Consider the following 144179-nt stretch of genomic DNA (forward strand, 5'->3'; position numbering starts at 1 on the left):
AAACTCGCCAGGCGGCATCTCAGGCCTGGTCACGCGCTTGCTCACCTACATACATATAAATAAATAGTGAGCGGAAGCCCAGCGAATAATAACAGAGTAAAGGCTTTTAATGAATGATATCCAGCACAAGTTAGGATTCAGAATTTATATCAAAACATATTCAGACTTCAAGTCAAAAATAGATTCAGATACACACTCATGTTCATATTCAGATTTTGCATAAGATCATACATGGTACACCCATTAGCTATCATATCAACTTGGTCCAGAGACCCACATGCATAGTTGGTACCAACGACCATAAAGGTCCATATCTTGCGCGCAAGTAGCCATGGTATTGTTGCCCCCAGGCAAGGGCCACATGAATATAGGCCGCGGTATTGTTAACCCCGGGCAAGGGCCACGTGAATATAAGTCACAGTATTGTTACCCTTGGGCGTGGGCCACGTGCATATTGGCCACGGTATTGTTACCCCCAGGCGAGGGCCACGTGAACTAAGGGTGCTACAATTACATTTCAGAAAAAATGGACATTCATTCATAATTCATAAAATAGCATTTCAAAAAATAGATCGTATCATATCAATAAGAAAATACTTGTAATTAAATATAACTTTACAGAGTTATTACTCACAGTTGTCTTCGGGTGCAGATAAACAGAGCAGATTAATCAAGTGGTTCGAGGAACGCGACCTACACGAACATATATACAAACGCACACTTGTAATGTACTATCAAATTATACATAACTTGCTTTAATTATTCTTGGCGTGCCTTTAGTCCTTATCCCCATCATAGAGTCTTAAACATGGCCTAGGAATGCCTAGGATGGAAAGAGGATGCAAAAATTACATTAGGAAACATTTCTCAAATTTGCTGAAAATAAGGTCCACGCTCCAGCGTGGATTTCCCCGCTCGAGCGGACATGCAGAAAGTGAGGGTTCGCTTAAGCGTGGCTTTCCCCGCTCGAGAAGACTGCAAAACTCGACAAAAGTACTGGATGCATGAATTTCACGCTCGACGGACGCTTGACCTTGGCTCGAGCGTGAGACTTAGACCTTCGCTCGAGCGTGAATTCTCCAGCTCGAGCGGACTACAAAACACATGAACTTCTGGGCACATACATTTCACGCTCGAGCGTGACTCTCGTCGCTAGAGCGGAAGTGCATGTACTCAGAGTGCTCACTCGAGCGTGAATTCCCACGCTCGAGCATGGATCAAGTTTTTGAAATTTCCAGATTTGATCCACAAGTTCAAATTCGACCTTTAAAGCTTCAAACTTCATTTTTCTGGGCCAAAACTTGGGAAAGTACATGAAAACTCATAAAACATCATGAATTAAAGATCATTTCAAGAAATCATGGCCCAATGGCTTGCCAATTATGCAAAATTCAACATGAAGCTCAAGAATATCTTATGAACACAACACACTTGAATTTTTCTTGAATCAAACTTCTTTAAACCATGACCAAACTTGGCGATTTAATGGAAAACAAGATGAATTCCCAAAATGTAAGTGAGATGAACACATGCATGAAGGAAATCCTTGAAGTCATGCTCAATTTGTGAGAAAATGTACATGCATGCATGGTATGACCCATTTCTTCCCAACTCTAGTGCAATTCCTACTTGAATTCACTTAATTCACTAATAATCTTGTAGAATCCACAACAATCACTCAATTAAGAGTTCAACTCCTTACCTGGAGGCTTGAATCTACAAGAGTAGAAGTTGAAACCCTCAAGTCTTCTCCACTTTGACAATAATTCCTAGCAATCCCTTGATTTGAGCCCAAAATCCTCAAGTCTAGAACTAACTCTCCCTTTTCTTACTCTCTCTCACGTTTTTGGGGCTTAGAGGACTCAAAGATGCATGTAGACGAAGAAAGAAGTGAGTGGAAGTGTTTTGTGTTCAATAAGACCACTAAGGCCTTAATTAGGCTATTAAACAAAAATGTACTTAATAAAGGCTAATTAGTGGACATTAGTTAAATCTAATTTAATCGCTCCAAATCGAATTTCAATTGAGCCTACCATAAAACTCTATAAATCCTAATTAGCATATAACTTAAGCCAATTTCTGATTCGGATGCCGATAAGGCCTTCCATTCACAAACCGAAACCAAAACATGAACAGATCCTTCTACAGCAGATAGATATAAACACAATAATGCAAAGCACACATGCAAATTAATTCAGAATCCCTCCTTAATTATTGTTAGGCATAATTAAGTACGGATTAACGTTACGCAGGGATCGGGGTTGTTACAACAATACATATTTCTTCTTTCAAAGTTGTTGATGTTGTATCTGATACATGAACTATGTCAAAAAAAATGCTCCTTTATAAAACCATATTTATCAACAAATTTTAAAACAATGGCCATTTGCTCCCTTTTTGATTCATCTCGAGTTTTATCTACTATAATGCAAAATTTTGCTTCATCAATCTCCTCGCGAATGAATCTTTGTATTTTGTCAAAGAAAGAATCTCTTTTTGAATTCGATACGAGTAGTATGAAGCATTTTGAGGAGCGTTGTGTAACACAACATCTACCACATCCGCATTATAAGATGCCAAGAGCTTTATCAATTCAATAACATTCCCTTGATTATTAGAATCTCGACTTTCATTACGACCTCTAAATGCACAAACTTGAAATGTAAGCCATTTAACAGCATCTATCGTAGTCTTTAACTACAAACGGTTTTTTGCAACTTGTTGAGAAGTTTGTTTCTCAACTATCATCTCAATATGTTGCGCTTGATTTGTTAAATCATGGCTAGATTTAACAGCAATTCTGTGCAATGAATTAGGACCCTTTCCCATTTGAGTTCAGAAAGCACAATTCTTCCCACTATTGACTTTCTTCTATGAAGAAAATCCATTAGAAATGAAAGCGCTAGAAGTAGTGCGTCCATTCGGTTTTGTAAAAAGATAGCAAAGAAGACAAAAGGGACAATGTTTGGTTGGAGAATATTCTAGCCAATCTAGAAATAACTTGTACCAAGAAACTAGAAAATGACGCCTATTCTTCTCTTCAAAAGGTTGGTTGTCAGGTTGGTATGGTCCAAATTTGATGTAAGCTTGTCAAATCTCATCATGTTGAGATATTAAATAATCCCAAATTTGTAGTCGTAGTCCTGGATCCCTTACCAAAGAAGATGTATCAACTTCTTTGGATTCTATTCTAAGCACTTTACAAGGACGTTGTTCAGGAATTGAAGCTTCAACATTATCAATGGAAGGTTTTGTAGTTGTATTAACTTCTATATCTTGAGAGCCTCTTTTCTTAAAGAAAGAATCAATTTTTTGGTTCACCATAATTCACCTAACATTCAACTCAATCTTATTTAAGAACTTGAAAATTATTAAACAATTTTTGTTACTCACTAGGTAAAAAACACACTAACAATATAATCTAATCTAACAAAGCACAAGTCATTTTCAATGGATAAATAATAAAAATCTTCAAAGTAATAGAATTTTTAACCCTAACGAGGTGAATAGCATCCAAATTGAAGTGAATTGCAACGAAATTAAAGATATTTAAGTCTATTCATCTCTGAGAAATTAAAAATAATAATAATAATAATAATAATAATTATTATTATTATTATTTAAGCCTATAGTAAACGCTTAGCTTTGCAACCAAAGCAAGAGAAGATTTCGATTTCATTTTCATTAGTTTTCCCCTAGTTTCTAGCAACTAAACAGAGCATATTGAGATTTTGTTATTTCCAAAAACGAGATTAATCATTTAAAAAAAATCAGACAACAAATGAGTGAATAAATTTGAAAAAAAAATGAAAGAGATTAATATTACCTAGAAGTGAAAAAGTGGAAAAGGAATCAGAGGACACGAGGTCTGATTCACTGTATTGCCTCTATTTGTTGTTTCAGTGCAAGGTCTGCAGTTCTTTCCCAAGCTTTCATATCATTTAAAGAGAGAGAGAGAGAGTGAGAGTAAGTGGAGAAGGGGGCTTAAACAATTAGGTTAATAAGAATTTGGGGGCATTTTCAAGCGTGGGGCAGAGTTACATGTGAGTAATATATATATATATATTTAGTTATAAGCAAACAACTAAAAAATTTGGGCCCTACTAAGACAAAAAGGACTTTAACATATTAACAAATAATTCTCAATTATTTTAACATCACTAATTTCAAATAAAAAGTAATCATACTTAAAAAATAAATTATTATTTTTATTATGATTAGTATTTATCAAAAAAATAATTAAATTTTTAAATTTTAAAGTAGAAAATTTAGAGAGTGGCAGTTCTTAAATTTTTTGCAAAAATTTTGGGGTAGCGAACTTATATAATTTAAAAATGTTTGTAATTTTAATACTATATTTAAAAGGTTTTTTCAAAACTTGGGGGGAGGTCGTCCTTGCCAGCCCCCCTCCGTCCATCCCTGAGTCCGTCCAAGACCAATGCCCTATTGGTTTAGTTGATAAACTACCTTTGCAACTATCGTTTTTGAATTTCTTGTGGCAACCTTTGGATACCATACAAAGTCTTATAGTCTCCATAGTTCATACAAAGGGAGTGCGTATATGCTTTCCTTCCAACAACAAAAAAAAATCCCAAATTCTGTTTAATACCAAAATCATAGTGAAAATTCATTATACAAAGTTTTTTTTTTCTTTTCTTTTTTTTTTAAAAAAAATACTAGAATATAATTTTTTGAAAAATGTTTTATATATGTTAGACATATCTTTAGGAACTTTCATAAATAATTTCATGAGTTTTTGAGCAAATTGAATTTTTTTTTATAGCAATTTTGGATCTTGTTTATTTGATTTTCTGGTATAAAAAATAAGAAGTGATGTGATCATTGATGTGATTAATTATGTTGAAGGTTAGTAGAAATATTTTTATATTGGAATAATGAAATTTCACCGCACAAATAATTTTTATCTAACCAATGGAATTGAAATTTTAGAAATTGTTTCATTGTTATACATATATTTAAATACATCGGCAATTAAATTTCATATTGTTTTGAACAAGTTAAATTTGTTTTCTTATCAATTTTGAGTCTTGTTTTAATTTATTTTTCTATTAAAACAATAAGAAATTTGATATGAGAAATCAAAAGTGTTGTAATCATTGTGATGGTCAGAAATGGTGATGGTGGTGGAATTTTACTATATATAATGTTAATGTAGTGAGATTTTACTATGTTAACATTAGATTGGACTTTGAAATTTTATTGTATTTTTATAATAATTTCATCTTCAAAAAAGGTTTTATTTAATAGATCTTGGTGAAAAGATTTTAAAAATACTATTTTTTTAATTAAAAAAATGAACATGTTTATAAAAAAATTTGACAAATTAAAATTTGAAAGACAAAATTAATCACTAGATCGATATTTTCATAATGGCGTGCTTTGTGATGCAAGAGTGTCCCTTAAAAAAAACTTATGTATATGTCTTTGTTGGCAATCAAAACATACTACGAGGGGCCTTTGGCAAATAGGAGTAATAATAATTTAAAATTATATAAATGTTTATTCTAAACAAAAACAAAACTGTAGAAAATATAGTATGTTGAAATTTTTTAATTATATTGCATGACTGGGGTAGCAAAATCTATTGTAATAAATTGTCACAACCAATTACACAATTGTTAATAATTTATATAGATTTGTCGTTTTTGGTTGGATTAACAATTTTTAAACCTAAAATTGAACTGTGCCAAGTGATAAAGATGATAAAAATTGAACTGTGCCAAGTGATAAAGATGATTCACACTACGAAGGAACGTCGCTAGCATAATTTACATTGATTTTTAACATCAATTGTAGTGACAAGCTCTTGTTGGAGAGTGACTCAGCTGTTATAAAAAAGAACAAATCAATGGTTTTAATCTACTGCACTCTCACCCATAGCTTTATGCACACGTTAACATGAAAATTCCTATATATAATTGTGTGGATGTGAATATGGAATACTTCTTTAGTTTAAACAAGCCCTTAGATAACCTTCCCAGCTATCACCTGAAGTAGAAGTAAAAGTGTAGACAATGATGGTGGAATTAGCACTCCAATAAATAAGTTAGTTTCTATACAAAGGTTGATTTTTTTTTAATAATTTCTTGAGGTTCAAGGTTTTTTCGTCCCCTGTTGTTTTCCGGCCTCTCTCCTTCTTTTATGGAGTCACTTTTCTCGATCTTTATTCCATGCAGCTTTACCCTTCATCATCATTCTGTCAAGGCCCATCTCCCCTACTATATCTTCTTAAAAGGGACACCTGGTTTCACCTAATAGATCCGTGCCAACTCGCCCGACATATTCAGCTCTTCTATTTGGCACAAGTATCTGCAATTCGGTGCTCCCCGATATTTCCATGCTTAATTGGACATTTATTTGGCAATGACGTAATCCGGTGGACTCTAGCCTTATTTGACCTATTTTGAACGAGTTTCAATACTCTACTAGCTATTTTCAAATATATCAATTATCCGGCTCTCACAATAATCTTCCCTAATACCTAATCAACATTTATTAATTATAATGAGAGCTACCAAAATGCATAAGTGGTGGGATCAGATGATTGCAATCTATAATATATATGAGTTGCATATATATATATATATATATATATATTAAGTATCTTAAAGCACTAACATTCTATCTATCATGTTTGTTTCTTTGCCAAGTCGTCACATATTCTATCATGTCCCATGTGTCCATACATATCTTCTCTACCATTATGGAAACAGCTCCTTTTCAGCCTATAAAGCAATTCCCTATCTACACCTTGTCCAAATTACTAATGAATCTGAAATCAATTCTAGTCTAGATACACAATTTCCACCCATGACTGTGTCTCCGATCGGCTCCTGGACTCGTCTGTGACGTATGGTTGAATTCCGTTGATGCCTTCTTTTGGGTTGGGTTAAATCAGACTGGAAACCGGCTACCTCGGGACCTGAACCTACAGATGCCGTGATGACACTTCAGAGTATCTTTTTTTTTTTTTTTTGTTCCAAAAAAAAAAAAAAAAAAAAAACCCATGACTATGTTTCCATGATTTGAAAGATTATTGGAATTACTATCAAACATTGATAAATTACTTTTTTTTTCCCCTCTACTCAATTGTCCATCTTCAATAACACCAAAATAGCCATGGCGGTGGGAAGTATTGTAGATTATAGTGCTTTTCAACTTTGTTGTCTTGTTAATATTATCCTTCAAAGTGAATGTTTTTTTGTTTTGAAGTGATAATATATGGAATTGGAATGTTGATCTTATATAATTTAGGGCAAATAGCACTCTAATAGTTTATTGAATTTGTCACTTGTCGCAATTTTATTTATGTCTTTTTAATTATGGCGCATTTATTGTTGGATATTTAAAATTGCATCAAATAAAATGATCATCTACGCCTAACATATGGCTCAAGAAATACTGATTAGGCAATCACATGATACTTTATAAAACTAAAGTCAGAATCCTAATACCAATTGAACATATTTATACTTATTTTGATAAAAATGAAAACAAAAAATATATTTGATTTACATATTTTTTCAAAAACTTAATTAGAAAATAAGTGAAGCATAACAAATAAATAAATAAATAAAAGTTAATTGATAGAAGATGGTGATCGAAAGTGATTTCCATAACGTCCATATAGACTTATTGATTTTGCTCAATATTATTTACACAATATATTCGTGTCACTTGAATATGAAATTGCCCGTACATAAGTAATACCAAAATCATCCATTCATAATTTATTCCTTGATTGAACATCACTTATTAATTTTTAAAATATGAGGTTGGAACTTGCCCTTCAATCCAATCATAGTGACAAAAAAATATACATGAATGGCAGAAAAATATTTTAATTTTATTTTTTACAAAATATTATTTTGTGTTTGATTATAATTTTGATTCTGAAAATCATGTGATAGTGGTGGTATAGGTGTTGGCGTGGGTGTGATTGTTGTGGCATTGGTGGTGGTGGTGGTTGTGGCAGGGGTGAAGGATCAATGGTGGAGGTGTTGGTTGTGGGGCAGTGACAATAGCAGTACAGTGGTGGTAGGGTAGGGTAGTGGCAATAGGATTGGTGATTGGTGTTTGTGGTGGTGATGTTAAAAAATAGAAATTATTATTTTTACTCAAATTCATTTTCAATTGATTACATAATTTTTATTATAAAAAAAAATTAGTGTAACAAATGGAGTGTGAAGGATAAGAGTTCTCCTCATGCTAATTATTATAATACTGTACCAATTATGTTTTTAAACTTTAACACATGTTTTAATGTGCTACTCTAAGTTATTTATATCTGAAATTTAAGTAAAAATTGAAATATATAGATTAAAGTAAAATTTGAGTAAAAGTTGGAAAGTTAAAAAATATAATTTATTCTATAATAATTTTTGTTGCTTTCAATGCCATTTAACATGTCTATATGGCTCTCACGTAAACACTTTCGTTAAATTTTAAATGCTAGGCGGTGAAAATAAACAAAATTAACATTTAAGTGAAAAATATAAAGAGAATCGCTATTCCAATTCTATTTTACTCCAAATATACTCCTTTCTATGTATGACAATGATAAAATAATGGAATGTATTTAGAATAAAGTAAGGTGGGGATAACGACTATAAATTTTCACATATACATATATATATATATATATATATTTCTCTAATGTTCCAAAAACGTGCTCACATGAGCTATTCAAATTAAACTATCACATCTGCTCTACAATAGTGTGAAGGAACGAAATTATATATATATATATATATATATATTTAAATTAATTTGGTTTGATAACAATAATAGGTTGCGTGAGTCCAAAAAATTTTAGTATATGATATGTAACAGGGAATGCAAGCTTCCAAGAAAGTCTGAGGCTAATAAAAATGGATTGTAAAGTATGCAACAATGTATTGGTTTGAATGACTTTCACTTCTTCACGTGAGAAAGATGGAAGACTTTATTTATTAATTATTTATTTATTTTTAGTTTGAAGGAAAATGGAAGACTTTTGAATTTTTTACTTCTGATCTTTAAAATTAATAATTAGGTTATATTACGTCCATACCTCCTTAAGTTTGCCTTTGAATGCAAGTTTTTCATTACGATTTTGAAAATTACACTGATTCGTTATTAGAGTTAGTCATTTAGCACCCTTAATTAAAAAAATATACTTAAAAAGACTTTATTACCCTTGTCACTCAACTCCTTGAGGTGGAGCCATAGCTAGCAGCCAACCACCACCCAGCATAGCCCTCATCATCCTTTATCATCAGCAGCACTCCACCATGAAAAATTCTTCGTAGCTTGAAAAAAACTTGGCCCGATTGGCTCGAATATCCAAAACAATGTCATTCTGGGTATTTTTTTTTTTCTTTCTTTCCCTCTTATATTGCTGAAACGGGGAGGAAGAAAGAGAAGAGAGAAGAAGAGAAACAGAAAGAGAGAGAGAGAGAAGAGAGAAGAGGGTGGGAGAAGAGAGAAAGCATCCATCATCGGCGTCATCATCGGCATCGCCATCCTCTGTGTGTATACACAGATCTGTATAGATCTGTGTACCTCTCTCTCTCTCTCTCTGTGTATTCACAGATCTATACCTCTCTCTCTTTCTGTATGATGATGATGATGATGTGTTGATGATGGTAATGATGATGTGTTGATCATGATGATGATGATGATGATGATGATGATGTGTTATTCATCTCTTTCCTCTCCGCTTCTCTTCTTTCTTCTTCTTCCTTGTAGTCTGTTGGCCGGTCGGAAGAAAAAAAAAATTGATTTTAATTTCAATTTGGTGATTGTGAACAGAGGGAGAGAAAGAGATGAATAGAGGGAGAGATGAACACTGTTCATTGAAGAAGAAAAGAAGAAACAAATGAGAAAAGAAAAAGAAATGGGGAAAAAAAAAAATTGAGCCAGTCGGGCCACCTTATTTTTGAACTACTTAGCAGCGTTGCTCCACCACCACCAAAAAAGCTATCACAATAAAATAAAATTAATATTAAAAACAAAAAAAGCAACACTCCACCACTAATCACTTGTACCCCACTGCCATCCCCCAAATATCCAAACCTTTCCCCCAAGAAAGAGACCCAAAAAAAAAAAAAAAAAAAAAAAACAAAACAAAACAAAAACCTTCAAGAAAATTTTATATTAAAGACAACCAGAGTTTACGTCTATTTGACCATAAGAGCATCCCTATTGGATCCTTGATCTTTATTTTTTAGCTATTTTAGAGAGATTTTTCTCATAAAATCAACCCCATCAATTCCCTTATTAAACCAGCCTCTCTTATAAGTTGAATTACAGTTGCTCCCTAAATGTAGGGAGCTACTGTTCACCCCTAAAAAATAAAAAATTACTCTTTATTCAACCATCATCATTGATCTCGAGCACCTCCATCCCAAAAATATAAAATATAAAATAATTAAAAATAATGTTTTAATAGAATAGAAAAATAATAGGGAATTTGTTGGAGAAAGTAGATGAAAAAGTGATTTCTAAAAGGGAAAATTAGTCTAAAGTCCCTCTCCCAATTTTAGTAATGGAAGACATCCACAATATTATTTTTTGATGTCTAAGGTCCCTCTCATCTATCACAGAGAAATTTAGCCCCGTTGATTGTTGTTTCTTTTCTTAAGCTTATTTGCCTTTGTTATTCCAATCCCACCACTATCTCCCTCTATCCTCTCTCTCTCTCTCTCTCTCTCTCTCTAATGGCCAATTTCAAACCCTAATCTCTTCCTTCCTGATCAACGATGGCGACATCGACCTTCAAATCAACCACGAAGAGAACGTCGATCAGCTCTCCATCAAACGCCACCGCTGAATCCGGTTTCTCCACCAAACCTCACTGCCGCTCAAGGAGTCTCAGTCGCTTCTCCCGGCTCCTTCCGAACCCCCCTGAATTCGCCGACGCTCCGAGAGGAAGATTTGTCAATACAGCTAGAGGCTCAGTGTCACGACCCAAACCCGTCCCTATGGGTATAGCACCGTAACTGGCCAGTAATCCGTAATTACCGAAGGCCTGCTTGACAGTAAAGACAGTAATGCGGAGTACAGGGGCTGGCGGAAGCCAAAACAGTAATAAAAGATGTCCAATGAGCTGTGACAGTCTGCATGCAAAAAAACTTTTCCGAACATATTTACATTCATAAGTAAAACATATATACATACAACAGATACAGACATTCAAGTTAGGGACCAAATCCCTACCATGACAGTACAGTACAAGTCTTGACATTCTATACAAAACAGAAGCAGAAAGGGGGAATCTAAAACACCCCGAAGCAGCCTTAGCTTGAGTATACTTGAAACCTCGCAGTGAAGCACATTGGTTGGCTAGGCAAAAAGGGAGTTTAACCCAACGCTCCTAGCTCCGATCCGGTGCCTGGACACCTACATATATATATATAAACAGTGAGCTAAAGCCCAGTGAATAACAGTATGTAAAAAGGTTAAGAATGAATATCCTTTCAGTCAATAAGCAGTCATATCAGTCATTTAGAAACCATAGCGGTTATATGTGGTACATCCAATAGCAAAACAGTACAGTAGGTCTTAATAGACCGAACAGTCGGTTAATGGCCATCATAACAGTAAACAGTAGTGGTTCCAAACATGGGAACCAACAGAGATCTCTGTAACAATAGTCGTAACAGTACAGTAACAGTAAATTGCTATGAATGCCACGAATACAGTTTACAAATAGGATAAACATTTATTTAGTAAGAAATATCATTTCAGAAAGCAATGCAGTTGATCATTCAGAAAATATTTATGATTGAAAATATCTTTACAACATTGTTACTCACAGAGTACTGGGCTACAGAGAGGCTAGTGAGCGTCCTCGGATGCCAACCCTACACAGTTATAGAATGAACACACACTAAGTTACACACTTGGGAATCAATGACTTAGTCCCTATCTTGACTCGGTGTGGTTCTACATCAATATTCTCATTAAGATGCCTTAAACATGGCCTAAGAATGCCTAGGATGGAAAGAGAATGCAAAGATACACTTTAAAACACTTTTCAAAATTTTTAGAAAACTGGGGTCTCGCTCGAGCGTGGCTTTCTACGCTCGAGCGGACATGCAGACAAAGGGGCTCCGCTCAAGCGTGACTTCCTTCGCTTGAGCGGACTGCAAACTCATGAAAAGTACTGGATGCATACAATTCACGCTCGATAGGCGCTCGACCTCCGCTCGAGCGTGAGACACAAGTCCTCGCTCGAGCGTGCATTCCCTCGCTCGAGCGGACTGTAAAACACAAGAACTTCTGGGTGCATGCATTTCACGCTCAAGCGCTACTTTCCTCACTCGAGCGGAAGTGCACGTATCAGAGGGTATGCTCGAGCGTGAAGTCCTACGCTCGAGCGTGGGTCCAAAATCTGGAATTTCCAGATTGAACCTCAAATTCAACATTTAAAGCATCAAATTCGATTCCTTTTGGGCCAATTTTCTGGAAAACACTTTAAAACTCATAATATGACATGTTTCAAAGATCAATTTGCAAAATCAAAGCCCAAAGGTGGTTCAATTAAACACAAATCCAAACAAAACTTCATGAACATAATGTATATGTGACATGCAAGTGTTCAATTGAAATCAAGGCTTCAAATACTTGATCAAATGAGTCAATTTACTCAAAAACATGATGAATTCATGGACCATAGCTAGGATATAGACATGCATGTAAGAATTTCCATGAAAACAACCTCAAAACTCACCAATGTGTACATGCATGCATGATTCAAGCTTCAATTCAACAATTTAAAACCAATTCTAGACTTAGATCACTAATGGCTCATGGACCATGCAAGATACAACTAGAATTCAAGTTCAAGAAGATGATTCTCCTACCTTAGGTCTTCAATTTCAAGTCTAGGAGCTCAAATATGCAATAAACTCTTCAAATCTTCTAGGTCTCCATGCCAAATTAAATGAACTCAATTCTTCTTCCAACTCTCAAGCTCTCTCTCACGTTTTGGTCTCTAGAAGTGGCTGAAGAAATGCTATGTCAAATGTGTATGAAATGAAAAGGAGTGTTGGTCTAGAACTAGGCCACTAAGTGGCAATCTTGAAATAAATCCAAACTATTGTAATTTAACATTATTAATCATTCCTAATCAACTTTTAATTAAATTTACCATAAAATTACATAAATCCTAATCAGTACATAACACTAATCAATTGCAGATTTGGCCGCCGATAAGGCCTTCAATTTGCAGTTCGAAATTAAAAACATGAACAGATCATTAAATGACTAACAGATAGAAATGCATTTAAAACAGTATACTCATACAATCAGTTTAGGATTTCATCCTAATCAGTTACTTATCATGTGCAGTCACAGTTTAGCAGTAATCGGAGGTGAGAGTTGTCACACTCAGCGTTTCCCGAAATCAGGCTCGACGATCTTGCAATCGAATTCTTCTCTCTCAATGACTCCCTAGATAAGAGAGACAGCCAGAGAGGCCGATTGTCAAGGCGTTGCTCTGAGATTAGTCCGGCGACCAAGGCGACTGTATCGTCGCAGAGGCGAGGGAGATCATCACCAAATCGAACCTCCACCGGACACACGGTTCTGCCGATAGCTCACTCACGCTCGAGTTCCCCTCCGCCACCCTCCATCGCCAAAATAGTTAGGCATATATATATATGGATCTGGTTTGAGTGAAAGTAGATTATATTGCTTAATGTTATTTTTGCCTCTCTCTCTCCTCCCTCTCTGTCATGCATTTTTAGCTTAGTTTACACATACGACATGAATTAAATTGGATGAATTTGTCATAAAGCAGTTTTTGTTGCTTGTTTGAACTTTGACAAATGATGGAAGAACAATCCTCAAGATTTTTTGTTCTTTGTTTAGTATTACATGATATAAATCTCTAGTGTTCTGATAAATCCAAAAATGCTGCTCATCTATATTTGTCTCATGGTGGACTTCCAGTCTGGTTGTTTAAGATTTTCTTGGGATTTTCTCTGGATTTCAGTGAATTTCTCTGGGTTGAAAGGCGATTTTCTCTAAGTTTGAGTAAATTTCTCTCGAATAGACTAAATTTTTCTAGTTTGTATCTGTGATTATTGTGTAAATAGAAAGGCGAATTTCTCTGGAGAGAGGGAACGCCAAAGAATTTCCAAAATTTCTCTGGAGAATGGGAAGGTTAGGGAAATGTCAGAAATTTTCAAAATTTCTCTAAAAAATTCAGAGAAATTCTTCCCATAATTTCTTTGCTGAGATTTTCTCTATGACAAAATATGTAGAGTTGAATCTGATGTTCTATTGATTTGATAAACTGTCCCAGAGAAATTTTCTCAGTCCAAAGAAATTACCTTCCAATCCAGAGAAATTCACAAAAAGTCAGTGAAAATTCCCTTCTAGTCTAGAGAAATTCACAAAAACTCAGAGAAATTTGGAATTTTCTCTATAATGTGTCCAGAGAAATTCTCTGGATCGAATTTTTTCTGGATCGAATTTTCTCTAAATTGATGTTAAGGGACCTTAGACATTATAAAAATATTGAGTGTCCTTTATGCTATAAAATCATAATATCAGGGACCTTAAAAAAAAAAACCCTTTCTAAAATAGGGAATGAATTTTTTAATAATATTTTAAAATAAAATTTTAGAAAATCTGCTAAAGATGCTCTAATAGTTAATACCAAAGTATGGGCTATCCACAATTTTTTTTCCTTTTCCCAAATTGAAATCCTTAAAAAAAGTTTACGGAATCATAATTCAATTTTTTGAAAATTGAGTATTTTTATTTTTATTTTTGAGTTTACGGAATATTTTTATTTTTACTTTGTTTTCAATGAATTTTTTTAATATTTTAAATAATTTTTTTTTAAAAAAAATTTAGACACACCTAATATAAATATTAATATTTGTGAAAATATTTTTAAAAAAATTCACTAAATACTAAAAATACAAAAAAAAACAAAACAAAAATTTAGTATATTTTTCATTTTTTTTTTTGTAAAAATCAGTAAAAACAAAACTATGTATATGTATGAAATTAAATATGGGAAAACAAAACAAATAAAATATGGGAAATAAAACCAAACAAGTTGATATTTGTTCTGAAAACAAAACAAAAATCAGTAAAAACAAAAAAAAATATGGGAAATAAAAAATTTAATTTTCTGAAAAGTAAATCCTGAATTCTAAAACCAAACAAGTTGATATTTGTTCCTCCTTTCGCACAAAAATAAAATATAAAAAGTTTGACATCCACACATGTATGAAATTTGTTGTGTTTTAAATTTGTAGAGTTTAACGAATTTGTATATATAAAAAAAAAACGCTATATATGTATATGTATTATAATATACACATCATCCATTTATACACATCAAAACAACAGTATGGAGAAGTTTGCTTACAGCATGGGCCTCGGTTACGTGGAAAGAGTCCGTGACCTATCCAAGTTGGAAAAATTTTCCTATCAAAAATTATTTAACTTTTTATGAACTTATATAAATAATTTCATAAAAATACGTAATTTAAATATAAATTTGTACAAATCTATTCATAGAAATAAATTTACACGAATTTACATTTAACTCACGTGTTCTTATGAAATTATTTATATAAATTTGTAAAAACTTACATAATTTTATAATAAAATTATAGCATTAGTCATCCAAGTTAGAGGAGACAAGTCGTGTAGTAACCCTACTTTAGTGTGGACAATTCGTGCCGACCAAAGATGATTTGTGCCTATGTTTTGAATGTACTCATCCTCTTTATAATGTTATCAAAGCTTGTGGTTAATATACATCATTATTATCCGGACTATTAATTTACTAGAATTGAGTATTTAAATTACGCCATATGCGATTAGTAATGAATTCGAGATCTTAAGACTTTTTCCCAATTTAGAACAACTCTTTTGATTTGTACTTAATTTAATTTAAATTTAAATTCTCATTATAATAAAAAGCAATCATCCTCTCCTCTTCAAATTAAATTAGAAATTACCAATTGAATTGATACAACTTAGTCTAAAGTCCTCGTAGTATAATATCTAGACAATCCACTATTTTACTAAATTAATGTTTTGTTTAATTCTATATTTTTTATTGAAAAATGATCGATCATATATCCCAAAATAACTAATAACTTCTCGTTGAATGGATTTCTTTCATCAAATGATGCATGTGGGGCAAGTCATTCCTATCCGGGACGAAAGCAATTTTGGCTCATATATATCTATAGTTGGGATATGTGAACAATCACTTGCCTCTTTATAGGATATCTTAGCTTGTAGCTCTCTTCTTGTAGGCTAGGTAGTTGGGGTTTAACAAAATTACAAAACCTTTCCCGGGAGGTTTCTCATAATATAATAACCTTTTTAAAGATCAACTGATACCATCATACCACATTAGATTAACGTTATTATTACCAAGGAAAAATCTAATTTGTAAAAGGTATATGTACAAACTATTTTTACTTAATATTAGAAAACCTACTTCACTTTCTCACTACTACAGTTTATTTTATGTTGTAATTGTATATGGAAATTTGGGATTTCATGGTTTGAGATCTAGCTTTGGTCACATCAAAGTTCCTTATTGCGTAGAAGAGGATTGCTCTCGGGAAAAAATGTAGGTTGTTTGGTGGACAAAATGGTTGTTTACATAAGGGAGAAAAGAACCAATAATTGTGTATTGAAAATGTTGAATATATCGAATTGTATGGAAAAAAAAAAAGAAAAAAAAAATCTAGAATGAAATGGTAATGATATTTTTGCAATTATAAAATACAGTAATATACTTTTTGACTTTTAACAAATTTCTAAATCTCCTAGAGTTCCAAAGTAAATGCGAACTCATTGTCATTTCAAAACCTCATGAAAGGTCTTTGTAATTTCATTAGTCAAATGTGATTAAGCTAAGGGAATTAAAATCTAAAGAAATCATAAAATGACAAAATAAAAAACCTCATGGCCAAGCTTTGTTTCAACCCATAAGTTGATTTGAGTACAATTGATGACCCATGTTCGACCCCCAAAATTTATATAATTTTATATTAATTTTTCTAACATTTAAATAATTTTATCTTGTTCCCTCAAGCTTCACAAAATATTAATCATTCCCATACAATTTTAAATATTCACAAAATAAATTAGCATTTTAACCCTTTCAAAATCTGTATAATCATAAATTGTCCTTCCAAAATTTATATAATTCTAATTTGTTCCCTTTGTAAATTTATTAGATCCTTCACTGCCTGCGATTATAACACATCATACAATCAAGATACATGATAAGGAGAGAGGGGGTTGGCTTCTCTCTCAAACAAGTTGCATAATAGGCAAAGTTTCCACACGAATAAAAAAGCTAGTATTATTTACTTGAGGGACAAGCAGGCTGATAAATTGGCTTATGTACTCAACTTCAACTAAATTATAGGTGAATTTACATGCTGTTTCATACCATAGCATTGTTTTCTTTTTTTTTGCTCAACTGCCCCTCCAAATTACATGCATATCTTTCATCCCAGTCTGTTTAATTGTAGCTTAAGCATTTAATTTGACAAAAAGAGAGAGACAGAGATTTAAGCCAACCAATTAGCCCTAACCTAGTTGGTTACCATGACTCTCTTAAGGGCTTAGTCTCAAGGGGGAGGTAATAAGATCAACTCTCTCACTCTAAGAGAGAATTGAACTAGGAAGGCAAACACTTGATGCTTTGTAAGGGTGCAAAGACTAACTCCTGTCGACACTAAACTAATAATTAACAATTGACTTTTGCCGATTAAAAAAATAAGAGATAAGAGATTTAAGTTAAGAAATGCAAATGCATGTTCAGAAGGGTAAAATATACCTTTCAGCCTGTCCAATCTGCGAAATCACTTTTGCATGCTGTTTGGAAAATGTTCTTAAAATTGTCACTTTTCTGGTTTAAATTCATCCAAACCCATCAATTTTTTTTAGATTCTTCAACAAAAAATAAAAAATAAGTAAGTCAATCCCAAATGGTATGACGAAAAGACAAAAAGCACAACTAGCAATGTAAATGGTTCAGACTTATTTAAATGAAGTATATATAACAACTAAAAAAAAGGTTAACTAGCTATCAACTCTTATATTAATATTTAAATTCTATTTAAGCTCATGCATACTAAATATTATAAAAATACATATATTTTCATGAACGTATTTGTATCTTATCTTTTTTAATTCTTTCATGCCCATATTGTAACCATATTTGTATCCTTCTGTATAGGTTCTCCATAGTGTGTGGATGTGAGTGCCCCAAATAATCATGTGACACTGATATACCTCTTTGTGGTACTCTCCTTTTCTTTTTCCACATTCCTGGGGAAAATGCTAAAGGTGAGTAAACAGTGATTTGATGAACATTGTTGAATGAGACAGAACGGCATATGGTCTTATGTATGCAATTTATCACAAATGTTATAAATGACAGGGTCAAATATAAGTATACTCTCAAACAGGAACATCAGAGGGGTAATCTTGAGGGTATCTTTTAACAGTTTCTCTAAGTAATTCTTCTTGTTCACGTAGGTTTGAGGGCAAATTTTCATAGACATCTGCAAACAAGTCTGAAATTGGAGGTTTCTCTGTTTTCTCTGCCACTTGAATCGCATCCATTAGCTGCAACAAAACACCCATTCGCCAAAAGAAAATTTCCAACAGTGATTCAGCTTTGAAATTAGATATAACAGAAGTTATGTGAAAGTGTCTCGAAGTTTACCTGCTGCCTCACGTTGGCACGAAGCTTGGATTCGTCATCATCACTCCACCAGCCATTTCTATTGACCCATTTTCTAAATCTAGCAATAGGATTCCGAGCTGTTTTCCAGTGTTCAATCTCATCTGCTGGACGATACTTTGTGGAATCATCAGATGTAGAATGGTGTCCAACTCGATATGTAATCGCCTAACAGTTAAAATAACCATGGAAAAGTATCATGATTTTGTTTGAATGAGTTCAATGTATCGCTTCCATAGATGCCAGAAAGAGTGTGCGGCCAGGGTCACCAACATTTCCATATTTTTACAGCTCATTTGATTGAGGGAAGCACACTTGAATCTCACTCCAAAGACATACATATATCTCAAAGAGACCGAATAAAACGCAATGAAAATGCACAGAAAGAAGACACGATTAGATTCGTACCCATTTGTGAATAATTGCAAATTTGCAACCATTCAAATGGGTGCAACCTCGATTGAAGGGTTGTGCCTTTTCTATTGAAAATCATTTAGGTTGATCATCCCCTTAGGACTTGGATCCTCTATTGTACCAAATCTTGTAATGACCTTCTTGTGGTTAAATGACAGATCAATGAAGACATGATTCAACAGTTCAGATCAATTTTAAAACAATGAACCCAAAACAACATAGCTTTTTGGGTGAATTCAAACAAAGAAAAAGAAAATTTGAAACAGCATAGGTATGCCATATTTCTTCCTCTCCCACTTCCATCATGCAGTGTGATCCACATCCACCAGCGAAGGCCGACGTCCTTCCCTCCCTCTACCTCCCTCCACCGTCACCAGCCAAAGCCCCCCATCCCCCTACCTCCCATCACAACCACCTACCCACTCATCCTCCCATCATCTGTTGGTGGTTCAGAGGCCTGATGCTCCATTGTGAGCAAAAATGTAATCAATTCTTGACACCTAAAGTTTTTATTTTTGAGACTTCAGAAAATAAAAACCTCTTAGGTGTCGATTTTCCTCATTCTTTTAGTGTGTCTTCTTTTTATTTTTTTATTTTTTGGTGGGCTGCTCTGGTGAAAGGGAGAGGAAAAATAGAAGCAACAAGAACCATAAGTGTTGTGTGATGGTAGCTGTGTGTAGTGTGGTCGTGCGGACAGAACAGAAGTGATTATTTTCGTAGCCTTATTTTTCCCTGAGACTAAGGTTATCCCAATTGAAGAGATGGGTGGACTAGGGGTTAGCAAGCACTGGTACTGGAAAAGGTCTGTTCAACCTGAGCTTATTATTTTTTTATTTATTTAAGAAAATAAATTCACCCACAAAACAACAAAGTTTGTGTTTCTTGTTTTAAAATAGATCCGAGCCATTGAATTATGTCTTCACTTGATGTGTCATGTTGCAGTTTTGACCACAGCAAGCTCATTGCAAGGCGTAGTACAAAAGAGGATCCAAATCCATTTCCCAAGCATCCTCACTATCTCAAATGAGAAGTAACCACCATGTTCAATGTGATCATAGGGACCAACAATTATAATTGTGTGCTGAAATTCATTCAAGTCTCTCCATGTCATGTTGTGGCAGTTAAAGGAACAAAAAGAACTGGAAAAAGGAGATGCAGAATGTGACCGAAGTATGATAAAGGAAGCTTAATTGCATTTGCACCTCAAGTAAGATTGGCTTCTGTTCATTAATAGACATTTCACGTGCTGCACGAGTCGCACAATAGACAGCAAGAGCATCATTTCCATCAACCCGAATACTTGGGATTCCATAAGCTTGACCTTTTACAACCACCCCATCACCTGCCAATAAGAAACAAAAAAGATGTGAACTTATATGGATCACATTGTCTGAAGAAGGCTATATGGATGATAGCATTATCTGAAGAAGGCTTGGTTTACATTTTGTACCCCTTTACTGGTTGTTGAGTTCCCATTCACATTTTGCAAATAACTGTGTTGAGGCATGACAACCATTTCTCTCTCACACACACGTGCTGACTATGAAGCACAGATACTATCTGATCTGATGTGTAACGTGCACACTGTAATTAGGCATGACAATTTTATGTGTTAATGCGGGCCCTAATTTATTTTCGATTTACTGGTTAATTAGGATCTTATTCTTAGTGATATTTAGTTCCTTATTCTTTTATCGATTAAGTTTCCAAATAACATAAAGATTTAATTTCCTATTATGAATTAGGGTTTCTAACTTGTAAATATTAGGTCATTGTGTTGTAAAAGTTAGTTTGAAATAATATTGAGTTTTTAAGGCTGTGATCATTGTGTTAGGCTGTGATCCTTTTCTTCTTTTCACTTCTCTTCCCTTACAGTGTTCTACATCACTATCAGTCGTGTCAAACACTGACACACTAGGATACATATCAGACACGTCACGTGGTTTATGATTGAAAAAATAGTATATTCTATATCGAGTAAAGTTTAAGTTACATTTGGTTGTTTTTTCATATTAAATTAGTGCTAATTTTTCATTATTTTTAAATTATTTGTGGATGTAATATTCATATACATAGCAAATAAAAATATAATTTTTTGCTGTATCTCCACTGTGTCCCTATTTTGATTTTTTGAAAATTGCCGTGTACGGTGTTGGTGTCTGTGTCCCTGCTTCTTAGCATGTTGATGTGCACTGTGAGCACACTGCACAGCTGCACAACGGAAATTCCATTATTTTTTTCTTGCATGAACTGGTAGTGGTGTTTCTGCCACTTACACAAAGGGAACACAATCTATACAAAAACAGGATTCCAAAGGTAATGCAGCCTTTAACATAAAAGAGAGAGATAACAGGGTTGATTAAAAGAAATACTTCGAAACTGCTCTGATATAGGGGTGCTGATGGCCCATCCATTGTTGCGGCAAATGAAAATGACTGGGGCTTCCGTAACTGCTGCAAAATTTAAACCAGCATGGAAATCTCCCTAAAAACATTCAGGCACATATTAGAAAACAACAAACAACCAAGCTCTTGGTTTCCAGATGAAATGGTTAAACACAAAGAAGAGAGAGAATGAATGAGAGATAGAGACTAGGACATTGTTCAGCATTTTTTAAATAGTTTTCTTTCAATGAACTCAAAAATTGTACAGTTATATTAATTCATAGAAGCCAAGAAATACTTCCAGAATCATATTATTACCTCACTGCTGCCACCATCCCCAAAATAAGTGACGGCACATGCATTCTTTCTATCCATTTTGAGAGAATAAGCAGCACCCACGGCTTGAGGAAGCTGAGTACTAAGGAACACAAATAAAAACAAGTACTTTCAGAATGGTTGATCTTGATCGATGCTACAATAATTCTATAGGAACATAACGTGCCAAAGGTGCTTAGATCTTACGCGATAGGTGATGAAACATTGAAGTAATTGAGCACACTGGATCCATAATGAATTGGCATTTGCCTTCCTTTCCCATAATCAGCCTTGTTCCCAAAACATTGGTTGGCAAATTCTTGCAAGGTGAAACCACGCCACAACAGAACACCATGTTCCCTGTACTGCATTGCATTATACATGCCCATTTACATCATTCTCTATCGTGGTCTTCCTAATATATCCAACCAATTATTGAAAACCTATCCATCACATGGAGGGGTCTAAAAGAAAATATGAAAAACTGAAATCAAAATAATTGGATGGTCTTCAAAGCTAACACATTTCTGGGGTTTGGGTTGGAGTTTTATCTTCTATGGATATGAACTTGGCTTCAAATCATTCTATTTATGAGAGTTGAAGATGAATGACTGAAGCATTGAAATTAAGATCAAGCCGCATAAGCTGACAAAGAACAGAAATACATATGGTTAGACATTTTGAAAACATAGGTAGTGGAGAAATGGAACTACAGTAGCAAGTCAGCAACCTGAAGGTGGTAAAATGAGGAAAGGAATTTGTGAGCAATATATACAACAGTGTTGTTGTTCATGGTATGTATGACTCTATATCATATGGCTCCTAACAGATTGAAATCTGTTGCTGATATTGCATAGTATATTGTGATACTAATTAATTGGTTGAGAAGAAAGAAATAAGTAACCTTTGAAAATTGATCTCTAATTCATCCTAGTTTCTTACCTGAGGCAAGACAATATCGTCTTGGGTGAGTGCAGCAGCCGATGCAATGTTGATAGCCTCTTCTCCATATGAGGTGAGATAGAAGGAAATTCTTCCTTGCCTTTGTGCTTCATAGAAGATGTTGTCCATAGTTTGAAGGGTAACCATACTACTATACATCTTCAATGCATCATCCTTGCTCACCTAATGAATGTGATAGCTGACAAATTAGCAAAAGACAATGTGTTTGCATGCAATCTAAATAATCAAATTAACCAAAGCTGAATTGTATAATTCTAAAATTTTCAGCCCTTAAAGTTGCATTTGGATCTTGAATTTGTAGAGGGATTTATGGAGGGAAAGGGAAGGGATTTGTTTGGGGGGGGGGGGGGGGGAAGAGCTTAAATCACTTTTTCCCTTCCCGAAAATGTTTGGGACCCCCTTTTGGGAGACCCCACCACCCCCACAGTAATGTGGACCAATGGTGTGTTTGTATTTTTTTTTTTTTTTCTTTCTCTTTCTGACTTGTACCAATCACAAGTGAGTAGGGGTTGTGGGGGTGATGTTTTGTAGGGGTCTGAATCTTTGTTATTTCTCTTCCCTTTCCTTTTCCCACCACAAATCCAAAATCCAAAAGCACCCCAAAGAGAAACTTAGAAAATATTGCGAACTTGGTTTATAGACTGGGTTTCATCAGGTTTTAAGTTATTTCAGGAAAGTAAAATGTACACAATGGCTAGAAAATCATGAAAAATACAACATTTATTGTGCATAGTTCTAACAATATGGAGTTGGTTAACTAGATCTGAATGGATATATATACCTGTCGAAAGCCGCTGTTCATTATGGGATGGCCATTGTCATCAAGAACTCGATAACAAGGTATCCTCTTCATTGGAAACTCAGAATTAAAATTCATTGCTGAAGTAAATCTTATTCTTCCACCAGGAAAGTCCTGCCCCTGCTGCATCAAGTGTAATCAAAATGAATGAAAGGTAAAATAAATGAAGACTCTTTTTACCTTTTATTTTATTTTTTATTTTTTATTTTTTTTAATTTGAACAAAGACTCTTTTTAACTAGTTCTATAGAAACCTAAAATCCTACTTCCATATCAAAAGTGATAAACTAGATACACAAAAATATTTACACAAAAAGGAACTTTAAAAAATAAGATTTAGAAAGCTCATGCCATCATACAATTTCAAGAAAAACCCAGTGTGGAAATTAACTGCTATTAAGGAATTAGCTAATTTCGGTGCTTTTCCTGATTGGATCAATGTTAGTTTTAACATCGATTTACAAAAAGGGTTTATAGATTCTTAATTCATAGAAATAAGTAAATAATATTCCATGGCATCAATAGGAATAGAAACTCTGTTTCATATCGAATTCTGGGTCTGCAGATAGAGCTATATACATTCCTAAATTCATGTTAGTATTAAGTAGAACTCTCATCATCATCATGGCACACATGAATTTAAACAAACAATTAATATGCAACTACTTTCTTCACCATTCTATCAACATTTCCCAAAAAAAATCACCTGAATGTTTTCATTTGGGTGATCGTTATGAATCGAATAAAGCTCTTGTTCTTGAACTTTCGTTGATTCAAACCGATGAATAGAGAAAATGGAAGGAGAAACACAAGCGATTGGAGGTAGAGTTGTAGAAAGTGAATTGCGAAGGTGTTGTTTATTGACAAGTTTCATCAAACCCATCTTTCTGCTCCAGCGATGGCCAAACATTCTTGGAATGGTGTACAAAATAAATATATATATATATATATATATATGTATATATATAGGTTATATTGTTATTTATATATTAATAATTGCATGAGGATGATGAAGAATAATGCTAAGAAGAAGAAGAAGAAAAGCGATAAGGGGCAGTGACTGTGGTGCATTTATTTGAGGTGTATTATGGTCTTATTTTTATGATCCAAACCGTCCATTTTGTAGGATTTGTTGAGTACTTCATACTTACTAAAAATCATATTAATTGGATATCAACAACTATATGATCGATAACCAAAAAAATAAATAATAAGTTTTATTTTGAGAAATAACATAAATAATATGCAATTCGATCATATAGTTGTTGATATCCGATTAATATGATTTTTGGTAGACATGAAGTACTCAACAAATCCTACAAAATGAACGGTTTGGATCATAAAAATAAGGTCATAATATACCTCAAATGGATGCACCACAGTCACTGCTGTGCCTCACGCATTAACCTAGCGCATAGCAAACAATAAAAACTACCAGATAAGGTGTCAAATCAATAAAAAAAACAAATTTATATACCAAACCAACCCCGTGGACTCATTGGATTGGGGAGTGGGTTCGTTTTATTGATTTTTTTATTTTTTTTATTATTTTAATTTAGAGTTAAAAAGTTTAATTTGGGAAGATTTTTTATTTTTTTGTCTTTTTTGTGAAAAAAAAATGTAATAATTATGAGTTAAATGTCATATTTTATTTTATTGGGACTAAAAAATTTATTTTATTTTTTGTAATTATTTTAATCCTAAATTCACTTCCCAAACTATCCCTCACTCGGTGGTTGTAAGAGATTATTTAAATATATATATATATATATTTTTTTTTAATTTTTATAAAAAGTTATGTAAAAAAATAAAGAAATAATATAATCTTAAAAAAATAAAAAGATAAATAAATGTACTTTTGTATTTCTAACCAAACAACCCCTTGATGTAAAAAAGATTATTAGCTAATGATTAAACAAGATATAAGAAAAAATTTGTTTTAAATATTTTTATTGATGGTTAAAACTTAAAAAATAAGTCTAACCTTCAGACTTTAATAGGAATGTTTTTAAAAAAATGATATATGTGTATATATATATTTTTATAGTTGTAACAGTTTTGTAAATAGGATATATGATGGTTTAAAAGGGGGAAGAAAAAAAAAAACTTTTTTCTAAAATTAAAATAAAAACGGGAGGGTGTGGGGTTGATATCAAAAAATATATATAGGTTTTGTATTGTCTCCACCTTTTTTATTTTGTAAAAAATATTAACTCATAGAATTTACACTTAAGTCTAAAATCACAAATCTAAAAAAAAAATGACTATAATAATAAATTATATAATCAACGGGGCTAGTTTGATTGAATCCAGATCACCCGTCGCCTTCCCCTGTCGCCTTCCCCTGTCGCCCCCAAAACGACGTCGTTTTGGGGGCGAATTTTCAAAAAAAAAAAACGCAGAGAAGAGACGCAGAGAAGAGGGAGGAAGGAGAGGAAGAGGGAGAGGGAGGAAGGAGGGAGGAGGGAGGAGGAGGAGGAGGAGGAGGCTGCCGCCGTCGTCCCTCGCCGCCGTCGCAGCCGCCGTCGCAGCCGTTGCAGCAACTCCACCTCGTCGCAGCACCTACGACCGCCGTCGAGCTCCGCCTCCGACCCGTCTCCACCTCCTCCTCCTCCTCCCCTGTATTTATGGCCCCCTCCAGTCCGGCCGGCCCTCCTCCTCCTCCCTCCTCCCTCCCTCTTCCTCTCCTTCCTCCCTCTTCTGCGTTTTTTTTTTTTTGAAAATTCGCCCCCAAAACGACGTCGTTTTGGGGGCGACAAGGGAAGGCGACAGGGGAAGGCGACCGAAGATCCGGATTCTAGTTTGATTGGCTAAAACTCCTACATCTCACTAGGAAGTCACTAGTTTAAATCTCTAGGCGCTTTGGCAAGTTTATAAAAAGCCAATTTTTTAAATTTTTTAACTTTTTTTACTATTTCATGTGAGAGATGATATAATTCAAAATTGATTAAAAGCTGGCTTTTAGCTTTTTATGCATGTTACCAAAACAGTCCACAAATAAACCAAAAAAGCCACACAAAAAATCAACGTTTTGCCAACTTTCCAAAACACCACTAATTAAGATTTTTTTTCTCGCTTTGAGATTGTCTTTATAAAATTAATACAATAAACCCCTCCAAAAGAAGATTTTGAATGTGCAAGGGGTACAACAATGACCGTTGTGCGTCTAATATGGGCATGTTTTCAGTTCAATTTTGATATTGGAATCGTTGTACGTCTTTTATGGAGCACGTTTTCGGTTCATTTTGATAATTAAAATTGTTAATTTTGTAAAAAAATATGCTCGTCAAATTTAAATTAATCGAACATTGATGACTCTTTTCAAATTACATTTGTAAATAAAAAATAAATAGTAATATAAATATAATTCGATAAAAGAGTTACAAATATATGATAAAATTAATTTTTTTATAAATATATTTTGATATGGGTAAGCCCATAAAGATTATAACCCACCATTTAGAGCCCAATACATAACTCACATACTAAAGCCTAGCATGGCTGAAGCCCCACGTATCAACGAGAACCAATGACATCAAGACACATGACAAGAGAAGGGCAAGCCACATAAGTAGACAAAGATCTGCAAAGTTATTGCCACTGCACATTGCCATTAATGAAGTCTCTTACAGCATTTATTGCGATAACCCCCTCCGTCGGGACAAAACGGCGTCACCATGAACAGGGTACGGTAGAGCATAGACTTTCGGCCAAGGTGACAAGTCGGAAGGGACAACGAAATGATTACCAGAGGATATAAGCAGACGTCGAAGACGGGAAGAAGGTTAAGCTTTCCATCTCTAATTCATCTCTACATTCTACTTCTTTCTTTAACTTGCTCGTCGGAGGGTTCGCTGGGGGACTCCCCGTTTCCCGTTGAACTCTTGTGCAGGTCTTCTGGTCGGCTTGGTCATTCGGACATAGGCTTGAGGAGCGTGGATCAGTCTGACCCGTTCCACCTGGTTTAAACGGTGTCATCAGTTGGCGCCGTCTGTGGGAACTCTCTTACTCCGCGCGCCAGTTGCACTCATTGTCGCCGAAGGCCCTTTTCCAGTAACCTTTCCTACCACCTGCAAAGGTGGATGGTCACAACTAGATCCATGGCTTCCCACCCCAATGTTCCCGATCACCAAGCTAACCCTTCCAATCCAAACAACCCACCACAGTACTTTACCGAGCTCACCACTAGCATTAACTGCCTAGCCGAGCAGAACCAAGCTTTGATTTATACCCTACTCCAAAGAAACCTTCCCATGCCCCCTCCACCACCTCTAGATATTCCATCCAACCAAGAACGAGCACCGAGCCATACTATCCAGCAGCCCTATCCACCCAACTTGGAGGGCTTGCGACCCCCTCCCCCAGATATAAATCCACCACCCCGGGCCCCGCATCTGTCGGCCCCGGCACCAACCCCTGAAGGAGAGGCCAGCAGCGTCCAGCCCCCGTTGCCTTCCTGTGGTGACAACATTCCTCTTTGGGATGCAAAACTCCATGCCATGAACCTCCAGCTCTAAGGAGTCATGCAGAACATACAACATAAACCTTTTACCACAGCCAACTCCCCGTTCGTTGCCTCCATCAGGGATAAACCTCTGCCTCCCAAGTTCAAGATGCCCACAATCGACTCTTTCGACGGTACATCAGACCTAGTCGCTCATCTGGAGACCTACAGAACCCTCATGATCCTCCATGCACTCCCCGATGAAATCATGTGACGGGCTTTCCCTGTAACACTCAAGGGGTCGGCTCGACTCTGGTTTAGTCAACTGCCAGCAGACTCTATTTCCACTTTCCAGCACCTTAGTGATTCCTTTCCCAGCCATTTCATTGGAGCCCAATGCCAGAGGCGTCCGGCAACCCAACTCCTCAACATTCGTCAGACTGAGGGGAGTCACTGCGCAACTTTGTCACCCGCTTCAACACGGAAGCCCTGCAGGTGGCAGAAAACGAAGACAAGGTCATCCTCACAGCGTTCATGGCCGGCCTACGATCATCTGATTTCCTTTTCTCCCTCTCTAAAAACCCTCCGACCTCCATAGCAACCCTACTTTCCAAAGCCCAAAAATACATAAACGCCGAAAACTTCCTAGCCGCTCGCCAAGACCCTACAGCCAAAAACCCGACCCCCAGGGAGAAGAGAAAGGACTCAAAAACAAGAAACACCCAATACAATAACCAAACACCTCAGTATACCGACCGACCCCCTGAGTCGACCGGTCGGCACTAACCCGACCGCCCGGCCGGTTCGAACAGTACACACCCCTCAATTTCCCATGGAACAAGTCCTCAATTAGATCCAACGAAACTACCCCCTAAAATGGCCCCAACCATCACGGTCTCCTTCCAATCGGCGAGACTAGTCCAAATACTGTCGTTTTCACCAGGACCACGACCATAATACTGAGGAGTGTGTTAACCTCAAAGATCAGGTCGAGGGCTTGATACGTCAGGGACGTCTCAGTCGATTCACAAAAACCCGTCCTCAACAAAGGCAAAGAACTGAACCCATCAGAAACAATCGCCGGCACACCCTTCCCCGGCAACCAGTACAACCTAACCAAGGCCATGATCGTCCTCCACAGCAACCTCGAGCACAAGGTAACCCCGCCCTCCCTGTCAGAGAAATCAGAGTCATTGCAGGCGGACTTGTTTGTGGAGGACCATCTCGCTCAACTTAGCGGGCAGAACTCAAAAAAATAAGATAGGGTTCAGACAAAGAAGTTGCCACATTGGACCGCCATTCCAAACAGCCCAAACAATGGATGAAGCCCGTCACCTTTATGGAAGCCGACTGCACAGGCATCCGTTACCCCTATGACGACCGCCTCGTCATTTCTGCTCTCCTCTCCAATTACAAAGTCAGATGGGTTCTTGTTGACAACGGTAGCTCTTCAAACATCATTTTCCTAAATGCCTTCCGCCAGCTCACGATCGGGGATGAAAGTCTATCTCCTCTCCAAATCCCATTAGTCAGTTTTACTAGAGACCGGGTGACCTCCATCGGCTCCATCGATCTTCCTATCATAATCGGAGAATACCCACGGCAGACCACCAAGTTGCTTACCTTCCTGGTCATCGACTATCCCTCCGCCTACAACATCATCCTCAGCCGCACCGCCCTAAATGCTTTCCAAGCTATCACATCCACTTTCTATCTTGCCGTCAAGTTCCCCACCGATCTTGAGGTCGGCATGGTCAGGGGAGAGCAGACTGTGGCCAGGGAATGTTATGTTGCCTCACTTAAAGAGGTCCAGCTCAAGGAGGCCATGATCATTGAAGGACTTGACGTTAGAGATGAGGACGAGCTGGTTAGGGGGGAACCAGTGGAAGAGCTTCTCGAGGTCCTCATCGATCCCACCAACCCAGCAAAAACTGCCAAGATCGACAGCCAACTATCCGCCCAGGCCAAAGCCGACCTTACCGCCCTCCTAATTGAGCACAAAGATGTATTTTCCTGGACCCACTCCGATATGCCGGGTATTGACCCCTCCTTCATCACCCATCATCTCAGCATTGAACCCCATTTCCGACCTTTCCGCCAGAAGCAGCGCATCTTTCATCTAGAGCGCAATACTCTTATCACTGCGGAAATAGATAAACTCCTCGAGGCACAATTCATCAAAAACGTGGACTACCCTAGATGGTTGTCAAACATGGTCTTGGTCCGTAAGAACAACGATAAATGGTGACTCTATGTCAACTATTCCGACCTCAACCAAGCTTGCCCCAAGGACATCTATTCCCTTCCGCGCATAGATCTGTTTATTGACGCCACGGCCGGTCATCAAATGCTTAGCTTCATGGATGCCTTCTCTGGGTACAACCAAATTCTGATGCACTCGTCTGACCGGGAACACACCTCTTTCATCACCGACCGGGGAGCCTACCATTATCGTGTGATGCCGTTTGGGTTGAAAAATGTCGGAGCCACTTATCAACGGTTGGTCAATGCCGTCTTTCATCATCAGATAGGCCGGAACATTGAAGTTTATGTCAACGACATGTTAGTCAAGAGCAAGCTCTCCACTGATCATCTGGCCGACCTACGAGAGACCGTCGGCACCCTACGAAAATATCAAATGAAGCTCAATCTGAAGAAATGCGCCTTCGGCGTAGGATCTGGAAAGTTCTTGGGTTTCATGGTCAGTCAGCGGGGCATCGAAGCTAACCCCGAAAAGATCAAGGCCTTAATTGAAATGCAGTGACTCAGAGCGGTTAAGGAGGCTCAGAGGCTTACTGGCCGAGTTGTCGCCCTCAACTGTTTCATTTCCCGTGCAATAGACAAGTGCCTCTCCTTCTTCAAAGTTTTTCGACAAACTTTTAAGTGGACGACAGAATTAGAAGAGGCTTTTCAGCAGTTGAAACAGTGCATGGCCAACCCCTCCTACTTTCTCAGGCAATCACGGACGAACCCCTCTTCCTCTATTTAGCCGTGTTAAATACCGCAGTCAGTGCAGTACTCATCAAGGAAGACAGCTCTGTCCAACGACCGGTCTACTACATCAGTCGGGCTCCTAAGGAAGCGGAACAAAACTACCCGTTATTAGAAAAAATGTCCATGTCCTTGGCCTTGGTCACCGCCTCCAGACAACTCCGTTCTTACTTCCAAGCCCATTCCCTAGTGGTCCTCACTGACCAACCATTGAAGAAGATAATGCAATAACCAGAACTTTCCGACAGACTTGTGCAATGGTCGGTCGAGCTCAGCCAATTTGACATCTCGTACCGGCCTCGAACGGTGATTAAAGGGCAGGCTGTTGCCGATTTCATCTTGGAATTCACTAATCCCACTCCAACCACAGCTCCTCCGCCCCTGCCACACCCTATCAAGCCAGAAGACCCCACTCTTGGACCCTCAACGTTGACGAATCATTCTGCAAAGAAGGCAGTAGGGCTGGTCTTATCCTCACTGCCCCAGAGTGGGGTTATTTCAAATGTGCTCTCCGCTTCTTTTTCGACGCAAGTAGTAATGAGGCTGAATATGAGGCATGATTGCAGGTCTTCGCCTCGCCAGAGACATTGGTGTCAGCCATATCCAAGTGTTCAGCGATTCCCAACTCATTGTCGGTCAAATCACGGGAGAATTCGATGCCAAGGAAGACACAATACGGGCTTATAAGGATATTGCACTCCCTCTTGCTCGCCTCTTCAATAATTTCCACATCAAGCATATCCCTTGGACGGAAAACTCCAAGGTAAATGAAATGGCACAGTTGGCGTCGGCAGACCAGTCAGACCTCAGCCACAGTGTCCGCCTCGAGTACCTGGCCCACCCTGCCATTTCCCAAAACCAGCAGCAAGTCTACTTCCTCCAAAACAAACCTATTCCTTGGGTGGCCAACATCTCTCTATTTCTAACAACGGGGGAACTGTCAGCCGACAAACAACAGGCCGCCAAAGTCAGGGCCCGGTCGTCCAACTACATTATTGTCAGCGGCCTCTTGTGCAAACGTGGTTTTTCACGCGCCATACCTCAGATGCCTTAATCCTGCTCAAGCAACCTACGTGATGAGGGAAATCCATGAGGGTATCTGTGGTAATCATTCGGGTGCCCGGTCCCTAGCCCACAAAATACTTCGTACTGGTTATTTCTGGCCTACTCTCAATCAAGGTGCGACTAACTTCGTGCTCAAATGTGATAAGTGCCTATGTTTTGCCAACATCCCATATGCTCCTCCTACAGAATTAATCACACTTTGCAGTCCCTACCCATTCGCCAAATGGGGATCGACCTAGTTGGCCCATTGTCCACTGCCCGAGGCCAAACCAAATTCGCAATTGTCGCCATTGATTACTTCACTAAATAGGTGGAGGCAGAACCCTTTGCCACAATTACTAAGCGGAACACAACTAGATTCATCTGGCAGTCGATCGTATGCAGATTTGGCATCCCTCAAGCCATCGTCTCCGACAACGACAAACAATTCGACAATGCCAAGTTCAGGAAATTCTGTGCAGAACTTCAAATCCAGCCATGTTTCTCTTTCCCAGGTCATCCCCAAGCCAATGACCAAGTTGAGGTCACCAACCATTCTCTTCTGAAGATCATCAAAACTAAACTGGAAGCTGCTAAGGAACTCTCGGCTGAGGAATTACCGAATGTACTCTGGGCTTACCGCACTACCGTTTGAACTCCTTCTGTGGAGACCCCCTTTCGCTTAACATACAGCGCTGAGGCGGTCATTCCAGTGGAAATTGGTCTGCCTACTCCAAGGGTTCTACATCCGAAACCAAAACTAACCGAAGAGCTGCATCGGGTAGACCTAGACCTAATCGAATAGCTCCGAGAAACCACTGCTGTCAGACAGGCCTCATACCAACAGAAAATGAGAACACAATACAACCGCAAAGTCCGACCGAGGGAGTTCGCCGTGGGGGACCTCGTTTTGCACGAAGTAACTCTTGCCACCAAAAATCCGGCTGAGGGCAAACTGGCAGCCAAGTGGAGAGGACCTTACGTTGTTAAAGTCAGACCTTATCCAGGCACTTACCGACTTCAGGACGTGGAAGGTCGAGACCTCCCCCATCCGTGGAACGCCGAACACTTAAAGCGTTATTTTCAATAAATCCCTTTTTTTGTATTAACCAGTTATTGTATTTTCTTTTTGGCAATCTACACACTTGAATGTTCTTATTCTTCTCTCACATGATGCAAATTTCTGATCAAATGGGCTGCACTTTACATGACAACAATTTTATATCTCAATCATCTGTGTGGTATCTCAATAATGTCTTGATTGCAGCACTCAGCTACAAGCCTCAGCCAAACTGAGCATGAAGAGCTCAGCCAGACTGAGTTACTCAAGGCCTCAGCCAGACTGAGTTACTTAAAGCTTCAGCCAGGCTGAGCATGAAGAGCTCAGCCAGACTGGGTTGCTTGAAGACTCAACCAGACTGCGTTAATCATGGCTCAACCCAAACTGAGCACGAATGAAGAGATCGACCAAGGCCACTATTACGACTTCATGATCGTGGCATAGTTGTCATACTTAGTCAAATTCTAGTTCAACATTTTCCAAGTCAGACTGGCTCCTTGCTAGGTCGTGATTCAAAACTTCACGTTTTTAACATTCTCACATTTTGAACTTCACTCTGCATTGAATTTCTCTTACATTTTAACCTGCACTCTGCGTTGAGGTTTTCTTACATTTTAAACTTCACTCTGCGTTTAGGTTTTCTTACATTTTAAACTTCACAATAATTTATACACAAGCCCTATGTAAGTCACCACTTTCATTCTTTGCAGATCCTCAAACAATAAAGACAATATCATAAAAACACAAACACAACTCATAATTTTATTCATTCACAAACTTATACATAAGTTTATTACAGAAATTCCAAAAACAAAAAACAAAACAACCAAAACTCTGAGTACAAATTTTGTTCACACCAATCATTCCTCTTCACTTGAGACGAGGTCTTCTTCTTCAACACCCTCATCTAAGGGGGTCTGGGCCACGTCGTCTTCGTCAATCTTTACACTGCTGAAGTCCAAGTCTAGGAACAACTCTTCTGCTTTGCGTTTAAACATCTTCCAGCCGCTGTCCTAGAACTCAGCCATCTCGTGTTTATAGAAGTTTGACCGCTGGAAGCTTTGGATCACTTCTTCTTCACTCCTACTCCTAGCGGTCGCCCCCGACGGGCCAGCCCCCCCAAACCCTTCTCTCGCCAAGTTGTTGGCGATCGCGGCATCGACAGCCATCTGAAAGTCAGCAGACCCCTTGAACTGCTCTACTGCTACGACGCATAAGTCGGGGTATGCTGCCCTTTCAGAGGTTGCCTTGGCCTTTTCTTCCTCCAACTCCTTCTCCAACCCCGCCTTCTTTGCCGCTGCCCTGGCGCGCTCGTCTGCCAAATCCTTCTCCAACCCCGCAATCTTCAGATCTGCTTCTTCCTTTTCTTTGATCGACTGGGCGTGCAGATCCTCGTTACAAGTCATCGCCTCATCCCACCGTTCATTGGCGACGGTGTAGGCTTTCTGGGCCTCTTCCAACTTCTTCTGCTCGCCAACCAGTTGGAACTCGAGCGACACCACCTTGCGGTGTTCGTCCTCCAGCTTCAACTTGGCCGCGAGCAGCTCAGCATGGGCACGATCGGCAACATTGCTCTGCACCATCACCAACACCCCCATCTTCTTCACCTTCTAAGCCTCTTCCAACCCCCTGGCACACGCACTTCGCGCAGTCTTCTCCAGCCTGACTCGCTCCCTCCCCCTCTCTACGCTCCGTGCGATATTGTTCCGCCAAATCCACCGCATCGTCATCCCCCAATGGATCAACCCTCGCGGTTGTTGCTTCATCTTGGGTCATCCCTCTTGTGTGTCTGCGAATAGCTTCAGATGCTGGTGCGAGATAGTCCACAAAATGTTGCAAAGGGGTATCACTCGACACAAAGGACTTTACACTTGGAATATTTTGGTTGTTTTTAAAGAGATATGTAAAACGGATAATACCAAAAGCCCAAGGCTTGCCTATATTCCAAGGGTCACAATTAATTTTCGCCAGTTTAAAAATTTTCAACAATCTGCCAAAACTTTCTTTTCAACACCCTATAATGATCTATCGTTTCACTTCTTGCCCAACGCCTAAACCTTCCCTACTACAAGATTTTGCCACGTGTACGACCACGATTCACTGCCCCCTTCCTCTACCCTGTCTTTTCCACTTCAAATCACCACGTGCCCTGCTGTCTCTTGAGCCCCACGCACTACCACTCCCCTTCGCGGTCGGTCCTCCTCATAGTCGGCCACCCCACTCGGCCACCCTTCGCGGTCGACCCTCCTCATGGTCGGTCCCTCCACTCGGCCACCCTTCGCGGTCGGCCCTCTTTATGGTCGGTCACTCCTCTCGATCGGCCTTCACTCTGCCGGTCTCTCACAACCCTCGTTTTCTTCATTATTTCCTTTGTTGGACTAAAACTGTACTTGGGATTGGGGGACTACTGACATGGGTAAGCCCATAAAGATTATAGCCCACCATTTAGGGCCTAATACATAACTCAAATACTAAAGCCTAGTATGGCTGAAGCCCCACGTAGCAACGAGAACCAATGACATCAAGACACATGGCAAGAGAAGGACAAGCCACATAAGGAGACAAAGATCTGCAAAGTTATTGCCACTGCACATCGCCATTAATGAAGCCCCTTACAGCATTTATTGCGATAACCCCCCTCCGTTGGGACAGAACGGCTTCACCATGAACAGGCTAAGCTAGAGCATAGACTTTCGGCCAAGGGGACAGGTCGAAAGGGACAACGAAATGATTACCAGAGGATATAAGCAGACGTCGAAGACGAGAAGAAGGTTAAGCATTCCATCTTTAATTCATCTCTACATTCTACTTCTCTCTCTAACTTGCTTGTTGGAGGGTTCCTTGGGAGACTCCCCGTTCCCCGTTGAACTCTTGTGTAGGTCTTCTGGTGGGCTTGGTCATTCGAACACAGGCTTGAGGAGCGTGGATTAGTCCGACCCGTTCCACTTGGTTCAAACAGTGTCATCATATTTTATTTGATATTTTTTATAAAAAAAAATAAATGATTCAAACTTAAAAATATGATTCTAAACAAACCCCGCAAATGCATAACATTCACTACTGCAAACCCAACACTCCCCCCACCCCCCTCAAATGTTACTCTTAAAAAAACACAATTCTTACAATTTTCACTCACTTATGATTGGTTCAAGAAGGAAAAAAAAAATACATGATTAGTTCACATCATTTTGGGAGTTCCCAACTTTGGGGTCCCAAGCATTTTTGAAATTATTTAGAAAATAATTTGTTAGTGCAAATTTTAATATTAAAAAGTATCTTGAGAATTTTTAATTTTAAAGTCATAAATTAATAAGTTTGTCATATCATTCCATGTTCTGTGTATTGTTGGTAAGGTCTAGTTTGTCTCGGGTTTGAGGTTAAGATTGGACCGTCTAGTTTAACTTATGAGTTCATTTTTGAGTTCCGTTTCAATAATTTAAATCATTTAATTTGCAAAACTCGTCAAGTACTATATTCTTGTAAAAAATCACGTTGATCGGATATCGATAGCTATTTGATTAGATCAAATTTGTATAAAAAAATAAATGGTAAAAAAATAAATGATTGACAGAAATCTGATCCATAGCTATCGATATCTGATCAACGTAATTTTTTACAAGAATATAGTACTTGACAACTTCTACATATTAAACATTCGAATTATCGAAATGGAACTAAAAAATAAGTCCATTAGCCAAACTAACTGGTCCAATTTTAATCTCAAAACTGAGAGAAACTGGACCCTATTGGCAAATCATTAATCTATCACTGGTTAGCATTATTATCATTATTTTAAGCATGACATAGAGATACTGCTATAAAAAAATCGGAGTCCACATATGATGCTTATTCTTGTTTGAGTGGTGATTCATCCCACTAATTTTTGGACCACTAATAGCTCTAATGAGCTTAAAAAAAAAAAAAAAAAAAACTCAAGCCAAAACCTCACATCACTTTGGTGGGGGCCACTGTACCACATCATTAGTGATGCTCTAGAGCTCCCAATTTAGTACTCTAAAACATTATTCTTCTTGTTTTTGTTATGCTCTAGTTTTTTTAATGGTAATTTACTAATTTGACTAATGGTTGCTAGGTTTTATTTTATTTTATTTTTTCAAATTCACGTCTGTACAAGTCAATGATTTGTATAGCATACCAAAAAAGAAAAAATTAATAAAATATAAAAAAAAATTACTTAAAAAAAAAAATATATATATATATATATATAAACATGAAAGAGTGCAAGCCCATACCTTTTCACTTGCACTCTGCTACCAATTTTACTTACATCCCCACACCTCTGTAATTTTTTTCTCTTTATCACTCCGTCAAGTAATTCTCCCTAAAATCAAGTGAGTAAAAAGTGATTTCTAAACTTTTAATTTATTTTAAGTCAATAATCTCTCTACTTTTCTATACATTAAAAAAAAAAACAAATAAAAAGTCAATCTTTAACATACTTTTCAAAACAAACAGTTATAAATCATAGGAGTAGTATTTTGTTTATTTTTTTCCCTTTTATTTACTTTTTTCTATTTTATTTTATTTGATAGTCAATACTTGCTAGCATGCCACAAAAATACTCCTTCGTCTCAAAATATTAGTCCTTTATTTCATTTTTTATTATATTAAAATATTAATTTATTTTTAAAAATCAAGGAATAAAATAATATGAATTTATTATTTTGCCATTCTTTCAAATTCATTCATAATACAAAAAGTATAATTATGACAATTAATTTTTCTAAAAGTAAATTATCAAAGGATAATTTTAAAAAATTACTAATATTTTTAAAATATAATAATTATACTATTAACAAAATTAAATTTCTCAATAGAGATTATTATTTTGGAAAATAACGGAGTAGTAAAAACGAAATGGGGATACTGTTGTACCTCAAGGCACAGCAGTTACTACTGTCTCCTTGTGGGAGATTGTCTCGAGTTTTTTCGATGATTTGAATTGTTCATATTAGTGCTGTTTGGTGTAGCTGTTAAAACAGATTATAGATTATAGCTTAACAGATTATAGATTATGACTTTAATCAGAAGCTGTTAATCTGTTTGGTATAGCTGTTGGATTATAAATTTAAGTTGTTGAGTAATATTTGTTAAATAAGCTGTGAAGTAGTTTTTTTAATTAATTTTTATTTTTTATTATTCGCTATTTGTCTACATTTTTCATAAAAAAATAATAATAATATTTTATAGTCCATTTGGGTCTTTTTCTATTTTTAAAAAAATAAAAAATAAAAAAAATTAAGAGTATAACTGTAAATTAACATGTTCATAGCAGAAGCCGATAATCAGAAACAAGGGGTGAGCAACTTCTCAGAATCAGCTTTTTTTTACTTAAAATAAATTGTTAGAATCAGAAGTTGTTTGAAATAAGTTTAATCAAATAGTCTAAAATCACTTTTTAAAAGCCAGAAGCCATAAGTTGGCTCAAAAAAGCCCCACCAAACACCTCTATTACAAGGCTCGTCAAGTAGATCATCCATTCAAAAAATCAATTTTATTAGATATTTGTAGCCTTATAACCAAAGCACATTTATTTTTATAAAAATTAATAGTTAACATAACTTTCATAAATTTTTAAAAATAATTAAAATATGACCATAAAATTATTAATATCGAATTAACTTAATTTTTTATATAAATAATATTATTGACAAATTTTACAATATAACGGTTTACATCATCGAAAAACAATCATAACAATCTCCACAAGGGAGCATGAGTAACTGTTATGGCACGGCAGCACCCATTTCCAGCAAAAACAGTCCCATCAAAGCGTCAATTGTAAGTAATCATGGTACTGTCTGAAAGTATAGAAAAATTATTCCATGTGATGTGGTATGGCCACAAATCAATGCATGATTTAGATTGATTTATGATAATACTACGTGTTTTATTGTTCTGTAATTACTTAATAAGAAATCGTGAGTTTTATCAACTTCACGAATCACAAATATCTTTAGGTGATGTTTGATTCGTAATATTAATAGTAAAAGTATTAATAATTCTATTAAATTAATGTAGTATTCATTATCCAATTAGATTAGTAAGATAAATTATTCCCTTATTCATTGTTTGATTTGCTTTGAATAAGAAAATATATGAATGCAAAATAATAACTATATTTATCTTCTTTTTCAATCTTACTCTCTATCAATATTTTTTTTTCATAATCTTTCCTTTGTTAAAATTTCTTCATAAACGTGATTTTGAAAAAAATTATAAATAAATAAATAAAAGTAAAATAAAAATACAAAATACAAAGCCATGTTTGGTTTGTTTTTTAATTTTTTTTAAAAAAATATAAAATAATTTAATAAAATAAATATCAAAAATATTTTTAAATTTTTAAAAATAATTTTTAGCCTTCTAAAATATAAAATTATATAAAAATAATAAGTGTTTTAATTTTTAATCAAGGATAAAAGAGTCTTTTTATTTTATTTCCCAACTCTAGATATATAATCCCACCCCTACCCATTACTAATAATCCTACAAATTTTTTAAATTAATTTATTTATTGGATTAATAATCCTGCAATAAAATTTCAAAATAAACGTGATATATTGTGATATATTAAAATTTCTTCATAAACGTGATATATTGTAATATATTAGTTATACTATTTATGATAATTAAACCCATAAATAACATAATTTACATATGATACACACCATAATATAATTATTATAATTATCATAATAGTTATTTTAACAAAAAAAATTCAAGCCTAGTTATATTTAAAAAGTCTTGACAGACTCGTTAAATAATTTGTATATATAAATAAGTAAAATAAAAAGTAACATGGAGTGCATATATAAAAAAAAAAGAAATGAGAAAATATTAAATCAATGGTTTTTTTTTTAAAATAATTATAAATCAATGATGAATTTTATAAATATTAATAATTAAAATTATATTTCTTTTAAAAATAATTTTTTTTTAAAAATTGAACTGAAATGTTATTTTCTTAAAAGAAATTAAACAAACTAAAAAATTATTTATTTTTCAATATTTTTAACTTGTGAAACTAAAGAATATGGTTAAAATTGCTCTTCGGTGATTAAAAGACTAGGATTGACTTACTTCATGTGTGTTATCTTCTCATTTGTGGGAGACAATATCCGAAACACCCCTTAGATAAAAGACAAAAAGAAAAAAAAGGGAGGTATATAAATTTTGGATAAATTACCAACACAGCTTTGAGATTTACTTAAATTATAAATTACTTCATGTGATTCTAGAAATTACATTATGTCCCTTAAGGTTTTTAATTTCATAACAAATAAGTCCTTTTATTAATTAATCATCAAATTAATTAACAGTTTTTAATAATGTTAAAATTTTATTTCAGTTAATAATTCAGATAATTTTATTATTGTATAGATAAACAGTTAGAAATTTTATTTTTTCAATTAATTCTATTAAATAAAAAATTTTAATAAAGAAATATTTATAATTTTTTAAATTACAAAGAATAATTTATATTTTAAATAAACTTCAAGAATGTATTTGTAATTTACTCGTAAATTTTTTTATTTTGGCTAAAGGTTCATACTGGACATAATTAGTACAGTCAGAAGAAACAAGACAATAATTGAATTCAGCTTTATTGTTGATCCACTTCTATTATTTAATTAGCTCAAAAAAGCCTCAACATAAAAATAATAATAAATTAAAAAAAATTGTGTGTTTTGAAGAGAACAATGTCTTAAGAAGTACCTGATTCTGGTGATCACCATTAATATCTTGCCGCAAATCTTCTTCCCTGCCAGTTTTGATGGATTTGAAACGCCGGGAGCCGAAAAGGGCTTTTGATTCACAGAAAAATGGAGTTGAGTCTCTACAATTCTCACCAATTGAGTTTGTTGGTGAATAGATATTGGTATGAAAGCTATGGCCTAGATTTTCCCAGAAACTTATCCTTTTCTTCAGGTAATGATGAGAAATGGTGGTTGATCTTTTGAACCAGATTGCCATCAAAGTACAAATTTAGACCATATAAATTATGGGTTTGGAAGGTGAAAAAGAGGTGGAAGACGAAAAATATATATACACGACAGAGGGGTATAGCATGGATTTGCATATATGAACCCTGAAAAATTGGAAGCCTAGGGAGGAGTTCAAGTTTCACTCATCCGATGATTTTCCTATCAGCCAAACGGGGTGATGTGGGTGGGAATATATGGTGTAGTGTTTTTTTAGTGTTATTGATGGCACTAGTGTGACGACGCTACACGCATCTTGACCCTTGATTTTTGTAGGATCGACACTGGACTTACATGGGTCCTATAAAAATCAAAAATCTTAGAAAAGTGGGTTGATGTTTTTGATTTTTTAGTTATTTTAATTTGGGATTAAAAAGTCTCATTTTTTAATATTTTTGATTTTTTATAAAAAAAGAATGTAATTATTATGAACTGGATGTGACATTTTATCTTATTAGACTAAAAAATCTATTTTATTTTTTATAATTAAAATATCCTCAAACCCAACCCAACCCAACCCAACCCAACCCAAGTTGCCAAACGAAGGCTTGATGTGTTTGTAGTATTATCTTGTAAGACCCACATAAATTTCACAAAATTAAAAGTGAAATGTGTTTGTGCCATTGACACAAGTAGTATGAAATAATTTTTAAAGTATAAATGTGTTTGGTGTAATTTATTATAAATTAAAAATTGATAATAAAATATTAAAAGTCAAAACACTTCTCCCATTAACTTCTAGATAATCAATTTTTTTAGTTTATTGAAGTTATTTCTACTCAAAAATTATATGAAAAAACTTTATCAAACAATGTGATACAGATTCTTAAAATAAGTTATAATCAACCCAATTAAATTATAACAAACGGCCCCTAATTGAGGTTTTGGTTGAATGTTGGCTAATCTCGGCGTCATCATGATATATCATTGTGTTTCATGACTGGTCAACAAGGGTCAACTTGCCATTATCAAAGGGTACTTTGGTAATTTACGGTGGTGGGTTGTGGATGCTCTTGCAAAATTAAGAAATAGTCGGAAAATCCAAATATATATATATACAAATAATATTGAGAAAATTAATGAAAAGTTCATCCTAAAAAGTGTAAAAGGTGTTAGATTTTATTTAGTGGTAAGAATATGTCAACAAATTTGGTTAGTGTCAAAATCATTGAAAAATTGGCTCAAAAAGTTGTTATCATTGGCGGTGACAGGTGGCGGCAAGTGATGGTGGTGATAAAATAAAAAAATATGTGATATTCAATGAAAGGCAAATTATACTTATTGGTGGACTTGTATCACTTTGATTTTTATCTTTTCAATTGTGACACATTTTATCTTGAATTTTGAATCTTGTTCTAAATAAAGATAATTAAAAATATCATTGCTTAATTTTAAGGGTAAATCCGTCAATTTAATAAAATATAAATTATTTGACAAAATTAAATGTCAAAAAAATATTTTTGAATTTTTTAAAATTATTTCTAACAACCAAAGATAAAATGTAAAATTTATAAATCTTTTACAAATTTATTTATTTTATCAAATTAATTTTTATTATGTATTTAGAGCATGTTTGATTGAGTGGATTAGAGCATGGGATTGAGATTATTAATCCGTGGGCCCAATTATCCTATGTTTGTTTTAACATTTTGATTTAGGATTATTAATCTAATGGATAATTAATCCAACAAATTTGTAGGATTATTAGTAATGGGGTAGGGGTGGGATTATTAATCCAATGGATATTAATCCAATTGGATAGTGAATACCACACTAATTTAATAGGATTATTAATACTTCACTATTAATCTTGTGAATCAAACATGACCTTAGATGACAATCATGTAATGGGTGATTGCTTTTATTTTCATTAAATTAGAATCTATTTTTCCAAAAGTCAAATATGGCGACACTTTGATATCAATATTAAACCAATCTATTAAATCAAAAAATTCAAAACTAAAAACATTTCATATATTAAATACATTGATTACACATTAAAAGCCTAACAACCACCCAATACATAATCATCATCCAAACACATAATAAAAATTAATTTGGTAAATAAATAAATACATAAATGCGTAAAAAATTTATTAATTTTACATAATTTTATCTTTGGTGGGTAGAAATAATTTTTAAAATTCAAAAATATTTTTTTGACATTTATTTGTCAAATTAATTTATATTTTATCAAATTGATGACTTTGCTCTTGAAATTGAGTAATAATATCTTCAATTGCCCTTATTTGAAATAAAATTCAAAATTCATGGTCAAATATGTCACAATTGAAAAGTCAAGGACTAAATTGATACAAGCCCCAAACTATAGGAACTGTTAGTGTAATTCACTCTTCAATAAATGAAAAAATAAGCTTGGTCAATTTTAACAGATAGACAAATTGAATGATTTCAAGAGATGTGATGATTTTAATAGACATGTAGATAGATTGATTTCAATATATAATGTCTTTTTAGACAAATTGTATCTTTTTGTTCCAAAGAAATTATAGCTTGGGCCTAATAATCCAAAGATTAAAAATGGACCTATCACCTAACTACCCAATAATATATATATATATATATATATATACATACATATATTAATACAAATTGATGCAACAACTTGACATGTTTTTGATTTTATCACTAATCACTTTAAAGTAAAAAGTCTAACAAATTAGTTTATTTTTTAAGAAATACCACTTTTACATTATTCTAACTGATAATTTTGTAAAAAAAAATCTGTAAGAATATTCATTTTTCAAATGTTAATGATGGCATCTTTTATCTGGTGATAATTTTGACCATTTTTTTAACATTATTACGTGATTTTGAATTTAAATTTAATTAAGAGTGTCCAAGTCAAAAATTTAAATTTAGATTTTTTTTTTTAGCCAAAGGTTCAAGCGTGGAAGTATTATGTCCATAAAGACATGTTTTTACAAAAAGACTAAACTATCCATGACACACGTGTGTTTGTTGAACACTCTATGAAATCAACCCCTCTCTCTCTCTCTCTCTCTCTCTCTCACACACACACACACACACACACACACACACACACACACACACACACACACACACACACATCTTTCTCTCATCTGTTCAAAATTATTCTCTCTCTCTCTCATCCTTCCATTCCACAATCTTCTCTCTCTATATAGGTGAAGAGAGATTATGAATCCCTAGAAAAATTGGTTTATGTTCATTTTAGAAATTTTTTTAACTTGTAATATAAGGAAAAATTGTAATAAAGTTTTTTTTTTTTTATATCTACACATTTAAATAAAAAGTTTACTAGCATATCACTCCGTACTATATACGAAATTAAATAATAATTGATAAATTTATTTTTAAATTACTTGAAAATATTTTTTTAAAAAAATAATAATATTAAGTACATTTTAATTTTTTTAACCAAAGTGTTTGAAATTATCTTTTTAAGTGGTTTTTTGGATTTTTTAAGAGATAAAAAAAAGTTAATGTATTTAGGAATAAGTTTTCTATTTGTATGGGAAAATGTAAAATTTTCCCTTTTACCCATCCAAAGATGTAAATAACTATGCACTCACTCACAAGAATTGTTTAATCTTTTTAAATTGGTATAAAGATTTTTAAACTTATTTTTGTTGGTACATGCCAAAGGCATTTTAGAACTCTTTAGTTTCTTCACTTTTTAATAAAAAAAACAGCATTCCAAACATGGCATGGGTTACATAATTTTTGATTTATTTTATTTTTTATTACTATTAATGTTTTGTCCTAAGTATTATACAAATAGATATATAATAATTCAATTGATAAAATTTAAACAAATGAATTTTTTAAAATTAAAAAAATTATACTTTCGGTTAAGTATAATTATATTATCAACGACATTCATAATTATAATTCATCGTATTACAGTTTGTCAAGTGATACAACAAACATATTTTTATTTTTATTTTTATTTTTATTTTTATTTTTATTTTTATTTTTTTTCTATCTTCCTCTCTCTCTCTCACTCATCTTCTATCTCTCTTTATTTTTAAGGTGATGTCGCAAAAAAGTTAAAATGAAATATTTAAAATTTTATATTTATTTCAATAAGTGCATTAGAAAAAATATTCTCATATTAGTAAAATTTAATTTGTCAATTGATATAGTATGATAAATTTAAGGTGACTATAAAATGTAGGGGTATTTTTAAATTTAACTTTATTTTTAAGCCATGCTAGATTTATATCAATCAACACAAATTGAAAAGTCAATTGACCAATTTGTTTGTGTAAATATTTTTTAAATTGGTAAATATACATCACTAGTAATTTTTTTTATTATATATAATAAAATACACATATTTATGCATATTTAATAGCTTTGAAAAAATAGATTAAATGTAATATATTTTTTATAATGTTGTAATTATGGCTGTAACTTCACTTTAACCTAAACAGCTGTAAATATTTTTATAATATTTTAAAACAAAATTAAACAAAAATAATTCAAACAAAATTAAACTGATATTTGTTTATGTAAATATTTTTTAAATTGATATTTTTAAACAAAAGCAACTGTAGATAGAAATATTAAAACACAGTTATAAAAATATTAAAGAAAAAATTATTATAGGTAATTTTGGAGTAATGTTCTAGAGCAATTGTCAATTAACACATATCATGATGTCATAAAATATTAAAAGTAAAAAAAAAAAAAAAGGAGAAGTGATATACCAACGTAAAAACAATATAAAAAAACAATTATTAATAATGATTTGATTGAATTTTGATCTATCACTTTATAATAAAGAGTCAATTGACAAGTTTTTTATTATACAAATGACACTATCACATCATTTTAACGTAAAATTTTGTATACAAATTCTAGTGAAATAATATTTTTCAACCAAAAAAATGGTTATAAGCAAAAAAACAAATAATGTTCAGTAGATAGTAGAGGGACAAATGATATATAAAATATAAAATGCAAAAACAAAAAATGGTTAAAAGTTTTTTTTTTTTTTTAAAAAAATTGTACTTAAAAGATGAAAGAGTCTGTTTAAAGAATGTAAGAAACCAAATATTAACTAACCTTCAATTATCTCATAAAGATAGAGAAAAAATAATGAGTTGCATCATTACATGAATGCAATATTTATAGGATGAAGAAGATGTATAATGTATGACGGTTAGGATTTTGGAGTAGAAGAAAAAATTGATTAGAGAAAAAGTAAACAAAAAGAATCTTCTTCATCTTTCCTTTTCTAAATCATAAATCATGGTTTTTTTTTTTTTTTTTTTTAAACTTAAAAATTCACAAAGTTAGTGTGGAAAACAACCAAATTAGTTTATTTAATTTATTTATAGGGAAACAATTTAATTACAGGGAAACAATCAAATCAGTTTTCCATATTAATTATAAAGAAACAAAATCAATCAAACAAAACAATCTAAACATATTTGAATTGATTTTTGTTTAATTTATTTTAAGGAATGAAAGATTTTATATAGAGATTTTAGAAGATGGAAAAAATAAATTGGAAGGTCAACAAAATGTGTTTCTATATTTGATTTTAGAAAATGATCATCTTTTAGGCAATAAGATTTTTTTATTTTTTTACTTTTTAATTCAAAAATTATGTGAGGCATATGAATAGTTTATTATTTTTTTAAGTTGAAAAAATAAGAAATTGAGGTTAGGCATGTGGAAACCTTAGAGATTTTCTCATTAAAAATCTTTTTTTACTTATATAATAGATAAATAGGTAGATGTGATTAAGTATTTTATGATTAGGGACAATAACAGCGTAATTATGAAATTTTAAAACTTATTCCAATCCAATCCCAATAAAGTTGGTGATTAGTTAAGTTGAGTTTTTTTTTTTGTCATATCTATTAATGAGTTATCAATATTCTTAGTTATTATTTTTTTCTTCTAAAATTATTTATATAATTTTAAGAATGATGGTCTCATTGACAAAATTTACTTTATCATTGAAGAATGATGGTCTCATTGACATAATTTTAATTTTTTAAATAATATTTTATGATGCCAATTTTAATGAAAACTTAAAATAAACTTTTGAGAATAGATCTTTTAAGTAATTTTTTTGACTTTTTATGAAAAATTATGTAAAAAAATAGAGAGAAAAATACTTGTTTCTAGTTTTTTTTTTTTTTTTTGGTTGCTAAAATCAGCTGCCCGTAATAGACATTAGTCTTTGTTTGTTATCCAATTAAAAAGTCACATTTTCTTTTTGAATCTTTTGTCTTTAAGAAAATCTTTTTAATTATTTTTTCTTTTTTCAGTTCATCTAGTGTAAAAGAATTAAGTAAAAAAAAAAAAGGTCATTAAAAAAAGTAAAAAAAACTCAACTGTTTTTTACTTTTTTTGTCTTCAGTAGAAATTTTTTTTTTTTTTAATTTTTTAATTTTTTTTTTTCATTTTGCTTTTATCTAATCGAGTATAACCCCCCCCCCCCCCCAGGCCACAGACAAACAAAAGTCAACAAAAAAAAGCTACTAAAAAATCTAATCCCAAACACTAAGATAACAATATGGACCACGATTAATAAGATTTTCAATATCAAAATTATGAGAAAATATGATTGAAAGTTTTAACATTAAACACCCAACAAAATTTTACTTTTTAAAATAGTTAAATTATAAATAATATATAGTTTATATAAAATATTTAGTTTTTTTCATTCTTAAAAAAAAAAAAAAACTATAATAATAACATCTATTTTTTTGTTAGACATATATATAATATTAAGTTAATATAATTGATCAAACCATCTACATGATTACATATTTCAACTTAGTCTATTATTTTATTTGAAGGAATAATAAATATTTTAGAGGAGAAATGTTCTTTCATTTTAAAATTTATTTTAATTTAATTTCTATTAATTAAATGTCTAAGAGATATTACCATAGTTGCTATTAGCACTCTATCAATTATTTTAAACCCCTCATTTTTTAGCTTTTTTTTATTACAATAATAATCTCAAATGAAATTACTAATGTCACGCCCCGAAAATTCTTACAATAAATATTCACCAACTCCCATTGTTAAACATAAACATGAGTAAGTGTTCAATGTTAACATCATCTACAAATCTCCAACATTTGTATTCATCAATCATTAAGAGATTTACAAAAAGTATTTCTGCATGCAAATATACATTCAACATTCTTAGCATATGAATCTATAGCATGTGGTATAGTAGTTTAAATACAATTAAATGCCCTAAAGGTTACAATTTCTAAGGCTTAAGTCCGGTTACACAAAAATGGTTTCAACCCATACACATAAAGTCATTGGCTCGCCAAAGATAATTATAACTAAAGAAAAGAACCTCGTGCTCTCCAAAACATATCACACGCCTCTAACTCGGCAGAATCACCACATCTTTTCCTGCCAAAATTTCATAGGGATGAGCACAAAGCCCAATAGGAAAACCTTAACAAAGTATATACATTTCATACAATCTTACAAGATAAATGCACATGCCATGCCATGTTCAAAATAACATATATGTTTATCTTTTGAAAACCTTCGTGCACAATGCAATCATGAGAAATCAGCATTTCAACAATTTCAATGTAATTAATAGGGGCGGTAAATACAATTCAAGTAATCCCTAGGTTGGTGTCTGCAAATATACTTAACAAGCACTGCTAAATCCTCACTTTACTGGTAGCTAACTGGAAGGCATGTAATACCTCCTCCGCGCGTGTTTTCGGTCCTTCACCATGGACATTCAGGCCAACTTAACCAATACCATTTACACCCACTATCTGAAGTTACAAGCGTATTTACCTTAAACAAATCGATATGATCTTATTTCACAAATCAATTTCCATTTTCAAAAATAATTCTTTTCTCAAAACAATAGTTTTCAATTGAAGCCGGACATCAATGATAACAAATGAAATGGAATGACAATGCGTTATGCTACAATGTACTTGAATAATTCCAATCTTAATTTCCATCACACAATCTTCCATTGTGATCAAAATTTCCATATCGCTTCACACGGTAATTTCATAATAAATCCATGAAGCGGTAAATAACAATACCATTTACATACATGCTCCACATATTAATCAACTATTTCAAATTAGCCACTTCAAGACAATTCAACATTTCTTATCTTTCTAAGAATTTCCTCATTTTAATACAAACATGGCAATCATGGCAATCCTCCACAATTTATACACCATAATACTTTATAAATCATAAATTTCATAATATCTCAACATTTTTCCACAATCCCCAATTTCTAGGGTTTCATCAAAATTTGATTTTTCTCCATTTTTTTGAAAACGTCTTGCCCAAGCAACACACACACATTACAACATTGCTCGTACTCTCAATGATTTGGAGAATATAAAGAAAACCCACTTTAAAAATCATTTGGAGTACATAAACCCAAAATCATAAGTTCAAATACAAGGAAAACTCCCAATAAGCACAGACTTGCAAATATATATATATATATATATATAACTCTAAGAAATCCCTACCTCAAGCCTTGGAAAAAGAGAGAGAAGAAAACCCCCAAATTTGATGGTGTTGAAATCCGATCCCCACCGCACAAAACATAGCCCTTGAAGAGTTTTCCAACTTTGATGAATGGACTAGGGTCAAAACTTTAGTGGATTTGGAGAAATCAAGGGTTTAATGTAGTTTGGTGAGAGAAAAGTAGCAAGAAGGTGGAGAAATGTGTTTTAGAGAGAGAGAGAGAGAGAGAGAGAGAGCGAGAGATAAGAGAAAAGTGAGGTGAGTGTTTAGCCCAAGAAAAGAAAAAGAGGAAATTTTCGAACTCAGCGCGCTTCCGTACAAGCACGACCCATTTCTACACGTGTAGCATGTCCTTCCGCATGTGCGACACTCTTTCTCGCACGTACGGCTCACTCCTCCGCACCTGCCCTCCACTTGTGCAATTAAAGCAGTATTGAACCATTGACGATCTAACCTCACCACACGTGTGGCCTCACCTCCAGCACATGCTGTGACACCTCGAACGTTTAGTAAAGTCCATAAATGGAAGTGGGAACACATTACTATGGACTTCGTGGTCGGGCTACCACGATCTTTTTCAAAGAATGATGCAATATGGACTATAGTAGACCGATTGACAAAGTCAGCACACTTTCTACCAATCAAAATCATGTACCCTCTAAATAAGTTTGCCACTTTATATATCAAAGAGATTGTTCGGTTGCATGGTATCCCAGTATCAATTGTGTCTGACCGAGATCCTCGTTTCGTGTCTCATTTCTGGAATAAATTACAAGAAGCTTTGGGAACTACACTGAAATTCAGCACGGCCTATCATCCACAAACCGATGGGCAATCCGAAAGAACAATCCAAACGTTGGAAGACATGTTACGTATATGCGTGTTGGACCTCAAGGGTAACTGGGATGAGCACCTACCTTTGGTGGAATTCGCCTATAACAATAGCTACCAAGCAAGCATTGGAATGGCACCGTACGAAGCTCTGTATGGAAGAAGATGTCGATCACCTCTGTGCTGGACGGAGGTCGGGGACAGGAAATTGTTAGGCCCCGAAATCGTGCAATTCACTAGTGAGAAAATCCAACTCATTCAACAGCGAATTCGCACCGCTCAGAGCCGCCAGAAAAGTTATGCAGATACTCGAAGATGAGACTTGGAATTTCAAATAGGGGACCATGTGTTTCTCAAAATCTCCCCAACAAGAGGAGTAATCCGGTTCGAAAAACGCGGGAAACTAAACCCACGTTACATCGGGCCATTCGAGATACTAGAAAGAATTGGTCCTGTAGCCTATCGCCTTGCACTACCTCCTGAGCTATCTAATATCCACAACGTGTTTCACGTTTCAATGCTCCGACGATATTTCCGAGACCCAGAACATGTCATCAACTATGAGAACCTGGAGGTTCGAGAAGATCTCACCTACAAAGAACAACCAGTGCAGATTCTCGATCATCGTAATCAAGTTCTCCGAAATAAGACCATACCGTTGGTAAAGGTCTTATGGCAAAATCATCACATCGAAGAAGCAACGTGGGAAACTGAAGCACAAATGCGAGCTAAATACCCGTACCTCTTCGAAGGTTAAGGTACGTCAAGTTTGAGGACAAACTTCTGTTGGAAGGGGAGAATTGTGACACCTCGAACGTTTAGTCAAGTCCATATAAATATTTATATTTATATATAATTATGGTTGCACGTGATAATAGATTATTACATGAATAAATGTATAAATCTAGAATGGCGTTGGGTTATTAATTAGGGATTATTATTTGAGGCTAACTATAAAATTTATAGTACAAAAAAAAAAAAAAAAGGGAATAAATAATAATAATAATGGGTATGGTAATAAACTAAATAATTAATTTTCTGTTGGTATGTGTTAATGTGTAATTTAATTAAAAATTAATTTACTTATATAATTATATTAAAATATTGGGTCAAATGTAATTATCTTAATTGTTGGGCCAAATGTAATTATCTTAATTGTTATCCTAATTAATTCTTAAGATAGGTATGAATCTCGGGTGAATCAGAAATAATCTGGGGAGCGATTCGAATCGGCCACGTGTCGGCCAATCGGTGGACTCATCTCACTATAAATAGTGAGAAGTTGTTCAATCTGTGGAAGTAAGAAACAGAAAAGAAGAAAGGAAAAGAAAGAAAGAAGAAAGAAAGAAAAGAGAGTGGGAGAAGTACGTAAATAAGTTGGGTTATTGGAGTAAGGCTAAGGGTCACTATTAAGAGTTATATTATACCTTGAGTCACCAAAATGTATTTTATTTATGTTTTGACTTACCAAAATCTATTTTATACAAGTTATGTTTTATTAGTATATTTATAAAAGTTATGTTTTATAAAGGTTTCAGTTACGTGGATTATTTTATGAATCCTATTTGCTTAAAAGGAAACCCATGGAAATGTTTGTTTTTATTTTAAAGAATATTTGGCTATAACCTTATGTGAAAATATGTTTTGTGAATACCACCACGGGAGTCCCATGCCTTGGGGGACTTAAATAACCATTGGCTTAGTGATTGACCACTTTGTGGCCCAGTGTTTGTCATGGATCCATTGACCAGTGTAGTGCTAGTCACTTAGTGATGTACCGTGATTATTTCAGTTTCTGGCACTTAATTAAATTATGTATTCAATTCAACTCAATTTATAATGTTTTTAGCTTAAATAAATATCCATGGCTATTTTGTGTCCTCATAGTATAATATTTCTCACTCTGCTATGTGCTTATAGTTGTTACCCCTTTCAGGTGACGAGGTTTAGCGGGATCAAGATGGAAAATGAATCGCTATGTTATTTTGTTTTTTTTAGATTTCTGTCTTCTATTATTAAACTCTTGTAATACTATGAAACTCCAATGACTATGCTTATTACCTTTAAAATGAACAGTTGATACCCAGTTACTTATTCTAATTTATTTAAATTATCCGTTTGCGTTGTAAAATTTTCCAAATTTCCTTATTTTATTTCATTTATCTTGTTACGACATTAAACCCTTGGGGTACCGGGTTTGGGTCGTGACACATGCGGCCTAAGCCCTCGCACGTGCGGTCTTGCCTTCTACCTAAGAGTTTCACTAGCTGAACTTGAGACACCCCTGATCTAATTTCACGCCTTTCGAAACAAGCAAAACTTAACTCTAGAATAAAATAAAGACGAGAATATGAAGAAGGTTTCAAGAACGATGAACCCAAATAGTCAACATGACCTCAAGTTAATCCCCGACACTTCTAACATGAGTAAGCTAATCACAATTAAAAGAAAAACGAGACAGGTTACATACTCGGTCATCACAACTAAAAAAGACATCAATAATTTTGGGACATTCCATTTCATAATAAAGCCTGCACACCCACTATATCATGAGTTAGGGTTTCTGAGAGCACCCACCTTTATCCACCCATCCATCTTTCCCAAATCTCACTTTCAAAACCTACTCACCCTCCAAACCTTAAAAATCCTTTGGCGACAATATTTCGACAGTAACGATGGCAATCATTTAATTACATACACTTCTCTAGCAATGACTATGATTAAAAGTTTTTCTAACAACCACAACTCCATAAGACAAGAGGAATATAACAATAAAATCTTAAAGGAGGTTCATAGCTTTGATGGGATTCTTAACTTAGAGGAGATTAACCTTATAAGAGTAAGTTTATTGAAAAAAATGGTAAAAATAATAAAAACTGTTTGTTATTTTTTCGGGACTGAACTCCCCGAACATATGACTGAAATTCAGAAACACAAGTCCGAACATTGTTTATTTGTTTGGGAATAGGTAACTGAACATTTATTTTCTCAGGACATGAATATGTGGAAATGAAGTAGTAATCACCTTCGTGGGTTTTGTTAGGGTTGTTAAGAGAGAAGCTTTTTAGGGTGTGGGGGTGTGTATTCAATTGAATGAATGAAATGTTTTCATAGGATAATTTTGGTATTATTTGGGGGGAGAAAAGAAATTTTAAGGATTTTAGAATTTATAAGTGATGGTCCAAAGAAATGGAGGGTCCAAAATAATTGATGGAATGCTAATAGCACCAGTCTTAAATAAACAATAATGACATATTCTTTCATTTTAAACCTTATTTTGCTTTAGTTTCTGTTAATTAAATGTCTAAGAGATACTACCATATTATGAAACATAATACTGTTTTTTTATAATTTATAAATTCAATAATTTGAGAAAATTACATTGAGACTTTATGCCTCAATGAACCAACAACATTTTTGCTTATATTATATTATATTATATATATATACATATAATTTAATGCAAATAAATAAGTAAGTAGACAAGTAACTCATGTATTGACCATCAAGTAACAATTCTCCAATAACTAAATTTAGAACAATAATGGTATAAAAGTCAATCCAAAATTGATTTTTAGGCCATGTTTAGCATCTAATCTAGTTATAACACTCATAAGCTAATACATTATAACCTACAAAACTATAATATAATTTTAACTAATCATTTATTGATTGGTTACTCATTAATAGATAATTTTTCTTAGCTAGATTCGGGCATAAGATTATAACATGACTCATGGTGTATCTAACTCAACTTCATCTTGGATTTTTTTTTTTCATACATAATTATATCTAAATATTAATTTAATAAATTTGAATATTAATAAATAAAATTTTACCTAAGTTTAAATTTTTTAATAAACATGCATAAATATGTATATATTTGTCATTTTCATTATGAAAAAAATATTAAAGGTATGTGTTTACCAATTTAAAATATATTTACATAAATAAGTAGTCAAGTAGCTCTTCAATTTGTATTGGTTGATTTAATTGTAACATGGCTCATGACAATTCGATTATCCCATAGAATTTTAAAATTTTATAAATTACTCTTACACTTTAAGGCCAACTTAAATTTATCCTATCAAATCAATTAATTATTTTTCTAAACCGCAACATGGTATATAGTAACTCGAGTAATATTTCTAATATAGTTATTGCAACAAAAATAAAATTTAAATCTTTTACTTCATTTATTTTTTTAGGCCACACCACATTAACCTCTAAAATCCAAACCTACCAAAGCTCACTACTATCACCACAACAATCAAAATTACATATAAAAATTTAAGTTTTTCAATAAAAAAATAAAAAATAAAGAAAAATAGAGAACATATAGAAGACAGGGCTAGAGATAAAAAAAAAAAAAAAGTATTTTATTTAATTTAACAAACTTTGATATGACAAATTATAATTATGAAAATTTTATAGATAAAATGTAATTATGCTAAACAGAAAGCAGTTTTTGTAATATATGCAAATTTATTTACTTTTAATTTTACCAATTGAATATACATGTATTTTTTTATAGAATAAAATACTAATAGAAAGCTTATAATGGCTGAAACTTACTTTTTTTGAGTCGACTGAGACTTACTTAATATTATCCATTTATAGTTTTTTCAAATTATTTCAAATTAATTTTAAAATTAAATTTTGAATCATTGACTAAAATTATGCATAGCACAGGTTTTACGCTAATATAATTATAGGTAAAACTCTTAAATTATTTCACTATTAATATCTTCTCAAGAATATTTATTCCTTAAGTTAAGCATTGAAAAAATAATTTAGAAACTTACCAAACTTAGAACCTATTATGGAAAATTCTATGCTAATGCTTAGGTCATTAATTCTTACTGCATTGGAATTTTAATTTTAATTTTAATTTTTTTAAGTTACTTAAATTAAGAAAGAATATTTTACATAAGAGAACTAAAGGAGCTCATGAGACACACCATGAGACCTGTTTTTATAGTTCGAATAGATCATTTTGTAAAATTATCCATATATATCATTCATAAAAAAAAAAATTATATCGATTCAATAAAATAAATAAATAAAAGTTACGATTATCGAATTGACCTAATTTTTTCATAATATATACTAAAGATTTTACAAAATAAACAATTTGAATAATTAAAATGGAAAACCCGAAAGACTCCTTGAGGCATAGTTTGGGAAGTTGGTTTTGGTGGGTTAGGGGCTAAAATAGCCACAAAAAACAAAATAGACTATTTTAGCCACAAAAAAACAAAACATCAAATCCAATCCATAATCATTACATTTCTCTCTCACAAAAAAAGTCAAAAAATTCAAAAAGTCCTTCCCAAACTAGACTTTTTAGTCTCAGGCTAAAATAACCAAAAAATTAAAAAACCAACCCACTTCCCAAACAGAGGCTGAGTCCCTCAAGTTCTGAAATTCAAATTTATAACACTAGTTTCTGCCTGAAGACACATGCACCAAAAGGCCAACTACAGATAAAAATGGGTTTAAAAAATGCTGCAATTACTTATTAGCTTCCCACCCATAATTATGAATATTTCAGACATTTACAGCTGCAATTCAAATATGTATCAAGTACTTAGCCAATGTATCTTAGCTTAACTAATTTTTTTAAACAGGAACATCCAATGGGTAGTCTTGTGGATGTCTCTTAATGGCTTCCCTGATTGACATCTCTTGCTCAAGAAGGTTTGAAGGTAGAGTGTCATACACATCAGTGAACATTTCAGTAAGTGAAGGCTTCTCTGTTCTTTCTGCAACTTGTATTGCTTGCATTACCTGCAGAGCAAAGAGCAAAGCATTGCTAAGTTAGAGAATTTCAAGCGAAAAATTGACCTAACAGCAAGACACGTGAACAAAATATTTATGCTGTGTTTGGTTGGAGGATTTGGAAATGGATTTGAAAAGGGAAATGAAAAAGGTAGGTGAAATGTGAATAAAATATGTATATATTTCACATAGTTTCACACACTTTTTCTCTTTCCCTTTCCAAATCCCTTCCCAAATTCCTCAACCAAACACACCATTAGAGTAAATTATATCTCAAACGCAAAATATTGAATTTTTTTTTTATTATGGAGGTTTTTGTTAGGTGGTACAGTTGTTGGACCTTGATTGTTCGGATATAATTATCTTTGTATTTCTAAATATTTTCCTACCGGTTGAGGCCAAAAAACACATGTGGCCATTGTATCATTTGTATTAACTTTGGGTTTTGTGGGTTGATTGTTAGGTATTCAACTATTTTGTTTTTGTAGTCAAGTATTTCTTAGCTTTTTTTTATTTTTTATTTTTATCTTAAGGTAAATTACACTTTGCATCTCTATCTCTACATTTTATATTAAATTTTACTTTAATTTTCATACATGAAATCATGACAGTCAATCTCTTGTATTTCTGACCAAATTTTATTTTGATTCCTGCGCATGAAATTGTGATAGTCAATCTCCATTTATTTTGATCTAATTTCTAAACTCAAATTATTAATTGGATTAAATTATCACAATATAAAAAGAAAAAAAAAACAATATTATAATTGATGCAATTAGAACCGTAAAGACTGACTAAATTGATACAAGAGGCAAAAAAATAAAATAAAAACTATGACTACAAATGTAGGTTGCCCAAATATATAATCTAACTACTCAAGTTTAAAATTGAAGTAAAATGGTATCAAAACTTTGTATATTTAGAAAGTTGGTTAAAAATTAATTTTTTGACTTTTTGATTCACATTACTTCTATACTTTTTTTGATGTGTTTTTCTAAAAAAAAACCCCAAAAAAATAAATCAAAAAGCCAACTTTTGAATTTCTAATTAAAAAAAAAAAAAAAAAAAGTCAAAAAAACAACTTTTAACCTATTTTTTTTGTTCAACTTTGAACCTAAATTGTTGAATTAGCAGCTCAAGATAATTGTAGAGAAATTCACGATGCAAGAAGAAGAGATATGTACCTGATGGCGGACTTTGGTTCGGAGTTCGGATTCATCAGTCTCGGACCACCACCCGTTTCTTTCGACCCATTTTCGAAAGCGGGTTACAGGGCTCTTTGCATTTCTCCAGTATTCGATTTCTTCAACGGGTCGGTACTTGGTGGAATCATCAGATGTGGAATGGTGTCCTACTCTATAAGTCAGAGCCTATTAACAATCAAACCAGCCATCATATATATAGGGAAATATATTATCACAATTTCATGAATTCACAATATTTTTGTGTTTTCAAAATAAAAAATGAAAAATTGTTTTCATTTTGGTATGAAAACAAATTTAAAAATATTTTTTTGGTATTTTACTAAAGGATTTCAGTCGGATCAATATTGCACTAGTATAGTCTGGAGTCATGTGATCATTACGGATTTCACGTCAATGATTTAATCTTAAAATAGGTTTTTGTGAAGAAAAAAATCAGTTAAACAAAAAATATGATTTTACAAGCTGACTGTTCATTTTTTTTTTTTTTTGAAAAACAAATATGATAAAATTATGCAATTAAGATTATCAAATCAATCTCATTTTATTCATAAATGATTGGGCAGGTTACACCAGTAATTTTTACATTTTGTCACTTGTATCATTTTAGTCCATACAATTTTAATTGGCTTAATTTTGATTTTTAATTTTAGATTTTACATCAATTTGATCCAATTGATAATGCTGTTAAGGTTTTTGACAAAAAATTCATCAGATTAAATGTATCAATGGTAAGTATAATTTTTAAAATTAATTATGGATAATGTGATCTGATCAAGTAATTGTTGATATCCGATTAATATGATTTTTTACAAAAATAAAGTACTCGATAAACCCTATATATTGAATTATTCGGATTATCAATGTGGGTTCCGTGGTGGGGCTACGGAGTCTCAAGAGCACCCAAGTAGAGAGAATCCTCTCCCTAGTTTAAATCACCTGAACGTACCTCAATTAAAATGGGTCTTTGTTCAGTAATGGCCATGTGACGAGCTTCGCGGACTGCCTCATAAACAGCCAGAGCATCATTTCCATCAACTTGAGTACTTCGGATTCCATAAGCTTGACCCTTCACAGCTATCCCATCACCTAACAATTTGAAAAACAACAACAACAAAAGCAAAAACATTAATAAGTAATAACAAGAAGTGTCAAGAATGTCTTCTTGGACCACATTTGGTACTCATTTTAAAACGGGTAGACCTGTCAACACATCAGATTTAACCCAAACTCAATTCAAAATATTCGAATCTTTTTAACAAAATCTTATTAGATTACTTGATCACATCTGAATTTAAACGGAGTGGATTTAGATAAATTTTATTCGATCCAATTATATATCGGATCCAAAAACTAATATTATGTGTAATAAAAATCTAATATGCTTTTGCATGTTCTATACACTGATGATCCAAAAGGGTCTGAATACTAGTTGTGTTTTTTTTTTGGGAACACCAAACCAAAACTTTACCACTAAGGAGGAAAGGAGGTAACATCAGAAACTAGCAAAGAAACAAGCATAGCAGGAGGAGAGATAACCCAATTAGAGGGTAAGGATCTGGCTGTTAGAGCTTTTGCAACCCAGTGGGCTGCCATGTTATTGTGTCTGCTCGTCTAAGAAAAGGAGAGGTGATGCTGTGCTGCAAATTCACGAATATCCAAAAGCACTGCACTACTTTCCCAAGGAGGAACGGTCTCAGAAACGCAAAGATTAATAGCCATCTGACTATCACTCTCAATCTCAACATATGAAAGACTGTAAGAGTGTGCCACAACACAAGCTATACGAACTGCCTTGGCTTCCGCTGATACTACTGAAGAAGCATCAATTGCCCTTGCTATTCCATCAACCAAGTGCCCATGTGAGTCCCTCATAACTGCTGCTATGGAAGCAGAGGAGTGCTGGTTGCAAAAAGAGGCATCACAATTGATCTTGAGTTTTCCAAGAGGAGCTGGTTGCCAACCTGAGACTGTGTTCTGCTGCAACATTGTAGGGAGCTGACCAGGTCCATGATTACTACTCAAGAAATTGCTGTGCTTATTCCAGAAAAAGGAAAAACGCTGTAGAGTAGCTAATGGATTCACAGGTTGTTTATTGAATGCAAATTCATTCCTTGATTTCCAAATGTACCACCCGATTGTAGCCACCTTGCTCAGGAGAGTTTTTGTTTCAGATTTGGAAAGGCCTAGTCCCATCTGATTACTGGTCCATATTGCAACGTTAGGGATGGCACCCTTTTCCACTCTCAGTTCAGATTACTACCATACCACACAGCTCTTGTCCAGGAACAATTAAACAGTAAGTGTTCCACTGTTTCTTCCTCCATCTGACAGATTGGGCATACACCCGATGGAGCACATTTACGCTTGAAAAGTTCCGTCTTTGTTGCTAATAAATTCTTGCAGGCTCTCCACCAAAAATGCCTAACTTTCGCATAAATTCTTGCAGGCTCTCCACCAAAAATGCCTAACTTTTGCGGGGGGTGGGTGGCTCCAAAGCCCAAGTACCATTCCAAAAATCGTTACTCAGAGTTTTAAAAGTTGATGGTTTGCTTACCTGAGTTCCACCACTAAGCTTCCGAGCCAAAGAATATCCCGACTTGACTGCGTATTGGCCTGAATTGCTAAAATGCCATACCAACACATCATCCCTTTCTCTCATCCCAATTGGTATAATTTTAAAAGCCTTAATCTCTTCTTGCAAAAGCCACCTTCTTAGTGAGACCACATTCCAGGATTTATGGACTGGATCAAAAGCATCGGCCACCCGTTGGAGATGACAGTCTCTAGGTTGGGAGGAGGTCAATATAAAACCCTTGAATGAAGGGATCCATTTGTCAATCCAAACTTGAACCAGCTGATCATTGTAAATTTGCCATTGGAGCCCCTCCTGTAGTAGCTCTCTACCCTTAAGAAGGCTAGTTCAAGCCCACGAGGCCCTTGAACCCTTACTAGCTTGCAAAAATTGGAGTTGGGGTAGTAAAGCCCTTCATACAATTTTGCCCAAAAGGAATTTGGATTCATGAGAAGACGCCAACTCTGCTTTGCAAGTAGAGCTTGATTGAAATCGGAAAAATCCCTAAAGCCCATGCCTCGTTGACCTTTGGGGGCAGTCAAAGAGTCCAAATTAGCCCAATGGATTCCTTGGTTCTCTGGATCACCCTTCCACCGGAAGTTCCGAACAAAGGAATTGAGTTTAGTACAAAAACCCTGGGGGAGTTTGAAGCAGGACATGGCATAAGACCGAATGGCTTGAACAACTGATTTGATGAGAGTTTCTTTTCCAGCTTGTGATAGAAGCTTGGACTTCCAACATTGCATTTTAGCTAGAGCCCTCTCGAAATTGGTTTAACTATGTCATAATGCAAAAATAAAGATAAAAAATAAAAATGTGCATCAGGCTTATGGATCCAACATCCAAATAAGGCAGTTTCCGATGGATGTCTAGTCATATTGGATTAGATTTTTGTGAATTTGGTCAAAATCCGATCTGTTGACCTGCCTAATTAGATATATCCCCTTATTCCTTACACATGCTTGCAAACAATGAAATTATATGAATGGGATGCCAACTTTGATTCCAACCCTTAATTTAAAGGAGATTGCAAAAAACAAAACTAATTGGGTGATAGAAAAGTACTTCGAAATTGTTCTGAAGAAGGCGTACTGATAGCCCACCCATTGTTGCGGCATATAAAAACAACAGGGGCTTCCATAACCGCTGCAAAATTTAAAGCTGCATGAAAGTCTCCCTGAAATTACGACACAAACAACAAAAATTCTTAGCATTTTGGAAAGTAGTTTTGCTTTTGAAAGCAAAAAAAAAAAACATAAACAAAAACAGAAAATGTCTTGTTTACCTCACTGGTGCCACCATCCCCACAAAAAGTGACAGCACAAGCATTATTGTTTTCCATTTTGAGAGAATAAGCTACACCCACTGCTTGAGGAAGCTGTGTGCTGGCAAACATGGAAAGACATTGAAGATTTTATTTAGTTTTGATTAATCAATTTGAATGAATATTGACAGATACTGATGACTTTTTTAGCTGTTGTCAAACAAAATATAAAGCAGTAGATGAAAAATAAATTTTGATATATTGTCTTACGCAATTGGTGCCGACATGGTGAAGCAATTGAGCTTGTTGGACCCATAGTGTATGTGCATTTGTCGCCCTTTCCCATAATCAGCCTTGTTTGTGAATAATTGGTCGGCAAATTCTTGCATTGTGAAACCACGCCATAGTAGAACTCCAGGCTCCCGATACTGCATTGCGTCACAAATATCAAATTGTGACATTCACCTAATGATCTAAAATTTTTTCTTTTTTTTTTGAGAGGGGGGGGGGGGGGGGGGGGGGGGGGGGGCGGCCTAATTGATATGTCTAAATGGATAAAATAAAAACCAATATTTTGAGGTATACAAGACAGTTCCTATAAAGAATTTGACTAGACTTTAAACTGAAACATGTCCTTTAGTTCAAGAAGGAGGATACTACATTGCTCTAGATAAGGATAGATGCGTAAGGTATAGGAATTGGGAAGAGAAGATCAAAGCCTTCCACGGCCTAATTGATATGTCTAAAATGGATAAAATAAAAACCAATATTTTGAGGTATCCAAGACAGTTCCTATAAAGAATTTGACTAGACTTTAAACTGAAACATGTCCTTTAGTTCAAGGAGGATACTACATTGCTCTAGATAAGGATAGATGCGTAAGGTATAGGAATCGGGAAGAGAAGATCAAAGCCTTCCACGCCTTCTTATATGAAACTTGAATGCTCATGGAAAACTTATATTTTGACGTCCTTCTCTACCACCAAATAAATATAAGGTCCATCTAAAATCATCACATGGAGCTAAACATGATGAGGAGGTTGAAATGAATAGAAGAAACATGGAGAGGCAAGAAAGTCCCATACCAAGCCCATGTATGTAATGAAATATAAGAATATCAACTTCAAAATTGTATTACATGGGCTTAGGTATTAGTATCAAGTTCAGATCTTCACAAATTAATGATTACCTTGCCTCAGGTAATCACTTTTCCCTTTCCCTTTCCAAATCCCTCTCCAAATTCTCCAACCAAGCACAGCGTAAGTGCCAAATTTTCACAAACAATAAGTCTTGAGATATTGAGATATATATTCAAAAGTATGTATCGAATAAGTGATTACCTGAGGCAAGATAATATCATCTAGAGTGAGTGCAGCTGCCGGAGCAATGTTGACAGCCTCTTCTCCGGTGGCAGTGGCGTAGAAGCAAATTCTACCTTGCCTCTGTGCTTCATAAAATATGGTGTCCATGGTTTGAAGTGCTACCATGTCACTATACATCTTCACTGCAAGTTCCTTGCTCACCTAACAAATTTCATTGCCAAATGATTAACCAAATAGCTACTTGAGAAGTTGGAGGGTTTCTTTGAACAATATGTATACTTAAAAAAATTACTTGCACAAAATAGAGAAATTCAAATACCTGTGGAAAATTGTTGCTTGTAATTGGATAGCCATCGTCATTGAGAACACGATAACAATGTACCTTCTTTTCTGGAACCTCAGAAATGAATGAGAGATCGGAAGTAAATGCTACATTTCCACCGAGAAAATCCAAGGCCTGCCCGGACAAAATAATCAAAAAAATTGAAGAAAATATGTAATCATAAACTGCAAAGACAACGTAAAATTTTCAGTTATGATGTGTGACAGATTTCATAAAATTTCACATCCAAATATGATTGTGTAATATTTCACATTTTGTAACATTTTGCCAATCATGTGATTGAGGAATGGTCGCTAATTTATTTATCAAAATTTGATAAATTGATCTTTGATTTGTTTATGAGTTAATCAATTAAGACTCAATCCCCTACCAAATTAATGTGAATAAATTTAAGAATAATGTGTATTCAATATAACTAATTTCTCCGGTCGTCTTTTAATTTTAATTTAGGGCTTTTTATAAAACATCAATTGAGGGCATATTGGCAATTGTCCCTTGATCTTGTTGAAATGAATAAGTAGTAATGCTAAGAATTTAAAAGTTCTACTAAAATTGCTACAAAATGTCTCACATGAGTGTGAGATTCTTCCACAGCTATGTAACACATTTAATAAATTTTAATAAAATTTTTAAGATCTCTTAACATTTTTAATAAATAAAGAGTAATGCTCCAAATATTCTACCAAAAGTTTTACCAAATGTCTCACATAGGTGTGGGACCCACACATTTTTAGGACTTCTAGCATTTTTGATAAATAAATTATCTAAACCTTGTCTTTTTGTTAATTATGAGCGCAACCTGATTTTTTAAGTGGCTCGCGCAACACAAACTCTTGGGACAGCAATTAAAATAGACACCATTGCAGACGATTTAGAGGATCCTGACTCGTCCCCCATTACCTAATCACGTGATTTCAGTGTCTAAACTTGAGCTGGGCCCACAATAGATTCACATTAACTTGCATTTTTTAATGGCTCATAGATTAATTTAAGACAATTTAAATAAGAGACTTATGTGTAGGTCTAAGTAGACTTTTATTGCCTAATAAATTTTATGAAAATTAATGATATTTTTTATTAAATATTATTAAAAAATATCATTAATTATTAATTTTCAGCGATAATTTAAAAACTGTCACAAAAAATATCATTAATTATAAGTTTTAATGATAATTTAAAAAAATCGTCACAAAAAAATGTTACTAATTTTTAACTTTCAGTAATAGTTTAAAAAATTCGTCATAAAAAATCACTAATTATAAATTTTAATGACAATTTATAAAAAAAATCGTGATAAAAAAGTCACTAATTGTCAATTTTTAGCAACATTTGCAAAAAAAAATTTTAGAGACAAATGTTATTAAGATTTATTTTCAATAAGACTTGATATGAATTAATTCTAATTATTAGGACCTATGAATAAATAATATAAATTCTTATTTTGAGATTTAAAATATATATTTTTTAATTTTTTTTTTTAAAGTTCTGATTTTGACATACAAAAACTAAGAGAGGACAGGCTCCTGTCTAGCACTCATGAATCTTATTTCAACAAATTGAATGGTTCATTTTATAGAGTCCCTATATGTAAGTCATCTATAAAAAAAAAAAAAAAATTAAATTAAATTGATTCGTTATTCAAAGGTGTATAGTTGTTATGATTGTCTCTAAAAAAAATAAATAAAAGATATAACTTTTAAAATATTCAATTTATTTTTTAAATCAAATATAATAAAATTATAATTATAAATATAAAATTAATTTAATATTTTTTATAAATAATTTACACAAAATTATAAAATAAACAGTTAAAATATAAGTAAAACTGTGGTTAAACCCACGAATGTCACCAGCACCCCTGGAGTCTCGAGAGAATCTTCTCCGAAAAATATACACTAATACTGTGTTGGGTTAGAAGATTTGTAGAAGGATTTGAAAAGAAAAATAGAAAAGAAAAATAAAATGTGGTAACGTTTACGTTTTCAGTTTATATTTACAAAAATTTTATAAACTGATTTTTGTTTATTTTTAGAAAAACATAAACTGCAAACGCGTTTGGTTCAGACAAAATGTTTAAAAAAAAATTAAAATATAAAAAAAAGTAAGAAATGGCAAGTGGTGGCGGGTGGTGGGTGGAGACGAGTGGCGGCGGTGGAAGACATGGGTGGAAAATGATGGCAGGTGGTGGTGGCGGAAGACGGTGGTGGAAAATGGTGGCAGGTGGTGGGTGATGGTGGCACAAGACGGTGGTGGAAAGTGGCGGCAAGTGGCGGGTGGTGGCGGCGGAAGACGGTGGTGGAAAGTGGTGATGGTGGGTGGTAGGTGGTGGCGGGTGGCGGGTGGGTGTAGTTGGCAGGTAGGTCGATGGTGGTGGTAGGTGGGTGGGTGACGGTGGCGGGTGGTACCGAGTGGGTGGTGGTAGCTGTGGTGGCGGGTGATGGGTAGTGGTGGCAGGTGGGCGGGCGGGTGGGTGGTGGCGGGCGGGTGGTGGTGGTGGTGGGGGGTGGGTGGGTAGGTAACAGTGACGGGTGGTGGTGGGTGGTGGGTGGGTGACAGTGGCAGGTGGTGGGTGGTAGCGAGTGGGTAGTGGTGGTAGTGGTCGCGGGTGGTGGGTGGTGGTGGCAGGTGGGTGGCGAATGACGGGTGGTGGTGGTTGGTGGCGGGTGGCGGTGGTGGGTGGGTGGGTGGGTGACAGTGGCGGGTGGTGGTGGTGGTAGTGGCGGCGGGTGGTGGATGGTAGTGGCGGGTGGTGGGTGGTGGTGGCGTTGGCGGCGAGGGGTGGGTGGTGGTGGTGGGTGGTGGGTGGTCAGTGGTGGCGGCAGGTGGGTGGTGGCTGATGGTGGCGGAAGATGGTAGTGGAAAATAGTGGCGGGTGGTGGCTAGTGTTAGGTGGTAAAAAAAAGAAACTGAAAACTCAAAACGTAAACTCCTTTTTTGTGTTTTAATTTTTTGGCCAAATTTATAAACTGAGACCATTGATTTATAAATCAAAAATTTATCAAACAAATTTTTATTTGAGTTTTTAAAATTTTTGTAAATATAAACAGAAAACTAAAAACGTAAGTGTTACCAAACGGCACCAATATATTTACATTTCATCTAATTTCACATACTTTTTTTTCTTTCCTTTTCCAAATCCCTTCCTAAATCTTCCAATCAAAGATAGCATAAAAGTAATAGCGGTGCTCAATTTTTATTTTTTTTAAATTTCTCTAAAAAGAAATATTAATTAAAATATAGTTTGTTTTTTTTTTGGAGAACAAAAAAAAAAAAAAAAACATTTATATCAAATGCAAATAAGTATTGTTATAGGAACCAACAAATCTTATAAGTTTTTCTTACTTATATCTATCTTATGGAAGTGAGTCATGTTTTAATTTTAAAAACTATATACAATTTGGGTATATACAGAACAATATAGTTGTGTTGAGACCTATCATTTTGAAACAAAAAATAACCATTAAATAATAGTTAATTACAAAAATATCACCACAACATCTATACTATATATATATATATATATATAACCAAATGTAGTTGCTTTGTCAAAAGTCTTCAAATATTTATTCCTAAATTCTTATAATTTTAAAACACTCTCTTTCCTACGTGGCAACTTTCTTTGATTGCCTTTCATGTTTTCTATTTTTCTTCATTTTTTATTTGTTTGATTAATTAAAATTAAAATTAATTTCATTACTTATGGATAAAGATTTGAATTTCAAAATTCCTCCATATAGATAAACATATAAAAATTGAAATTTGATTTTATAATCTACAGATAAAGATAAAAAATAAACAATTAATTTAAAAAAATTAATTTCATAACTTATAGATAATTTAAAATTTCTTCCCATACATAAACAAATAAAAGTTGATAAATAACTTATAAAAATTAATTTCATGGCCTACAAATAAAGATAAAGATTAAATAATTAATTTTTTTTTTTAAAAAAAACAAAATTACTCTCTCTTTTTCCCCCCCCATTTCGTACTTTAATTAATTTCATTATAGATAAACATATAAAATTCATAAATAATTTATGAAAATTTATTTCATGACCTATAGATAAAGATAAAAATAAAAAATTTTAAAATTATTTAAAAATAATAATTTCATGACATAGATAAATAAACATATAAAAATTGATAAATAATTTATAAAGATTAATTTCGTGGCCTACAGATAACGATAAAGATTAAATAATTGATTTTCAAAAAATTAAAATAATAAAATTTAGATAAAGATATGATTTGTTAATCTATATATTTATCAAAAACATATATATCTAAATCTTTATTTTGATTTACTCATTTTTTTTTCTCCTATCACATATTATCTTTTTTTTTTTTATTTTAAATTTTTTATCTTATGAAATGCTCTTATCTATAACTTCTTATCTCCTATTAAATTCTTAACCTTCTCTTGATAATTTTTATTATTCGTTATTATCTACCAAATGATAAAGATTATTAAAAAAAAATTATCGCTCTGAAGGAGAATAGTATTAATAATGAAATAATAAAGGCTACATGGGAGAAGGTAGCACAAAAAATCTCACAAAATTAATTTTCTTCACTATATTTATAAAAGGTAATAATTTGAGATTCTTTCTATTAGTTATTAAAAATAATTTGCATTAGATCATTGATATGTTTTTTTTAATTTTTTTTTATAAGGCTGTCTTTCGTTATAGTATTTCTTCAATCCCATCTCTAAATTCTCTCTTTGAAATTTTTGTTTTTTTAATAATTAAGTTTAGAATCAATTTTTTATCAAATTTGTTTTCTTGATCCTTATTTTATTGAAGGATCGAGACGAATAAAACTTTCATATAATATATGAAATTAATTAATATAATATAAAGATGAAAGGGAAGTACTACATATTTGTCAATATCTCTATGTTATTATTAGTTGATTTGCTAGATTATACTATCAATTTAGAGCCCATATGATTCAATTCAATGTTCATGACTCTATTTGTATTTGATCATTTTTTCGTTGAGTAACCGATATAATTTTTTTTTTTTGGTATATAATGATTAAAGCTATCATTTGTTATATTTTTTCAAATACAATTCAAATAATTCTTTTATCATTTTTTTTTACAAATAAAATGGATTAAAACTATTATCTTAAATAATTTTTATAATACTATGACATTCTTATCTTGATTAATTTTTTTAAAATGACGTAGGAACTATGCAAGTATTATTCAAACTATGGAGAATGATTTATACTTTGATATGATATGAGTGTGTCATTGATAGAGGAAATCAAAGATAGAGAGTTGCTAATATAATCAATTAATGATTTGTTTGAGAAGTTCTTTTTATAAGCAAGGCAACAAACTTAGATTAATTTTTTTTTTAAAACTACTTATAAATTATAATTAAAAGTTGATATTTATTCATAATTTGATATCACAATGATAATATACACCACTGATTTAAAAGTCCATGTAAATTTATATATATAGTATAGATATTATCAAGTAATTGTGATACTATTATTCTCAACAATTTTTATAATTAATAATTTCTTATGCATATCAAATTTTATTGTAAAATTTTGTGGGTTAATTATTGTTAACATCTACCTAGATGGCTTAATATTATGGCTTGTCGCTATTAAGATATAATTTAAGATTAAGATGATTTATTTATCACACAAAATATATATAGTCTATTTTTCCATGCATCGCACGGGTTACCGCTAGTAATTAAGATAAAATTGTGTAAAAAAAATATCCATAAGGGTAAGGTTTCTCTCGAATTGCCAATTGGAAGTGTTGTTGGCCCCATGAACCCACCGCAAGACCCAACTCGATTATCCAAACCGTTCATATTATAAAATTTATTGAAAAGATTATCTTGACAAAAAAAATCAAATTAATTAAACTATTGCGATACTTTATTAAATTACATCCATTCTTAAAATAATGAATGATTCGTTTTTAAAATTCCAATTCTCGTTCATTTTTTAATTACAAATGCCACTTTAACATCACTCATATATAATAAATACACAAAATTTATATACCGAATAATATAATTAGATTAGAGCTTGTCATTTGGGAGATCCTATTTACACTGAAGAAATTTCTTATCACACGCCTTTCATGCATTATAACATTTGTACTCCATGAAAAAATGTTTGTACATAAGAGTGTAAAAAGATATTTATGTGGTGTAATTAGAAACTCTCTTATTATTTTAAAACAAACAATAGTTAATCACAAAAATACCAACTTCAACATCAATCTGATAGAATTATGTATAGAAATTGAAATTCTGTAAAAAATAATATCGATAAACGATTGAAAGAGGATCCTTAACAGGGCCTAAGTTCCCTAAATGCAGATCCATTGCTTATATCAAACCAAAGAAAGTATCAGCAGCAAGAAACAGAACATGAAGTACCTGATTCTGGTCTTGACGATCAACTACTTGTTTGGCAGCATTTACTGATTTGATACGCCGAGTCACGAATTGGGCAGCTGAGTCATGACTCAAAAATGGTGGTGAAGTACTTGTTCTACAATTCTTGCCAGTTGTGTAATTTGCTGCAGATAATGGATTAGAGTATGAGGAAGAACTCAGATATCTCTGGTTTAGGATCTCCATGAGCCCAATCTTTGTCTTTAGATGATATGCAATGTTTCTTGACCTTGTAATCCACATAGCCATGGTAAGTTGGAGAGAGAGAAAGAGAGCACTGCAACTTTTGTCTCTCACTTATAAAGAAGAAGAAGAAGAAGAAATAGGTAGCTAATGGATATTGTAATGCAAGTGTTGCATTTTTTCTTGAGAAAGAAAAGGTTATGATCTCCCAAGCTTTTATTATGGGGGAAAATTGCAATCAGACCCGGCACTGAGATTTATGGGGTTCAAAGTTAATAATTAACTAATAAATTTTTGGGGTCCTTTATATTTTTTTTTTCCATTGAATGAAAAAAAAAGGAAAAAAAAATAAAGTTAAAAGACAAAAAATTTGTGTTAAAATCACAAAAAATATACATTACAATAATTAATAAATGTCGCTTGATTCTCGCTCTTCTTGCATTTTTAGAAACAAATAAATAAATCATACTTGCATAATCTAGTCTTTTTGCAAAATCATTTTCAATAGATAACAATGCTAATTATTTTAAATGGGTATTTTAATTTTTTAATGAGTCAATTTATTTTAAGTTAGTTTGGCTCTTCCTTAATTTTTTTTTAGATTTAAAATATACTTAATATATTACAATAAACTATAATAGAAGAACCCTTTTTTGGATCTATTTTCAATGGATAACAATGTTAATTTTTTTGAATGGGCTTTTCAATTTTTTAATGGGTCAATTTATTTTAAGTTAGTTTGGGTTTCTTTAATTTTTTTTTAAACTTAAAATATACCTAATATATTACACTAAACCATAATAGAAAGGGGGTCTTTTTTTTGGGTCTATTTTGAGGGGTCTTAGGTCATGGCCTTGTTGGCCCATGCCCAGGGCCGGCACTGATTGCAATTAAGTACAAAACCATGAAAAATTATAGAGACTCTAAATGTTTTATTGATATTTTTACCAAAGGTTTCGCATAAATATGGGACTCATACCATGTAAGTCTCATATAAGTCACATACCTATGTGGGACATTTGATAAAAATATTAATAAAACATTAGAATCTCTAATATTACTCTAAAATCAAAGAAGTGAAAGTGTACAAATGACAACTATGTTTACAGGACTTCGATTTTCTGCAATAATTTTGACGGAAACACCCTTCAACCACATGTCACTCTTCAAAGCATCGCAAAAATTATTGTACCAAGAATTATTACCAAAAATCACAATTCTTGTTTGAAATCCTTATAACAGTCTCACTTGCACCTTCATGATTTTGCAATTGTTTATACTATTTTTAATTGATTTGCAATCCTCTTTTATTTTATTTTGTTGGTTTATTTATTTATTTGTTTCTGTGGGGACAAAGGTCTCACAAAGTTTGTAAAATAAACTTTTTGGTATCTCTAACCATACTTTGACTGAATTTGCCCATCCAGCATGGCATTTTGGAGATGGCCGTGAAGGATTCCTATGATATATTATAATGGGTACTTTAGTAATTGAACCTTGATGCGGCTGTTCATGAAGTGGATTTAGATTTAGTTGAGTTAATAAAAATAAGAAAAAAATAAATAAATAGATATTTCTTAAAAATTGTATTTTTGTTGGAAATAAAATTAGTTATTCATTCTCATTTTCAATATAAAAGATGTGTATGAATAAATGATATTATTCAGGGTCAAAATATAACCTTAAGCTGTAATCAGATTTTAAATTTGTAGAAGAAAAAGTAAATAAATTATATTTATATATATATTCTCATTTTTTCATCATCTACAATTTCAATATCTACACATATCATTTAAATCTCAACTATATATATTTCAAACACTGAAGTAAGTTATGGGTAATTTTCATATCATGGGGAATAGTGGTCTAAGTTTTTGGCAAGTTTAGCACCAAAATTTTTTTATTTTTAAATTTCTGTCTACCTTTCTTCTAATGAACATTCATAATCATTTAATTATTTTTAAAAATTAAACTGAAAAGTTATGTGCACAAAATTCATACATTAAAACATAACAAAAAAATAAATAAAATGTAGCTATATCTCAAATAAATTTGAACCACACATTAAAATTTTTAAATATTTTCACGTGCACGAATTCTGTGTTAGAATTACTCAAAATTAGAAGAAAAATAACTGGTAGCTCGAAATTTGTGACTCGATTTTGGCTCGAATGGCAAAACGACGTCGTTTTGCCATTCTTTTTTTTTTTTTTCCTTTTTCTTTCTCTTCCTTTTCTTTATTTCTTTTTTTTATTTCTTTTCTTCTTCTTCTTTGTTGAACACAGGCGAGAGAGAGCAGAGCAGAGGCGAGAGAGAAACAGAGCTCATCGGACACAGCTCGTTGGCGTCGTTGAACACAGCTCGTCGGTGTCGCAGCTCGTCGCTCGTTGCTCAGCCCCGTCTCCGCCTCCGCCTCTGCCTCCGCCCGCCGCCGCCTCCGCCTCCACCTCCGATTTTGATGGCCCCCTCCAGTCCAGTTCTTCTTCTCCTTCTTTTCTTCTTCTTCTTTCTTCTTCTCTTCTTCCTCTTCTCCGAATTCGGGCCAAATTCGAGCCTCCGAATTCGAGCTACGAATCAGAGCTCAAATTAGAAATGTATAAAAACAAAAACAAAAACAAATTAAAAATTAATTAGCCATGCCTTTCACGAGGCTCTCCTGTTGTTTGTGGGGAGTGAAACGAAACGAAGAGCCACACTAAACCACCGATTAGTTTTGGAAAACAAAGGCACATGGACCGCGTGGCTTACGTCTGTTTTCGACAAGGACAGTGCAACAGGAAAAAGTATCAAGGACCTGTTTGGTACAGGGTTTTCTTTTATGATTTATTTACAGTAAGTTGAACTTTTTTTTTCAGATAGATAGTAATAGTAAGTTGTTTCATAATTATAAGTTGTTTTGAAAAATTAGTTAAAAGTTATTTTTTTTTAAAAAAATGTATGAAAAAATAGAAGGATGATATGATTCAAAATAAATTAAAAGTCAAATTTGACTTTTAACCAAATTCTCAAATTGGCCCAAAAACAGGACCTACAAGTTACAACTACATCTCTTGCTTTTTAATAATAATAATTAATTTTTCACTTTATTTAAGTTATATTTGCCTCATAAATTGTGAAGAAACATTACACCAAATAATCTAACATATATATATATATATATACTAGGGTACACCCGTGCCTGAAGGCACGGTGACCATTAATTGAATATAAAATTATTGAGTTAAAATGTAATTTATTTAATTTGTTTTTCAAAAAAATTTGAGGTGAAAATATAAATAGATGATTCGTATGGTTTTAAATTTTCAAATGAATTTTATAATTAGATTTTTTAAAAGAGTTTGGTGTATTGTAGTATTTTTGTTTATGTAACCCACTTGCAATTTGTAATAGAAAATAAGCATTTTATTATCCTAGCCAATAACAGTACCCAAATAAATTTCTATATCCACATTTTTTTAGATAGTGAGTTTTGGTTGAAGTAAAGAAGAGAGATCTCAAAACTATAGTTTTGCATCAATTTTAATGTAATGGTTAAAATCTATCAATTTTTATGGTTTGGTGGTCAGTGTATTATGTAGAAAATTAAATAAATGAAAAATAAATAAATTGTATGCTGCTTGGTGAATAAATCAATTTGAACATAAATTTTCCAAATTTATAGGTAAACGAAATAGTGAAAAGTAAACACATAATTGCCACGTAAAATTCAAGCACAATAAACGCATAAGATTTTAAACAAACAACAAAATGTAAATCCCACAACACAAAAACATCTATATAAAAATCAGACGAAATACGTCAGCCAATGCTATGCAATAGAAAAAAATAAACAACAAATTAAGCACACCAGTCAATGCTCTGCAATACAAAAAAAAAAGCCAAATAACAAATTAAGCACCCCAGCCAGTGCTCTGCAATACAAAAAAAAAATGTCAAATAACAAATTAAGCACACCAGCCAATGTTCTGTAATACAAAGAAAATGCAACACCCTTCATAATAAAAAGATAACCAAATAAAAATATGATTAGTTTTGTTTAACCTAATTCAAAAGCATATTAGGAAGAAAAAATATCTAACATTTACAAAAACATATATCACCTAGTGTGTTACATTTACAAAAACAAACTCATAGCATAAATCAATAATTCAAATGAAAATTATCTAACATACATCTAAACTTAGTTATAAATTTCACATAGATAAAAGGCTTTACAAAACTATTGTAAGTAATAAATTTCACATCGATCGGAAACTTTACAAAATATGGATCGTAGCTAGCATATGTACGCTTTTCACAAAAGTAAATATGAGATTCAAACTTGTTCTTTCTTAGAAATCCTAGGAGCGCCTCATCACTTTCCAAAAAGTCCTGGTATCAACTTGTATGTATCCCCAGTGAGGAACATGCACGACAATCTATTAATTTATGAAAATAAAAAAGTTAGTATATTAGCAAATAAAAAAGTTATATATCAAAACACTTTCAAATTGAAATTACCTTGTTACATCCCCATCGAAGCAATCTAGTTATATTTATATTTTTGAGCTCCATATATTTTTTAACCCAATCCTACAAAAGTCGACACATATAGTAAAATATTTTTAAAATAACAAATTTATCAATAAATAAATTGTACCTTTTGACAAAGTTTTTCTTGGAGTTGATAAAGGTTACAATTATTTTTTAGGAAATGTTAGAGAGAGCTAAAAATACTTTGTTTGAGTGTACAAAAAACAAAGAGCACACAAAAAAAATTGACAACACAATTTAAATGATCAATGGTCACTTAAACAATATGATTGGCTTTGTTTTACTCGATAAATATTTTTTTAAAGATGTTGAATATATACCATTGGACATGCGTTTTCCTTCCATTTGTCAAAAGAAGTTGCCTTTTCATTTCCTTTAAACATTGCCTTGGCCTTTTCCTTTTCCTTTACCTACCAAAAATAAATAAAATTTATTTAGAATACAAAAAGAACATGTATTTATAGAATTTATTAAGATTACGAAAAAAGAACATTTTGAACTTGATATTTATACCTACCTTAGAATTGCGGATAATATTAAGATTGCACTCATCACGAATAACAACACCAATATTCCTAGTCTCATGGAGCAATGAGTTTGCATGAGTAGGCCTACAAATATTTGTTGTGTAGAAAATAAAATTTGTTAAATAAAATCTTAACAATAAGAATATGTATTTGTAGAATTAAATACAATGTTTTACCAATTCCTTTGTGAAGCTAAAGATGTGCTTGGCGAAAATAGATGTGTAAACATTACTCTTTTCTGAGCCGGTGGAGTATTAGTTGTGCTTGGTGGAATCAATTCTCTCGATCTTTCTCGTTCACGTCGCGAACGTTGTCCCAATTGATATGAAGAACTTGCCTTATCATTTCTTTCGCGTTCTCGCCGTGCACGTTGAGCCAATGCAGCTTTCGATATAACATTATTGTTATGTGCCTAAAACATGAAGATTAATTTCATAAGATGCCTAAATTTTATCATCTACTGTTTTATACTTTTCTCTTCATTTTTCATTTTTATTTAATTTACTTTATCTTAATTCCCTTTCCTTTTGATATTTTGTAAAAAAATTGAAAACTTTTTCATTCTGTATCCCTCCTCCCCTTATTCCTTTTTTGTTATATTCCTTTTTTATTCTCTTGTCAATAGCAAAAAGCCAAAAAAGAATAATAATAATTTAAAACAAATATATTGTTTTTTGTACAAATCCTATTTTAGTATGCTTCAAAAAAAACATTTCACAAATTTATATGAAACTGTTTACTATAAGAACAGTATATGTCACTATGCAAGTAGTATGTCAATTTTACATTTAAAAATAAATAAATAATCAAGGTTCATGGTCCAAAATAAATATTTCAAAAAAAGAACTTTAAATGGGAATGTTGAAGAGCCATACTACTGAACATGCATTTTCCTTTCCCTTGCCCGAAACGGTGGTCTTTTCGTTTTTCTTCAACAATGCCTTGGCAATTTCCTTTTCTTTTGCCTACAAAAAAAAAAAAAAAAAAAATTAAAGAATAAAGAAAAAATCTATATATGTAGAAAGATTTTAAAAAATCTATAAATAAGAATATACGGTGTTTTGAATAAAAAAAATATATATATATATAATTAAATTGGGCCTACCTCTCGAACACGGATGACATTAAGGTCACGCTCATCACGGATAACAACATTAACATTTCTTTCTTGAAGAAATTGGACCTAAAAATACAAAAGAATTAGAGGTAAAAAAAATAAAAAAAATTATACATTTAAGAAAATGAGTAAAAGGAATCAGTATTACAGTTCGACGTAGGTCTCCATCCATCTGTAAATTATAAGAAAAGAGAATTTTGTTATAAGGAATTAGATAAAAGAAATTATGAAAAGAAAAGAAAATTGACTTTTGCTTATAAGAAAAATGTTTTTTTTTTCAAATAAATAAAAAAGAAAACAACTTACGTGACCAAAAATAGTAATGTTGTCCATAATTAGCGGTTGAAGGTCAATGGTGTCTTAACCTGAAAATGCCTGGTTATGTAAATTTGACAAAGATAACTGTATGAAGGCAAAATGAGATTTAATAATTGCCATAAAGAAAAATTAATCGCTACAAAATTAATTGGCACAGGTTTTGTTAGACATGGCTTTCTTAGATATGGCTTCTCAATATATATATACATACTGGAATCATATATAAAGAGGGGTTTGGGCTTTGAAAAATACGAAATGTGGTTTAGATTTCCATACTTACCACATCTGTAAAATTAATTTAACTCCTAATAAAATTAATAAAATTCAAACTAATAATAGATTAATTTAAGTCCTAATAGATTAATTTTACAAACTAATAAAATTCAAATGTTATCGAATGTTACAAACTAATAAATTCGAATGTTATCAAAATGCTATACAAAGTAATAAACATGTGTTTTATGCAATAAATAAAACTCAAACTACGGCCTTGTTTGATTAACAGGTTAATAAAATAGTACCACTAATACTACCAATCAAACATGCCCTAAGTGTCATTCAAGGAGAAAAGAAAAAAAAACAAAGATTAATTGAATTTCTATCTATATTGGTTAAATTTGAAACATTAGATAAAAAGTCAAAAATTAATACAAAAAATAAACCTATTCAACACAAAAATAAAATTAAACCTATTCAAGCCAAAGTATAAACCTCACGTCAACACAAAAATAAAATTAAAAAAACACACCTACTAAGCAAGTCAAGAAAAAATGATAAAACTAAACAAAACACACAAACCAAAGCTATTGTACACATGTTAAAGCTTTATAATTCGAAAAAAAAACAAAAATTACTAAACACCAAATAAAGCACACCAGTAAGTGCTTTGCAATCCCAAAAAATGAAATTAAAATTAAAATGCACATTAGTTAGTGCTCTACAATCTTACCAAACAATGTACACCTGCTAGTGGTACTGCTACCAATCACATTTTAATAGTTCTTTGCATATTATAAACCCGAAATATAGTGAGAAAAGTAGAGAAAAAAAGGCACTGCTATAAAGACCACTTAAATGGTGAGATTTACTCTCTATAAAAAAGGCATTGCTATAACCACAAAGCACTCCCATATAAAGACCACTTAAATGGTGAGATTTACTCTCTATAAAAAAATTCCTAAAAAATACCCAAATTAAAAGGATTTGAAAGTCATACAATAGTCAACAATTGAAAGTCAACAGTTGCCAGTACCTAAAAGAAAACAATGAATCTTTATTTGAAAGACAAATGGATTAAAGTCATTTTGAAATAAAAAATAACTAATGTTTGGTATTTTCAAATCACGTTACATAGTAAGCAATGAACTTTCTAACTGCTAAAAACTATGTTAATTCTTGTGGTACATGCTCCCATGTTCTTGACCTATTTTCCTCATCCACTTTCTCCTCTAAAGCACACATGAATCATATTTTTTTAAAAATGAGCTCACACGTAGGAAGAACAATGGGACAACAAATGCGATAGAGACGGGGAAGGGAAAAAAACGTTTGCAATTTATAGTTTCTATGTAAATAAAATGTATATAAACCAAAAACCCAAATAAAATCACAATTAGACATAAATATCAATTTTGACAATATGAATTTCAAAACTTAGCACAACGTTATTCCTAAAGTAATTCAAAATTTACAAAGATATATATTATCTTAAGACATGCAATTTTTTTGTTAATAAGATTGGTGTGTCTATTTTATGTTTTATTTTTTTCATTATGCACATTTTCCTCTTAGTTGATATGGAATTGAAGTCATCCCAATAGTCAAGCCAACACTTTTTTATGGGTGGGAAACTATGCTAGGGAGTTCACAGCCCAGAGCCGTAACAAATAGCAAAATATAGAAACCAAGCCATCATGCAAAAGTCATTCTAATGAACTGTTATAATAGACTTCTCATATCATGCAAAAGTCGTTCTATTTCATTATACATCTACTGAAACCACTCACAGGAAAGGTACAAAGACTTCCACAATACCACCATTAAAAAGAAAGAAAGATTAAGGAGAGAAGAGGAGGAGAGGGGTGGGAAAAAAGGGAGAGAAAAAAAAAAGAGCACAAAATATCAAAAGATCCAACAAAAGACCCAATAAGTAATAGACCAAAAAAAAAAAAATTCTAAAATTTTAAGAGTAATGAAACAGATATAATAAAAGGCAAAATTGTTTAGGAAAACTAATTATTAAAGGGAGAAAGGCACTCCCATAGTTATCAAAACTTTAAATAGAAAATCTTAACAAAGAAATCGAAATTGGATCCAACAAAATGGCCAAAGTAAAAGGTTTCCAGACCCATCCAATAGATAATTTACTTGTGACTAAAGCCATTCCTAAATATATTTAAATCCCAACTTAAACCAATGCCTTATAGATCCACCATGTTCCCATCTTCATCTCCACATCTCCGAACTCCAAATAATGTGTCCAAGGATTTGGCAACCAAAACTTAGCAATGACAATATAATGGATTACTGATAGAATGGAAAACTTATGTCAACGGCAATAATTAAACTTAGCAAAGAATGAAGTTTTTCAATTTATGTCAACAATAAGAAATTTTAAAACCTATGTCACACTCGATTAAATTTTGTAGAGTACACCAAACAAAGCACACCTGTCAATGCCTACTGCTGCCAATCACAAATGAGATTTAGAGGTCCTGAAAAAAAAAAAAAAAAAAAGAGAGAGAGGGAAAGAGAGAGAGAGAGAGAGAGAGAGAGAGAAAATAAGAAATGGACCATAGCAACTACAAAAATACACTTTCAGTTTATAAGAAAAAGTAGGTTATGCATGCTCCAAAATAATATTAGGATTGCTTTACTTGCTAAATATTCCAAAAAAAACTCAATTTTGATTAAAGAACCATACCAATTTTTTTTTTTTGTTAAGACACCTTAGCATTTTCTTAGTCCTTTTGAAAAAGAGATAAAATTTATTAATAGAATAAAAAGAAAACTAACAGTTAGCAAGCAGAACATTTTGTTGTCCCAAAACAGAACACCAAATAGTTTCCAAGACGAAATGAAAACTAACAGTTTGAATGTCAAGACCAAGGTTGGGATTGGTGAGAGAGTCTGGTGGATCGGATCGTAGGATCAAATCGAAAATCGTAAGATCCTACTTTCTATTAAAAAAAAAGATAAAAAAAACAAATTAAAATAATTCATATTAAAAATAAGGTGAAAAATCATAAAATCTACGATCCTACTTACGATCCTACTTACGATCCTATACGATCCTACACGATCCCATACGATCCTACACGATCCTACTTGCTATCCTATTATAACATCGATCCTACAACGATCTGGATCGTTTTAGCAATGTAGGATCGTAGGGTCGTACGATCCGGATCGCGATTTTAATAACCATGGTCAGGACTTACAATGTAATGTAGTTAGCAAACACATGAAACTAAACACAACCTAAAACCCATTCCAAAACCAAAATATAGAGCTACAGACATAGAGATGCAGAAATACATAAATACCGAAATACAGAGATTAGAAACCCATTTCAAAACCAAAACCGAAATCATAGAAACCCATTTAAACCATGTCGATGTAGAGATGCAAGAAACCATTTAAAACCGAAATACAGAGATTCGGAATCCATATCAAAATAAAAATCGCAATCATAGAAACCCATTTGAAAATCAAAATCACAACTGAAACTATGTGTCATAGAGAAGGGGCGTCGTAAAACCGAAACCATAGACACCCATTTCATAATCAAAATAAAAATCGAAACCATGTCAGTGTACAGATGCTGAAATAAGTGAGCTTTGAAACGGAGAGAAGTGGATTTCAGAGATGATGTTGCAGAGATGCTGAAACGAATTCTTACCACAATATTTGGAAGTCGTCAAGCTGTCTAATGTGAGCCTACTAAGCAAACACAATGCATTTTAGTGGATTTCAGAACTGAACTGAAGCCTGAAGCAACAAAAATAGATTAATTCAAAGCTGAACTGAAAGCAAAAACAGCAGAAATAGAAAACACAGACTAATTTTTTGGATGTCATTAAAATAAGAAAGCCTAGAGCAACAAAAACAAAACTGAACTAAAACAAAAACAGAGCTACAAAACACAAAATTGTAGTGGATTTCAGCCCTTCCAGGGAGTGAAGAAAAGAAACTGGTTGTTTGTGGTTAAAGAAAAAAAAAAAAAAAAAAAAAAAAGGCTATATCAATCACAAGCAAGATTACACACATGATATATTCTTGCAAATTTCAACTCGATGAAAAAGATGATATTAGAATCCATATTCAATTTCCCATCTTTGCCACTTGATATTCAACTTCCCAACAATTTGTGAGATACTCTCCATATTCAGTTTTTGTATGTCTTTTATTCCCAATAGATTCAAAGTTGAAACCATTTCAAACCCGTTTCAATGTTACTCCCCCTTTCACTGCCCAAAAATAAGTTTGTGGGATACAATAAGTTATCACAAACTGTATCTCACAAATAAATTGGGAATATGTTTGGTAGACATAAAATTAGGTAACAGTAAAAAAAATAAAATCAGGAAACATGTTTGGTAGACACAAAATTTTCAGCAACAAAAAAAACAAAACAAAAAAAGAAGTTTGATAACTATAAAAATTGATAACTTAAAACACAAAATTTACATTTACATGATAGCAAAACAAAAGACATCGAAAAAAATTAACATGGAAATCAACACAAAATTTAAAAATTAACATGGAAATTATTGAAAATAAATAATTATTGAAAGTTGTTTATACAAAGGTAGAGAGAGAATGAGAGCGAGAGAGATACCCACTGGAAGGTGTTCTCGAAGGTGTTCTCTGCTCGAAGGTGGTATCTGATGAGAGATAGGGTTCTCGACCTCGAAGTCTCAATCGCCAAAGAGGGTCTCTGCTCACAAACTGATGGTGGAGATGTGAAGAGAGGAAGGTGGGTGTTGAAGGTGGAGGATTGAAATGGGTTTGAAATGAAAGAGAAAGAGAGAGAAACAGTGAAATGGGTTTGAAATTTTGGGCGGTGAAAGGAGTAACACTGAAATGGGTTTGAAATCTATATCCAACGGTAAAGATAAAAGAGACAAAATCTCAAATTAATCACAACCATTCAATCTCATGGACACTTAGGATAGATGTCCCATCGAGTAAAACAAAGTCAATCATATTGTTTAAGTGACCATTGATCATTTAAATTGTGTTGTCAATTTTTTTTGTGTGCTCTTTGTTTTTTGTACACTCAAACAAAGTATTTTTAGCTCTCTCTAACATTTCCTAAAAAATAATTGTAACCTTTATCAACTCCAAGAAAAACTTTGTCAAAAGGTACAATTTATTTATTGATAAATTTGTTATTTTAAAAATATTTTACTATATGTGTCGACTTTTGTAGGATTGGGTTAAAAAATATATGGAGCTCAAAAATATAAATATAACTAGATTGCTTCGATGGGGATGTAACAAGGTAATTTCAATTTGAAAGTGTTTTGATATATAACTTTTTTATTTGCTAATATACTAACTTTTTTATTTTCATAAATTAATAGATTGTCGTGCATGTTCCTCACTGGGGATACATACAAGTTGATACCAGGACTTTTTGGAAAGTGATGAGGCGCTCCTAGGATTTCTAAGAAAGAACAAGTTTGAATCTCATATTTACTTTTGTGAAAAGCGTACATATGCTAGCTACGATCCATATTTTGTAAAGTTTCCGATCGATGTGAAATTTATTACTTACAATAGTTTTGTAAAGCCTTTTATCTATGTGAAATTTATAACTAAGTTTAGATGTATGTTAGATAATTTTCATTTGAATTATTGATTTATGCTATGAGTTTGTTTTTGTAAATGTAACACACTAGGTGATATATGTTTTTGTAAATGTTAGATATTTTTTCTTCCTAATATGCTTTTGAATTAGGTTAAACAAAACTAATCATATTTTTATTTGGTTATCTTTTTATTATGAAGGGTGTTGCATTTTCTTTGTATTACAGAACATTGGCTGGTGTGCTTAATTTGTTATTTGACATTTTTTTTTTGTATTGCAGAGCACTGGCTGGGGTGCTTAATTTGTTATTTGGCTTTTTTTTTTGTATTGCAGAGCATTGACTGGTGTGCTTAATTTGTTGTTTATTTTTTTCTATTGCATAGCATTGGCTGACGTATTTCGTCTGATTTTTATATAGATGTTTTTGTGTTGTGGGATTTACATTTTGTTGTTTGTTTAAAATCTTATGTGTTTATTGTGCTTGAATTTTACGTGGCAATTATGTGTTTACTTTTCACTATTTCGTTTACCTATAAATTTGGAAAATTTATGTTCAAATTGATTTATTCACCAAGCAGCATACAATTTATTTATTTTTCATTTATTTAATTTTCTACATAATACACTGACCACCAAACCATAAAAATTGATAGATTTTAACCATTACATTAAAATTGATGCAAAACTATAGTTTTGAGATCTCTCTTCTTTACTTCAACCAAAACTCACTATCTAAAAAAATGTGGATATAGAAATTTATTTGGGTACTGTTATTGGCTAGGATAATAAAATGCTTATTTTCTATTACAAATTGCAAGTGGGTTACATAAACAAAAATACTACAATACACCAAACTCTTTTAAAAAATCTAATTATAAAATTCATTTGAAAATTTAAAACCATACGGATCATCTATTTATATTTTCACCTCAAATTTTTTTGAAAAACAAATTAAATAAATTACATTTTAACTCAATAATTTTATATTCAATTAATGGTCACCGTGCCTTCAGGCACGGGTGTACCCTAGTATATATATAAATGTGGACTCACCCTTCTACCAACCCTCCTTCCCCCTCTCTCCACTGCCTACGGCTATAAAAGTTGGTTGTGTTTGAAAAATATTCTTATATTCAAGTGGGTTCTACAATGGCTGGCTACATTATTGGCTGCAGTTAACAAGCACTTTAACATCTGACAAAAAATGGATGCACTAATGAACAACTTGTTGTTAACATCTGACAAAAAATGGATGCACTAATAAATAACTTGTTGGACAATCTTCACTGTATTCAAATAGTTTAAATTTTGTTGTGTACTAAACAACAATTAAAATATAAAGAAATAAAAGAAAATGAGAGAATTTATTTGATTATAAAAATCAAACTAGAAATAAAAATAAATAAATAAAAACAGATTTTATTTTGTTACAAAAACAAAATTAACAAAAATAAAATCTGATTTAAATAAATAAATAAAACAGAATAATAAATTAAACAACTTACTTGATTAATTTCTTTGAATAATTATCTGATTAAGTCCAGTGTTTGACACTGTGTCCTTAAGACAGATTCGTCTTCTCCACGATACTTTCAGAATTTGGATGTCTATCTCCCAGGATAAAATGATCTACTACAAACAATAGCAGCACTACAAATTGTTTGCCTAACGAACACACTAAGTGTTTATACTTTCTCACAGAAGAAAATAATACAGCAATATGAAAAGAATATTTGTAGAATTACGAAGGACGAAATTAGAGTTACAAAATCCAAATGAGAGCTGTCTTATTTATAGATGTAATGGTGGCTGTAGGTTTTGAATTGAACAGGTATGAAACCTGTTGTTTTGAATTCAAACGGATTTGAATCTGTTGGGTTCATCATTTAAACAGATACAAAAAGGGGAAGATCCCTGTTTGGATGTACGTTAAAAACCAGACTAGTTTATTTCGGGAAGTGCCCTGTTTGGATGTACAGTAAAACCAAACCAGTTTATTTCCGGTTTAATTTGAATTCTGGATTTTATTTTATACAAAATAAAATTAAATTCAAATGTTTTTGGCTCAAAAAGATTAGTATTGGGCCGAACAAGCCCAACCTCACACCACGCACCCGCGTCCAAGCCCAGCCCGCCCGAACGGCGGCGGCGCGCGGTGATTTTTGGGTCCAATGGGTCTAGCCCATAATCTCTCTCTCTAAAACACTTGGGGTACCCCTTGGGACACACCCCAAATACCAAACTCAAGCCTTATAAACCCATTCAAAACTTTCCACCAAATCAATGTGAGACAAGCCATTTTGCAACCTTAAGGAATTTCCACCAAAACTCCATTTCCATGGAGCACACTTTGGCTTCAATTTCCCATTCACTCGGTAATGGTTTTGAGCAACCAAATATACCACGTGAATCACAACGTGGCATAGAACGTGTTACCACTTTGACCCGCGAAAATCAACGCTTGGGGCCCACCTAAAAAATAGACCAAACTTTGAAAAAAATTCTGATTTTATCCAGAATTTTATAACTATTCCCAACACAACTTAGCAGCTCCATTGTATGAATAAAATGGAGCTTGGCTAGCCAAAAGTTTAACATGTGACATTAGTGGAGAGTTAGCAGCTCCACTGTGGATGCTCTAACAACCACATTTTTCTATCATATTTTATTTATTATTTTGTGTGTCATTAACAAGTATAAGTGATGGGACTCATTAAATCAATGAAATGATAATACACGAAAGGATAAAGGAAAGGAAAATTCTCTGGTGTGCAATACACACCTTATGCAACCCTACCACAAAATTATGTAAGTTTTCATAAATTTATATAAGTGATCTCACAAAAATACATAAGTTGAATACAAATTTGCGTAATCACATAAGTTTTCACAAACTTATGCATTTTGTGAGATCGCTTGTATAAATCCGTGAAAACTTACATAATTTTATGATAGAATTAGATACGGTTGCATTTCCCGTAAGTAAATATGGTATAATAAAAAAAGACAGTAACTGTAAGATTATTGATGACAGAAGGTTTGGTGGGGAGAGAGACCCATGCAAGGATTGGACTAAAAGTAAATAAATTGTGAGGCCACATGCTTAGTTCTTGTCCCCTAATTCTGCATTTGGTTGGCTTAATATTGGAATTATTTGTCCACCCAAACTAGTAATCCCTCTTAATCCCACATTTTCAGAGGATTACGTGTCCCCCTTTCTGGGATAAATATTCCACCTTTCTAGATTCCATCCCCTGTTTGGGGGGGGGGGGGGGGGGGGGGGGGGGAATTACACTAGTTAAGATGACAAAGGTTATGTCTAACACTTTGAATTCTCTCTCTACTTAGCTAAACTTGTAATCACAAACAGGAAACTCTCGCCAACTAGGGAGGTCAAACGGAGACTCTCCGACGCTTAAGTTTGTAAGTTCATAGGTGGAGAAGTCTCAATAAGTGGGTTAGAGTAGTGCAAGTTTGTGTACCTAGCCACTCTAGGCTCCAGCTTTACTATCACCATTGCACTCAATATTTAATCCTTAATCAATACTAAATGATCTTTGTTTCTTCCTCTTGATCTGCTCTGTTAGCAAAGAAGTCTGCATGCTATTGAAAAAAGACTTATTGTCATGTTAATTAAAGATAAGTGCCTAATCATTTTTTGTGGTAGGTAGAGGGAGATAGCTGGAGGGGTTCTTCAGACTCAATCCTGGGCTGGTAAACATGGCTTGACCCAGAGGTCATGTGCTTTTACCATGACACTACCCATGTTGCTCAAATGCCTAATCAGTAATTGCATTGCTATAAGTTTTACATCATGTTCGAATCTAATTTGAATGTGGCTGACTTATTCTCACATCCTACATCCACAAATTATTAAATCCAGTACGTACAGGCTATCAACTAGTTATCCCGTATAATCCTTTACTGAACCCATTTCATTAGATTGTGTTATGTCAAAGAAAACAAGCAATAATAAGCAATATATAGTCCAGTAAGTTTATGTGCATTGTAAGCATAAGTCATTCCTCACACAAAGACTTTTCTATAAATTTCAGAAAGTTCGCAATGATTTCCCAAGATTCTCATCTCTATGCATATAACATTAATGAAAAAAAAAAAAAAAAAAAAAAAAAAAAAAGAGAAGGAAAAAGCAGGATGTCTTGTCTTTTCTTTCTTGAATATGAACATATAATCAATTCATTTAATTGGGAAAAAGATTTCTTGAGCTGAGTTGCACAAAATACGTAATTGGGATAGAAATACCTCATTGGTTGGCCCTTACTTTCACCAGTTCAAGAGAGCTTGCATTCCAGAATACAAGAAGCTAGATTTTCCCACTTTTTTTTTTTTGGAAAAGGTAGAATCTTCTGGTACCGCTTAGAAGCTTCATATAATTTCTCTCAAGTCCATTGGTCGGGCATTCATGTGCTGGCTTAGCCAGATCTGGCATTCATCTATATCACACCATTCTTATCTACCCATCTATCTAGGCTTTATCATCATCGGTCTGTATGAGAGGGGTTAAACCTGATGTAGGATAGTGTTGCACCAACATTTGAGGTGACCATTATAAAGTGAAACAATCGTTGAACACAGAAACCAACTCAATCGTATATATCAAGTATCAAGTTATCAACATGAAATGCCAACTCTTTTGTCCAAAATTGAACCACACCTGCCCTGTGAACTACCAAGAAAATGCCATCAGTCTGACTAATGTCTTTGCGAAAAGCACGCTTAGGTCCATTCTTGAACTACTTTGTAATTTACACGCTGCCTCAGCAATACAACAAAATTAGTTTGGCCAGTGATACTGATCATTAACCAAAAACTGTGTGCATCTTCACTTCAATTGGCATCTTACTTCTGTCGTTGCTGAGCAAAGGACGATAAATCATGACCTAAACTGATCTGAAATCCATTTCAAGATTGAAGATTTCCATCTTAAAATTAGCAATCGCTCCTTCCAACTTCTTTGCCCCAAATGTTGAGATTTCTAAAAATGCAGATAAAAATTATGCAGCCCAGTGATGCGAGTTCAAATGAAATTTACTCTTGGTTATCAAATTGAATTGAAGACAAGACACAATCTCATCTCTAGCTGAACACCCTAACCCATTTAATCCCAGGATTCCATAGTTTACTGCTGCACTGTGTCAAATAGAATCCAATAAATATATCAATTTATAAGACGAGTAATTTTCTACTTTGGTCTTGCTCTCCCTCAGCACTCACATTTTCATACTGATCATGGACAGAACCTTCAATCCCCATCTCACAGTTAAGTAATCTAAGTATCAAATAAATGTTTTTGTCTTCATAGTGAAGGATGTGGTTTTCTTTAAAAACAAACACATGGTTTCTTATCCCAATCAAACAGCATCCAATCATTTTCTTAACATTGCTCTCTTTCATGGCGTTTTTGACACGAACCATGCTCTCCCATCTGCCCCTCATCTCATATGACCGAGCCAGTACCAGATAAGGTAGAGATGACTGTGGGTCATACTCTATCAACCACTCCGCTACTCTTTCAGTGAGTTTAAAATCTCCATCAGCACCACAACCGCGAAGAATCGATTCCCAAATTAAAGAACTAGGTTGATGCGGCATTGTCCCTATAATATCCATGGCTTCTTTGAGTTTACCAGCTCGACTCATCATATCCACAATGCAAAGATAATGCTCATCCCTAGGTATGACTCCATATGCCTTCTCCATTGATGAAAACACACGCAACCCTTCATCCACAAGACCCCCATAGTTGCAAGCCAAAAGAACCCCAGTTAGTGTTATTCGATCTGGTGGTGGACCCCTTTTAAGTAGTGCCTTAAAAAGCTCTAAGGTTTCAGCTTCTCTCCCATTTTGAACTAAGCCTAAAATTATGGTGTTCCAAGTTATCAAATCTTTTAGATTGATTTGAGCAAAAATTTTCATGGAAGTGTCAATTAATCCAAATTTGGCATACATTTCCACAAGTGAACTCGCAACCACTGCATCAGATTCCATACCTAATTTAACAACCAAAGAATGAAGTTGACTCCCCTGCTCTGCAGGGAGGAGGGAAGAAGCAGAGCTCAGAACACTACTGATAGTGAATTCAGTTGGCCTGAGGCTGTCTCTCAATGTAAGAACAAAAAATCGCAAAGCATCCTCTCCAAAACCGCCATGCCTTGCATAGCTCGAAATCATGGAATTGCAAACAACAGAATCCCATAAATTGATTTCTTCAAAGAGCTGAATTGAGTCCTCCAATCTGTTGCATTTGGAAAACAGGTCAATAGCAGCACTTGAAACAATGGAGTTAGAAAGAAACCCCACCTTGATGCAGAAAGCAAAAATTTGCTTACCCTTTTCCAGATCACGCAAGGTATTACAGACAGTAATCACTGTCGATATTGTAAACTCATCAGGTGCATATCCAACAGATACCATCAAACAAAAGTGCTTTAGTGCAAATTCGCCATGTCCCGATTTGTAACAGCCCGAAATCAAGGAGTTCCAAGTGATAACATCTACCTCCTCCATGGTGAGGAACACACCAAAGGCATAATCCACAACCCCAAGTGTCCCATACATGCCAATCAATGAATTTCCAACCACATTTGATAAATTCACACCACTCCTTATCATGATACCATGAATTTGCTTACCACGATAGGCACTTGTCACATATGACACTAGAATCGAGAACGTGAACTCATTTGGCCTCATACCATCATTTTGCATTCCCTTAAAAAGTTCTAATGCATTATCAAAGTACCCATTCGAAGCATAACCCGAAATCAATGAATTCCAACTTACAACATCTCGTTCGGGCATTTTATCAAACATATTACGTGCACCTTCGAGATTACAAGATTTCACAAACACACGCAGACAAATATTCCAAGAAATGATATTCTTGTTGGCAATGTCATCAAATGCTTGCAAAGCATCACTGAGCGTGCCGACTTTAGAATACATATCGATACAGCGATTACCCAGAAAAGTATGGCGATTGAAACCGACTTTTATCAAGTGGGCATGGATGAATTTGGAAAAATCTGAGGATTTCAAAGAGAGACAGTGGTCTATGAGGTTAGAGTAAAAGGAGAGTGACTTTGTGTGGAGTCCATGAGCTTTGCTCAGAAATGGGTACATGCAAATGCTATAATACCATGAAAGACAAAAGCTTTTTGCTATCACAAAGGCTTCGAGTAAGGCAAATACACTAGTATAATGAACGAAGAATCACATTTGGTTTTGCTCCTTTTCTTCTTCTTCAATCTCTGCCATGATTGCTTCACTCTTTTGCAGCAATTTTGGAGTTATGGTTTAGAAAGACATCTGTGACACCTTGAACAATAAATTCCCTCTAGCGCAAGTAAAGTACAGGAGAAAAGTTCGAGTACAAACGGAAATACATATCAGTTTAAAAAAAAAAAAAAAAATAGGGAATACCTACGGTAAGAGAAAATCACAAACTTGTGGTGTTTTAGTAAAATATTTATAAATTCATAAAAATAAAAATAAAAATAATTTTAACTTAATGTTTGTAATGTTTATCATTTATTTGAATTTTTTTAATTATATACTGGATTATAATTTTTTTTTCTTATTAAAATTACTGAAAAGTCTATGATAGATAGTTTTTTCATCCATTAGATCAAGTTTGGGAAGACTAAATAAGTGTATTTTTTGACTTTTCTTGTATTATGTGTAGAAAAAGTAAAGAAGAGATGTTGATTGATGTGACCTAAAAAAGATAAAAAAATGAAATAAGTACACTTTTTTAGTTTAGTTAAACTTGACCTTAGTATCTAAATTTGCTAGTAGACTAAGCCCCCTTTCAATTTTAATTAAAAAATTATTATAAACTACCACATGGTTTTTTTATATTTTTTAATAAAAGATTAAAAAATTAGTAAAATAATTTATTCCCTCGAAATTATTTTTTTTTTTTAACGAGTTGTCTATTATGGGCCTATGGGTTACGTTGAATTTGAAACCCTGAATTGAGTCAGCTTCATTGGGAAATGGAGTATGAACAAGCCTTTCTGTTAAATAATGTTCCTTAAGTTATGGTACACACTTTATTAAAGTTTCTATTTACGCAATAAATTGATCCTCTTACAAAATCCTCTTATTTATCAATCCAAATAAAAGAATAATGTTTGAGAGCCCGAAATTAATGGCCCAAATATGGGTCAAAACTAGGGATGGCAATTTGAATCCGGCCCGACGGGGACCCACCCCCCGTCCCCGATAAGAATGGTTTTTCCCCGAAAAATATCCCCTACGGGCCGGGGATGGTATTTAAAAATAAATCCCCGATGACATTCGGGCCGGGGACGGTGATACATATTTCATCCCCGGCCCCGGCCCCGCCCCCCGCCCCGGTCAGCCCCGAATTATGAATTATATATTATATATATATATATATGGTTAGGGTGTGGTTTGGTTGACAGCACTCTTTAAATATTATATATTATATATATATATATATGTTTACACTCACTCACTCTTATCTCTTACACATTCACTGTTTCTCTCTCTTGTCTTCTCTTATTTCCTCTTCTCTACAGTGGCGACAGAGTGCGATCTCCTCTATTCTCTCCAGTGGCGACAGAGTGCGATCTCCTCTCTCTCTCCAGTGGCGACAGTGCATCTCCTCCTCCGCAGCAGTACACACACCCTCCTCCGTCGCCGCCTCCTCCTCCTCCTTCTCCTCCGGCTTCGGTCCCCACCACCACGACAGATCTGGACAGATCTGAGTAGATCCCATCTCCTCCACACCACTGCAGCCCTTACATCTCACATCTCAGATCTGAGATGATCAGATTCCGCCATTTATGTATATACATATATGTGTGTTTGTATTATCAGTGTGTAATCTGTCTGTCTCCATATTGTTATTAATTTTTTTTTTTTTTGGTGATTGATGATGTTGCCGTTGATGAAAATGATGTTGAGGGAGCTACGGGGATTTTCCGGGGTCGGGGAAACCCGATCCCCGTTGGGGGCGGGGGTGGGGGGGGGTGATGGGTTCCCCGTCGGGGATCGGGGACGGGGACGGGGAGTTTTGTAGCTTCGGGGATCGGGGACGGGGAGTGCGATCCCCGGCCCCGCCCCGCCCCGTTGCCATTCCTAGTCAAAACCCAAAACGACGTCGTTTTGGGTTTTGATTTTTTTTTTTCCCTTCATCTTCTTTCTTTTCTTCTTCTTCTTCTTCTTCTTCTTCTTCTTCTTCGTTTTGAACCTGAGAAGCAGAGGGGAGAGAGAGAAACAGAGGGGAGAGGTGGGAGCTCGTCGTCGGTCGTCGGCCAATCGTCGGAGCTCGTCGGTCGTCGGCCGATCGTCGCCTCTGCCTCCGCCTGCCTCTGCCTCTGCCTCTGCCTCTGCCTCCGCCCGCCTCCACCTCCACCTCCGCCTCCGCCTCCAGCCCTATTTTTAGGGCCCCCTCCAGTTCTGCTCCTCCTTCTCTTCTTCCTCATTCTCTTCTTCTTCTTCCTCCTTCTCAAATTCGAGACAAATTTGGCTCGAAACCCTTTCGGGCTCTGTAGCAGAGCTGCAAATAAAAATCTTATTCTTAAGCCTAATTTAGGAATTTGGCTAAAAGTTAGTTAATTTATTTTGGGTTATAACATTTTTCTATTTTTTTATACTTTTTTAAAAAAAAATCAAACAATTAGCTTTTTATCCATTTCTTAAAACAATCCTTAACCTTGTTTTTTACCTCTTGTTTGGCAAATTAATATTTTAGCCTTAAAATTAAAAAGTGATTAAAAAAATTAAAAAGCTGACAATCTGTACAAAAAATTCAAAGATTCTATTTTCTTTATACTTTTTGCACATTTTTTCATAAAATATCAAAAATCATTCCAAATCTACTAATTTTTTTACCTCATATTGTAATTAAAAAATTTTAAAAAAATATTAAAATAACCTATTCTCAAACATATTCAGCCAATGAATTCGGTCCTTCCAATTATTTAAATTTGTGATATTCACAAAATTCAATTATAAATAACTTTTAACAATTTAATAAATGTTTGAATTTAAACCTTATAAAAAAGTTTATATATAAATATTTTTAATTATAGTTTATTGTATAACTAAGCCAATTTTGGTATCAAGATTAAAAGTCATTTTTTTGACTTTTTAACTTTTTTTTGGTCACATTATCTCTCTACTGTTTTGCACATTTAAAAAAAAAAAAAGTCAAAAAAATTAAAAATTTGACTATAACTGTGGAGAAGTGATTTGGAAATACTCCAATATCCAGTCAGATGTCCTTGATCCTCTGATTGCTACCTGAAGAATGAATGAACACTCCGGTCGGGGGTGTTGGAATTAGCACTCCGACGGACAAGTTAGTATGCTCTCAAGTTTACTTCTCTCTCAAGTTATTTCTTGTTTTTTCTATTCTCACATACCTCTCTTTGGTTGATGTTCCCCTTTTTATATTACCCTTTGGGTCCAAGGGTCGGGCCCACTCTTAATCTCGCACTTGATTGGTTGCTCGACCTTCCAGTTATGTGCTGGTTCCTGTTCGACTCTTCATATGGCCAATTTGTATATTCGACTTCAAGAGCCCTTAGATTATAGCTGAATTGACTTTGGCCAGATGTCTTCAAATATCCTGGCTTTCCTCAATATATAATTATTCGGCCCCCACAATTGCCCCCTAAACATCCGACTAACGCCAATTAGTCGGTATGTTTGGTTTTAATATATGGAAAGTCAAAAATACGGCGCTTGCACTCCTTCCAATATCGAAGCATCAGAACAACCAAGGTTTAGAAATCATTACAATTTCTCGCTCCTTCGTACGCATTATTCATTTAATGCGACATGAAACCTTGTTGTCCCTTCAAATATTTTTTGAATTTGCAAAGCTCTTTCAAATTCACGACCTCTGCAATTTCACGACCTCTGTAACTTCCATCTGCTCCCCATTGTCCTTTTCTCTTTACCCTGTAAGTTCTTCTCTTCTTTGCATTTCTTCCTCATTCCAACTTCCATTTTCTTGTTTGTTTTTACTTTAGCGTATTTTTCATTTTGATTCGAATGGCGAAACATTTAAAAGCTCTTCTTTTCGCGAACTGAGTTTCCGCTTTTCGATGCCACTTTTCTATTCCAGATGACATCTATCTATTACTTGTGGTAGATAGCGTACTCGACATGGAGAGGACCAATAAGAGTACGATTATCTTTCCTCTCTTGTCAATCGCTGATGGCGGAGTCCGTTTCCCCCTTCATCCATTTTTGAGAGCCGTCCTCCGTTACTGGGGTCTACTCCCTTCACAACCTAACGTAAACTTTTACCGAATCATAATGGGAATAGTAGAATTAAATCGTCGACTTAAGATTAATCTAGGAATCCCTGTTATTCGGCATTGTTATGCCTTGGCAAAATCATCTGGTCGGCATGGATGCAACTTTCTCAGGGCCAAGGACACTGATCACCATCTAGTGACTATGCTTGCCAGCTCTAGTAAGCGTGTTGACAACGTCATGGTCGTTGTTCGAGGCAGTTGGGAATTCGCGAAGGCGAAAGCGAAGATTGCCTAGATCTTGTGTGTAGACAAAAAGGCGAACCAGGTGGTCGTATAGTCCCATTGCTATGCGCGTTTGTTATATGTTTATTCGGCTTAGATTCTATGTACTTACCATTTTATTTGTGCAGGTAACGATTTGAAAAAAGTACTTATCTCGACTGATGACGCTGTGCTTAAACAAATCAAAACTGCACTCCAATTCTTCGGCCATCCAAACCTCCAAAAGCAAGGGAGGCCCGCCCACGTCCTATTGCGATACGAGCCAACGTACGCTACTTTTTTGGCCGCAGATCACATTCCGATTCCAAAGGGCGAACAACAGCTTACGGCACTCATTTTCCCGAATTTCAAGAAGCTTAGGGAGATTGGTCTTGAAGTTTCGGATTCAGAGTAGGTCGCCGAACAAGTCGTTGAACAACTGAATCAGTCCAACTTGGATAGATCTGATAGTCTAGGGGAAGAGGTTAACGCGACTTTTAATTTGGCCTTTGAGGAAGCTGGTTTCAACCTTTCATGCACTTCAGGCTGAGTTGACGTATCGTTAGAAAATGATATTTTCACCGACTTAAGAGACTTTCTTGGCACAGATCCTAAGAACATGGCTGGGGAGTCGCTCGCGCAGATGGCCAGAAGAAAAAACCCTGAGAAGATGGCAGCCCGAAGGAGGGCCGAAGCTGCTAGGTCTGAACCCCCACCACCTGCTCCTGTTGGGGTTGAGTCTTCTCCTCCTGCTCTTGTTAAGGAAACGGAGCAAATTGTTATGGCCAAAACAGAGCAAATTTTCATTGATCAATCGGACAATCTGGTGGCCAAACAAAGGGGGGAGAAACACCCCACCGAGCACGAAGCCAACTCTTCTGAAAACCTAATTGATAGCAGCCGCGCATAAAAGAGTCGCAGGACTTGGCTGCGCCATTTATCATACACCTAGAATAAAGAACGTACCGGTTGCATCTGATGCTTTGGCTTTGAAGGACGTTGTCGTGACCTTAAGCGTGGCCTCATCGATTTCCCTGCTGATTGACACAGCAGCGTTCCGTGCAGAGCCCGATGTGGTGTCGATAGTATTAGCCGCCCAATCGGCGATATTGGTACGTAACTTAAAAATATATTCCGTTCCTTTTTATGCCAGCTATCTTATTAATCTTTTGTTTATAAGCGACGGGCAATATTGCAGAAATCAACCGCCGTCATTATAACGTTATCGAGCAAACCAGCTTGCTCAAAACCGAAGTCGAAACTGAAAAGGGCAAGGCTAAAGAGGCCTTTCTTAGAGCTGAATCCAAGGCAAGCAAAACGGTGGAAGAGTTAGCAAGGGCCAATGCCAAAGAAGAGAAGGCCAAATGCTTCGATCAACTCAGGTTGGCTAGCAAAGAAAGGGTGAACGCGAGTGATGATGCGCTCAAGTTGGCCAAGGAGGTGATTGCCAAACTGGAGGTCGATTTGGAAGAATCGAAGAGGGCAAAAGAAATCGTCGACTCCGAGATCTCCAATGCGTTCCAAGCCGAAGAAAATGCTGGCTTAGAAAAATACGTGGAGGAAGTACCTAAGTTCGAAAATCGAGGCTTTAAACACGATTGCCTCAAAGCCCTGGCTGCCACTAATGTGACATTGGAGCAGCCAATTCCATACGAGCAGCTAGAGGTTGAGCCGCTGAAGTCTGACCTTGAAGAATGAGTAATGTCAATGTAATTTTGCTTTTTGTTTGGTATTTTCTGTACGTAGTTTTTGTAGATTTTTACTTATTTATTTTGTTTAGAAGTTAAATATAGGGCAATTTTCATGTGTAAAATGATGACTGTTTGTACTCAATTTATTAATGAAAATCGCCTTTTTGTCTATCTTCTGCATGTGCTAATTATTAGCTAAGTAGGGTGATGTAACATAATTCGGCGATAACATAATCGGCTGTAACATAATTTGCCGAATTAAATATACGGCTCAATGCCAAACTCGACTGGCCAAGTGGGGTGATGTAATCATATGGACAACTCATTCCAAAGTCGAATAATCATGTCTTGTGTCAATTTGAACATTGAAGAGCCGAATAAAACATACAGCTTGCAACGTCACATTGAATAAAATATGTCGATCAGATGGGGCATTGTTAATATATTTATCAATAGAGGTCAAATAGATTACTGAATCTGCCCTTACCCCAGCTGATTAATGAACAGAACCGCCGAATATGTATAGTTCATGGATTGGGTGGGACACAGTAACTTACAATGCAAATAGGCCGAATAGAGTAATGAATGGCCCTGGCCCCAGCTGATTAATGAACAGAACCGTCGAATATTTGTAGTTCACGGATTGGGTGGGGCACAGTAACTTGTAATACAAGTAAGCCGAATAGAGTAATGAATGGCCCTGGCCCCAACTAATTAATGAACAGGACCGCCGAATATTTGTAGTTCACAGTAACTTGTCGCAATGCATTGAAGCGATCACTTTGGGAACGTTTCACCTGTAATTAATAAGTGGGGTGGAGGCTAGGTGCACATAGGTTCTGTGCTGTGTTCAAATTCAATAGATTGCAAGAGGGAAAAGAGCATTGTGTCGAACTGAGGAAATTTGGATGTCAAGAAGAATATTCTTCAACAGTAGAGAGGAGGGTAAGACACTAGCTGAACTGAACTTAGAGGTGAATCGAGGTGGCGAACCTACGCGAACGGGAAACAAGACATCGGAGGAGCATGAGAGGCGTCGCTCCCCCCATCGTCGAAGTAGGTCTCCAAGAGGGGGTGGGGTAGAGAAGTCACCCAGGAAAGAGAGGCAGTAACAAGGGAGCTCCCCCCGTTCGCGAAACGAAACCAACAGGCCACCATGCCGGTTAAGTTTTTCGGTCTTCGTTGGGAATAAACTGATGACTAAAGCGGATTAGATTATCCGCGATCCAAATGTGGCATTCGAGTTTGCTCGATAGATTTTTCCGCCCAAAGTCCAACAATCAATGGTCGGTCAGCCTGATTATGAAGTTTTTCGGGAGGACGTCCATGGAGTAGTAAATGGACTATGCACCTCCTATGAAATCGGCATGCGTCTTCGTGCCACACGAAGAGAGATAGAGTAGAAAGACGACCGCATTTGGAGCTTGGAAGCTCGCGCAAAGAAAGCCGAGAACGAGCTGAAGAAAGCTAAGGTTTCTAAAACGCAGTCGGCGAGTCAAATGAACCCGATTGTGGCGGAAAGAGTAAACCAGCGTCTTCTGGGTCATGTGATTTCCGACCGAGATACGGCGAGCATGTTAGCAAGAGAAGCAATAAGAACGAAGGCCTACACACAAGGTTTTTATGACAGCCGAAACATTGGTATTGAAAAGACAAAGGAAAAATTAGCAGAGGATGTTTGTTGGTGCGAAAATCCTAGATTTTAGCATGGATGGATTAAGGCTATGCAGGCCGCGGGTATCGATTCGGCGTCACCTCTGTATCAGAATTACAAATTTCTTTTCGAGGCTTATGACGCCGAGAAATCTGACGATGAAGAGGGTGCCGAATAGATTTAGACATCAATACAAATTATTACACTTTTGAATTCGTCAAAAGCCATATATTTCTGCTTATTTAGTGAAATAAATATTTGCTATATTGTTTCAATTAATGTTTGTATCTACTTGTGACAATCATAAATTAATCTATGCCATTCTATTGCCAAATTTGGTCCTTCCGAATTTGGAGGATTACCCGGCCGTTCGTGCTTACAAACAATGGACGCTCCGAATTCGGAGACTTATTCGGCCCAAAAGTAACATCCACGAAGGGCACTCCGAATTCGGAGTCTTATTTAGTTAGCCAATCGTGATATCCACGAAGGGCGCTCCGAATTCGGATGCTTATTCGGCCCGAACCTGATATCCACGAAGGGCGCTCCGAATTCAAAGAATTATTTGGCCCAAACGTGACATCCACGAATGGGGCTCCGAATTCTGAGTCTTATTGTGTTGGCCAATCATGATATCCACGAACAGCGCTCTGAATTCGACGGCTTATTTGGCTCAAACGTGACATCCAAGAAGGGCGCTCTGAATTCGGAGGATTATTCGGCCCAAACGCGATATCTACGAAGGGCGCTCCGAATTCGAAGGCTTATTCGGCCCAAACGTGACATCCACGGAGGGTGCTCCGAATTCGAAGTCTCATTATGTTGGCCAATCGTGATATCCACGAAGGGCACTTCAAATTCGGAGGATTATTCGGCCTAAACGTGACATCCATAAGTGGGGCTCTGAATTCAGAGTCTTATTGTGTTAGCTAATCGTAATATCCACGAAGGGCACTCCGAATTCGGAGGCTTATTCAACCCAAATGTGACATCCACGGAGGGTACTTCGAATTCGAAGACTCATTGTGTTGGCCAATTATGATATCCATGAAGGACACTCCAAATTTAGAGGCTTATTCGGCACAAACGTGACATCCACGAAAGGTGCTCCGAATTCGGAGTCTTATTGTGTTGGCCAATCGTGATATCCATAAAGGGCGCTCCGAATTCGGAGGCTTATTTGGCCCAAACGTGACATCCACGAAGGGTGCTCCGAATTTGGAGTCTTATATTCGTTATTAAACCATTATTAACGAGATTGCAATAAGAAAGGGTATGGCACTGGGAAATTGAAAGATGTATATATAACATATTAGCAAAAATTCGAAACAAACTAGTACGTCGTACAAGTTGGCTTAGTGATAAAATTAGTGCAAATGTGTACAATTCTAGGGGCGTGGCAAACTTCTTCCAACCATGTCTTTGAGCCGATACGCCCCAGTTCTAGCGATTGAATCAACCTGATAAGGGCCGTCCCAGTTAGGGTCTAATTTTTTGTCTACCGGATTCTTAATAGCAGGAAGCACTTTCTTGAGAACCAATTCTCTAGGCGTATAACGACGCAATTGCACACGCTGATTATATGATTTAGTGAGCTGTTGCTGATACCGCCCCATACACACAAGTGCACGATCTTGGCGTTCTTCAATCAGAGTCAAGTCCAAGGCCAACATCATATCATTATAGCCCATGTCAAAAACCTTGGATTTTAGCGTGGGTAGGCCGATCTCCAGGGGGATAATTGCCTGGGTTCCAAAGCACAAAGCGAACGGCTTTTCCCTAATGGATCACCTTGGAGTAGTGCGATGAGCCCACAACACACTGGGCAACTCTTCAACCCATCTACCTTTAGCTTTTTTCAACATTTTCTTGATGCTGTCCAGAATGATTTTATTGGAGGCCTCCGCCTAACCATTGCTTTGTGGATATGCTGGCGAGGAAAAGTAAGGCCAAATACCTTATGCGTTGCATAATTCTCGATAGACGTCACAATCAAATTGGGTGCCGTTGTCTGAGACAAGTTCTCTTGGCATGCCGAATCGTGTTATGATGTTTTTCCATGGAAAACACTTAGCATCGACATCTCAAATATGTGTTAAGACCTCTGCTTCAACCCATTTTGTAAAATAATCTATTGCGACAATTAGGAATCGTTTGTTCCCTGGAGCTCGTGGTAGTGGTCCGATGATATTGAGTCCCCATTGAGCGAACGGTCAGGGACTAGTGATAGAGTTTAATTCATCGACAAGCAGATGAGTTAAAGGGAAAAACTTCTGGCATTGTTCGCATTTCTTGACATAATTCTCGGCATCTGTTCGCATGGTCGACCAATAATACCCCTGTGTTATGGCTCGGTGGGCCAATAACCGTCCTCCAGAATGGGCACCATAGCTACCTTCATGTATTTTAGTTAAGAGTTCCTCAACTTTATCTGGGTGAACACATTTTAAGTACGGCCCAGAAAGGGATTTTTTATAGAGCTTTCCATGCGGATCCAAGTAGTATCGCAGGGCTTTATTTCACAGTTTGTGGGCTTCTTTCTTGTCCATTGGGAGCTGTTCTGAGGAAAGGAATGCAACGATAGGGTCCATCCAACTTGGTCTTGGTTCAATGATGTTAATCTGAACTGGTTCAGAAGAGGTAATGCTCAGCTTAGATGAATTCTACTTCAATTGTCCGTTTGATTTCTGAATTGATGGTAGAGGTTAGACAAGCAAGGGCATCCGCATGCGTGTTCTGATCCTAGGTTATTTGATTCAATTCGTGGTGGTCGAATTTTGCGAGCAAGGAATTCGCCGTCGTCATGTAGGCTGTCATGTGGTCATTTTTAGCTGCATCCTCCCTTTTCAACTAGTTGATGACTAGTTTCGAGTCACAGAAAACAAGCAACCGCCGCACATCGAGGTGAAATGCATTCTGAAGGCCGATTAGCAATGCTTCGTATTCGGCCTCATTATTTGATAAATCAAAGCCTAGTTTCACTGCCTGCTCGATTATTGCCCCTTCGAGGGGTTATGATTACTACGTCTACCCCACTGCCACATTGGTTGGATGACCTATCACAGTACATCTGCCAAATGTCTCCAATATATATTTCCAGTTGGGTTTAAGTTGCACTTGATTGGACTTGAAGTCGGCAAGGCATCAAATGAATTCGGCTACAAAGTCGGCGCGCACTTGCCTCTTGATGGTAGTTCTAGGCAAAAACTGGATATCATACTAGCCGAGTTCCAAAGCCCATTTCGAAACGCGCCCTGATGCTTCCACGCTATGGAGCGTCGATTGGAGGGGATAGTCCTTTAGTACACCTATGGTGTGCCCCTGAAAGTAATGCATCAGTTTTTTTACAGCCATAACGAGAGTAAGGATGAGCTTTTCTAGTAGTAGATAACGTATTTTGGCGTCAACCATTGCTTTGCATACATTGTAAACTGGTCGCTGCTCCCCGAGTTCCTCCCTTAAAAGTACGGCATTGATTACCCGGTCAGATACCGCTAGATACAAAATGAGCGGGTCACCTGCCGAGGGTGTTGCCAAGAGTGGTCCTGATCGGAGATAAAGTTTTAAGCCATCCAAAGAAGCCTGGCACTCGGGGGTGTAGACACCCCATTTTTTTACCATCCTCAAGACTTGGACGTCATCGTTTGAACACTCGATGATCACCCATGTTTGTGTTCGTCTTGAGTTCTCGAAGGGTTCGGCTACGCGCCTTGCCTCAAGACCTCTCGACTTGTTTGTTTTGTGTTTGGTTTTGCACCAAACACTTGTTGTTTTGCTTCTGAGGGTGAGAAATAGCTTGTTGGCCATCCCCACACCTCACCGGCCATGGTCTGAGGCCACCGGCCCTGTTTTCTTGCTACCGGCCAAAAGTGTTGGCCGGTCGGCAATGTTTTTGGTCGGCCGGCCATTATTTTGATCAATCGGCCACTTTTCCTGGCCGAGACCTTTTCTTGAGGGAGCTTGACCCTTTTGAACCTTTGTTTTAGCTTCTTGAGGAAACTTGAACCTTTTGAACCCTTATTTTAGCTTCTCCAAGAAGCTTGACCCTTTTGCTCCAAGCTTCCAAGAGAAGCTTGAACCTTTCTTAGCTTCTTGAGGAAGCTTGACCCCTTTGCTCTAGCTTCCTCAAGAAGCTTGACCTTTTTTGCTTTAGCTTCTAAGAGAAGCTTGGCCCCTTTGCTCCAAGCTTCTAAGAGAAGCTTGGCCCCTTTGCTCCAAGCTTCTAAGAGAAGCTTGGACCTTTGTTCCTCTATAAAAGAGGGCCTCTCCTTCCATTTCAAGGGTTGAAAAATCTGATATATAAAATATATATCACTCTCTCTCTATATCTCTCTCTCTCTCTACATTTGTGTGGGTTAGAGTGTTCCAAAGTGAGTTTTTGTTCTTGTTCTTGCACTAGAACACCTAGGAGTACACTACTCTTTGGTTACTAAGGTGCTAAGAATTTGTTTGAGGGGTTTTTGAGCTGGTTTTGATCTAAAGAGGCTGCTGGTTTGGTGTTCTTGGAAGTGGTCTTCAAGGGTAACTCATTTTCCCTCTTTTATTCCCCGTTTTTGTACACACATTTAGCCTATCTTGCATGCTGATTTAAGCTTAGCTATAAATTGAAATTTTTTTTGTATTTGCATGCTTTTGAACTTTGTTTAAGATCACTTTTGGTGTTGGGGGTCGTCTACCCCCTCTTAGGCCTTGTTTGACCTCTTTTTGAGCCTTCTTTGTTGAGCTTCGGGACCACCTTGTATTGGCCTTCTCACCACTGAAATTTAGAGGGATTTCAGTGGTGGGGATGGTGTTTTGAGGTCCTAAGAAAGAGAGGGGTGACCCTCTCCCTTGTTGTCTTGTTTACTAGTATCTTTGGCCTTACAAAGGAGCCCTTATTTGCACACTTCTTGAGCTCAGTTCAGGCCTTTTTCAGTGAGTTTTAGGGCCTGCATAACCCCTTTCCATAGTTGGTTTTGTCATGATAGATGCCCTTCTTGCATGTGTAGAACAACTCCTTTCATGGCCTTTCAAAGGAGCACCTCATTCTTGCATGTATTAGACACATTTCAGTGGGTATTTGGTCATATTTTGGCATGCCATGAATCTTTTTTTGGCTGGTTTGGTGGTCCCTCATATGCTCCATATGCTTGTAGTGTAAACCATGCTTACTAGCTTACATTGCATGTTATTTTAGCTCTCCATTCTAGAATATTTTGACCATGCCTTAAACTGATTTTGTGTATGTTTTGGACTGCCTTAGCTCTGTTTTTATGTTCCATGGTTAAATGGTACTTGCCATGTATGCTTGTAGTGTAATAGCCATGCCTAGTCTTGAGTTTTGAAGCCTATTGCATGCTTATATTGAGGTGTTTGCATGTTTTGGCATCATTGGGTATGATATTTCAGAGCTTATACTTGTTCCATACTCCCATGTTTTCCATGCTTTAAGTGTTATTGAGAATTGTGCTTGTATGCCATGTTACAATGTGTTGTGCATGTTATGTTGTTAGCATTGTGCATGCCATGTCACTCCTTGCATTGTGTATGCTAGGTGGTTAGTTGCATTGAGTATGTCATAGTTCATATAGAATTGTGTGTGCCATATAGTCCATAGCATTGTGTATGCTAGGTTGCATGTTTGCATATTTAGGTTGTATGCCTATTGCATATTGCTTGCTAGCATACTCATTTTGCATTAGTTTGTTTACATGCTTAGGTTGCATAGCGTTGAGCATGCATCCCTTGCCTCTTGATCAATCATGATAGAGGTTGGGACCCTTTATGTGTTTTGTGCATTTCATTCCATATTGAAATTGTACACTTTGGCCTCTTGGACCATCATGCATTGAAATGTGTGATTGGTGGTTCGAGGGTCGAAGACCAAACTCCCTTGAGTTCATAACATGATGGGGAGGTTGGTTGTGCAAACATTTGCTTTGAGATGCATTGCCATGCCTGGTCTGTCCTCTGCTGCTGTCAAAACAGGGTTCTGTAGGAAGATATGGTTGACCGACCATTTTCAGTGCCGACCGACCAATAATGGATGGCCGAGAGCCTTACAACTGGTCGATGACCACTTTTCCGTGGCCGGTGACCATTTCTCTTAGCCAGTGACCTCCCATAGTGTTCAGGGAGTGTTCCAGAACCGACCTTGGGACTCATACAATTTTCAGAGGCATAAAGCAGTACAAACAGAGGCAACTGTGGCATGACAATGGATTTCCGAGCAGAGCCGAGCATGCATACATTCATCTCTCTCCCCGAGGCTATTTTACTGCTTTCAGTAGCTTAATTAATTTGTCAATTAGTTAGGTGGTTTTGTAACTAATTAATTAGCTTGTTAGTTGATTAATTTGTATTATTCATTCGGTCCCTCCAAGAGAGGGTAAATTGTGTAATAAGCGTACGTGTGTGTGAGGTATGTCTTCCAACCCCAACTTCTTTCTCCCTTTTATTTACTAGCTTATGATGGTTAGTTTAGGGCATGTTTCAATTAGCGTACTTATGCTCGCATGTTTGCATTCATTCATCTGTCTTGCATGCACCGGGCTCGGCGTATCATGCTAACTGCATTGTATTTCAATTCCAAATTGAATACATGTTATCTGTTGCATTTCATATGCCATCTTAGAGTAGCCGAGCCTATCTTAAGTTACATTTTTGCATGTGTTGCATTAGTCATCTCAGCATAGTTAGGATTCATGCATGATTTCTAATTAGCTTCTCTTTTGGCTCGGAGTACTCGGTAAGTGTTTATGCTTTAGTATCCTTGCATGCGTGTGAGTACTGCCATGTCAGCATGTTTGCCATGAGGCTAATTGCTTATGTGATATAACTGCCTAAATACCTGTGGGTGAAGGTTGGATTACTTGAATTGGAATAATTCATTAAAATCCGTGTTTTAGCCTACTTGCGAGTAGCAAATTTCAAACCATTTCCAAACAAAATGAATATGCGATGCTTTGTTCCAAATTAGGCGATCTAGTCTATACTTGTGTGTTGTGTGCATCACATAGTAATTCTAGCCAATTAATCGGAATAAGAGCGCATGTGTTTTCAAAAATGAGATATCATGTTTAGTAGTGGCCGATCTTTGATCGGGCGAGCAGGAGTGCTCATAGCTGACCTTCCCCAATCGTATCCAAGTTCCCGAGCCGAGGCAACTTTGGTGATGACGGAAGTGTGGCCTTAGGCAACGAGTCAGGGTTTCCTAAATTTTTCAAAAATAAAACATTTAGATGACGACTCTATATCTGGCAAAGCAGTCCATGTTCGGCACTTCTTTCTAAAAATCTATTTTTCAAAACGATTTGCCAGATTTGGACTCTTTGGTGATTTATCAATCTCACATCGCACATTGCGAGATCAGATTAAGAACCGTGACAATTTGAGTCCGAATTGTAGTGAGCCCCAAATGAACAAAACGGGATTCCCTCCGAGGACGTTCGGGGACGTCTACAGGGGGTCCATTTGAAAGCTTTGCCTTGCCAAAGTGTGTGAAAGAATTGTCGACAGCGATTTGTGGAACGGCTGATAAACCTGTTGAGCGCGGCGGCCATTCCCATCAGCTTCTGAACCTCTTTAACCGACCGAGGAGAACCAAGTTCTAGAATTGCTATGATCTACCTTGGGTTGGCCTCTATTCCGCAGTGGTTAACAATATAGCTGAGGAATTTACAGGATCTGATGCCGAATGCACACTTTGAGGCGTTCAATTTCATTTTGTACTTTCGAAGAATGCCGAATATATCTTCCAAATTAACTAAATGGGCGTGCTTTTCCTTGGATTTGACCACCATGTCATTGATGTATACTTTCATGGTGCGGCCGAGCTGTTCTTTGAACATGATAGTAACCAGTCTCCGGTAAGTTGCCCCCGCATTCTTCAGCTCGAAAGGCATGACCTTGCAGCAATAGGTTCCTCTTGGGGTGAGGAATGTAGTCTTTTTTTTATCCTCCGGATGCATGGCAATCTGATGATTGCCTCTGTAGGCATCCAAGAAGCTCATGCGTTGATGATGTGCCATTGCATCTACGAGTTGGTCTATTCTAGGAACAGGAAAACAATCCTTGGGACAAGCTTTGTTTAAATCTGTGAAATCCACACAAACACGCCAAGATCCATTCTTCTTCTTTACAACCACGGTATTGGACAACCATGTAGGATAGGTTACTTCGCGAATTGCCCCGACATCATGCTCCGTGGCTAACTGCTGACTTTTCTGAATGATTGGCTTACATTTTGGATCAACGTTTAGGCGGTGCTAGGCCACAGATGGATCCACCCCTGGAATCTCGTATGGTGTCCACGCAAACACGTCGAGGTTGCCGAAAAAGAAGGATACAAGCTCGTGCATGTCAACTTCGTTCAAGGAAATACCGATCATGAAGAACTTGTCAAGACTCTCATTAATTTTGACCCGATCTAGGTCTTCAGTTGCCTTTTTGCTGGGAATCTTCCTAATGTCCTCGAGGCTCTCCTAATCCGGTACTTCAATTGAATTCACTTCCAGTTCTTTTGGTCTCTTTGCTGCAACAACAAGGTAGCATGCTTGTGCCGATTTCTGAGAACCCCAAATTTGTTCAATGCTATACTTAGTTGAAAAATGAAGTAATTGATGGTAGGTGCTTGGTACAGCTTGCATGGTATGTAACCAAGTTCTTCCCATGATGAGATTGTATAGTGACGGAAGTTTGATAATCAGAAATTCTACATCTACTGATCTGGTGCCCGCCCGAACTGGTAGTGTGATCTTGCCCAAAGGATACTCGGGGTTAGCGTTAAAGCCGAATAATGGGTAATCGGCCGGTGACAAATCCAAGTCAGTGAAGCCGAATTTAACAAACGTTTTATAGTACATTACTTCCAAAGTGCTTCCCTGATCAATGAGAACACGTTCAATGGTGAATCTGTTCACGCGTAGCTCGATAACGAGGGGATCAGCGTGAGGGAGAGTTACTCCAACTAAGTCGGTGTCATTGAAACTAATCCTCCCAGTTTCATAAGGTCGTTTTGCTGGTGTGATTGGCCTATACAGGCTAGGTTGCAACTGACTTGTATGTACCTCGGCTGACGACGGCAGGCTGTATATCATGTGAATTACACCAAGTGGAGGTGAATCCGGCTGTAGGGCTACCGTGTTTAATGGATTATTCTTTCGGACGTGTTACGCTAGCCGACCGTCTTGTACCAGCTCCTCCAGGTAGTCCTTTAGTGCATAACAATTGTCGGTGTCATGACCATGGTCGTTGTGGTACTCGCACCGTTTATCCCTTCTTCTTGTATCGAGAGGTCCAATCATTTTGGGCGGCCAGTTAAAGAACGGAAGATGTTGAACTTTCGACAAATTCTTGCTGATCGCCTCTGCTAACTCCGTGTACTTGTTTTCCGAGCGTCTTGTGCGCCTACTATCCACTTGATATTATTTATTTGATCGGTGTGAACACTAATTGCTTGACCGATTCCGTGGTTCGGGGCTCCTTGACGGCATGATGGTTAGTGGCTGAACAATTCCAGATAGAGCCGTCTCAACGGCTTTGTGTCCAGCTTTGACCCATAGGGCATCATCTTTCACCTTACAATATTCTTTGACTTTTTTCATTAATACCCAAACTGTTTTGGGGGGCCGTCTAGTCAACGAATTGCGAAGGGGACTATCAGGATATAATCCCATTTCAAAGGCGGTGATGACCATGGAGTCATTACAGGCATCATCTACTAGGTTAAAACATCCCAATAGCGTGCTGAATATTCACGAAAGGTTTCTTTTGGTTTAATTTGCATTGCCTAGAGAGAATCGGCTTGCTTTGGCTAGATTTCATTGGTGATGAATCTTGCCCTGAAGGATTTTTGGAGTTAATGGAAGCTTTTTATCGATGCCGGCTCCAGTTTATAGTACCATCTGACAACCAGTGGTCCTAGACTGCTCGGAAACATTCGACACATGAGGGCTTCATCGTTAGCATACAATGTCATTGCTTGTTTGTAATGACGAATATGGTTAGTGGGGTTTGATTTTCCATCATACAGGGTGAACAATGGTGCTTTGAACTTCTTGGGTAGCACAACCCTTGCGATGAGTCGCACAAAAGGGTTATGCTTGTCTTTTTAATCCGAATCATCACTTCTTTTCCCTTGTTTGTGCTATACATACAGACTTCCTTCAGGTGAGTTGGATACATCAACTCGTCCCTTCTTTCTGGGTTCCTGGGATGGTAAGTTAGAATCACTGTCATTATCGTATTTCCAAAGTTGACGTCGTCAATCATCCGTCTTTCCTAGGGCTCGAACCCGGTCATGGCATGCGGCATGCGGCATGTTGGGACTTGGCTAGCTCTAGGGCCAATTCTTGGCGCAGGCGCTCATTCTCAGCCATCATATTTTCCAGACGCTGTTCATTCTGCTTGGCTTGATCCACGATTGTCTGTATTGTCTCTTGCACCGAAGTTGAGGGTGAGGTCTGGGCTATTGAGTCGAAGTTCAAGGCCCGTCGTGCAATGATATTCTCCGATCCAAGCATGTTTCTTGGAGTGATGTCATCTCTTAGCGTAACGACGTTAGCGACTACCAGAGGATCATCTGTTACGCCCTCTATGGATATGCTTGAGTATTCCCACAGACAGCGTCCATTGTGGAGAAGTGGTTTGAAAATACTCCAGGATCCAATCAAACATCCTTGATCCTCTGATTTCTACCTGAAAAATGGATGAACACTCCGATTGAGGGTTCTAGAATTAGCACTCCGACGGACAAGTTAGTATGCTCTCAAGTTTACTTCTGTCTCAAGTTATTTCTTGTTTCCTCTATTTTCACATACCTTTCTTTGGTTGACGTTCCTCTTTTTATATTACCCTTTGGGCCCAAGGGTCAGACCCACTGTTAATCTCGCACTTGATTGGTTACTCGGCCTTCTGGTTGCGTGTTGGCTCCCATTCGGCTCTTCATATGGCCGATTTGTATATTTGGCTTCAAGAGCCCTTAGATTGTAGCCAAATTGACTTCGGCCAGATGTCTTCAAATATCTTGGCCTTCTTCCAAAAATAAACCTAAATGATATAAAATTATTTTTAATATTTAAAATTGGACAGACCAGATTGGATTAAGCCAAAATATATGGAGAATATTAATTTTGTGGCGCAAAACTAGACTATTTGGCATCTCCTAGCACACTTTTTTATCTTTTTACAGTCATATTGCTTTTTTATTTTTTTGTACATCTTTTCGTAACAAGTCAAAAAGTATAATTATTTAAATCATCCCATACAACCCCTTAGGCTCCATTTGGTTTAATTTTGAAATTCATTTTGAAAAATAAGTTTTTTTAAAAGAGTTTTGAAAATTTAAAATCCATTTTGATTATGAGTTTTGAAATTAGTTTTTGAGGTATATATTTTGAAAGTAGTTTTAGAAATGTACAAATTGAAAACTTGTTTGGTTAAAAGTTTTTAAAACTAGTTTTTAATTATAATTTTTTTGGGTCTTGTATTTTTTTTTTGGTCTTATTGTCAAAACTCTTTACATTATTATAGTCAATTTTGTTTACTTCTTTTACATAAGTGATCAAAACTTTTAACAATATTATAGTCAATTTTATTTATATTTATATTTATATTTTTTATCATTATATATTTTTGTTTTTATTTTGTTTACTTCTTTTATACACATAATCTAAATGTACTTTGTAAATAGATATAATATAATCTATACGACAGAGTTTTATATATATATATATAAGTTCGTAAGAACGTTTTTAAAATTTTAAAATTGCTTTTCTAATTTATATCCACTCAATTTACATACATTTAAAACATTTCATATTTATTATTTAGTTTTTATTTTTTCACATTTTCTTTATTGTTTACGTATATTTTTTAAATCGCATATATATATATATATATATATAACGAAACAAATTATTTAGTTAATACTTAAAACCAACATAACATTTCACATTGATCAATCGAATTTAACTTATTTTGCTCGCTAAATAGAAAATTAATTTTTAATTTATTCGAAATAACAAATCATGTTGTTTCAATTTTTTCTATGATGACTATAGTTTACAATACAAAGTTTCATCAAACATAAATAAATAAAAAAATAGGATAGATTACTGTTGGCTGTTTAATTTGTAAAAGCCAATTGTAGAGTAAAAGCCAATTGTAGAGTGACATGTGGCATGCAAAGGGCAATGGGAGGAATTAATGCAAGTCTCCAATCAAAGACAGACATGTGGCAGTTCGTATTGGTAGTATCGAAACTACGTAGCACTGGAGCAGTCGAGAGATGCAAGATGATGTGCCCTAACGGTTACTCAGAAATTTAAATTCAAAATCAGAAGAGAAACTTATTTGCAAAGAGTGGCGTAGTGGGAATGATTGCGAGAGAACATGATCAACAATCATGAGAGGACTATTTGACGGTTGGAAGCCCACTTCGACGGTTATCATTGAAGAGTATAAATAGCAGAAAAGGCTTCAGACTGAAGGATGTCATACCTCAAAATTTGGACAATTAAATATTAAATTAGGACTAAACCCCAATCAATATTCTATCATCCAAATCCTAGGGGTGAAACAAAATCTAAACGTTCTCATCACCATAAGGTTTATGTAAATTTCTATGCACAAAAGATTATAAGGGATAAAGAAAAACTAACAAAACGCCAACCAAATCATCCACCATAATTTTATAACTATCCAATACCTCCAATATTAAGTTAACAATAAATAGTCAAAACAGCTTAAATAATGTAAAGTTACAAACCATGACAAATTATCGAAATACTAAGGTCATAAAAAAATAAAAATAAATACATAAACAAATATCAACCCTAAGCTCAAGAAACAAAAGAAATCCAAGCAACATGTCCAACAACTATAGTTATTTCTCATCACCATCGTAGTCCCAACTAATCCTGCCAAGGAAGCTCGACTGTGTTCTAACAGAATGCACTCGAGATGCCAAAAGACAAAACGGGTCAATATACAAAAATACTGGTATAAGTACAAGATGCAACACCCACGTGTCCACCAGACACAAACAAAAGTACATTTAATTTTTGTTATAGGACAAGACAAGTAGTTCCATCCGCACCAAGACGAAGGGATAGTTTCCCGAAATATGGTAGCATTTAGTTTCTTGCCCGTACACAACTAAATATAAATTGAGTATAAAATAAACAAAATAAAAATAAAAATATGGTGGGTTAGCCCTGCACAAAAATTTAGTAAGACTCACCATTATGCAAAAAATAAAGTTAGTATAATTTAATCATAAGTAACTTGCTGAAGAAGTATAAAAATGCATCATTTCATACTTAAATAATTCGAATTGAAAAAAACTCAAAGAACAAAATTCATATAGAATCAAATTTCCTAAAAGGCAATGTGTACGAATTTAGTATAAACTGAACAAGTTGAGAGAAGAACTTGATAGAAGAACCTAGACGGAATTCAACCGAAAAATCTAAAGCTGAAAACGAAAAGAAACTGCCCTAAGATGATTTTTTTCGGAAATGCTCAAAACACGAAAAGTGTGCATAATAATGTTTTACTTCAGTTTACACGAAACCAATAAAAATGAGCTCGTTTCGTGGGTGAAAACAACATCTAAAATCTGTATTGCTAAAATGAACAAAAACTGTGGTAATCAAGATCATCTGATTACAAAGTTCTAATCAATATTTTTAATAAAAAGCTAAAACACAAAGTTTTCTAGAATTACATATACATGCCTGATGTAGGCCGAATGGTACCACATTGAAGCCATTTAAGTTACATTTTTAGTCTTTTAATTTTATTTATTTGGTGGAGATTATGTGTTTCGTGCACTTGTACAGATTTGGCAGGAAATATGAAAATTCAATCAAAAAGGACACGAAAGCAGATTCTCCGAGCGAGAAGTGAAGAATCCGAGCCAGCCAGACCACCACACGTGCGTCCAAGCCTAACCGCACGTGCAGCCCACCACCACTCGTGCGGCCCACATGGGCGCTCGTGCGGCCCATCTAGGAATGTGTGCACAAAATTTTTGGTCTGTTTTACTCCGAATAAAAGATAGAAAAATAGCCAAAATGAGGGTTCAAAAATTAATTCAGAAAAGAGGGAGGCTAGGGTTCCAAAGAGGGGATATTCTACCAAAGCTTGAAGGACACTTCCATGGGAGTTTCTTCCTCATCTTCTTCCTCTTCCCACTCCTCCATAAGTGGCTAGTCGTCTTTTCTAGGGTTTTGATGAAACCCTAGCCATGTAATGGAATTTTTCCTAAGCTTTAATTGTAAATTGGTTTGAATGAATGTATGGATGATTTAGAAGTTTTTAATAATTGTTTCGTTCATCTCTTCAAGCATTTAACTCTCTGTGATTGTTTAATGTTTTCCATACATTAGTATTCTTTGTGTTTGTATTCAAAGTACGAGATGAGTCATGCTATGAGAGACGGGTCGTTTTGCTAACATAGTTTAGAGCAAACGGCTCGTACTACTCGAGATGATTCATGCTTGTACGTTGAATGCGACAACTGTCTTGATTAATATTTCAAACTTGTAGTTGTGAAATATTGGGTAGTTCAAACCGGATTGTGATTGATGGCTGATATTAAGTCTCATTCATGTGGTTATTGGTGAATTCTCTACCCTAGGATTTTTCCCGAAAATTAATATCTCCAACCCTAATTTAGGAATTTTGCGATTGAATTAATCTAATTTCACATTTGTCCCTGTGGATCGATACCTGGACTTGTCATTATTCTAAAAAAATTTGGTATAGTTTAGTGATTTATTTTTTATGTGTTCAATGACCCATCAAATTTTGGCGCCGTTGCCGAGGACTTCTGGCGAAATTAGTTAATTTAAAGTTACATTCTTATTTTAATTTTTAGTTTAGGATTTTATGCTTTTGTGTTGCTAAGTGTGCAGAGCGTTTGAAATTGGAGCTATCACCGAAGTGCAAGCGGAGCGCAACCGAGCTTTAAAAATATAAAAAAAAAAATCGCAGCACTAAAGTACGTAAACAGAAGCAAACACTCGCAAGCAAAGCACCAAAGTGCTAAAACGAAAGTCAAAGCTCAAATAGAGGTTGGAGACAACGTCTACACATCAAGCATCCGCAAGACGAGTAAAGCGTTTTCGTTGAACCGCTGTGAGTATTTCTCCTTTGGCATTCTGCTTTCTTAACTTTGTGCACAGGGTCGAACTTTTTGTGTGTGTGTGGGTAGTGTATGCACGGGCGCCGTTCTTGTCACCCTGAATTGTGGAGTTTGGACCTTGAACTAAAAAGGACTCTTAGGAGACTTAGGGCCTCCGCCCGGGTTCCTAGGCTTGAGTATTCATCTTCATACATTGAGCCATTAGAGATGGCAGATCTTGATGTCCCGAATGTGCCTAACCGGACCCTTAAGGATTATTTCACACCCACTGCATGTACATCACCATCATGCATCCAATTACCCAACACCACTGCTGCTCATTATGAGATTAAGTCCAGCACCATACAAATGCTCCCATCATTCCATGGACTAACTCATGATGATCCTTATAAGCATTTGAATGAATTTCTGGAAGTTTGCTCAACAGTGAGGATTTAGAATTTCACAAATGAGGCCTTAATGTTGCGATTGTTTCCATTCTCATTAAAGGATAAAGCCAAACACTGGCTAAATTCTTTACTTGCTAATTCAATCACAACTTGGGACCAATTATAGCAACGGTTCTTGGAGAAGTACTTTCCCATAGGTAAAACCAACCAACTTAGGTGAGCCATCACAAACTTTGCTCAAATGGATGACGAGCAATTTCATGAGACGTGGGAAAGACTTCGAGACCTTCTCCAACAGTATCCCCACCACCAAGAGCCTAATTGGCAGCTTGTTCAAACATTTTATTATGGCTTAACTGAGCCGCACCACCAAATGGTGGATTCGTCCTGTGGTGGGACATTCATGTCTAAAAATGATGCCGAGGCATGGTAACTGTTTGAGAACCTGAGTGATAATTCCCTTCACCATGCCTCCGCAACCCGGCAAGTTCGGCAACCAGTAGTTGGAGCCCCGAAAAGAGGGGGCATTTATGAGGTCGGGCAAAACCTAGAGTTAGCCCAACAGGTAGAGGCACTGTCCCACAAAATAGACCAATTATTAGCTACGGGACATGCCCCTACCCAGCAAGATCAGCCTCAATTCCATGAGGCATCACAATTTTCAGTGTTAGTCCAAGAGCATGTGAATGCGGCTCAAGGATTCTCCAACCCGGGTAATGATCCATACTCTAACACATACAATTTGGGATAGAGAAATCACCCTAATTTTTCATGGAGACACCCTTCACAAGGCACTTCTTACAATCCTCCACCACCAAGGCAGAATTTTAATAATTTTGCCAACCAATCATCCTACCGACCACCGCAACCTTATCGACCACCACAACCGTATCGGCAACCACAACCCTCGCATGTTCCTTAGGGCAACTCTGCCTTTGAGAGTCAGGTGTTGGAAGTTCTCTTAGAACTTAAGGGGTTAGCACCGGTAGTTCACTCCCACACTTACTCTATTGCCAAGCTAGAGGGCCAATTGGGTCAAATGGCTAACAACATAAATTGAAGAGAGGAGGGAAAATTACCAAGTCAAAATGTGGCCAACCTTAAGGGACAATATGGGGTAGAGAGTTCGGGTGGGAATGGAAAACACCATGAGCAAGTGCAAACAGTGATTAGTTTGAGAAGTGGGAGAGAGTTAGAGCCTTAGTCAGTTGCGTCTGATGCAACTAGAGCTAAGAAGAGTGACCATGGTGGTACACCCAATGAGAGCAAGGGTGAGGGGGAAATACTTAAGAGGGATGACTTAGTCCCTAACACTTCACATGAGCCCAAGGCACCATATGTGCCTAAGGCACCCTTTCCCCAATGCCTTGATACACCGTCCCCTTTTAATAAGAAGGTGGCATCTATGGAGGCAATGATGGAGGTCTTTAAACAGGTAAAAATCAACGTCTCCCTGTTGGAGGCGATTAAGCAAGTACCCTCATATGCCAAATTTCTGAAGGACCTTTGTACGCAAAAGCGTACGTCTAGGACACACGTGTCCCAAAAGGTCCTACTTACGGAGCAAGTAAGCTCCATCTTATTGAATAGCACACCTTCTAAGCTTAAGGACCCGAGTGCCCCAACCATTACATACATTATAGGGGACCATTTTCTTGATAGGGCCTTATTAGATTTAGGGGCTAGTATAAATTTATTACCGTACTCTGTGTACGAGGAATTTGGGCTTGGCGAGTTAAAGCCCACTACTGTTACTCTTCAGTTGGCTGACCGGTCCCTCAAAGTGCCACGTGGCATGATTGAGGATGTGCTAGTTAAGGTTGATAGGTTCTACTTCCCTATTGACTTTTTGGTGTTAGATATGGAACTAGTAGCCAGTTCTAGGAAACAAATCCTGGTGATCTTAGGTCGACCTTTCTTGGCTATGGTCAATGCATGCATTAATTGTCGTACTGGGGTGATGGAAGTTTCATTTGGTAACATGCAAGTGAAACTTAATGTTTTCCAAGCATCCCAATAAAACCATGAGAAAGAGGAGTGCCTATTTGTGGATGTTGTGGATGAGGTTGTGGAGGAAGTTTTGCTCTCCATTCTTGTAGAGGACCCTTTAAAGACTTGTCTAGCTCATTTTGGGTTTGAAAATTTTGATATTGATGGGTTAGTTGAGGAAGTGAATGTCTTTCTTAATGCTTCTTCTACACCGGATTTTCCTTCGTGGAAAGCCCGATTTGAGTCACTTCCTCCTCTGTCAAGAGAGCCTGCCATACCATCTTTGGTCACACCACCTACACTTGAGTTGAAGCCACTCCCGGCCACACTCAAGTATGCATTTTTAGGGCCCCAGGAGACTTTACCAGTCATCATTGCATCTGACTTGACTGCAGAGCAGGAGAGTCAGTTAATGAGTGTTCTCGTGGCACATCGGAGTATTATAGGGTGGTCAGTGGCTGATTTGAAAGGGATAGATCCCTCCGTGTGCATGCATTATATACACCTAGAGGAGGACACCAAACCTTCTCGCGAAATGCAACGGAGACTGAATCCTAATATGAAAGAGATGGTGAAAAAGGAGGTATTGAAATTGTTGGATGCGAGTATTATATACCCCATCTCAGCTAGCAAGTGGGTGAGTCCCACACAAGTGGTGCCCAAGAAATCGGGCATCACCATTGTTGAGAATGAGATAGGAGAGTTAGTCCCCACACGAACCACTACTGGGTGGCGAGTGTGCATTGATTATAGGAGACTGAATTCCTCGACTAAGAAGGATCATTTTCCCTTACCTTTCATTGACCAAATCCTAGAGCGGTTAGCGGGGCAGGGTTTCTATTATTTTCTTGATGGCTACTCGGGGTATAATCAAGTCCTGGCGTACCCCGCTGACTAGGAAAAGACCACATTCACATGCCCTTTTAGCACTTTTGCTTATAGACGCATGCCCTTCGGGCTATGTAATGTGCCGGTGACCTTTCAACGGTGTATGATGGCCATTTTCTCCAATATGGTGGAGAAATTCTTAGAGGTTTTTATGGATGACTTTTCGGTGTTTGGACCATCTTTGGAGGAATGCCTTAGGAACTTGACTAGAGTGTTAGAACGATGTACTGAGGCAAACCTAATCTTGAGTTGGGAAAAGAGCCATTTTATGGTTCGTGAGGGTATAATGTTGGGACACATTGTGTCCCCTTGAGGTATAGAGGTAGACAAAGCTAAGGTTGACCTCATTGCAGGCCTTCCTCCACCCAATTCTGTGCGTCAAATTAGGTCTTTCTTAGGGCATGCAGGTTTTTACCGTAGGTTCATTAAAGACTTTAGTAAGATATCACGTCCTTTGTGTAGTTTACTAGTTAAGGATGCGCCTTTTGTCTTTAATGAGGCACGCTTAAAGGCATTTGAAACACTGAGAATGGCCTTGACCACTGCCTCAATCATGAAATCACCAGATTGGTCGCTTCCCTTTGAAATCATGTGTGATGCCTCCGATTATACTGTAGGGGCTATGTTGGGCCAAAGGGTCAATAAGGCACCATTGGCTATATACTATGCTAGTCGCACTCTCTCGGATGCACAATTAAACTATACTACCACCGAGAAAGAGTTGTTAGCTGTGGTCTTTGCCTTAGATAAATTTCGCTCCTATCTCCTAGGTTCCAAGGTCATAGTCTTCACTGATCATGCTGCTTTGCGGTATTTACTATCAAAGAAAGAGACCAAACCTAGGTTAATTAGATGGATTTTGTTACTTTAGGAATTTGACCTAGAGATCCGAGATTAGAAAGGATCTGAGAATGTGGTGGCGGATCACCTCTCCCGAATCCTTGTTAAGTATACTAGTGACCCTCTTATTTTGCATGATTCGTTTCGGACGAACAACTCTTTGAGCTATCACAAGCGAGCCCTCCGTGGTTTTCACATATTATGAATTACTTGGCCATTGGGCAACTTCTGCAAAATTGGTCTAAGCAAGACAAAGACCGATTCTTTTCGCAGGTCAAGTATTATTTTTGGGAGGATCCGGAGTTGTTTAAATATTGCTCCGACCAAGTGATCCGACGGTGTGTGCCGGAGAGTGAGGTGCATAGCATTCTTACATTTTGTCATTCTTCTACATGTGGCAGTCATTTTAGTGGGCATAAAACGGCCGCCAAGATTTTACAGTGCAGGTTTTATTGGCCCACAATTTTTAAAGATGCCTATCAATTTTGTAGAACTTGTTTGCGTTGTCAGCAAATGGGTTCGAAGTCTCGGCATGACATGATGCCAATGTTCCCTATTCTTATGGTAGAAATATTTGATGTTTGGGGGATTCATTTTATGGGACCTTTCCCGTCGTCGTTCGGGTTTGAGTATATTCTCTTGGCAGTAGATTATGTGTCTAAGTGGGTGGAGGCGATAGCTACCCGAACAAACGATCATAGAGTTGTAATCAAATTCTTGCATGAAAATATCTTTAGTCGTTTTGGGTTTCCTAGAGCCATAATAAGTTATTAGGGTATGCATTTTTGTAACCGGTTCTCTGAGTCGATAGTCAAGAAATACTCTATCACTCATAAAGTTGGCACTCCATACCACCCTCAAACTAGTGGCCAAGTAGAAGTCTCAAATAGGGTGGTAAAGCATATAATATAGAAAACGGTGAGGCCAGATAGGAAAGATTGGTCACAATGGTTAATTGATGGATTATGGGCCTACCGCACTACTTATAAGACACCCATTGAGATGTCACCATATAGAGCGGTGTTTGGCAAAACTTGCCATCTCCCGATTGAACTTGAGCACCGAGCATTGTGGGGCATAAAGAAGTTTAACCTCAATATGGCCGCGGCTGGGCTTAACTGGAAATTGCAACTCAATGAGCTGGAGGAAATCTGGAATGATGCATAAAAGAGTTCGAGAGTTTTTAAAGCTCGGACTAAAGAATTCCATGACAAGCACATTAATAGAAAATCCTTTGAACCCGGCCAAAAAGTGTGGCTTTTTATTTCAAAATTGAGATTCTTTCCAGGTAAACTAAGATCTAGATGGGATGGACCTTTTGTGGTTGTTGAGGCATTTATTCATGATGTCGTTGAGGTGCAAGATCCAAAGAATGGTCACTGTAAACACCCCATTTTTGACCGACCTTAAGACTCAGACGTCACCGATTGAGCGCTGGGTGATGTTGCATATTGTGCTCGTTCTGAGGTTTCAAAGTTTCGGCTGCGAGCCTTGCCTCCGGACTTCGAGGCTCTTGCGTGCTTTGCCTCGGTTCACGAACCAGGCTCGGTTTTCTCTGTTTCTCTTCCAGAAGGGAGAAAGAGGTCTCGTAGATCATCTCTCAGTGGCCGTAGGCTACGTTTCGTGGTCGGAGGCCATTTTGCCCGTTTGGAGTCCGGTTTCCGATTTTTCAGAGCCGTTGGCCGTGTGCCTCGGTTCGGGACCGCTTAACCACCTCCGTTTGCTCCAGTTTTTGGCATGCATCTTATTTACTCCCTTTTAAAGGACACTGCGGTCCGAAAAACCAACTTCGTGGTCGAACACCACTTCCGGTGCCTAACAGTCAGTTTTCAGGGCCTCAGGCTGCGCGTTTCGGCCCTCGAACCTCCATTTTGCATCGGTTTGAGTTCATTTTTAGCAGGGACCTCTGTTTCATTGTTAGGAAGGTCGTAGAAGGGTGGGAGGCCAGCAATTGTTCTGACGACCATGTTTTATTCCTCCATCGCCCTCCGTCGCCCGTTTTTCCCACTTAAAAGCCAATGTTGACCACCCTAAGGCCACTTTTTCTTGCCCCAAACCACATATTTGTGTTGTACACACCTGGGAGGCCACCAATATCATATGGCCAGCCAGTAATTGTGTGTGACCCTTTTGAACCCCTCCTAAAAGCGGTCTTTTCTCTCTCCTGGTTCATTCTCTCCAGTTTTTGACCACATGGTTGTGTTGTGCACACATGAGAGGTCCTCTTTTTGGCATGGCCGGCCATTAACCTTCATTGACCCTTTTGACCATTGGCCGACCGGCCATGGGGAAGGCCGACCGGCCACCTAAACCCTAGGAAACCGGCCGGCCATGATCCTCTCTCCAGGTACTTTACAAAAATGCCCTCTGTTTCCCCCTAGGTTTTGTATCGGGGGGGCCAACTTTTGGGGGGAAATTTGAATTTCATTCCCCCCCTTTTTTCCCTCCTCTTTTGCCTATATATCCAGGCCCTCCAGCTCCCATTTGAGGGGTTAGAAAATCTTGTCTAAGCCTCCTACATTGTATCTCTCTCTCTCTACACTCCAACCCTCAAAACCCCTCAAATCCCACACCCCTTTCTACACCACCACATAGCACCACACCACCACCATCATTTCCAACACTTGGAGCTGGTTTTCCAGAGCTTAGGAGCACCTTTTCTCAAGCCAAGAGCTGCTGAAGCTTGGTCTACAAGGGTGAGTCTTCATTCTCCCTCTTTTGTGCTTTATTTTGTTCTATATCTAAGCCATACTTTCTTACATTTTTGGGCTCCGACCCTAACTTAAAATAGTCATGTTTTGATGTATTTTTCATGATTTATTAAGGGTCCTTCCATGTTTAAGGTCTCTAGCTACCACTTGCTTCTTTACCTCTCTTGTATGCCTCTTTCTTGCATAGTATTTTAGGCTCATTTGTAAGCTGTTTTGAGCTTGGTCATAAACTGAAAAGTGGATTATTTTGAGCCCTTATTCAACATTGTTGAAGGGCTCTTTACTATTTGAGGCTTCCTTTTGTCACTTCCCTCTTCATCCCTCTTTTGGCCTTACTTTTGCATGTTTTTTTAGCCCCTTGTGCTTGTGTTTTTGGGCTCTGGTCCGAACTGTAAATAGCCTTATTTTGACCCTATCTTCATGTTTGATCAAGGGGCTTTTGCTGTTTGAAGCTCCCTTTTTGCTCTTTGTGTTTAAACCTCTCTTTAGGCCTTATTTTGCATAGTATTTTAAGCTTGCATGTACACTGTTTTGGGTTTGGTCACTAATTATAAAATACCATGTTTTGAGCCCCTCTTCAACTTTGTTGAAGGGCTCTTGGCCATTTAGGGCCAGAAGCTGCTACTTGCTTCATTATCTCTCTTTTGGGGCCATTTTTGCATGTTAACTTAGCCCTATTTGTGTTCACCTTTTGGCCTTTCTTAAAACTATAAATATGCTTGTTTTGGGACTGTCTTGATTCTGTCTTCACACTTCACATTCGAATAATGCATGCTTTGCATAGCCATAGGTCATTCCATGTACCTAATTTCATGTTTCGGGTCTCATTCCATGTATCGAGTGCCATGTTTCCATGTTCTGGGGCCGTTTTGCATCATATTTTGCTATTGAAATTTGCATGCTAGTATGCCATATTCCATGCCTTGCCACGTCTTGTTAAAGTGGCATTTGGTGCCTTAGGGTCGATCCTCGGTTCGCGTGTACGTGGGCACGCATTTCGAGTTGTCTCATTTTCATCGTATGGCCTCCTATGTGAGTGTGGCTGAGATCCACTCACGTTGGTGTAAGTCCATTGTGCATTGTGTATGCCATTTCATTTCATAGCATTGCGTATGCTAGGTTGTATGTTAGAGCATTGTGTATGCCATGTTACCTCGTGCATCGTGTATGCCATCTCATAGCATTGTGCATGCTTGGTTGTATATTTGTTGCATTCATGCATGTCATGCATATTGCATTGTGCTTGGGATAGGAGTTAGCCCGAGCACGAGAAACGAGGGACGTTTCGTACTTCGAGTGACGGAACGTGTCTCAATTCCCAGTCACCGACACTCCGGATTATCCATGATGGAGTTTAGGTTTTGTTGTGTTTATATGTGCATTCATTTCATATTGAGTCGTGCAATTCGACTCCTTGGCCATCATGCATCGATATGCATGATTGGTGGCACGAGGACTACACTCCCTGAAGAGTAGTCATGCATACATATGTGAAATACTTTGTCATGCCCCTTTGTTGCTCTCTGTTGCAGCAAATCAGAAATCGACAGTCTTCCGGAGCTTGGCACGTATTCCAAGAACAATTGTAAATAATTGTAAACAGAGGCAAACCGGGGCATCGCGAGGGATTCTCCGCACAAGGCAACCCGAGCATGCATCATTCATCATCCGGAGCAGATTTGAGGCAGTCCCTGGCTTGCATGCCAATTTATTGCTTTCCTAATTTAATTTGTTAATTAATTAGGGTTTTGTAATTATTTGGACTGTAATTATTTATTCGGGACTGTATTATTTATTCGAACCCTCTGAGCGAGGGCACAACTGTAATAAGTGTGCGTGTGTGTGATGCATGTCTTCCAACCCCACGTCTTTCTCCCTTTTATTTACCCGCTTATGATGGTTAGATTAGGGCATGTTTCAATTAGCATACAGTATGATAGCATGTTTGCATTCATTCATCTGTCTTGCATGCACCTGGCTCGGCGCATCATACTAACTGCATTGAATTTTCAATTCCAAGTTGAATACATATTAGCTGTAGCATTTCATATGCCATGTCTAGAATAGCCGAGCCTGTTATAGTTGCACTTTTGCATGTGTTGCATTAGGCATTTCCGTATAATTAGGATCATGCATGGATTTCTAATTAGTTTCTGTTTTGGCTTGGAGTACTCAGTAAGTTTTATGCTTTAGCATCCTTGCATGCGTGTGAGTGACTGCCATGATAGCATGCTTACCATGAGGCTATGTGCTTATGTGATATAAACTGCCTGAATGCCTGTGGGTGAAGGTTGGGTTATTTGAATTGGAACAATTCATTAATTGTGAGTTTTAAGCCCACTAGATAAAGGCAAAATCATGTTTTCTAAGCCCATCTGAGGGTGGCAAATCCACGTCTTAGCCTACTTGCGAGTAGCACCATCAAACCATTTTCAAACAAACAAACATAAAATGTTTTGTTCCAATTCAGGCAATCCAGTCTATACTTGTATGTTGTGCGCATCACATAGTAAATCTAGGCTAATAACCGGAATAAGAACGCATAATGTTTTCAAAAATAGATATCATGGTTAGTAGAGGCCGATCTTTGATCGGGCGAGCGGGGGTGCTCACGAAGTGACCTTCCCCAATCGTACCCAAGTTCCCGAGCCGAGGCAACTATGGTGATGACGGACACGTGGCCTTAGGCAAACGAGTCAGGGTTTCCTAAATTTCCCCAAAATAAAACATTTAGGTGGCGACTCTGTATCGGGCAAAGCAGTCCATGTTTGGCACTTCTTTCAAAATTTGTTTTTTCAAAACGATTTGCCGGATTTGGACTCTTTGGTTCAGATTTAGAACCGTGACAAATTGAGAGTCCGAACTGTAGTGAGCCCAATATCGAACGGAACGGGGGACCTCATCCCTCCCGGGGCGTTCAGGGACGTCTACAGTTTCTGGCGACTCTGCCGGGGATTTAGAGAACTTGACTCGAACTCATGATATCTTGTTTTTTACTACACTTATGTGTTTCTTTGCATTGCATTTGCATTGGTACGCCTAGGACACCGTGTTTGCCATTTGCTATTCCTGAACAGTTTGCCGGAGGCTTGTCTTGTCAAGGCATGACCACAAGACTGACCGGTTATGGGCTCTGCCAGTATGGGAACACAAACCCCGGTTTTACCGGGGCACCCTTTTTGACCATTCGACCTAGTGCATATTCGGAATCCATAGTGATCATTCCAAACTAGGACAGGTTGCTTACCCGATTGTAGGTTGTTTGAAACCGTTGCGTGCGTAGTGAAACCCTAGCTCCTGACAAAATAGGACAGGGAAACCCTACCCCAACATAGGGGTATTTTGGCTCTCACTTGTCTGCTATGTGCTTTTAGAGTGCGTCTCTATAGGAATGCATGTATCAATCTACAAGTTTGGGCATCAGGCCTGCGGGCACCAGTTTAGTAGTTTGGGCATCAGGCCTGCGGGCACCAATTCAGCATTTTGGGATTCAGTTTACCTGAGGGTATCAGTTTGCAGGGGCAAAGATTTGGGCAGAATTCAGTAGAGAGCACACTCATTCAACTACGCTCAAATCTGTTCTAGTAAATCAGGCTGAGATGCTGCATGTTTTCTCTTTTGCTAGGTAGTCCTGGAACTATAGCTGCAGAAGGCTTCAATATCCCCCGGGTACATTGGACTAGTGCTGATTAGGGCTGTGCAAAATACCGCCCAATCCGCTAAAACCGCACCGATCCGCATCTATCCGCATCGCTCTAACCGCTAACCGCAGTTTAAACTTTAAAATTTATAATCCTCAAACCGAACCGCTCCGCTCCGCTATAGTTAATACATATATATTTTTTAACCTCCAATGAAATATCAATGTAAAAATGAATGTGAGAGAGATTTAAGATATGAAATTTATTACAAATTAGTGGTTATATATATGAAACATATTATGTAAAATTACTTTGTGTTATATATCTAAAAAATATTATACAAATTAGTGTTATATATTATACAAATGTATGATAATTAGTTAGAATATTCTTCAATCCGCCAATCCGCCAAAAACCGCCCAAACCGCAATTTGTCAATCCGCTAATCCGCCAACCCGCCATTCGGTTTGTAAATTTACTCTCAAACCACCCGACCCGCACCGCGCACACCCCTAGTGCTAATAGACTTTGTTAGGTCAGAAATTCAATTCAAGGGCAACCAGTGTTCTTTCGCTGAGGCAAGGCAAACAAAATCCAATCAGGGCTCACCGGTTCATCTGATCCGTCAATCGCCAGTCACATCACCTTTGTTCAAACTCAGCAGACCGTGATGGCACAGGGTTCAGAAGAATTTGTGGCCGTGATAGCAGCGTTAAATCAGGGAACTGCCATGCGGGCTGAGACCAGTATTGAAATGCAGCGCCCATCTGGGGCATCTGCCTTACATCCAGCTTTGGGACCCCAACCGAACTTTGACCTACTTCCGCCAGCTGAAGATTTGCAGGGTCCAGATCCTCGAGAAGGGTTGGCTCAAGCCCGAGTTTCCAGACCCCTGGTGCAGCCTAATGAGAGGCTTTATCCCCTTGATACTAGTGACCTCAATCCGACCGCGGTGAAAATTGCAAACCTTGAGAAGCAATTCAAAAAGGCACAGGGCCTTAACTCCATTCCCGACATTGAGGATGGGTACACCGAGTCTGCCGTACGGCTCCCAGACAGATTCAAAATGCCATATATCGACCGTTTCGACGGGTCTGGAGATCCAATGGTATCTGTTCGACTTTTCTTGGATGTCCTGAAGCCGATGGGTCTGACTAAGCCACAGAAACTCTCTCTGTATGGAAGAACCCTGTCGGGTGTAGCAGCCACTTGGTACGCTAAGTTGGAGGACAAGGTGAAGCAAAATTGGGAAGAATTGGCCGAGGCCTTTGTCGATCAGTATTCCTACAATACCCAAGTTGAAATGACCATCCAAGAGCTTGAAGCAACCCGCCAGAACCCAACAGAGCCTTTTGTAGAATTTATTGCGAGGTGGAGAGCAAAGGCAGCACAGATGACAGATCGTCGCCCTTCTGAGAGGGATCAAGTGCAGATGATGGTGTGAAACCTCGAGCATGATATGTTGCAAAAGTTGATAGTCGCTCCACTATTCACTTTCAAAAGTCTACATGAACTAGGGGTTCAGGTCGAGAATGCATTCAACAGTGGGATCATTCCCAGAACAAGGGAACCGATAAGGAGGATGATTTCAAGGAGTACCAATGCTGGAAGTAGCACTATTCCCAAACCCACTGAAACCAATACAGTCACCACAACCAACCCTATTGCCAAACCAAGCCTACAAACCGTCGGCCCAGCCCGAGCTTAGGGCAGAACTTTCACCCCTCTCTATATGAGCCTGGCTAGCACACTAAAAGTCCTGATGGAAAGAGGGCATCTCAAACCCCTCGATCCTCAACCTCTGCCTTATCCACTCCCAGCCAGACATAATCCCTCAAAGTACTGTATGTACCATCAACAGCGCGGTCATGGCACCGACCGTTGCTACCGCCTTCGTCATGAGATCCAAAATCTCATCGACAATCAGACGATAGCTCCACCTTCAGACCCTAATGACCAAACATCTCCTGCCTACCTCAATCTTATCCATATACTGCCATCCACCTATGACCCCAGCATATACATCACCCCGGCCCATTTACCCAAGCCTGAGGTGTTTATCCCAGAAAGCATGGACTTATGCATGATGGGTGCACCTGAACCTCAACCATCTCAAACCCGTGAACCCGCAGTTTCTGAGTTGATGGGAATGAATAAAGATCTTTAAAGAACCGTGACAGATCTGGCCTCCGGGACATTGGCTCCATCATCGACCACACCACATACCGGGAACTTCATGTCAAAAGGCTCCCCGATCTTGGGACGGACTGCATTTGAGGAAGGCCAATCCCTTGGCAAAGTGGAGGCGAATAGAAAGAACAAGGTAGGGGCGGGCATGGATCCCCATGAACATCTCCTGTTCGCTGTTAAGGCTTTGAAAGCCGAGGGACTGAACAAAGAGCAAGTCCTCGCAGTTGTTGCAAAAGCTGTGGATGACACTTTCGCTACTCAAGTTGGGGGCAGTCTGAATCAAAGGGAACATCGGGAGAAGGGCTGTCATACCAGAGACGATCCTGTTATCTCTAATCCTCCACTCGGAAAAGATCGGCAAACCAGGCCAGCACCTGCCAATCCCTTTGCTGGTGCGCCCAGTAAAAATCCACAAGCCTTGAAGTACCAACCCCGAGGTCGGAGGGTCTTCCATGCCCTCTATATGCCTTCGTCCAAAGCTCTCAAAATCCTTGTTGGACAAGGCCATCTCAAACCCCTTGAGCCTCGGCCTCTCCCGAACCCTCTTCCGGAAACACATGATGCTACCCAGTACTGTGCGTACCATCAACAAACTGGCCATACTACTGACGACTGCTTCCATCTTCGCCATGAAGTACAAGATCTATTTGACAATGGGGCCATCCTCCCGCCGAGCTCAGCAAAGTCTATCGGCACTGGATCGGTGAATTTGGGGGGATAATGGTATGTGATCGGGGGATGAACCACCTACAGGCAGCGCTCAATTAACTCCAGACGTGGGAATGGCATGCACTGTTCTGAGCAATATGCAAATGCCAGTTTTTGTGGTTTTTGACTTGGGTATTGGGTCAGTCTTGTTGTGTTGTATAGAGTCAGTCTTTTCTTACTGAGTCAGTTGGGTCTGTCTTGTTGTACCGAGTCAGTCCTGTTTTGTTAGAGTCAGGTGATTCCAGGGGTGTTACCTCGGGCATCACTGTTTTGTTTTGTGTTTATCTTTTTGCTTTCTTTTGAGTCTGTTTCTGTCTTGGAGCCAGTAATGCCAACAGATTTGAATGAACAGCAGTGATTTTCATATTCTTGTGTTCGCTTCTGCCTTGTGCCAGTTATACCAGAAGTTCTGAATGAAACGATAGTGCTTTTCACCTGCTTTTCTATGCTTTGAAAATCATTGCATTGACCTAAGTTTTTCAAAACCTTTTGAATATTGTGATGAAAACAAAGGGGAAGGAATTCCTCGGGATTTGCAAAACTTTGATCAAATTGAGAGAAAGAGATGCGTGCTAAGCCCTTAATGAATGAAATCATGTTTGTTAACGTGAGTACTGAGAAGGATCCTGGCTTGATCCAGATTGGTCCCACACCGTCTTCAGCGCGAGCGATTAGTCGCTTTTTAAAAAGATTTCAAAAAAAAAAATGTTTTACATAGTCCTGCGAAGACCTGTGTGGAATCGCTCTTGAGATTGTGCAGCTTAGGATCGCTCTCAGCCTCGAGACTCGACTCCTCATTTTCAAACCTTGGACTAGAACTCAAAAAGTTCAAAGGTCAACTACAATGTAAGGCCTGTGTGGCCGGATCTAGAGCAGCCCGTGAATTAGCGGCAACAAAGTCAGATCAAGAAGCTTGCGAAGCTAGATTAGGAGCACCCCTCGAACTAGGGGCAAGAATTTCAAATGTGCTTGAAGAGCCCAAGATGAAGATCAGCAAGAATGCCAAACCCCAGAAGGGAGGAAAGAAGAAGACATTCTTGAAGGACAACCGAGTTCCTATCCTCAAACACTAGGGGCAAATTCACCCTCCATTGGATGGACTCTTGCATCGTCAGCGAACAACAGCCATTCTCCTAGATTCAGATGACTTCGGGATCTCCAAACCATTTGACATGGACAAAGCTATACTTTTACCCTTGAGAGGCTCGCTGGGCTGAAAACCCGGAAGGGCGGCCCAGGCAAAAGTTAGAGCAAGAAAAGAAGAAAAAAAGCAAAAAAGAGAAAAGAACAAAAGAACAAAAAAGAAAGATGCAAAGAAAAGAACAAAAAAAGAAAATCAAAAAAGAAATGAAATGAAAAGAAAAGAAGAAAAACATAGCTCGCAAGGTTGAAAACCCGCAAAGGGCGGCGTTGGCAAAAGTTAGAGTGCAAAAGGAGAGGTTAATACCCGAGTGTACCTTAATCCCGAACTACGTAAGGCTTGATTCCCATCTTTGGGATACGTAGGCAACTTCATTCTGAAGTCCAGCCGTAAAACACTCCAAATCGATTGTGCCCATGTAATGGTTTTGATCATCTTCACTTTCTTTGTATTCCAGAATTTGGTTGTGTTCGTCACTCTGAGGACTGACTACAATGCGCTGCGGGGCCATTCAGACAAGGGGCAACTTTCCGTTGCCATTCAATGCGCTACGGGGCCATTCAGACAAGGGGCAACTTTCCGTTGCCATTCAATGCGCTGCGGGGCCATTCAAACAAGGGGCAACTTTCCGTTGCCATTCAATGCGCTGCGGTGCCATTCAAACAAGGGGCAACTTCCCGTTGCCATACGGTGCGCTGCGGTGCCATTCAAACAAGGGGCAACTTTCCCTTTGTTGCTCTCTGTTGCAGCAAATCAGAAATCGACAGTCTTCCGGAGCTTGGCACGTATTCCAAGAACAATTGTAAATAATTGCAAACAGAGGCAAACCGGGGCATCGCAAGGGATTCTCCGCATAAGGCAACTCGAGCATGCATCATTCATCATCCGGAGCAGATTTGAGGCAGTCCCTGGCTTGCATGCCAATTTATTGCTTTCCTAATTTAATTTGTTAATTAATTAGGATTTTGTAATTATTTATTCGGGACTGTATTATTTATTCGGACCCTCCGAGCGAGGGCACAACTGTAATAAGTGTGCGTGTGTGTGATGTATGTCTTCCAACCTCACGTCTTTCTCCCTTTTATTTACCCGCTTATGATGGTTAGATTAGGGCATGTTTCAATTAGCATACAGTATGATAGCATGTTTGCATTCATTCATCTGTCTTGCATGCACCGGGCTCGGCGCATCATACTAACTGCATTGAATTTTCAATTCCAAGTTGAATACATGTTAGCTGTAGCATTTCATATGCCATGTCTAGAATAGCCGAGCCTGCTATAGTTGCACTTTTGCATGTGTTGCATTAGGCATTTCCGTATAATTAGGATCATGCATGGATTTCTAATTAGTTTCTGTTTTGGCTTGGAGTACTCGGTAAGTTTTATGCTTTAGCATCCTTGCATGCGTGTGAGTGACTGCCATGATAGCATGCTTACCATGAGGCTATGTGCTTATGTGATATAAACTGCCTGAATGCCTGTGGGTGAAGGTTGGGTTATTTGAATTGGAACAATTCATTAATTGTGAGTTTTAAGCCCACTAGATAAAGGCAAAATCATGTTTTCTAAGCCCACCTGAGGGTGGCAAATCCACGTCTTAGCCTACTTGCGAGTAGCACCATCAAACCATTTTCAAACAAACAAACAAACATGAAATGTTTTGTTCCAATTCAGGTGATCCAGTCTATACTTGTATGCTGTGCGCATCACATAGTAAATCTAGGCTAATAACCGGAATAAGAACGCATAATGTTTTCAAAAATAGATATCATGGTTAGTAGAGGCCGATCTTTGATCGGGCGAGCGGGGGTGCTCACGAAGTGACCTTCCCCAATCGTACCCAAGTTCCCGAGCCGAGGCAACTTTGGTGATGATGGACACGTGGCCTTAGGCAAACGAGTCAGGGTTTCCTAAATTTTCCTAAAATAAAATATTTTGGTGGTGACTCTGTATCTGGCAAAGCAGTCCATGTTTGGCACTTCTTTCAAAATCTGTTTTCTCAAAACGATTTGTCGGATTTGGACTCTTTAGTTCAGATTTAGAACCGTGACAAATTGAGAGTCCGAACTGTAGTGAGCCCAATATCAAACGGAACGGGGGACCTCATCCCTCCCGAGGCGTTCGAGGACGTCTACAGCCACACTTTCAAAGTGAATGGCCAAAGACTGAAACCGTATATAGAGGGGATTAGGAATGGGGAAATGATTGAGTCCATTGCTTTGATGGACCCTTTTTACTATGATTGATAAATTGATTTCTTGTTCTCCTTTTTTTCCCTTCTATTCTATTCTATTTTTCTTTGTTCTTGTTGTGCTTTATTTGCGTCTAGGAGACTTTAAATCCTCTAAAGGTGTAATTCCTTTGGTGTTAGCCGTGCCCGAACGGCATCTAACGGTCTGGTATAGCCACCTAACTGTGTTTGTAGTGAGTCCCTAGGAGACCAACTAAGACGGTGGAAACTAGAGTTCGAATGGCAAAGCCTAAAACACAAAGGTTTGGAATTTTCGAGACTAGAGTCTGGTTTAAATACCCAGGGGAGTGGAGATTGCTTCAAAACTATCCCGGCTTGAACTCTGTATAGCAGCCCCATAGGTTAAAGTAGCTTTATGCGCCTCAATTCTGGATACCGAATCAACCTAGTCTGTCACCCTGTTGGAGAATAGGAAAAGTTATAAACACAGTTAGGGAGAAAAGTAGTACCCGTAGTTTTCGCGTGAAGATTATATCTTTAGTAGGCATTCCGATATTTTTCTAAAATGCTATATTTATTTCGGATGTCAATTGAAGATAGAAATGGTTAAGTATACTTTGGGTTGTACTTGGTTTTTATTTTATTTTGTTTAATCCTTTGTAAATATAGATATTTATATTTATTAATAGTTATACTAAAAAATAATAAAAAAAAATGTTGTATTTGTTAATTGTTGTTTTTGGTCAGTAGCCCGTAGGCTATAAACTACGCTGGGCTTTATTACCTGGGAGATTCTGAAGTGGCGACTTTATGCCATAACTCTGGTGCCTTTTGTTAGATGGTGGGAGTTAGTTTTTCATTTTCTTGAAGTATGTACGCTTGCGAGTGCTTCTTATTTTTGTTAAACTATGTTGTTGCAATGTAGCAGAAAAAGGTCATTGCATGCATGTGGGTGGAAGGGGCCCTTCCTAGCCTAGGTAAGACCTTGATTTCTGCTTTGTGGTTTATGGGAAATCAAGTATTCAACCACATTCAAAATGCTTAGAACTTTGTGATTTTTGTCTTATTTAAGTTCCCTCTAGAATGCTTATAGCTTTGTAGTTCCAGTTGTATTCAAGCTAGTTCTAGGGTGCTTATGGTTTTGTGGCCCTAGTCCTATTAAACCATTCCTAGCTTGTGCTTTGAGGTTTGTGGCAAGCTTTGTATTTAATCTGTTTGTCAAAAAGCATGCTTTCATAGTTTATTTTCTGTGTTTAAAAAAAAAGGGGAGGGTAGCCTAGACTGCTCGAGGGGAAGGGCTGGGCGCACGAGCGGCCCAAGCCCAAAAGGGTACTGCTTACGCGCCGCTGGAGAGGCCCACTAGCGCCGCAAGAGTGGCCCAAATTAGGCACACAAGTGGCCCCATGTGGCGCACGAGCGGCCTAACACAAAAAAAAAAAAAAAGACCGCACAAGCGGATAGGCGCTCGTGCGGTCCAAATGAGCGCACGAGCGGTCCAGTGGGAAAAAAAAAAATCTACAGTCTGTTTATTTATTTATGTTTATTTTTCTATTTTTTTTATTTCATTAAAAAAAATCATGTATATTTATATGTATATATAGTTTTTTTTTTATTTTGTTAAAAAAATAATAATAATAAACAAATAAATAAATAGATAAAAAAAAACAAAACAAAACAAAACAAAAATCTATTTCTTTGTTCAACTTCTTTTATTTATTTTATTCTATTTCTTTTTTAATTTTTTTTTGAAAAAAAATAAAAATAAAAATAAATAAATAAATAAATTTATCTCAACACACCTAACCCACTCTCTCACAATGACTCACACTCACATATCTCTCTCTTTCACAACCCCACAAACCCACCATCTTCTTCTTCTTCCCTTTTTCTTCTTCTTTTTTTTTTTCTTCCTCACCACCACCATCTCACCGCCGGCGTCCTATTTCCTTTCCGTCCGTTGAATCTCCGGCGACCACTATTTTTTCCGGCAGATCTCTACTCTTTTTCTCTATTTCTCCACTTTTTCAATGTTTTTTTTTTTTTTTTTTTTTGTAGATTTGTGGGTGTAAGAGTTAATTTGTAAAATCTTTGTCTTTGCTTGTTGTTGATCTGGTTCTAACTTCACCAAAAAAAAAATATATATGCAATGAAGAAGACGATCGCCGCACGTGCGGCCATTTCCGGTGCACGTGCGGGCCAAGCCAAAAAAAAAAAACCTCAAAAATCATGGTGCTAATAATAATACTAATTTAGTTTTTTTTTATTTGCTATATTTGTTTAGTTTAAATTGTTTCGTTAGTGATTCTGGTTAGTTTAATTAGTTATTGGATTATTTTTATTTTTATTTTTATTTTGCTTGTTTAGTTAATGATTTTATTTTTATTTTTATTTTAATTGACAAGTAGTTTAGTTTTTATTTTATTTTATTTAATTTTCTGAATTTTTACTTCAGTTTATTTTATTTTCTTCTCTTCTACTAACTTCGATTGTTTAATTTTATTTTATTTTCTTATTTATTTCATATTTGTAGTTCCACTGTGAGTTTGTAAATAAATAAATACCAATCAATTCGGTGGTGTGAGGATGACGCGGCTTTGAATTATTTATGTATACATGCTATATTTGATGAGTGTTAATATAATGGTTCCACATTTTTGGTGGTGTTGGTTGAACTATTTTGTGCAGATATCATCCCGTCGATCACCCAAACGGCCTCGCAATGCCAACATTGCATTCAAGGATATGCCAACCGATGCTTGGGCCACCAAACCAGTTGCATGTGATACATCCTTTGATGTGGACTTCTTTCATTGCCATCAAACCACTGCGTGAAGTATTCAACAACTTGAAGACCGGGGCCTCCTAGGCATCTGCACCGTCACTGAACCGGCATACCCGCGTATTGTGCGACTCTTCTATCAACATATGTACATCAGTGACGAGGCCCTGGGAGCTCTTTGCTCCCTTGTTGACGGAGTGGAGTTAGTGGTCACTCCAGCTTCAATTGCCGAGGTCCTCCACTGTTCTATGGACCCTATCAATGCAGAACAGTTCCCGGTATTCACTCGGGAACTCACCATCCTGGCACTGGTGACTGAGTTTTATGAGGGGCGTTAGGAGGATGACAACCGTACGAGCATCCAGCGGGCTAATTTATCGCGCCGCCTTCTCCTCCTCGATATGGTACTGAAAAAGAATGTCATTCCTATTGGCCACAAGGAAGAGCGGCGAGGAGACTTCCTATGTGCCTTACATCGATTTGGCTTCAGATTTTGGATTGACATCCCTACCTTGATCTACAATCAGATGCATCGAATCCTTGATGAAGTCAAAATACGCAATACCCGGGGCAGTTCTACATGGGCCCTCTCTTTTGCCAACCTCATCACTGCGCTCATCAAAGACCAAGACACATGCCCACTGCAGGCCAACGAGGTTTAACTTTTGCTGCCCACCTTTTATAGTAAAACCCACTGGCGCCAAACTACTGCTCGCCTGCCGCCTCCACTAGTCCTTCCCGAGGCCCTGGCCAATCCTAATGATGCCCTAGTCGAGCCCGCTGCCACACTAGTGCCAACACCACCGCCATTCCATATGACGAGGGCGCAATAGCAGGCTCTTTTAGATAATCAAGCCGTCCTTCAGCAATCTATGGTTGATCTCCGGACCGACTACCAGGCTTACCAGGATTATTCAGAGACGGCATTTGATGGGTATCAATAGTCAGTTGCCTCTCTGCACACTGACTTCTATGCATACCGAGATTCAAGTGGGCAACGATTTGATCAGTTTGATCAGCGGTTTGATCAGTTCGATCAGCACAGCACTAGGGTTCATAATGAGGCGTTCGAGACTCGGACACTGATGTATGCCCTATTTGAGCAGCATTTCCCACCACCACCGCCAGATCCGCATTAGTGATTTCTGTATATTTCCTTTATTTTCTTTCCTTATTTATTCTCTTTTGTTTTATTTTCTTTTCCTTTCTCTTTTATACTGTACCGAAAAAAAAAAAAAACTTCTTCCAAAGGTGTGTTGGAGTGCCCTTGCCTTGCTAAATGTGCGCCCATGCTGTCTAGTAAGATCCTCTTTCTCATTTTACTATCTACTGTCTACTTGCTTACATTAAGGACAATGTTATATTCCAGTTGAGGGGTGAGGGTATTTGTAATAACTATTCATGGTTGTACTTACTGCACTTGATTGCACCACTTCACTTAATGTTTACTTTGTACCAGTATGGTAACGATATGAGCATATGTTAATTGGGGAACATAGTGGGCTTGTATGAAAAGGATTTATTGGGTAAATACTCACATGTGATTTTTGCACTAGAATAGTTGTTTGTGTTTGTGGTATTAGTACACTTGTCACGAGTATGCCTTAATTCACATGAACACACTATCATACTATGACCTCTTTATTATAATCCCTGGTGTACATCATTGATAATGGTTAAGGTTGTAGAAAAGAATAAATGAGTAGCCAAGATTCTCTTAAAAAAAAAAAAACACTTGACTTGTTTGGGTTCGTAACCTCTTTAACTCGAGTTATTAAGCCCGTAAGGGTGTCTCTACACCTAGTGCCCTAAAACCGTCTAGTTTGGGAGTCATTGGCCTAATACTTACTACATGGGTTAATTAGAAAGCTTAAGGGACCTGGACATTGCACAGTTAAGGAAAAATAAGAATGACTTGTTCGGATTCGTAGCCTTTTCAGCTCGAGTTATTAAGCCCGTAGGGGTGTCTCTACACCTAGTGCCCTAAAATCGTCTGGTTTGGGATTCATTGGCCCAATGCCTGTTACATGGGTTGACTAGAAAGCTTCGTGGATCGGGACATTGATCAGTCTTTTAAAAAAAAAAAAAAATTGAGAATCTTGGTTGCAACAGTTTAGTTTTTCTGTATATGTTGAGTGTTATTATAAGTTACACTGGGCTATTATAGTGGACAATTAACTAATATGGAGATTGCACTTTACACCGAGGGTACTAATGATGTGTCTACTAGCATTCACAAGTACAGGGGACTTTACTTTTGTATAAACTGAATTGTGGTTTTAGCTCAATAGATTCCTTCATATTTGTCCATTGTGCCTTCAATGACTCATCATGTCTTAATATCATACTGTAGTGGCACATAAGTTGGTTGTTGTGTGAAGTAGTGTGGTTAATTGTTGTTGAGCGGATATGAATATGTTGATATTTGTGGGTATCATTTCTGAAAACCCTCACGAGACTATACTCGCCCACTTGGGGTAACCTTGTGGTTTAAAGGCTTGTTGCATATGCTAAATGCGATCATGTTCCCTACGAAAGTGGCTGAGAGTATTTTACTTTTCTTATTTCTTTTGTTTTGCTTGAGGACTAGTAAAATGTCAGTTGGGGGGTGTAATGTAGGCCGAAAGGTACCACATTGAGGCCACTTAAGTTACATTTTTAGTTTTTTAATTTTATTTATTTGGTGGAGAAAATGTGTTTCGTGTACTTGTACAGATTTGGCAAGAAATATGAAAATTCAACAAAAAAAGGCACGAAAGCAGATTCTCCGTGCGAGAAGTGAAGAATTCGAGCTAGTCAGACCACCACACGTGCGTCCAAGCTTAACCGCACGTGCGGCCCACCTAGGGACGCGTGCACGAAATTTTTTGTCTGTTTTGCTCCGAATAAAAGACAGAAAAATAGCCAAAATGAGGGTTCGAAAATTAATTCAGAAAAGAGGAAGGCTAGGGTTCCAAAGAGGGGATATTCTACCAAAGCTTGAAGGACACTTCCATGGGAGTTTCTTCCTCATCTTCTTCCTCATCTTCTTCCTCTTCCCACTCCTCCATAAGTGACTAGTTGTCTTTTCTAGGGTTTTGATGAAACCCTAGCCATGTAATGGAATTTTTTATGAGCTTTAATTGTAAATTGGTTTGAATGAATGTATGGATGATTTAGAAGTTTTTAATAATTGTTTCGTTCATCTCTTCAAGCATTTTACTCTCTGTGATTGTTTAATGTTTTCTATACATTAGTATTCTTTGTGTTTGCATTCAAAGTACGAGACGAGTCATACTATGAGAGACGGGTCGTTTTGCTAACATAGTTTAGAGCAAATGACTCGTACTACTGGAGATGATTCGTGCTTATACATTGAACGCGACAACTGTCTTGATTAATATTTCACAAACTTGTAGTTGTGAAATATTGGGTAGTTCAAACCGGATTGCGATTGATGGCTGATGTTAAGTCTCATTCATGTGGTTAGTGGTGAATTATCTACCCTAAGATTTTTCTCGAAAATTAATATCTCCAACCCTAATTTTAATTGTCAATTTAATTCTTCAATTTTATTTAATTGCTGTTTAGTTATAAAATCAATCTTATCTTTTTAATCAAAATTAATTTAGGAATTTTGCAATTGAATTAATCTAATTTCACATTTGTCCCTGTGGATCGATACCTGGACTTGTCATTATTCTAAAAGAATTTGGTATAGTTTAGTGATTTATTTTTGGTGTGTTCAACGACCCATCAAATTTACCACTTCACTTAATGTTTACTTTGTGCCAGTATGGTAATGATACGAGCATATGTTAATTGGGGAACATAGTGGTGGAGTGTAAGAAATTTATCTATAGGTCCCGAGTTTATTTTAATTTTATATATTCATGAGTGTGATTACAACCATAAAATAAATCTATATAAAAATCCTAAACCTTGCATCCATAACTAATCAAAATAATTAAAATCAATCAATCATCTAAAAACTCTAAACTTTACATACACAACTAATCAAAATTTACATGCAAATACGAAATCAATTCAACATCAAATAAATAAAAATAAATAAATAAAAACAACGAATTAAATATAAATCAAGAAAAATGAGTTTTAGACTCACAATATTTTTTTTTAAGATCAAAAAATCACTTAAAAAATTAATAAAACAACAAAAATAAAACCCTAGTCTTTTTTTTCAATGACTCACTCTCTCGGCTTTCTTGGATGAAACACATAACACTATTTGGTTTTCTTTGATCATCACAGTCTCACTCTCTCTCTCTCTCTCTCTCAGTTTTTGTTCTCTTTTTTTTTTTTTTCTTTCCTTTTTTTTTCTTTTCTCTACTTGTCTTCCTGCTCCTCTCTCTCTTGCTCACACTCGGTTGCTGCTTTGAAAATTCTCCACACCTTTATGATTATAATAACGTAAGTTTAATACATAATAACCTAATAACATTATATAATATTATATTATACAAACACAAATACAACATATATAATATGTTATATAAAATCAATATATATATAACTTTTTTATATTTATAAATCAATATATAAATATTTAAATTAATTATATATAATTAAATATCACATTAAATTCTCATATATCCACACATTTAATAAAGTCAAAAATAAATAAAATAATAATAATAAATAATGACTTAAGAAAATTATGATCGCTACAAAAGACCCAAACTCAGATTCAAAAATTAATTTATTTATTTCATTTTCTTTTTAGTTTTAAATTTCCAGTTCTTTATATTTCTAGCATTTCAATTCATGTACTGTACTTCATTTCGTAAGAGTAATTTTTTAGTAGTTTGTTGTTGTGAACCTCATCGAGATTGGATCATTGTATTGTAAGTTTTCATTTGCTTAATGAAATTCGATTTCTGAATTATATTTACTTGTTACTATTCATAATTTTCTTCTAAACAAGCCACTGATAAAATTCCTCTTCATTGAGGTTTAAAGAATTTCAACACAATTGCTTGATAATTGGTTGGCAATTATAAATTCTGTAAGGATTAATTGATCCTTACTGGCATGCTTAAATTTATATTATTAACCTTCGAAAGCCAAAATAACCAACAATTATAAATACACTATTTGAGATTTGATTAAAATACGAATTGCTCCTGTGTTGAAATTATATTCTACTCTCTAATGTTTTTAATTTCATAACAAATTGCCTCTTTTATTAATAAATTATCAAGTCAATTAATAATTTTTAATGATATTATAAACATATTTTAATTAATAATTTAAGTAATTTTATTATTGTATAGGAAAGTAATTATGAATTTTCTTTTTTAAAGTTAATTCTGTTAAATAAAAAATTCTGATAAAGGAGTATTTGTAATTTTCTAAATCATAATGGGTAATTTGTACTTTAAGCAAATCTCAAGAATGTATTTATAATTTACCTTAAAAAATATCTTCATAAAAATTTTCTACATAATGTCAAATTATACAAAAAGGTTTTGAAATTAATTTTGAAAGATAATTTAAAACTTATTTGGTTATAATTTTTAAAAAGTGTTTACAAATTTAAAATTTGTTTGGTTATATATTTCGAAAAGAATTTTAAAATTTTAAAACTTAATTGGTTCGATTTTTTTAAAAAAAAGTCCAAATAACTGAGTTCAATATAAATTTAAAAATCCAAAATCAAATAAGTTTTAAATTTTAAATTATTAAATTGTGATTTGAAGAGTAAACCACATTTTAGATTCTACTTGTAACGTGTTGTAATGGAAGTGTCCGAAAGTGTTCGTGATTGAAAACTGAGACCGTTGGTGCAAACATCGAGCTATTACACTCACATTTACAATTTCATAATTATTTTTTTAATATTGTACTAGTGTATCACCTGTCTTATGTATGGAATAAAATGATATATTATTTATAAAAAATATGATAATTATATTTTATTTTTCATAAATAAAATTTTATATATAAATTTAATTTTTTTTAAATGTTCTTTTATTATAATATATAGTATAGATAGATTAAAATTGTTGTATTGACAATTAATAATTAAAATTATACTTTATTATTAAAAAAATGATATAATTATATTACTTCACTATTTTAGATTAAAAATATATAAATTTTAAAAAATTATTATATTAGTTTTTGAAAGGAAAATAATTAAAAAAAATTAAAAAAATTAATGAGTAAGAAAGAATTATCGTAACATGTAAAACCGCTAAAATCACGATTAAACTATCAAATCATTCAAATCAAAAACGGTTTAACTTAATCAGTTAGGTCAAAAGACCAACCAGCTTACACTACAATTAATTAATTAAAACTTTTTAATTTTATTTTATTAAAATTTAAACTGTCACTAAATATGAGAAGCAATCTATTAATTTAAATTTAAAATCGACCCAATATAAATTTAAAATTATAATGATCTATTTTATAATTTATAAGCTTCAAATACAAATTTGTTATTATTATAATTATCTCATAATTTTTGTATTAAGGAGCAGTAAGAGTGGCATTGAGATTATCGATATATCTATATATTTTATAAAGGAATACTTTTAAGGAGAGATTATGAGAGTTTCAAAATTTCATACAAAATTATTTTTAAAACCAAAACCTTCATATGGAATTGTAAAATAAAAGTCAAATGAAAGCTAGCCAATTAAGATTTTCTTAATCTCATTTTGCTGATATAAATGAGAGCATAAAATTCACATTATATAAGTGAAACAATTCACTTTTTCATTCTTTTATTGATGTGAGATTATAAAATAAAAGTTAAATAAAAACTAACCAATGAAAATTTTCTTAATTGTTTAAAAGTTAACAATTATTTAGGCGGAAAATTTATTTCTAATCCAGCAATATTAGTTTAATTTTTAATTAGGTCAATATTTAATTTATTTCGAATCAAACAAATTTAACCAATATATTTTGATAAAATCGCTAAAATTGCAGTTAAATTAACAAATCAGTCAAATAAAAAATGGTTCATCCTATCGACTAGGTCAAAGGACCAACCAACTTATACAAAAATTAATTAATTAAAACTTTAAATTTTATTTTAATTTTAAAATTTAAACTGTTTTGAATTGAAATATGTACAATACTACTATATTAAATGAGAGCATAAGGTTTATGGCAAATTACAAACACCTTATTGAGATTTGGTAAAAATACAGATTCCCCTTAGAGGTTTGAGAAATTACAAATTGCCCCCTGATGGTCAAATTTTCATAACAAATTAGGAAAAATTAGGAGGGAATCTGTATGAAAATAAAAACCTCATGAGGCATTTTGTTATGAAAATATAAACCTCAGGAGGCGGGATGTAATTTCTCAAACCTCGAGGAGAAATCTGTATTTTCACTAAACCTTGAGGGGGTATTTGTAATTTGCCCTAAGGTTTATATAGTGAAACAACTCATTTTTTCCTCTTTTTCCTGATGTGTGATTGTAAAATAAAAGTTAACAGTTGTTTGAACGGAAAGTTTATTTCTAATCAAGCAATCTCAGTCGTTTAATTTTTAATAAGGTCAATCTTATTTTATTCCAAATCAAACAAATCTAAGTAATATATTTTAATAAAACAACTAAAATCACGGTTAAATTAGTGAATCGGTCAAACCGAAAACGATTCAACCTAATCGGCTAAGTCAACAGACAAACTATAATGACCCAATTTTTTTTTTTTAATATAAACAGTGCATAATTTAATTGAGCAAATTTTTGAATTTGATTGCTATGTAAATTCTGTGTGAAAACAGTTCGGTTTAATATTTTTTTTAAATAGTTAGCGATTACAGAAAATTATGAAATTTTTATACGTTGTTCCCATATGAGTTTAGAACGTTGGATACAAATTTCAAAATTAAATGATGAATATTTATTTTATGAAAATTCACCGACTGATTGGTGTTAGGTTTAATTTATAGCAAAATTTTGTTATTAATTTTTAGGGATTGTTTGGGGTGTCCTAAATAAGTGCACTTTTTGTCTTTTTGAACTAAAAAGTTGAGAAAAAAATATGGATGTTTGGGTTAACTTTTTGTCTTTTTACAAAAAAATGTGTAATAAAAAATTTTATAAATAAAATGTATAGTGGAAGAAAGTTGAGGGGTTATATGGCTGCCCTGATGCCCCAGCATGTCTTACACAGAAAATAATTGCCTCATTCGAGATAAAGTGTTTGGACAATGATGGTCGGTCTGTGAGGGCCATCATGGGTCCCATTTTAATAATCTGAACCGTCCAATATGTACAACTCGACGAGTATTATATGTCGATAAAAAATCACGTTGATCGGATATCGATAGCTATATGATCAGATTAGTTTTGTTTCAACAGTTAACTATCACGCCATCCGTTTTGTTTATATAAAACTGATTTGATCATATAGTTAACGATATCCGATCAACGTGATTTTTTGCAGACGTATATTGCTCGAAAAGTTCTACATATTGAACGGTTCAGATTATCAAAACGGAACCCTTAGTGGGCCCCCAAGGACCTGACATTACTATCAAACTTTGTGGGTTTACATATGTAATTTTTTTTTTTTGCCCAAAAAGTGTGCAATGCCTTTCCTGCTTCACAAGTACGGCTAACAGTATCCATCAAACTTTTATATTATAAAAATATATAAAATATTTTTTTAATATTTTTATTTGTGAATAGTAATGACTTTTTTGCTTTTTGTGTAATTTTTTGGCTTTTTCAATTATTTTGGACTTGCCAAACCAGCCCTTAATGTTTAGATCATAATTTGGATAAATTTGTTAAGTCTATTTTGGTATATAATTGGACCACGTTTGGCTTATGGGTGGGACCAATGATTTAGATTTAATTTAATTTAATTTGAGTTTGTTTAGTGACTCATGTTTAACTGTTTGATCCTTTTTAATTATGTGATCGGTAGTAACCACCTTTGGAGTTGTTATTATTTATTATATAGGGGTTATAATAAATATTTGATAGTTGATTTTATGGTGTATACCATATGGTGAAAAAATTATATATTTTATAAAGAACGAAAATATGTATATTTCATAATGAACAAAATATTATATTTTGTGGTGTATGAAAATATTATATTTTGTGGTGAGAAAAAATTAAATCATTTTATAATTTATATTATAAAATTTTGAGATATTATTATAAAAATAATATTGTATTTTTTTTGAAAACCTATTTTGAGAAAGTGAACCCACATGGGGTTGTTCCCCACACCTTCCCCCTCATTTCTTTTCCTTTCTTTTTCTTTTCTTTTCTTTTTTTCCTCGGATGCTGAGAGCTCAATCAATCTCTCTCTCTCTCTCTCTCTCTCTATGTTCACCATTTTTACTCAAGCTTCAAGCTTGAAATGAGAGTCTTTAGAGTGAGATTTTATAAAAGTGTTGTAAATGAAAGTGTGAGAGCTCGTCGTGATCTTCGCAATGGTGATCTTGGATTCATGATCGGACGATGTTTACTTTTTCGGATTTGCTTTTCTTCATATTTGAGATAGGAACTTTATTCATATTTTTGCATTAAAGGTATGTTAGGGTTATTTTGAGAAAATATGTCATTTTAAGAGGCATTGCACACATATATATATATATATATATAATTTTCATATTTTTGTTTGGTAATTTTTAGAAGAAAAATTATGTTAAAATGTTGAGAATGTTGACATTTTGATATTGATTTTGAGAAAATCATTTTGTGTTGTTAATTTTGTAAAAAAAAAATTGAAAATAAAATTTAAAGATTGTATGATTGTATTTACATCATATTATGATTAGATGATTTATTTTGAGAAATATAAAGTTAATTTTTTTTTTATCTTTGATTTGGAATTTATTTTTGAGAAAAATAAATTAATGTTAAGGAATATGGAATAAATGCTTAAGTAGAAATTATAAAGTTGTTTTGGCATTAAAAACTCTAAAAATGTAATATTCATAATATTTTATAAAAGATGATAAGTTGATGATTAAGTTGTATTCATTTTTATGAAAATAAAAATGGGAAATGTAAACTTTCGAACTCATAACCTTGAAAATGTTACTATTTGGCATATTTCATAATTTTTGATGTAAATATCATGTTGGTTAAGTAATTTTAGAAAAAGTTGTGAAATTGTTGTTGGTAGAGAATTTAGGAAAAATATTTCCTCTTTTAATAGCTTGGCATGAAAAATGGTTATGTTGAAATATAATTATGTTTGAAGGATGAGGCATGTAAAGATAGGTTTGGTATTCTTAATTTGAAAATTTTTTAATATAATAAAATTACTAATTTAGTGGATTAAATTAGTTTTGGTTAAAAGGTTATATTGTTATGGTAAAAAATGTGTTATTAAGATTATACCATAATTTTTGACATAGTAGGATGGATATGGTAATATTTAATAAGTAGGGATTTCATTTGAGTTATATATGTGTTTTTGCAAGATTTAGATGATTTTCGAAATCATCCTTAGATTTGTTTTGAAAATTGATTGTTGATTCAAGAAGATGAGAAATTTGTTCGAAAGTGGGTTACTTTCTTGTTCCTTTTAAATACAAATTGAGGGTTGTAACGCCCCAAATTTTTAGCCCAAATGATAATTGTAACAACCCTCGTCACTATTTAACGATTACCCACTGATTACTACTAAACTGAGACTGATTATGATTGGTAACTGAATTGATTGAAGTACTGAACTGATTGACTGAAATCTGGAACTGAATTGATTAAGTATATCTGTTTAATTGTATGTCTATCTGTTGACTGTTTGATTATCTGTTCATGCTTTTGTGTTTAAATTGCGAATTGAAGGCCTTATCGGCAGCCGAATCTGAAATTGATTGATGATTTGTGATCCTTAGAATTAATGTGATTTTATGGCATATTTAGTTAAAATGTGATTTGGTATGAATAAATTAGGTTAATTATTGATAAATTTGCACAACTTAGACTTAATTACTATTTTGCCATCCTTAGTTAGGGATGGCAATGGATAACCTACCCTGTGAGTATTCATGGAGACCCAACCCAAATACATGGGTTTTCCCCTTTTTTCTTATCCATTGGGTAGGGTAGGTGATATTCTTTAAATATCCATAGGGGATGGGTTGGGGATGGATACCCACTAATTTCCCCATATGTTTTTTTTTTTTTTTTAAGATTCACAACCAAAACTAAATATACATTCAATCTTTTTTCTTTTATTTATTTATTTATTTTTTTTCAGGTTCACAACCAACTTCTTCTTCTTCTTCTTCTTTTTTTTTTTTTTTTAAAAAAAAAAAAATCCACAACCAAAGCTAAATATACCTCTAATCTTTTTTATTATTATTATTTTTTATTTTTAAGGTTCACAACCATTTTTTTTTTAATTTTTAAGATTCACAACCAAATCTAAATATATATTCAATCTTTTTTATTTTTTTTTATTGTTATTTTTTATTTTTTAAGTTTACAATCATTTTTTTTATTATTATTTTATTTTATTTTTTTATTATTATTTTATTATTTTATTTTTTATTTTTTAAGGTTCACAACCATTTTTTTTATTTCTTAAAATGAGTGGTTCAGATTTGTTAAAATGTATAATTAGATTTTGGATAAATTAAAATGAATGGTTCAAATTTGCTAAGAGAAAGATGGTTTAATGTCTAACAGGTTCTTTCACATTTTATTTCTTCAAACAGACTCTTATAACATTGTAAACAGGTTCTTATAACATGTAGGGGAAAAGAGTGAGAGCGAGAGAGAGATGGTTGTAATTTTTTTTAATCTTCCACGTTCTTCCATATTTTTTTTAATTACTAAAACATATTTGATTGTCTCAAAATTATATATTTGATTATTATAAAACAAACTTTTTAATTTATTAATTAATGTGTATTTGATTTTGTTGTTGAACCAAATAAAATAAATAAGATTGAATGTATATTTAGCTTTTGTTGTGAACCTAAAAAAAATAAAAAAATAAGTTGTTAACATTAAATATATTAAAAAAGAAATAAAAAAGATTGAAGGTATATTTAGCTAAAACCTTTAAAAAAAAAGAAAAAAAAAAGAAAAAAGAAGTTGTTAACATTAAATATATTAAAAAAGAAAGAAAAAAGATTGAAGGTATATTTAGCTTTTGTTGTGAATCTTACAAAAAAAAAAATTGTTAACATTAAATATATTTAAAAAGAAAGAAAAAAAATTGAAGGTACATTTAACTTTTGTTGTGAACCTTAAAAAAAAAAAAAAAAAAAAAAAAAGAAAAAGGAAGAAGAAGAAGAAGAAGGTTGTTAACATTAAATATATTTAAAAAGAAAGAAAAAAGATTGAAGGTATATTTAGTTTTTGTTGTGAACCTTAAAATAAAAAATAAAATAAAAATTTGTTGTTAACATTAAATATATTAAAAAAGAAAGAAAAAAAATTGAAGGTACATTTAGCTTTTGTTGTGAACCTTAAAAAAAAAAAAAAAAAGTTGTTAACATTAAATATAAAAAATAAAAATAAAATAAAAATGGGGATTAAAGTGGGTTGGGGAAAATCCAAACCCATTAGGAAATGGGGAGGGTGGTACCCATGGGGAATGGGGAATGGGGAATGAGGAAAATTTATTATAGGGGAATGGGGATGGAGAATTAATATCCACCCCATTAATCCCCATTGCCATCCCTATCCTTAGTGACCACTACCTCAACATGTTGAGCCTTATTACACTTAGACACACATTTGTTCAGCCACATTTGAGAAGCCAACTGACCAAGATAGAGAGTGAGAGAGAGTTGAGTTGTTCTTGAGAGTTTGGCTAGAGAACTTGAAGAAT

The 144179-nt window shown here is 35.5% G+C and overlaps 6 protein-coding genes and 2 long non-coding RNA genes across 13 annotated transcripts in view; all 8 read right to left on the bottom strand.

Annotated features, from left to right (window-relative positions):
• Nucleotides 1–3324, bottom strand: part of LOC145793522 (uncharacterized) — a 5067-nt gene extending 1743 nt beyond the window's left edge. Inside the window, exons 1-2 of the mRNA XM_082876368.1 lie at nucleotides 3157–3324; nucleotides 2557–2697 (exon numbers count right to left, since the gene is read on the bottom strand). Coding sequence (XP_082732494.1) covers nucleotides 2557–2697; nucleotides 3157–3324 — 309 coding nt within the window. The remainder of the gene's footprint in view (nucleotides 1–2556; nucleotides 2698–3156) is intronic.
• A 15061-nt stretch (nucleotides 3325–18385) lies between these two features.
• LOC114285554 (2-oxoisovalerate dehydrogenase subunit alpha 2, mitochondrial) lies at nucleotides 18386–41491 on the bottom strand. Of its 6 annotated transcripts, none has more exons than XM_082874587.1 (10): nucleotides 40905–41334; nucleotides 37418–37506; nucleotides 23609–23746; nucleotides 22807–22989; nucleotides 22072–22229; nucleotides 21868–21967; nucleotides 21538–21649; nucleotides 20368–20507; nucleotides 18734–18919; nucleotides 18386–18633 (listed from the first exon to the last, which is right to left on the bottom strand). In XM_082874587.1, the coding sequence occupies exons 3-10, from the start codon at nucleotides 23702–23704 to the stop codon at nucleotides 18466–18468; spliced, it is 1143 nt and encodes a 380-aa protein (XP_082730713.1). In that variant the 5' UTR covers nucleotides 23705–23746; nucleotides 37418–37506; nucleotides 40905–41334; the 3' UTR covers nucleotides 18386–18465. The 6 variants fall into 6 exon arrangements, with proteins under 6 accessions (XP_082730713.1, XP_082730714.1, XP_028084392.1 ...); XM_082874588.1 differs by having other exon boundaries at nucleotides 23609–23749; XM_028228591.2 differs by lacking the exon at nucleotides 37418–37506 and having other exon boundaries at nucleotides 23609–23749; nucleotides 40905–41491.
• Nucleotides 41492–56009: 14518 nt separating this feature from the next.
• On the bottom strand, nucleotides 56010–69899 carry LOC114285556 (2-oxoisovalerate dehydrogenase subunit alpha 1, mitochondrial). The gene is made up of 9 exons (XM_028228596.2): nucleotides 69422–69899; nucleotides 62976–63113; nucleotides 62675–62857; nucleotides 61605–61762; nucleotides 61356–61455; nucleotides 61136–61247; nucleotides 58445–58584; nucleotides 57478–57663; nucleotides 56010–56302 (listed from the first exon to the last, which is right to left on the bottom strand). The coding sequence occupies exons 1-9, from the start codon at nucleotides 69686–69688 to the stop codon at nucleotides 56135–56137; spliced, it is 1452 nt and encodes a 483-aa protein (XP_028084397.2). The 5' UTR covers nucleotides 69689–69899; the 3' UTR covers nucleotides 56010–56134.
• A 1761-nt stretch (nucleotides 69900–71660) lies between these two features.
• LOC145792844 (uncharacterized) lies at nucleotides 71661–83563 on the bottom strand. The gene is made up of 2 exons (XR_014332876.1): nucleotides 83438–83563; nucleotides 71661–72189 (listed from the first exon to the last, which is right to left on the bottom strand). It is a non-coding gene; the product is annotated as an uncharacterized LOC145792844 (long non-coding RNA).
• Nucleotides 74455–76258, bottom strand: LOC145792528 (uncharacterized). Its single transcript, XM_082873199.1, has 7 exons — nucleotides 76106–76258; nucleotides 75948–75971; nucleotides 75788–75865; nucleotides 75558–75647; nucleotides 74859–75094; nucleotides 74673–74766; nucleotides 74455–74565 (listed from the first exon to the last, which is right to left on the bottom strand). The coding sequence occupies exons 1-7, from the start codon at nucleotides 76130–76132 to the stop codon at nucleotides 74455–74457; spliced, it is 660 nt and encodes a 219-aa protein (XP_082729325.1). The 5' UTR covers nucleotides 76133–76258.
• LOC145792368 (uncharacterized) lies at nucleotides 77895–81422 on the bottom strand. The gene is made up of 3 exons (XR_014331764.1): nucleotides 80924–81422; nucleotides 80019–80107; nucleotides 77895–78831 (listed from the first exon to the last, which is right to left on the bottom strand). It is a non-coding gene; the product is annotated as an uncharacterized LOC145792368 (long non-coding RNA).
• A 2391-nt stretch (nucleotides 83564–85954) lies between the features above and the next one.
• LOC114285557 (Tetratricopeptide repeat (TPR)-like superfamily protein) lies at nucleotides 85955–89353 on the bottom strand. The gene has a single exon (XM_028228597.2). The coding sequence runs from the start codon at nucleotides 89073–89075 to the stop codon at nucleotides 87117–87119; it is 1959 nt and encodes a 652-aa protein (XP_028084398.2). The 5' UTR covers nucleotides 89076–89353; the 3' UTR covers nucleotides 85955–87116.
• Nucleotides 89354–105261: 15908 nt separating this feature from the next.
• LOC114285534 (uncharacterized) lies at nucleotides 105262–105876 on the bottom strand. The gene has a single exon (XM_028228574.2). It carries the CDS (start codon nucleotides 105874–105876, stop codon nucleotides 105262–105264), a length of 615 nt encoding a protein of 204 aa, XP_028084375.2.
• Between the last annotated feature and the right edge of the window lie 38303 nt (nucleotides 105877–144179).

This window comes from Camellia sinensis, chromosome 6 (genome assembly GCF_055761805.1).
Source record: "Camellia sinensis isolate YWXY chromosome 6, ASM5576180v1, whole genome shotgun sequence".
Taxonomy (NCBI): Eukaryota; Viridiplantae; Streptophyta; class Magnoliopsida; order Ericales; family Theaceae; genus Camellia; species Camellia sinensis.

Coding starts and splice junctions, on each gene's coding strand:
- LOC114285556 (XM_028228596.2), bottom strand. CDS start 69,688: ATGGCTATGTGGATTACAAGGTCAAGAAACATTGCATATCATCTAAAG. Junction 61,763..62,674: donor ATGATATTATCTTGCCTCAG/GTAATCACTTAT, acceptor GACGCAATGCAG/TATCGGGAGCCTGGAGTTCT. Junction 61,456..61,604: donor ACCATGTCGGCACCAATTGC/GTAAGACAATAT, acceptor CATGTTTGCCAG/CACACAGCTTCCTCAAGCAG.
- LOC114285534 (XM_028228574.2), bottom strand. CDS start 105,876: ATGATATACAGCCTGCCGTCGTCAGCCGAGGTACATACAAGTCAGTTG.
- LOC114285554 (XM_028228591.2), bottom strand. CDS start 41,162: ATGGCAATCTGGTTCAAAAGATCAACCACCATTTCTCATCATTACCTG. Junction 22,990..23,608: donor TGAACAGCGGCTTTCGACAG/GTATATATATCC, acceptor CACATTCATTAG/GTGAGCAAGGATGATGCATT. Junction 21,650..21,867: donor GGGATGGTGGCAGCAGTGAG/GTAATAATATGA, acceptor GAATGTTTTTAG/GGAGATTTCCATGCTGGTTT.
- LOC114285557 (XM_028228597.2), bottom strand. CDS start 89,075: ATGTACCCATTTCTGAGCAAAGCTCATGGACTCCACACAAAGTCACTC.
- LOC145792528 (XM_082873199.1), bottom strand. CDS start 76,132: ATGGACAACATTACTATTTTTGGTCAC. Junction 75,972..76,105: donor ACATTACTATTTTTGGTCAC/GTAAGTTGTTTT, acceptor TATAATTTACAG/ATGGATGGAGACCTACGTCG. Junction 74,566..74,672: donor ATATTATCCGCAATTCTAAG/GTAGGTATAAAT, acceptor TATTTTTGGTAG/GTAAAGGAAAAGGAAAAGGC.